This window comes from Melanotaenia boesemani, chromosome 2 (assembly GCF_017639745.1).
Source record: "Melanotaenia boesemani isolate fMelBoe1 chromosome 2, fMelBoe1.pri, whole genome shotgun sequence".
Taxonomy (NCBI): Eukaryota; Metazoa; Chordata; class Actinopteri; order Atheriniformes; family Melanotaeniidae; genus Melanotaenia; species Melanotaenia boesemani.
Window position 1 is genome coordinate 26,617,845 of NC_055683.1, and position 123,502 is coordinate 26,741,346.

The following is a 123,502-nucleotide window of genomic DNA, read 5'->3' on the forward strand; positions in this document are numbered from 1 at the left end:
TGCTGTATTTATTTTCACAATCAAATCTCCATCCCTCCCACTGTAGTAACAATGTGAGGAAAAATAATATTACACACAGAAAGCCCTATAGCTGCTCTATAGCAGTAGCCTCCTGATAGAAGGATATAATACTTTACACAACTATATGATTGTTTCTTATTGGCCATAAGCCAGCTCAGTTGTACTGCTGATGTTCACAAAGGCTCTGATTAGATACTACAAGTGCCTTTAAACACATGTGGCTCAACTGTGAGTGAAGGAAACTGAAATTGAATTTTCAAGGTTTCATCTCAAATGCACCTGTGAGTGTTGTTGTACACACTGAAACACAAACTAACTGCATGCAAAGCACACAGCACAACTACAGGCTCAGCAAAACAGTAACAGATGTGTATGGACTCACTGCAGAGGAGAAAGTAGGATGCTGTTGCAGCTAGCAGCTTGGGACTGCCGGCCAAAGAACTAACGATTCCAAAGATCCAGCCCAACACCAGCAGAACCAGGCTAATGGGAAGCATGATGACCACCACTCTGTGCAAACCTGCAAGCATGCAAATGCACTGATGAAGATACACTGTGTGGTTTTATTAGAGGATCTGAATAACAAGTAAGCTGTATATCACAGTACTGCTGAGTGTGATTATTTGGGAAAGCATCTGAGATTTCCTAATTTATTTCTACATCTGGGGAGCTACTGGGTTTCATTTCTAGAGTATAATCAACTTGCAGATTAAGATAGCTTCTGTCTCAGCAAATAATTTATTTCTATATCTTAAAATCAAAGTTGTGCACAAGAACTGTTCTTGAAACCTCTATGGACACTGATATAATCTAAGACTTAAGTGATGCACCATGTATACGAAATGTACACCAGCCTCTGGATGTATATGTCAACTAAATAACCAAAACCACTCACTAAGTAGATGCCTTTCTCCCACTGACAGACTGGACATATTTGCTGTGAACGAGGGGATGACTGAAATCCGATTTGCTCCTGAAAATGTCAAAGAAAAGGTTACACATGACAGGACTTGTGACCGAGCTGCAAAATTGTTCTTAGATACCAAACATTGAAGGCCTTAGTATTAGAAAAAACAATGCATTTAAACTTATTTATTTTTCACATTTATAAAAGCAAAATCAATGTTTGACATTTCAGCAGGTCTGCATGTTTTCCATCAAGGATTTGTGTTGTACCCATGATCCACTATTGTCAGGGGTGAAAGCTCCATGTAGTGCAATTACTTAGCAATTACTCTGTGAACTGTGGGTGCCATGAGGAACACAACTGAGACCTCAAGCTGTGCAGACCACAAGCAGGATACATTGCAGCTTTATCAAAATATCCTGAAAAACTGCCTCGCAACCACTTGCACATCTCCTGCAGAGACTGATGGAGATGTGAAGGGCATGAAGCTGTCTCTGAAATAAATGAACCTAACTGCACACAGCTATTAGCAGGTACATAACATGTGCGAGATTTCTTTTTTCACAGCCTTTATTGAAAAGTGTGTTAATCAGCATTTGACATTTCTTTCTCAAAAGCAATGTATCTCCTCTGTGCCTTAGTATCAATCTGGAATTCACTGCAAGCAGTTTATGCACCTGGGTTGCCCACAGAGGAGGATCTAATCAGGACCTGCTGTGGACTGCTGATAATTATCACAACAAAGCGGCACCAACAGAGAATAAATCGGTGATCAGATCTGTTAAATGTAGTGGTATTTTCAATCACTTTATGAAACAGACAAAAAAATTTTTTTCAAAGATAATAAACATTTGATGATGAATTATTCATAAATATACCTGCAGTGAAGTGGACCTCAAATTATTTTACAAAATAATAATAAAAATAAAGGGTGCAAATTAACAGCTCACATATAATTTACATGAATTTATACCAACAGCTCATCAATACGGACCATCATGTAGAGAGAGAAAATAAAGTGGCAAACCTTCATAAATTCTCCACAATCCAGAATGTGAACTCAGGTCATCCGAACCGGTGTAGTTTTGTTTATTTACATCGATAATGTACCAGTATTCAGTCCCTATTGCCACAGCCAGGAGGCTGAAGCTGAGCAACCCAGTAAACCCAGCCGTAAGAACCACCGGTCCGTACTTCATTGTAACCCACAGTCCACAGAGCTGGAACCCTCTAAATGTTCTCAAACACTGTAATCTGTAGAGACGCTCCACGATTTGCGATGCGTAAAAGCTCTCCGGGACCATTTCCGATAAAGTGTTGGTTCTCCATCCTTAAATAGAATTGTGAAAGAGAAAAAATAGCAAAAACTAAAAAGTAAACAAAAGCACTCCAATGGCTATTTCCAGATTATACGCAATGGATAAAAATGATAACGATGCAAATAAAAGGAGAGTTGCCACGTCTTGATACCGGCAGTATAGCAACTGCGCGTCTGTTGGGTTTCTGTGGCGCTCCTGGATTTATCCATATCATCAATGTATGGTACAAAAATACTACACTTCCGGCTGTGGATTTCAGCATAAAATCTTTCACGGGAACCTTGGCGGAAATGTGCTAAACAGACGTCTGCCCCGCTGTAACAAAGCAAGCATGTGTGTTATACTATTGAGGAAGGAAGAGGAAACAAACAAGCATACAAACAATATAAACTACAGTAGCAACACCAGGGCTCGAATTACACCAGAGCTTTTGGGGGAGCCTTATTTTGGGGTGTAAACTGCGATTTGGCAGATTTTTGTTCTTTTAACAACCATAAAAAGAAGCATATCATATGTTTGTTGGTTGGATGCTCACAGCACACAACAAACAATGCTGCTGTCCACAGTGTCAAAGGAAACAGATCGGATCACATGCGTTGTTGAGAAGATTTAATTAAGTAATTAATTGATAAACATACAATGCTGATAAATTAATGCTACTGTTTTCAAGAAACATCAGGGACCTTACTGAAAAATTGAATGTTACCTGAAAGTACACTATTTTTAGGGCTCCCCTTAAAGTATCAGCTGAATATCTTTAGGGGAGCTCCTCTGCCTTTCAGGGGAGCCAAGAGTGTCACATATTAACTTAGACCCCTTTGATTTTAAGCAGAAGAAACATTCCCCTCTTCAAGTGTGACTGCTCATTAGTTCGAACAACCTTGAACAGTGGAAACCCGCTTTGACCATTAATGAGATGTGCTGTCAGGCCTTGAGGGACAATATAAAGTTATTGTCATTTTAATGGAGGAATCTCACAACTGAAGTGTCTTCAGCATGATTTTCAAGCAGTACAGTCTTATCAGTCCCCAATCTAAGGGATTAGTTGGCTGATTGAGCTCCAAACTTAATCTCTGTACACCTTAGCACAATAATAGTGTTTTTAGTCTCTGTGTCATATTTACAACTGATCCACTGAGCACTGAAAGCACTGACTACTTACAAAAGTGATATTGCCTATAACAAACAAGGGAAAATACATGTGCAGTTATTTATTTAAAAACTGTCCAAAAAGTAACTACACACTTAGCCTGTAAAGTCAAAATATCCCCCTTTATCAGAAAAATCTTATTTGTGGTTTTGTGTAATTGTCCTCCATTTGAGAAACTGTAGGAATTTTTTTTTTTATCAGAATCCTCAAATTTCTCATTTTTTCTTTAATTTATTTTTGGATTTGCTTGTGTTTCTGGTAAAAGATTTACATTCTAGTTCAACTTCATTTTGTGGACACAGTGCCTCGAGCAGTTTTCAAACACTCTTGATTATGCAGAATTTATGGTTAAATCCATGATTGCAGGTACCTTGGCCCTGAAACCAAATATAACATATCCACCACTGAGCTCCACAGTTGGTATAAGACTCCTCTGCTGGATTGATCTCTGGGGCCTGTTCCAAATATGTGTGCTGTAACTCTAGCGTAATATCAAATTTAATGTTCAGTTTTATAAAACAGAGCACAATTAACAATAATTGTAATTGAGAGCTAGCTGACTTGTAGTTTTGCTCTAATGTTCTTTTTGGAGAGGAAAAGCTTTTTCCTGCCATAAACATAATATTTACTTGAAATTTTGCAATGACACTTTGATATTCTTGCAGACATTTTAACAATCAGCTCCTGGGCTGAACTTGCAGTGGTAGCCAGTGTAGGATGACCTTGCAGTTGCTTGACATCTTTATCACTTATAGATGGTTTTCCTTACAGTGACAGTGTTTACTTCAAATAATTTGACCAGGTTTTAAAACTTTCATACATCCACAATCTTCTGACAGCCTGACAGAGCTCTTTCGATCTTCAGAGGTTTAGTTTGACAGGTTTCACCTGTCTCTTCCTAAGCAATCATGGGAAATTAAATCTAAATCTGATTATTCTAATGCTATAGATTTTAAGAGTGGTAACTGAATACACAATATTAATTTTATTTGTCATTTCAGGGAGTATATCTGTTCAATGAGGACTGAGTATTCGAATATGTCTCAAAGCCATTAGCCCCTGTGTGATGTGTTTTTTGCAAGCATGTAGGACACACACACTGGACCAAGAAACTACATCTTCATGCAATTGTTCAAATTTGTTGGTGAATAGAAGGTGGATGCAATCAAACTCTCTTTCATTCATACTGCTGTATTTATAAATAGCAACACAAGAGTAGAATCATTTGTATGGCATTTTTTGTTCAAGATTGTGTCCATTGTTATAAGACATTAAAAACACAAGTAGGTATGATGGCACAGTGGTACCAAGTTTCCTGCATATTTGTCTCTGTGTGGGTTTTCTCCACAGTTTCCAGTCTCTTCCTACTATCTAAAGACACATGATTTAGTTAACTGGTGATTCTAGACTTAAGTGTGGATGCTTGTCTCCGTGTTAGCCCTGTTGTGGATAGGTAACATGTCCATTGTATTTAACTCTCTTCCATCACCCTGCAAGCCTGAACAGGTCATAGTGGGTATAGAGACTGGTGGCTGGAGGATAGCAAAGAAAATACATCTGGTTTTCAAGTGGAGGTTTTGGAATGAATTTCTTAATAGTGTATGGCTTTTTTGCAGTTGAATTGCCTTTCAAGTCTGCCTCCATAAATGCATTTAGTATAACCCGTAAGGTAATTAGAGGAGGGCTTTCCAATGAATAAACCATGTACTGAAATAGAGTTCATGTCTGTGAGTACAGAACAAATAGACAAATGTCCCAATGAGAGAAAACCAGTTTTAGTCTGTTTTTTTTTTTTTTGTTTTGTTTTTTTTGAGAATTTACAGTTTATTTTTTTAAATATATGAAGACCTTAAAATAGATTCTCTTTAAAAGGCTGTCTGCTCATAGTTTGTATTGACCAGAAAGTCTTGTATGACTGTTATCAGTTTTGTTTTGGGATTGACTTTTTGAAGATTAATACAGCACATCAAATGCATGTAATAGGATAGATCTAAAAGAAGTTAAATCAATCTTATAGAATCATTGGTGCTCAGTATTAGTTAAAGGAGTTTGGTACTTCACAAACTCAGACAATTGTTTTTTGTTTTGCTTTCTGCAACACTGCTTTTTTGTAGTTTTGATGCCTATGTTTGAGAGAAGTTTGGTTCAGCCTCCTTAAAGAGCAGAAAGAATGAATGAGCAAACACATCTGTTTCAACTCAAGCATGTTGCAGACACTGTCTGAGGAAGACTGGGCTGAACACACCATGTCTTGCATTGAAGATAAGGCAGGCACAGTTCAATAAAACAGCTGTATAAATGCACTTATAATAGAATCATTAGAATAAAGCAGAATGTTGCTTTGTATTCTCACAGCACGTATAAAACAGAGGCAATTTGCAGATTTGGGAGAATAATTTCATCATGGTTGGAAAGCAGCAATGACATGCTCTTAGATCATTGTTCAGTATAACGCAGCTGAATTACTGAAGGCTCCTCTCAGCTCACAGACAATCTAATGTTGACACCGTAGTGTTGAAATTGAAATCTGTTTGCTCAGTTCACAGAGACTGTGGATAAGTTGGTGTGTTCCAGTCTGCTTCATATCTGCTGCATCTTTACATCTTACTGTCCAGACTTCTGAGACTGAGGAATAAGAATTTTCTGATAAAGCTCAGTCCTAAAAGAAAGTGCATAATAGGTACTAACCCTAACTAATAATCCTTTCCACATGCCCCTAACCCTTATCCTACCAATCTTTGGACTAATACTCTCATCCACCCTTCCTTAAGCAAGAAAATCAACAGTACGTAATATTTGTACATTGTCATCAGATATGACAGGGGAACATAATCATGCAAATGACTACATAGTGAGATGTTAATGAGGGGTCTGTCATGTCATCAAGTTGAAAAAGCTTCTAGTTAAAGGTCTTCATGTTTGTGAACAGTTTAAATGTCTCCTGATTATGAACTGCCCCATCCATCCATCCATCCATCCATCCATCCATCCATCCATCCATCCATCCATCCATCCGCTTATATTGTCCCTGGTTGTGGCTGCAACAGTCTAAGCAGATCTCCAGGCCTCCCTCTCACCAGCCACAGCTCTTCCAAAAGGACACAGAGATGTTATCAGGCTAATTGTAACAGGTACCTTTCCAGCCAGTCCAAGGTTTTCTCCAAGGCCTCCTCCTTGTTGGACATGTCCAACATACCTCCCCTTGGAACCATCCAGAGGGCATTCTGATCAGATGCCTGAACTACCTCATCAGGTTCATTTTGATGCAGAGGAACTGCCACTTTAATCAGAGTTCTTTCCAGAATACTGAGCTGCCCACCCTATCCCTTAGGGAGAGCCCAGACACCTTTTGGAGGAAGCTAATTTCCGCTGCCTGTGTTTGTGATCTCATTCTAGGTTCTAGAATGCGCCGCTAGGTGGCAGCAGCAATTGTAGTAGCTCTGTTTTTAACTTATGATTTTTTTGCAATATAGCCGTCTTTTTTAAGATATCAGCTGTCAATCTGTGTCTGTTCGGGTAGATTGTTTCGCGCTGGTCAGAGGCTGTGCTATACGGGAGATTTTTCTGAATATTTTTTCTTTTTGCAAGACTTGTTATTGTGAGTCTCCATGGCAACGAGACTTGTTTACCATCGGGATCAACTGATAAAACTCTCCAAACTCAAGATTATCAGTGAAACAACACTTCAAATCCCAACGGAGTTGAAAAGAAAGAGAAGAGGATGCAGGGCAGGAGCGAGGCAGAGAGAAAAACGGTGGCGATTCAAACCGTTTCTTCCAACGGTTGTTATGGGAAACGTGAGATCGCTAGTTAACAAAATTGATGAACTTCAGGTGCTAACCAGGTCTCTTAAAGAATACAGAGAGTGCAGTATTATGTGCTTCACTGAGACATGGCTGCATGAACACATCCCAGACTGTAATGCGTCTGTACACGGCTTCAGGACGGTCCGTGCAGACCGCAATAAACAACTCAGCGGGAAGCTGAAGGGAGGTGGAATTGCGGTGCTGGTAAACCAGCGCTGGTGTCATCCTGAACATGTCACTGTTAAAGAGAAAATCTGCAATAGAGACATTGAACTGCTAGCTGTGAGTCTCCGCCCGTATTATTTACCCAGAGAGTTCACATGGGTTATTCTGGTAGCGGTATATATAGTACCTGGTACCGCTCCAGACGCAGCCTGTGATGTCATTAACTCTGTAGTGGCCAGGCTTCAAACACAACATCCAAACGCATTTGTGGCTATCTCTGGAGATTTTAACAACATCTCCCTCTCTGCAACTCTACCAACTTTCCAACAGTTTGTCAGCTGCTCCACCAGAGAAAACAAAACGTTGGACTTATTTTATGCAAATATTAAAAATGCATACAGCTCCTTTGCCCTGCCACCTTTAGGAAGATCAGACCATAACCTAGTTCTTCTCTCCTCCTCCTACAAGCCCATCGTTCAGCAACAACCAGTCATTAGAAAGGCTATTAGAACCTGGTCTAATGAAGCTGAAGATGCTCTGAGAGGATGCTTCGAGGCTACAGACTGGAACGTCCTATGTGAACCTCATGGAGATGACATCAATGCCTTGACTGAGTGTGTGACAGATTATATTAACTTCTGTGTGGACAGCACCGTTCCAACAAGAACAGTGAGGTGCTTCCCCAATAACAAACCCTGGATCACCAGTGACCTGAAAAAGCTGCTGAACATCAAAAAGAAAGCTTTTAGGGATGGAGACAGGGAGTTATTGAAGTCCACACAAAAACAACTTAAAACACAAATGAAGAAGTGCAAGGAGGACTACAGGAAGAAGTTGGAAAGTAAGCTTCAGAAAAACAATGTGAGGGATGTGTGGTCAGGAATGAAGAAGATCACTGGCTTCGGGATAAAGGAGGATCAGACTGATGGAGGTCTGGACAGAGCGAATGAACTGAACATGTTCTTCAATAGGTTTAGCTCACCTCCTGCTTCAACCCCAACTAGCCACACACCCTCCATGAGCCCACAGCTTTCCTGTCACACCTCCACTCTGTCACCCTGCAGCTCAGTCAAGGACCTGGACACAACCTCATCTCCCTCCACATCAGGACTTCCTGAAACCTCCTCTGCCTCCACCTCCACTCTGTCTGTCTCCTGTAACCAAGTCATGCAACAACTGGTGAAACTGAACCAGAACAAGGCTGCAGGTCCAGATGGTGTCAGTCCCAGAGTTCTCAAGACCTGCTCAAAACAGCTATGTCCGATTCTCCAGCACCTGTTCAACACCAGCCTGAGCCAGAGAAGAATCCCGGTGCTGTGGAAAACATCCTGCCTTGTTCCAGTGCCTAAAAAACCACAACCAGCTGAACCAAAAGACTACAGACCAGTCGCCCTGACATCTCACGTCATGAAAGTCCTGGAGAGACTCTTACTGGCTCACCTCAGCAAGCAGGTGAACACCTTTCAGGACCCATTACAGTTTGCATACCGTAATGGGCTTGGGGTTGAAGATGCAATCATATACCTGCTTCAGAGAGCCCACTCTCATCTGGACCAGTCAGGCAGCACTTTGAGGGTCATGTTCTTTGATTTCTCAAGTGCTTTTAATACGATTCAGCCTGCTCTGCTGTGTGAGAAGCTGCAGAAATTCCAGGTGGATCCCTCCACAACCACCTGGATTTACGACTACCTCACAAACAGACCACAGTTTGTGAGACTGAAAGGTTGTGTGTCTGAAATGGTGGTCAGCTGCACTGGAACACCACAAGGGACTGTACTTTCACCATTTCTATTCACGCTGTACACCTCAGACTTCCAGTACAACTCTGAGTTCTGTCATCTGCAGAAATACTCTGATGACTCAGCAGTTGTTGGGTGTATCAGTGATGGACAAGAAGCAGAGTACAGAGAACTGGTCGGTCAGTTTGTGAAATGGTGCGGTGACAATCATCTCATCTTGAATACCAAGAAAACAAAGGAGATGATTGTTGACTTCAGGAGGAACAAGAACACACATAGAAGTGTTTCCATCATGGGAGAGGAGGTGGAGGTGGTGGAGGAATACAAGTACCTTGGAGTTCAGCTGGACAACAGACTTGAGTGGAAAAGCAACACTGAGTACATTTACAAGAAAGGTCAGAGCAGACTCTACTTCTTAAGGAAGCTGAGATCTTTTAACGTCTGCACCAAAATGTTGCAAATGTTCTACAGGTCTGTTGTTGAAAGTGCAATCAGCTTTGCAGCAATCTGCTGGGGCAGCGGCATCAGAACCAGAGACTTGAAAAGAATTAACAAACTGATCAAGAAAGCCGGTTCTGTGCTTGGAGTAACTCTGGAGCCGCTGGAGTTGATCATCAAAAAAAGAATTCTGTACAAGCTGACGAAGATAATGGAAGATCCTTCACACCCTCTACACAACGCCGTGACGAAACAACAGAGTGTGTTCAGTGGGAGGCTTGTTCAAGTCCGATGCAAGACAGAGAGATACAGAAGATCCTTCCTTCCAGCAGCTATCAGGCTGAAGAACAAAGCCCTTAATTAATTAATGTGATTGTTTTACTTTACTAAAAAAAAAAAAAAAAAAAAAAAAAAAAAATTACTACTACTACAATATTGAATTTCCCTTTGGGATTAATAAAGTATTTTTCATTCATTCATTCATTCATTCTTTCAGTCACAGTTACACAATGGACCACAGTGGAACACAGATAAACTGGTGAAATTTACAGCTTTGCCTTTCAGCCCAGCTCTCGCTTCACCATGACAGAGCGGTTTAATGTCCACACCACTGGAGATGCCAGAGAGGCTGTCACATCTTTTTCAAACCTTTTTCACCTTCCTTTTACAGTCTGTGTCATCATATGCACAAAGTATAGATTTCATACACGTTTGGAAGCACCACTTGTGAAATACACATAACATGCTACTTCCAAAAAAAACCACAAGCACCATCATTCTTCTCCCTCTGCTATTTGGCTAAAAGTGCTGTAGCCTTCAGACTGGCATTGCCAGTATGGGAAACAGCCTCTTCCCTCAGACCACCAGACTCTTAAACCAGAACAGAACTGGACTGTATCTCTCTCTCTTGCACACACATGTACCCACCAACACTGTTCCTCCAATGACCCGTACCTGAACAATCACTCTCCTACTGATTTATGTATTTTGTTACCTAAATATTTATTAACAGTCTGTACTTTTCGAACTGCCACTGCTACCTCCTGCTGCATTTTTACACATTCTGCATTCTTTGCACCACTTCTGCATTTTTGCACAAAATCCCTGCTGCTAGAATACAGTATCTATTGTAATACTGCACTCTCTCACCCTAATATTATCACAATAGTTCCAGTTAGTAGTCAGCTGCATTGCATGTTGCCTTCCTATTGTTTTGTTATTTTGGGCTGGTGTATTGCAAGTCTTGCACTTTCTTCTTGCTCACTCTGTGTAGTCCTGTGTATTCTTGTAGTATTGCATTGGTCATTGTTATTGTGCTGAACCTTGGTCCTGGAGGAATGTTGTTTGATTTCATAGTGTATCATTGTGAAGATAGTAACTTTCTAATTACACAATCTTTTTTCTTTAGGGATTCATGGAAGGAATTTACCAGAAATGGAGCTCAACCATTTTATTTCCAAACTGTAGAAGTGACAGCAGCATGATTCACCAAGAGAGTGACAAAAGGTACATTAGGAATTATAGAGAGAAAAAATGAAGTGTTATGTAGTACTGATAACAAAAGTGTCTTTGTTCTTATGCTGCCCATGCTGTTCTTGTTGCACCGGAAATCAATATGCCTGCCTTTCTCCTCCACTGCTTCTGCCTCACATTGCTTGGCTACAGCTCTCCTTTTTGATAGATGCTGCTGAAATTTTCTGACAACAATTCCCAGCTTGTTGTCACTCAGGTCCTTCTCAGTTTCTAGATGTTCATGGAATTAATAGTTTTCCACTCAGCTATTTGTCCAGGGCTAAATAACAGTGGTTTTAATTTTTAAAATGCATGTCCAGGGAAAGTTCTTCTTGTTCTTGTTCTTGTTCTTCTTGTTCTTCTTCTTCAGCTTCTTTTTCTCCTCCTCCTCCTCCTTACTTGGTCTACTTGGATGGAGTTTATGAAGCCAATGACTGTTGAGCTGAGTTTTATGGGCCTTATAGCTCAGATGACTTGTCTTTATCTTTTCTTTTTTGTAGTTTGTTGTTGGCTGAGGTTAGGCCCATTTGCTTTAAAGTGTTTATAGAATTTTAATGTTCCTTTTTTCAATGTAACCTAATTAAAAGTGGAAATTGATCTATTTCAGTGCAGCATAAAGTGTGCAATAGATAGCATTGTGGTGTAGCCTAATGAAGTCATTATGGTGTGACAAAGAACTGTTATCTTTCTATGAGCAATGCTAAATTGCTGAATTAAATACTGTGAATACACCATTGCTTTTTCTTTCTTTCTTTCTTTCTTTCTTTCTTTCTTTCTTTCTTTCTTTCTTTCTTTCTTTCTTTCTTTCTTTCTTTCTTTCTTTCTTTCTTTCTTTCTTTCTTTCTTATTTTTTTGTGTACATCAGAGTTTTAACAATCGGTGTTGCTGGCTCTCTTATTTGAGCCTTGGTTATTGTTCACTGACTCTAGCTCTCACTCAACCATGATGTCTTACTCAGAGAGGAAAACAAAAAGAAATATCACAAGAATACATGTTTGTTATATCTATAGTTTGGGGAAAAAACTGCCCACACAAAGACCTTCCTACACAAGCATTTTACCAACATATTTTCTCTTCTGGCTGCAGGGAAACCTTATCAAAGTTTCAGCACACAGAGCTTAAAAAACCATGGCAGTGATATGTACTGACCTCTTGCACTCTTTTCTTTTCAGACAGAAAGCTTTATATTTCACAATTCCTGGGGGCCTTTCTTCCCAAAACTAAAATCTTCAACACTTTTATTCCAATGGCAGACCAACAGTGTAGACCTTGTGAAGTCTCTGTTACTGTAAAGGTTTCAGTTAATAGTTTCTGCTCAGTAGGTGGTAGGTAAAGGAATCACGTTATTGAGCAGGAAATTTATGAGTCGTGCTTCTCAAAGAAGACATTTGCAAGTTAAGAAGTGGAAGCAACAAGTCAGCATGTAAGGTGTTGAGTTAAATTCAGGAGGTGTTCAGGTGTGCTTGTATGTTTTCACACAAGCATGAAATCGTCACAGATGACAATCTCACAATCTAATAAAATCTGCTTTTTTATTGGCAATAAATGTTTACATCACTATGTAACCACTGGAAACGGTGGTGTCAAGGTAACCTGGCAGACTGCCCATAAAATCATCCCATTTTTTCAGTGGCATATGAGTCAATTTTATAACTTATGGATGGTAAATATCAAGAAGTCAGTTCTCATGTTCTAGTCTTTTGTGTTTTTCTTGTCTTTATATGCTTGTATACTTCTCAGCACTGCAGCAGGATATGGTGTTTTTTGCAGCTAGTGCTGTAACAAAGATGCCTTACAAAGGTACACATTGCCACCTAGTGTGGTGAGTAAAGAAAACCCTCAGTATCTCACACTAATCCAGAAATCCTCTGATCACCATCTCCAGAGCTGCAATGAGGGTTCATTTGAGTGTGTTGGTAATCATTGTTAGCATTGGGAGTTGTCTTAGCAAAGCTGCCTGTGCCTTAGCTGGTAAAGTAGACATGTCCCAGATAGAAGGTGGTTCAACTCCTGTGTGTCAAAGTGTTCTAGGGCAAGCTACTGAACCCTATACTGCCCTTGATATACTCACCGGTGTGTGAATGTGAAGAAAAAGGGAAAAAAAGAACCTTTGTGAATAGATTGATGAAAAAGCACAGACTATATAACACATTACAGAAGTGTTTTACATGTACATTAAAGAAAAGAACAGATAAACAATTTAAAGACTGTAGAGCTTACACATACCAGTGGTTCTGAGCTGCAAGATCACAGTTACATTTTACAAAGGGCACTAAAAGTCATTTCATTAAGCCCTGGCAACAACACTGTCAACAGCGGTCCAGCACTGGCCCAGCATCACTTTACTTTTATATGACATTTAATTGTTAGCTACAAGCACTGGTTATAGGTTTCTAATACTGAAATGATCTTGCAGAGGATTTTTGTTTTTAAGACAAATATAATTTCAAGCTCTATCTCCTGTGGAGCTTGGAGTTAACCCCACTAAACAAATCTCTACAGTTTAAACTGATGAGGAACATATAGTATAGTTATAAAAGTTTAAGTCATCACTCTAATCCCAGAATCAGCAGGGATATGGTCAAGGTTTATTGTCAACAACATTTTCGAAAATCACATCAGAAAACAAAGATAGTAAAACAACAAGGATTTTATACATTCTAATATATGGCCAGAGGTTTTATGAAGAGCAGATACATGTTGTGAAATTATCTTGCTGCCAAATATGTGTCTATTAATTGCAGTTTGCACACATCACAAAACCACGAACATTAAGTACAGACTACTGCAGATTTTATTACTTCCCCAAAAATAGCTGACTAAGTTTATGCTATACTGTGCACCACCATAACAATTTCTGGGCATCTTGTACCCCTAGTAATATGACGGGTGCTGGAGAAAGATAATCAGTTAAATGATCATATAAGAGAATGTAAAGATTTCCAAATCAAAGGCCTGGACTGGCTCCATTGAAGTGTTGAACTGTGAAAGATAAGTCTGCTTTCGTCTACAAAGATGAGATGAGGACGTTGATATCACTTGGGTTTTTTTAGGCCCAGATAGCCCAGGACCACTTAGCTCAGTCAACATGTCTTCCAACAGCTTTAAAGATGTCTGATGGAGTCGTTTGCTGATGCACTGAAACTGAAATGAACCAAAAACCTCTGGGGAATGTAAGTGCACACTGCACTCACTTTACTGGTAAAATTGATAGGACATTTTCCTTTGACTTGGAGCAAACAGACAAAAAAAAATATTTCTAAAAATTGTGATCTAGTGTGATCATTTAATATTAGTCTCTTTTAAGGCTCAGAAAGTTTTATGATGTTATTCACAACACTTAGCCATTCTGCAATTTTCAGAGGAATATGTAGAAGCAAAATCCATTTTATTTACTTATATTACCCACCTCTTCTCAGGAAAACTGATTATGAAGGGATATAGAGCATAGTGTGGATTAAGGCCTCCAGGCAGAACACCACAGAAACACTTCTAAGTTCACCAGATACTTCACACATGCTTTAAACTTGTGCCTTCTGTAGTTTCTGGTGACATATTTCTTTCTATGTCTGATCTAAGTGTTTGCAGAAAGGCTGACCTACGTAATTTGTACAGTAGATCTACAGTATTGCTGAGACGCATGACATTCATTTTTTTCATGTCCACTTCATTAGCTTCATATTTCTCTTTTATGTATGCTGTAAATGATCCATTAAGATAAATGAAAGCCCCACTAGCAGAGCTATTTCCTGCTTTTCAAGACAATGGTGCATTACCTTTGCTTAGTGCACCCCACTGAACACGTTGCTCTTTATAGGACATGTCCAAGCCATGAAATCATTTGGAAGCTCAAAACGGATGTTGATTGGTTGTATAAGTGAATATAGCTGCCTAGCAGTCTAGCTTCTGCACAAAATGAAGTTAAATCTGTTTCTGTAAATGACCATACTTATATCTTGTTAAAAAAAATAAATAAATAAAAAAAAAATGATGCCACACTTTTTTGTTATTATTCTTTATTTTTCTCATTTTCAGTTTGTCTGTGAATGTTAGTCAGAATTTGTCTTCTTCTCTGCCAAGGATCTGATCTTTTCTTCGTTTATTTCATTTATATTTTGCAGAATATACTACGCATTGTTTTTAGCTAGTGTGCCAGCAAGAAAAGAGACTGAAGTTCTTCCTGTATTTATGAACCTGTTTTCTGTATTAACTAAGAAGAAAATATGTGAAAGTAATAGCAGGGCCAGAGAGTCGTGCTGGGTAGTATCAACTTATTTCTCTATGCTTATTTACTGACAAGTGCATTTGGTTGCTAATTTATGCCTGTTAAACAGTATGTTCCCACTCTTGCTGTCCATTTAAGAGATTACAAATTTACACACAGTGTGTGTCATTTGATGTTGGCATTTGTTATTTGAAAGACAAAACATCTAACCTTTACAAGAAAAGACCCACATAGCTTCTAAAGTGTTTCCAATTAAAAAACATCAAAAAACAGCAAAAACTTGGAATTGGGTACCTAGTATAAAAACAGGCAGATTGTTCTTTCAGTCTGCTTCATTTCACCTTATGAAAGCGGGTCTTGCACCTGGATCTTAGGCCCTCTTTGAGGACGGGGTCTGAAAACATCAGTACTCCCAGAGAGAAGATGAGTCGACAGATGCGCCATCACCCATAAGCGTGCCACCCTGGTCTCCGCGAAGGTATTTCCCATTGGAGCCCTTGATGGCGATGCGTCCGTGCTCCAGGAACTCGAGGAAAAAGTCCTCGGATTTTTCTCCGTCTGAGCAGACCAGGCCACTGCTTGAGACGAACCAGAACTTTCCATTCGCACCTGAGGACAGGTCAACTGATTATACTCCAGTCATTTGATTCAGTGTTATGATAGATGTATCCTCTATTGATATATATTGAAACAGAAAGTATATTGATCATAAAGCTGACATTTAATATGCTGCTCACACATGAAAACACTGACTTTTTATATTGTAGGCGCCATCATTGAAGATCAGTGAGAAAATGTCATAGATGGATCGATTCGCATCCAGAGTGTTGGAGTTTTTGTGGTGACACACAAAGCCATTTTCGCCACGAAGGATCAGAATTGGGCGGTTGATGAGTTTCATCAGAAATAATTCATCATCACCTGCAATGAGAGGTAAATATTGCTCATGTGCCGAAACAGCTGACAAAGTAATATAAGAATTTCAAGCAAAAACAAAGGTTGAATCTCAAGTGAGTTGCCTGAAAGCACTTACCCACTGTATCGCTGACCGCTGAGAGCTGCCCATTCTTCTTTGTGCACACATACTTTCCATTGCTGGCTTTGAGGGCTACCCTCTGTCCTCGCCACTCGATGTCAAACATTGTGTTGACCTCTCTGAAGTGTCGTGGATGGGTTAGATAAATACAATTAGATACATTGTGAAATAAATGTGATGATAGAAGAGCTCAGAATAAAAACTAACAGTAGTATGTAGCATGTGCTGTACATAATGCAAGATAACTGGATAGCAGGTAACCACTAGAGTGACCACAACAAACTGAAAATTTGTTACAAACTTGCAAAACAGCGCTTCTCTTACAGCTTTAAAGGCTACTCACACTTCTGTGGCAGTGGACTGGATCTCTCCATGACTCACTAAAGTCCAATAGGAGCCACCATTGGTTCTGAACATGGACTTTTTGCTCTCCTTATCTATCTCCATCTGGAAGGTCTCCATGTCTGTCTCCACATCCTGATTGGCTGAAATACTCACCCCTGGTAATACAGAAGAAAAACAAATGCATGATAATTGTTGTGTTTGCTAGAATTTCTGGATTACAGTATTTTATCCTCCTGAATGCCATTTTCGTCTCCCCTTTCTTTATTTAAGTGTTACCAAAGAGACAGTTACAGCAATGATTCAGCATAAATTAAGAAGCCTGTGCTGTTGTTGCAGCACATTGTGCAGTGACGCAAATAGGCAGCAGTGCAGGTTAGATCTTATAATTTGTAAAATAAAAAGTTACATTTCATTTTACAATTTATTTCAGCTGTTTGACATTGTACAGTATTTCATGCCCCCATCTGAAATAGCCCTCATCAGCTATGCACTAATTTGTGGCCCCTTGGCACAGTTTTATTTAAAGACTTGTGCCAGATCAATGAGCTTCTAATTTGCACATCTTAATTAACAATTAAAGTGTATATTTCACTTTAGAGTTATTTAGTTCGAAGTATTACTTACATGGATTTATGCCAGTCTCAGCTCTGTACTTTAACTAACAAAACAGTGCTCTGTGAAAAGATGCCTGATTTTAAACAGTTATGAGGTCAAGGCTTAAAAATTCTTTTTGATTGTTTTGTTTAATTAATTAACTTAGTTGAACAGCAAGGAATATTTGGCCCAAATGTGGGTTTTACTTGGGCCATAAGTGCCAAAAGTGACTCCAATTAGTCCTAAATATGGCCTAGATCTGTTCTTTATCTCAGCAGTGGCATCTACTGACTTAACTGGGGAATTGAACAAAAGAAATGGAAATTTTGCAGGTGGACACTGGTTGGGATTCTGTCTGAGACATTATTTTAAATTGCCCTATGAAAACCCAAGCCATCAGTTTATTAATTTTAATATATGTTGCTGTACTCATAGGACACCACAGAAAAGATACTGATGGGGTTAGCTCCTCATCCATACCACATGATCTGCCCAAAGCATTCTCTTTGGGGTTGCCCAGAAGTGTTTTTGTTTTAGGGTAAGGTAGTAAACACTACATAACAATTAACAGATACTGCATTTCCTATGGACCCTGCATTGTTTCTTTTCTTACAGTTCAAGATTCCCAGTCATGGATATATCCTGTAAATTGTGGCAGCCCTGTGTGACGGCAGCCAAGAAATTAGTAGTTCTAATGGCTACCTCTCCAGGACCTCTCAACAAAACACTAGTTATACAATCCTTTATTGTATATTTGGAACTATCTTTATAGTTCCCTATACATACATATTAGGAGTGGGACTTTAACAGGTTAATTCTGATTAAATAATTATAAAAAAAAACTTTTGTGTTAATTAAATCAATGCATTTAATTGCTGTTTGCATAACAAACAATGCAGACTGTTTGTCAGTGCACATTTCCTGGTACACCGATTACAATGATGTACATTTCAAAGTGACTTTGGGCAATATTTAGCAAGTTTTCAGACCCCTCTAGGAAATTTATTTAAAAAAATGACTAGCAACAAATCTAGCAACTGTTTCTGGTGTTTTTGGAGTCTATTGGAGACTAGCATGAAAGCACATATCGTTACTTTTCTCAATGAGCCACGAATGCTGCTGCAGGCCCCTCCTCGATGCAAAAGCACAAGGCTGGGAGAAATCTGCAAATTTTGATATTGATCCAATTCCAAGTAAATCCTGGATATCAATATTAATATTGCGGAACCTGATATTGATATCAATATCAGTATCAATAAAGATACTGATACCAATACAGATACAGATACTTTTTGCTTGAAATTTCACAGTCATTTAATATTTTTGTCTTTATCTGTCATTTTTATCATCATAATCAAACAGTATAAAAAATATTGTCAAATAAAACATTTTTTACTAACAAACTGAATGGCAGAACAAAAAAAAATAAGTTTAAGCTTTCTTTGTAAACAATATAAAATAACATCAACAAAATAACAAAATAAAATAACTGTTATTTCCTTTTATCACACAGCTGCTCGGTTTGTCTAAACAAAATCAAAACCTACTATTTATTGGCTTTCATTCACATTTTTTGGCTTTTTCCCCTCAAAGCACTATATTAGAAAAATATCGATCTCATCAGGTTGGTATCGATCAATACCAATAACAGCCTTGGTATTGATAATATCGATATTTGGATATGCCCTGCCCTAGCACTCACAGCTGTAGTCAGAGTGGGAGATGACGAAGGTCAGAATGAAAATGAAAAGTTGCCACTGGCTGATCCTGTCCTGGTTTTCCGTTAGATATTAATGCCCATTAAGAGTGTGGACAAAAACATTTTAAAAGTTTGAAATTCTGTAACATGTTCTCTCTTAATTAGAGAACAGACAGAGAAGTAGAAAATGGAACTTTAGTGTTCAGTTTTGGCCAGGGATATTTTCTTTTTTTTCTACTGTTTTAAATTGAAATGCAATAAATTAATTAAATTAATTAAATGCATTTTTCCAGACATTACTATAGCCTAAATTTACCTTGTTATTGTCTGTGTCCATTATTTGATCCAGTTGTCCAGTAAAATCAATAATAATAATAAAAAAAGGTTGCTTTTTGCAGCAAATATTATGTGATTGAAATGCAATCAATCAAGATTTATTAATTCCAAATCCACCAATTAATTAGATATTTTTTTTTATCAAGTCCCACCCCCTAATACATTTACAACATATCTTGTTCTTCTACTAGCATAAATTGGATGTTTTTGCTTTTTATTCTCCACCATGAAACCATATAATACATCAGATTTTAAGTCTGTTTCCTCTTTTAAGTGTGCAAAAGTTCACTGAAGAAATAGTTTGGGCAGAAAGTATTTTTGAATAAATTCTTATTTTAGCAAACTTTTCCTGTTCTTTCTCCCTTTTTTCCCAATTGTTTTGGAACGTTTTCTGTTAAAGCGCACCCCCTATTATCAACTCATGTGATCAGTTTAACATACAAAAGCAATTGTGCAAGTAAAACTAAATTAAAAGTGTGCTCATCTTTCCAGTCAGTTGGTCCCCTGCTCTTTAGGTAGAATGCTTCACTTGCAGTCAGTCTAGTGTTACTTATTTAATCCTCGTGTTTAAACTCTGGTTGGTGAGGTGTGTCAGGAGGTGGCGAATACACAGACAAATAGCCTGTAATTCAACGGTGTCTGCTGTAGTTCAAATTAGGTGTCACAGAAATATCCTCCAACCTTTCTCTTAATCCTGTTACAACCCTAATCCCCCTCAGTCACCCCTCCACCCTTCCTGTTCATTTGTATGCTGTAATTCCCTGAGTGGTGAAATGCAAATCTGCACTGCAGGGCCCACTAAGCAGCTTTCAGTACCTTGTTCCTTAAAAAACATGGAGCTGCCACAGGGCTAAATACTTGAGTAGAAAATAAACGATTTTGTACTGTTTAATAAAGACTGAGTGCCAGTTTGCTGAAATGCAGCCCTCATAGTGTTCCAATTATATTCATGCATAAGCTTAATAATACCTGCAATCAAAAGTTAGCCTAAGAATCCCCTTTAGTAAATATGCAATATTGAGCTAGTTTACTATTAAACAGTGAAGATGTTCTGTAATAATATTTAAAGGAATTATTGTTTTAATTAAATCTTAAGTATACTTACTCACTTTTCTGACACTGTAATTGTAGTCAGCTGAGCTGGTCACACCATGCAGGCTAAAAAGAGACCATGTTGCCTGTAGCTGCTGCTACGTTATTGCAACATTAAGAGTGAGAAGCTGCAAGGCTTACAAGCCATTGATAGTAATTGATGCCCCTGTGGCTTAGATCGACCCTGGAGTCATTTGCACACTACTTAATCTTCAATGGACGCACAGTGAAAATGACAAAGCCCATTACCACAGTGACCTCCACAATATGGCTTTCAACCATTCTGAATGAAACAACTAGTCAAAAATAGCAAAGCTTTTTCTTTTTCCTCAATGAGTAAATCTGATTTCTTTGTTAATTACTGTAGCATAACTACGAATAAACCAAGGCTGTCACTGTAAGAAGTATAATATTTTAGTCCACTTGATATCCAACACAGCCAGTTATGGTACTGATTCATTTAAAGCATGATTCATTTGTTTAATGACACTGTTGAGCTGCTTTACGTCTGCATGCCCCAATGTTTGGCTGAAGGCAATACCTGAACCAAATTGGGGACATCTATGTTTTTATCCTGATTATATTTTGAAAATATCTTTGAAATCTGAAGATTAAATATGGAAATGCAAGAAAATACTTAAGTCAATCGATAGTTATACAAGAACTAAGTTGGATACTGCCACTGATCAACCAAGACAGTTATAAAACCCAAACTACACACGTTACTGATACAAATGAAGCCAGGGCAAATTTTCTTTAGCCTCTAAGGATTTGAAAATAGCCTCACCTAGTGTCGTTTGCCCTAAAGTGCACAAGGATTTATGACAGCTGCTGACTGAGTTCAGAACCATACTTTATCATTTTGACATTATTAATCATGAAGTTTTTTTTTTTTCTTTAATTTCTTAGTGTGAACTCTGAAAGGGGTTCTAGCTAGACTTAGCCAACATGGTAAAACTGTCCATGTTTGACTCAACTTAATTTTACATAAATATTTCTGTTAAATATACACATAGAATCACATCTCATTGTTCATCTTTTAAAATACTTGGATTTTACTTAGGTTAGTACTCTTTATGAAACATCATTTAGTCAGTTTTATACTATATTCTCAAGACTGTATTACAAGATGATTACCTTGTTTGACAGAAACAAATCTTTTATTGGCAGCTTGAAAAACTACTTGTGGATGACTCTCTTCAAGATCAAACAGCTCATCTTTTCCAGGTTTGGAGCATCGGCCGGAGCGTAAGGTTCCTGTGGGGCCCACAGGTGTCAGATATTTGCCATCGCAGTCCTTAAAGGCCAGCTTGCCAGATTTCAGCTCCAGTGTGAAGCTGGTTGTGTTGTTGTTCTCCTTCACCAGTTTGCCGTCGTTGCTGAGGAAACGGCTGTCACAGGTCTTCAGGCTGTATTTGCCTTCCATGTATACCAAGGTGACCAGTGAGTCCACGCCCCAGGGAATATTGCTGTCCACTGAGATCTCTCCATCTGAGGCAGACAGATGGGCGTAGCGCTTGCGTGCCACACTGAGCAGGCTGGCCTGTGGGTGTAAAGCCAAATGAACGGCCCATAGCTCTTGTTCCCCAATGGCTTGGGCAAAACAGGACAGATAGTCAGCCGAGCCTCCAAAGTAACGTAGATAAGGCTCTGATTGCAGTGCCCAGCGACCATCAGACTGGGGCACGATAAGGAAGCGGCATTCAGGGTCAGGTTTTTCGGCTCCACATGTGATCTTTCCATCTTTGTCAGAAGCCAGATAGCGTCCCAGGTGGCTGCGGAGGAACACAACTTGACCATCTTGCTCGTCCTGCTCTAAGGTCCAGATTTGTTTCTTCTTCATGCTGATGCCCGAGGCATTCACCTTGAAGCCGAAGGTCTCAGCTGTCAAGTAACGGTTCTCATAGTTGATGAGGCCAAACTGCAGCTTCAGAGCCCTGCTAATTCCGTTTGTGGGCATGCTTGAACAGGCTGCACGTTAAGACAGCAATCAGAGAGGTTTAGGACAAACAAGGAAAAGGGCACCAAGGAAAGGCAGGCATGAGACTGAAAGCTAAATTAAATGCTGGATTTCTCCGTTCTTCTGGGTCTCAAACCATGAACTCCACTTATCTCCCTTGATGGATAGTTAAGTGTTCTTTCCTTCTTCTGTCACTTTCTCTTGCTCCCCAGAGGGCTTGCACAGGCACTTGCTCTCAGTTCCTTAATGAGTTAGGATTAAAATCAGCAGGACACAGCACCTCAATCCAACAAGCCGCTGACGTCACATACCAGTGCACCAACCGCAAACCTCCCCTCCTCCCTCTCCTTCTCCAATGCACGCACAGCTCAGTTTCATTTTCATGTCTTCTTCACATTTTCCACTTTCTGCTATCTCCTCTGTTTTTTCTGTCAGTGCCTGTCATCTCTTCCTGTACAAACACTGACTCACTTATTTGTCAACTAGTCTTCTACTGGTTCTCAAATTAGGTCCACGTACTAGTGGTCCGTTTCCAGCCCAAGGATTATCCTAGCTTTGATCTGCACAGACTAATTGGAGAATGTCCAGAGAGTAAAGGTGCTTTTGTTTGCACCCCGCTGCTTTTCAATGCAAACACAATTTTAACAGAGTTTTTGACCATTTTCATGGTGCACTTTATGTCTGTACAAGTTGGATGACCATTTGTTTCACACAGAAAAAAATCAAACAGTTTGCCTTGTTTTAAGACTTTATGTAGACATCAAAGCTGTATTCAAAAGCCCCTCTTTCACATAAAATTGGACTAAAATTTCTGTACACAACTGACTCACGGCATCTTAGCCATAAAGCAGTACAGTGATTTCTTTATGGAGGTTATTTCACTAGTTAGTCACATGCATCTCCACAGGGCCACTACATTTGCCTGTAGTACTAAGACATCTTTGTTAGCTCTAAACCATGCTAAAAGGAATTTGAATAGCACAGATTTGAATGTAGATTCATTTGCCTTTTCTCAGCTTTCACCTTGCCTGTTTCTCAATCTTATATTCTTGCTAATCACTTCAGACCCTCTTCTGTTATTCTGCTTCTCAGTTAATAGTACAGGATGCAACTTTATGCCCCACCTTGACCTATGTCACACGGCACACCAAGATCAACCTTTGTAAGAGCATTACACCCCCTTTTCACAAGTTCCCAAGAATGTTGAGGGTAAAGCCAAATAGAAAAGTTCATCGTATGTATCAGCCTCACAAATGTGTATGATTCGAACCATTGTATGAATGGTATTAGTTCTCCTTACTATCCTCCATGCTGTTAGGTGGTCTCATTCATTAGTCTTTAATAGTAAAGAGTGATTAGCAAGGTAATCCCAGTCCACACATGGGTTATCATGCTTATATTAATCTTTCAGCAAAGGTTGGAAAACCAAACATAAAATCAATACCACAGGGGTCTAATCTGTAGTTCACTGAGGTCATTAAAACCTGACACATTTAATTGGGGTGCTTCTGGGGGGAACTAACTAGAGAACTCACAACTCATTGGAAAACAAAAGAGTAGAACCGTAACGCAGTCTCAATTTTTTTAATTAGGCTTAAAACATTGAACTGTCTCAAAATACTTCACCCAAAGAATTTTTGAAGTGATACTTCACAAGCATGTGCTTTTATATGCACATACAATCTTTGCTTAGTAGCAGTTAACATTCATGAAAACCAGTAGAAATATAAGAACACACAAAGTTCAAAAGAGAAGTTAGAGTCTTGACTTTTATCTTTCTGATAGTTGGATTTTCAGTTTGAAAGGTGCAAAAACTGCCATATACAGCCCAGTAATTCCACGGTTGAAAAACTGTGGAAGAACATGGTTTCGGATGCTGCTCAAGCATCCCCCAACAACCTAAATTGAAGCTTTCTGACACCTTCTCCAGGGAGACTCAGATCCCCCCAGTAATTGCTAACGGTTTCTACCGTGACATGGATGCTGTTGAGCAGCAAAAATTGGACAGGTGAGAAGAAATTATTGTCAGGAATTCATCCTTTCTTAAAAATAACAAATAAAATTCATTCAGTTCAGAATGATCAGAATCGGAATGCATGTATTACATACAACAAAATTGCAGCGCCTCATCTACACAGAACTGCACACGTACACAAACACACACACACACACGCACACACACACACACACACACACACACACAAACATTAAAAATAAGCAATAAAACCATTACAAAAACAATAAAAGCTATAACATAAACAATAACGGCAATGAATCGATTAAAAAAATGAGGTAAGTGCAAAAATTGAGGTAACAGACATCAAAATGAGATCATAAGTGCAAAATAGTGCAATTTGCGCTGCAGTGCCATTAATCAGTTCTTACTGTTTGCTGTATTGTATAGGGGGGGTGGCGGGTGGTGAAATGGGTGTGGGGGATGTCTTTCCAACAGTTTCCAAACCAAGTAGTGATGGCATAAGTTGGAGCAACAGTAGAAGGACTGTAGCAGGTTCAGAGCCTCTGTTGAGCCTTTTCTACAACAGCAATGTTGTACTCAAACTATTTAAGATCCTCACTGATGTTCACCCCCCAGAAATTTCAAACTGGGCACCCTCTACCACCGCACCCCCAATCTGCAGTGGCCTGAACTCCCCCTTTTTCCACCTGAAATTAATAACAAGTTGTTTTTTTTTTTTGTCTTTTTGATTTAGAAAGAGTTAATTATAAGAACATTCAGACAGTTTATACACCTCATCTCTATAAGCAACCTCATTCCCATAAAGGTTCCCGTGACTGATAAAAGGATCTAATTTTATATCCAACTAAATATCTTCAAATAACATCACAATATTTTGCAAAAGCAGTTTTCTAGTCTTGTTAACTTTTGTGTTTATAATTCAAGATCTCAGCCAAAAGTTAACTTGGCCTATAGTATTAACTCATGCAATACAGGTAAACAGGCAAATTTACTGTTGATAGCATTATCTTATATCCTATTCCTTTTTGTAACAGAAATGAATGATCATGGAAAAATATTCAGCATACTCTGCTGGTGACATTACTTTTACCGGTACTGGTCTAAAACAGCTTCATTCTCCTTATGAGGCTAAACTAATACTTCATTAGTGATATGGATTTTTCAGTTTAAATAGCTAAATAAAACAAAGCAAACATGTATTTCAAACCTTTCTCACAACCAGTATTCACAACAATACAGCACAATATTTATCATGTGTTTTCCTTCGTTGCCCACTAGATGGAAGCATTGTCTCAATCCAGGGCTCAGCTGCAGTTTATTGCTTGTTCAGCAGACTACAAGGATTGAAACTATCTTTGTCCAAAAGATTAATAACCTGAATTACAGGAAATAAAGTAAATTGTTTGGTGAACTTGTTTGGTGACTAAATACATATTGATCTGAGCAATTGAGTTCAATCCTATAATCAGGCAGTGAGAACTGGGGTATTGAAAACTGATAACTGACATGCATATTGTATTACAGTTATTATTATTGAAACAATTTAATTTGTAAATATTACTTGGATGCTTATGGAATCAGAAGAAATGCAACTAGGCTTTCTTAAAAGGACAATGCATCACTTCTTTATTAAAAAAATTAATCGTAGTGCTCAGATAGTGTTAATGCTGCATGCATGACACTGTCCTACTGTATTATCAGAATTAGAAATTTTTAATAAATCTCAGAGGGAAATTGTTGCTTTGCAGTGCTTCTTAAAACAGTTAAATACAGCATCACACTGTAAAGGAAAAAGAAATAGAAAAACAAGAGTGCAAGTGCTGAGTTAAATAACAAGAAAAACAAGATATTAATAATATAACAAAGACATTAACACAAATATTTACATGGTTCGAACCTAATCTACAGTGCAGAAATATGCAGGTCATGACCAAAGAAAGGAATGATTTCCTGTGGAGTTCTGTATTGCAGCAAGGTGGAATGAATCTATTACTGAGCGTGCTCCTGAGGTTGCCCAGCATGTTGTTAAGAGGGTGTAAAGGGTTGACCAATATCATTCCTAACTTGGACAGCATCCTCTTCTCTGAAACCATCCTCAGAGAGTCCAGCTCCACACCCATGATTTTATTAGGTCTGTTGCTGTTTGCCGCAGCAGACAACCACATAAAGAAGGGTACTGGCCACCACAGACAGACAGATAAAATATCCTGAGCATGATCTGACAGCTGTCTTAGAAAATGGACACGGTTTTGGTTCTCCCTTCCTGAAGTCCATTTTGTTGTCAATGACCAGTCCTAGGTATTTGCAGTGATTTGTCAGCATATCTCAACTTTTAGTTAAAATGCAGCTTCATTAATTGTTACAGTCATAAATGTCCAGTAGATGGCAATGTTGTCCACATATTGTTAGTCATTTGTTGTCACTCCATATTTGGATTCTTGTGTTCAGCCTGTTTACGCTAAGAAGTGGGAGCTGATTGGCCCGTTGAACATAAATCAAAAGCTGAGCAGATTCTATGCCTATTGATTTTAATGTGAATGGCGTGTTGTACGTGTTCTAATGCCTCTAATTTGTCTGTTCATCTTTTCTCACGCAAACACAAAAAAGAAAAAAAAAATTGTAAAGAGATGTTGTCAGTGAAATACCACGAGTCTCTGATGATACAAACAATATTTAATCTGTCCTTTAGATGCTCCTATATTCCTATATTCATAAAAATCCAGGTTACTTGGCATTCCAGGAATCTCATGAGCAAATAATATGTGCCATTTAAATGTTGGTGGGCTTCTGATACACACACACACACACACACACACACACACACACATATATATATATATATATATATATATATATATATATATATGTTTACTTCAGACAATACACCAATACATTACTATTATGCCATTATATGTTACTCTTCACTTCTGTCATATCCCTTGGCAGAATTTGTGATTATGTGCTGGTCAGAACAGTGAAACAATTTATTAAAAGATGATTAGTGAAAAAAAGTGGTTACTCACAAACAAATACAAACATGCATGCACACAGATGTGCATACATGCACACACACACAGATCAAATGGTGAGCTCAGGTCTACCCTTATAGGACATGAACATGGATTAATGTGCTCAGCACGATTATTTCATTTATAACTGTCCTGGACCTTTACAGATAAGACCATTTTTCAGGTTGCCATCCATTAGCACCTTTGGACTGCATCTATTAGCCTGCCATGCACTCAGAACACCATTTAAAGGGCCAGCACCTGCTCCGTTTATCTTGCATTATAAAGCACTTGATTGTCTCATGGCAAGTTGAGCCGAGACCATCCCCCAAAGGACTAAAGGTGCAAATGTTTTAGATGATCACAGAAATGATATTTGTGTCACCCCAGAAAAGTCCACCCTTAACAGAAAGACAAAAATCTTTTTAGAGTGAGATTAAAGTAGAAACATGTATTAGAAAAATGTAAGTGAACTTAGTCTCAGGAAAGTCTGTGCTCTTAATCCATTTTTTAGAAATTATTCCATTAACATAAACCAGTGTTCGAACTAGATGATGGTTTCTATAATCATATCTGAATGACAAGTAGCCTTACATTTCATGTCCTACTTAAAGTACACAGACCCACAAATGCCCTTTATGTGCTCTCTTGCTCCCATCGGACCCTCCAGCTGCCCCCTCTAAAACCAGCGGAGGAAAACATGCAGTAAAATGTAAAATGGCTGCCTCGGCTGGGATTCTCCTTTCTCAGCAGCTTGGTGCTCACTGACCCCATTAATCCAGGTGTTCATTCATCTACACGACAATCCTCCCGCAGGCCGCTAACGGCACACCCTACTGTGTTTGCACAGCGGCGGCCCGGCTCAGCTCAGCCGCGGCCTTCACACTCATATTCACTGTAGCAGATCCTGGTCTTATAACAGTGTAATTGCCAATAAGCTCAGTATGAACAGCCATATAAATGAGCCTTGGTAAATGTCAGGCCTTTTAAGACTAAGTTTTAATGCCACATTTGTTTTGCAGGCTGTCATTTGTTTTTTTTAGAGTGACTCAAACTTGTCTCAGAGAAGTGAAGATGGAGAGCTGTTCATGCAACAAGAGAAGGTGGTGTAACTCAACTTGAGGTTATTGCTGTCAGTGCAATACATTATTGACAAAGACACCTCATCTCTCAGGCGAAGCAGCCTGTAAATAGGTAAGCTGTAAAATACTCTAAGTTTCTCATTGATTAAACTGCAGACTGGTGGACAGTACTCAGCTGTGTGCACACTAGGCTCTTGTTTTTTGATGCAGATGGTGTGAGCTTTAAGGGACAGGAGTTCTCACATTAATGTCATCTTTGGCTCACTGGCTCTGACATCAGGTCCAATATGAGGCATCAGCTGCTGCCAGCCTGACAATTCAAAGTGTCTTTCATATAAAGAAAATGAATACATGATTTAGAACGGCAGGTATGTGTGTCTGTCTGTAAAAATGTGCTTATTTGTGTGTGATGCAAGCTAATTTCTCAGTGGGTGTCAACTTGCATGCATAGCTCTCTCTGTGTTTATGCCTGTGCATGCATGCTCATGCAAACATAGTAATTTATGTGCAAACACATGTGGTTCAGCGTCTCCACATGTAGGTCTGTTCAATCAGAGCTTCATACACAAGCTCTGCCTTTCACAAGAGCCAGACATATGCTGCACTCCTTATTTCATCTCTGACTTTTTACTGCATTCCCACATGCAGAGACTGTAAAAGAGAGTGATTTAAACACAAGTGAATAAATACTGCTAGCTGACAATACTAACTCTATGTGCTTTACCCTCCATCTGTTGGTCAAACTTTAGTTAGCCCCAGGTTCCTCGAGTGCATGAGAGGAGCATGTTTGTTTAGGGTTCCAGCAACTGGGATTGTTGTTGTAATGGCCAGTGAGTATAAAAGATGTATCCATAAAAATGCAACTACAGAATCATTTAGGCTCATCACATATTTGTAAGCTTAAGCTAATTATTCATTTGTTTTTCAATGAGACATAGAATAAGTGGATTAAAATATGTGGATATGGCTAATAACACTTGGTAAATGAAAGCTGTTCAGGTCAGAAACAGCAGAAATTGGGACAGTACAGGAGTGACAGCTAAAGACCAGGGAGGGCCATGTTATTTAGTGCAAACTCAGCCAAGCTGTATATCCAACTCCTGTCTTCATAAGCCCTCAGCACTTGCTATGTGTTCATCTGCACAAAGAAATGCCATTTGTCCTAGCATGCATTCGCACACACATGCATTTCCCTCAAACAGACTTCCGTAGCTTGTTTGACAAATTGAGCGCATTTGCTCACTAGAGAAATTTTCATTGAGCAAATGGGTCTTCTCTGTGTCTCCCGTTGTTTCTCATTGAGAGGTTTCCTCCCCTCTTTCTCATTCTGCGGGTAGATTGTTTACAGCAGGAAGTGCCTGGCATGCTCTCACTTGGCATTGGGAGACAGTGACTTGGCTGGTGCTGGTAGCCCAACATCATTCACAGTCCCAGCGCCTGCTTCAGTGTAATTCATGTGCTTTTGGGAGACATCCTTACCGGAATGGAGAGCATTTTTGTTGATTATTCCGTCTGTTTTTTTATTACATCCTGGCTGGCCTGTGAGAGCTTGTGGACAATTTAGCTATCATACCAAGATAGGTTAATAGGGGCCTGGGCTGTAGGTCTGCGCTGTGGTTCAAAACAGTTGGTTGGCACAGATTTTCAGCTGTTACAGTAATGATTACTGCTTAAAAATGCTTGTGTGGTATTTCTCTCACTTGAGTGTGAACATGCAAGTTTGTGTGACAGTATGCATGTGTATATCTTAAGTTATGCTAGTGGCACAGCTTTAGGGTGGGAATGTCAGGCTGTCAGTTTAGCACTTTGATCCAAACCGAACATCAACATCTGATAGATGGATTACCCAGACAGTTTGTATAGACGTTCACAGTCCCAACTTTGTTTAGCCTCAGATTTGACCTACTCCATGTGGTTAACAATTTTTGATTTTAGAAAAATTAAGTACCATGAAATTTGGTACGTTTGCATGAGGATGAATCCTAATGACTGCTTTTTCATCCAATGCTATGAGTGTAGCTTTTACTCATTCTTGAAAAGGCATCTGCTTTATAGATTTTGCACAGACATTAGTGATTTCCTGATGGTGTGTCCTGATGACCCCCTGGCTTTCCTTCAAACACCACCATGTGGTTAATATTTGTGGTTTTGACTGAAAAGTCTCAACAGTTGGACGGCTGGAAATGAACTTAGGTATATAAATCCCAACTACTCCTCCAACTGAAGCCATCATATAGGTTGTTTGTTCAGGGATCAAGGATTCCTTTAATGCCATTCAGACATGTAAAAGAATGCGACAGAACAAAATGCTGAACTCAGCTGAACAACAGCACTCATCTGAACTGAATTTAAAACCACTTGGTTGGTGTTCAAAAAAAAATCATGGATAGGAGTAAAATACATTCTTTTTACAAGGCGGGCAATACCCTCAATTTGCTGGATTCCTTGGTGACATGTATATACAGCATATTATAACAAAACTATGTCACTTCTTGGTTGGGTTTAGCCTGAAACTTCATTTAATTAGGGCTGGAATACATAAATAATTGTTTTACATTAAGAAACAATCATGGTTAGGGCTACAATATAGATATTTTTATTATACCATCATTACTCCATCAGGCCCTCACCCATCTGGGGAAGAGAGATGTTTACTTTTTTCTGGATTTCAGCCCAGTCTTTAATACAGGAGATGCTGGTGAAAAAGCTGGCATTGTTGGGAATTAAACCATCTCTGTGTAACTAGGTGCTGGACTTTCTTAACAAGAAATCGTTAAGATCCATCGTAGTGGTATCAACACAGTCCTTAGCCCCCTGTTATACCAGCTTCACCAACTGAGCTGTTATATTGTTAAATATGCTGACAGTACAACCATGGTGGGACTGATCCCCCACAACAATGAATTAGCATACAGCGAGGAAGTCCAGCATCTGGCAAGCTGGTGAGAAGTGAATAATCTCAGCTTGAACGGGATAAAAACTAACGAGATTATTATGGATTTCCGGAAGAGCAGCAGCCCCCATTCACCTCTATTTATTGCAGGCACAGAAGTCCAGGCAGTGTCCAGTTTTAAATATCTGGGCCTATACATTACGGATATCCTGTCTTGGTCCACCAATGTAGCCAATGTGGAGAAGAAGGCACACCAAAGCCTCCTACTTCTGCTGGTCAGGGTCCCTTAGCCCTTGCCTCCTTTTCCCCCTGTGGCTGTCAGACTTATGATGGTAGGAGAAATACTGATAATCCATTGCGGCCTGCATAAGCAAACACCATCTTCTTTAGTAGGACTGTCTCATAGATCCATGCAACTTGGAATTATTTGTAATTTGTAGAATGTTCTTTTGTAAGTTGAAATTAACATTAAAAATATTTAGCATTTCTTTCCAAAACTCCACCTCCAAGATGATCATTTTAGTGTTTTATACCATTATGATCTGGAACAACATTTTCATCATTTTGCCTATCAAGTGTAGGGCAATGCATGTTGTGTCAGAGCTTTTTAATGTAGTTACTATATCTTTTACTTTAAAAAAAATATTTATAACTGTGACAGGAAAGTCTGTCATTTACAATAGAAGCTAAAAGTTTAACCTTTTTAAATTGTTTTTATTTAATATCTTTAGTTTCTTGGAGGCTAGGAAATAAAGATTTTGGTGGACAGTTTTGAGTTATCAAGAAAACCTTCAAGATTTAAATACTGTTTAAAATGAAGCATTGCATCTGAATAGATTACACTTTTAGATATGTAGCTAATAGAAAAAAATGTAGTGAAGCTAGATCTTACTCTTTTTTTTTAATTAATTTAGATAAATATTAACATTAAGGAGAATATAAATACTGGTTTGGACTAGTTGGCACATTAACTCTGTACGCTAAAAGCTTATCAGCATATTGGTTGCTTACATTTGCATTTACCTCACAGTATCTGCTGGGTTTGTATGTTAAGTCTTAATAATAACAATAATCATGATGTTGTCATGATTTCAGGCTTTTCATTAAACACTTTAGCCTTCCAATGTCTATTTGGCTGACCGAGTTTCTAATGTTTATCCATTAATGATATTAAATGCACCCTAAAAAAGAGGATATTTGTGTCTTCAAGGTGCAAACAGAATTTGTGCCATTTGACCCTTAAGATGGATGCTGTATTGTCTGAATAGTGCTCGCTTCTGCATAAGTACACAAATTGCTCTTTGCTGAAGTGCTAAGCCTGCTGGGGCTGTTTGTGCTGGGTAAGCTTGTATTTCCTTGAGCATGCACCACCTGTCAGCAAGCATTGCAACTGTATGTGGATGTGTTGTTTTCAGTTGCTCCTACACCATGGATCATGCAAGAGTTATAAGTCATGACTGGTGGCACAAGTCAAACCCATGTGTTGTTTAAAGTCTACACCACGGCAGCAAGCGGCTGGCAGTCTCTTACTAAAGACCTTTTAGACGGTATAATTATATTCCAAATGCGTTTGTGCTAGTGTATTCTTATGTTAGAGCATAAGTATACATGCAACTTTCCCAGGGGGAGCCACCTGATCCTATTACATTATTCACTGCACATCAAAGGGTTAATAGCTATCTGGCTCTGTAGTCATTAAGCTCTCTCTTAGCCACAGTAAATCAACGCTGTGCCCGCAACAGCTGCTCTGATCACCTATTAAAACTTCCATAATGTTGTGTGTGTAGAGAGTGGAGCCTGTAACTTGACACTGGCCAATAGCCTCCATATGAAGTCCATACTGAGCTTCTGATCTGTTCCTATAGTTATCATAGCATAAGAGAAAAGCTGAACGGAAGAAAATCCTTGTAATTAAGGACAACTGCCTGAGAGCTTGTAACCATGAAGAGACAAAATGGATATGCCTTATATCATAGATGCATTCCTGTCTTAATGCACTAGACTATGTGAGCCTGCCTAGTTTCAAACACAGCTGGTTGAAGTCTTTAAACTTTAATACATTTAAAGCTGGAGATTTTGAGGGAAACAGCTGGTAGCAGCTGAGAAAATACTTTATTTGATTTGATGAGAGTTATAAAAATGGACCCAGTAAAGGGCACGTCTTCTTCGAATGCATCTTAAAAAAACTAAATTAAATTTTTAATGAGTGTTCACTGATCTAAACTAGAAACATTGTGTGGAAATCAATAGCAGGTCTAGCTAACTGGACTACTGTCAGTCTTTACAGTAGCACACACTCAGGAGGCCTGTCTCCATGGAGACCCAAACAGGGCATGAGACTACCCTCAGGTGAATTCTCTGTGTGGCTTCTCTGGCTGAATTGATCCTTTTAGGTTTCATTTTCTGTCTTGTCTACATCTTTCTTTTCCTCTTGTTCTTTCACTTTCTCTCCTACCGTTCAGCTGCAGACCCACTAGCCTGACTTTTCCACCTCTTTCTTTCATTCACTCACTTTCTGTGTTTCTCCCACTGACAGGCTCCATGGTGAAAATTCAAGAGAAAATATCAGGTGAAATTGGGTCTGTGTAACATCTGTCACAGGGAATTCGGGGGATAGATGGTGATTTGCCCCTGCTAAGGTTGCAGAGATGTTTGTCAGCTGATCTCATAGCATGGCCCATACATGCTGTCCTCCTCCCTCTCCTCTGTCTCCTCTCTTCTCTCTGATAGAATTTCACCTTTTTTTCAACCTTTTCAAAATCCATCCAGACTTATATAAATTCTGATTATTATGATATATTATGACTACTGCTATTATTATACTGTGTGTGTGTGTGTGTGTGTGTCTCTGCATCACAAGGTACATTTAGTGCTTTTTGAGTTTGTCTCAAAATTAGCACACCAGTCCCTTTGGATTTGTTTGAAGAAAATGAGAGATGTCTCCAAAATGTCTGATCAAAGCCTGGCTTAGTTGCCCAGGGGCTTCAACTCATGTTGATGAATGTCCAAGTGCCAGTCATGGATCTTACGACTGCCTAGTAACTAAGCAGATTGTATATTTTTAAAGTGCTAGATATAAACAAGAGGGAAAGAAAAGCAGGGACATCCTGTGAAGGACATGATGTGTTTAAGGGCTCTGGCAAGAAGTTCTGGAAGCCTGGCAGCTAGCAAGAATTCCTTTATAATCTAGCTATGAAAGGCATTTTCATACACATACAGGCATAGGCAGGTTCATGATCTGTCTGTTCTCTCTTTAATACAGTCTTTCTCATCTGGGATCCTTATTCACACTGCTATACCTTTACATTGTGGTGATGTACAGCTGATGCACAGTTACATACCAATTACATACAAAAGACAGATGCAATCACAAGTTTGGAAAAAAAAGAAGTGGAATTTGTGTTTTTGAGGTTCTGTTCTGTTTGAAACATATAGCTATTTTGGATATTGGGCATCAGATGCAGCTAGCATGACTATGTGGCGTGGTCATTTTATAATTTATCTGAGTTCAAACATGATCCCAAGGCAATGTATATAATAGCTTGCCACTCAGACCTGGTGCTACGGGTGGGCTCCAGTGGGCTCCAGTCTTTTTGATTTATTTGTAATTTTTAAATTTAATTTTAATTTATATAAAAGCTATTTAATAGTGGTTCTGAATCATCATATATTAGAATCTGTTCCTGTCTGTGCTCTTTTGGCGCTGAGAAAACGCCTCACATATGTGTATATTGAATCTATGTGTGTATATCAAATCTCTCGATAACTTAAAGGGCACATTATGTTCTGTAAGTTATCATGATATTTGTCACAAAGTCATTGGCTAGCTGGTAGCAGACTGATACCTTTTGACAATGGATGTAAGAAAATGGTTTAACAATAACATGAGGAAAGGAACAAGTGTGAGGTGTCACGTTGCAGGAATGAACCCCTTCCAGCTGCTTGGATGATTCTAGTAATGTGATGAGACCTGGTAAAATAGCAGCCACTGCTATAACCACTGGTGTGTGTCCCTCCTCATCCTCTGCCTCTGGAGACATCATCTGCAGCTGGATTAAACTCAATCCGATTCATCCTTACTAAGTGTAGTAATTGCATTTTACTGAACAGTATTTTAGAACGCTAAGTTTTTGTCTGCTGCAGATGTTTCCTTGAAGTTTTACAGAGCTAAAGTAAGTTGCACAATATAGGATCAGTTTAGTTGAGCTCTGGTAGTCTTTCTCTAAAATGAGTATCTGTACAGGTTAGTTACTGCGTGTTCCTCCATGGTTCCCCTTTGACTGGATGAAGAAGTTTGTTGAGTAGTGAGAACATGATGTAAACATCTGTGCTGAGCATCTGTGTTGTTCTGTGTGAAATGTGATCCATGATGTCTCATAATATTGCTGATCTCAGCTTCAGACAGTCTCATTTAATCACAAAATCTGATTATTGGTTGAGAGTGCTATTACTGAATTTTGCTATTCGTGAATGAAATGTTAAATTTTCTGTTAAATCTGTCGGTCACAGTTGATATTAGCTGGATCAAATTTTAGGCTCCCTATTGCCACATGGGCAAGCGCAAATCTACATCACAATCCAGTGGTCATGTGACCATGAACAGCTTGCTGGTTAAAACAAACCCCCACATCATACCAGCCAGAGCTGGGCAATACTGTAAATGTTGGTATCAAACTGATACCAAGTTAATACAGGGCAAGTATCACCGATATCTATACCAATACTTTTTGCTTGAAATTTCACAATCATTTAATGACTGTCTTTAATTATTGATCCTGATTATCATCATAAAAAACACTGTACAGAGAAGTTTGTTGAATAAAACATATTTTATTAACAGTAGAGCTTATAGGACTTGATGGTACAATCCCTAGAATAATCAGCATCGCTTCTTTATTGGTGTTCATGGGTGGAAAAGAGGTAGGAACTTCATTGGGGTCATAACCCTCCACCCTTAGTGTTTTGCTGATTTAAGCCCACAACACCTCCAGAGGGCTCAAACGTTGCACCTAGCATCCCAGGTGTGCCCCCCTCTATTTCTACCCTCAGTGGTCATCTCGCAGCCCAGTTGGAGTCCTTCCTCTTGAGCCACAGCCAGTTGCTGCTTCCTTCCGCATCTTCTGAGAGTGACTTCAGTGCTTGTTGTAAGGCCTGTCCTTTGACCCCCATTCTCTTCAGGAACCTGGTTGTGGTCTTGGCAACAAACTCTTTGCATCCAACTTCTACAGGGAATATCTTAGAACGCCAGCCGCGTTGTTCTGCCTGAGCTGCTATTTCCACATACTTAAGGCGTTTCCGCTCATGTGCCTCTTGGGTAGCAGCTTTCCAAAGTACAGTTACTTCCAGGATGTACAGGAGCTTCTTAGAAGTTGACCACAGGATGAGGTCTGGTCTGAGAGTAGTTGTTAGTATTTCATGGTGGAAAGACAAGTGTCTGATGCAGGTCAACTTGCATTTCCCAGTCATGGGCACCAGAAGTTTGCCCACTCTCAGAAAAGGAGTGGTGCTTTGGAGTTCATGCATCAGATGAAGGAGGGCTTTGGTAGTGGTTCTCCTTCCTTCTAGAGTGATTGCCAGTTGTCACAAGACCTGGTTGTGCCTCCAGCCTGGTTTGCACCTGGTAAGGATATGCCTCAATGCTGCAGATGTTTGGCAAAGCACACATGTGGGATCTTCTCCTAGACACTGGTGTAGGTTTTTGGGAGTTGGAAGGACATCGTAGGTGGCTCTGATGATGAAGCTGAGCCTGCTTTCTTCCATTACTCAAAAAATCCCCCCATGTGAGCTTGCGATGTTCCAGATTGTCCTAGTTGGTCCACTGTCCCTGTGTGGAGTGAGAATTTTTAATTGAAGCTTTTTTGTTTGTTAACAATACAAAATAACGTAAACAATTAAACAAAAGAATAAAAAAACTGTCATTCCCATTTATCATTACACATTTGTTTGAGAAAAATAAAGTCAAAAGTGTGAATCAAATAAACAAAAGCAAAACCTGCTATTAGTTGGCTCATTCACATTCTTTAGATTTTTGCCTCCCTTTGCAAAAAAAATATTGATCTAATCAAGCTTGTATCGAACAATACTGCTACTTGCTTTGGTATCGATATTATCAATATTTGTATTGATCTGACCAGCCCCAATACCAGCATCAATGTTTTCAGTATTTTAAGTTTTCTCCATCACTTTTTGATAGAAAATGATCCATACTGTCATACAGTTATATTGATACCCTCAGTGTCAAGGCTAGAAATTACATGAGGCAAAGCTAATGGCAGGAGGACTGAATGAATGTCCTTCTGTCACACTGTTAATGAGCCGCTAGCAAAAACTTCACAAAAACCACCAACAGATGCTTGTTATTGTTACTATAACCAGTCATTTCATGATATTTTTTTGCATCTGTACAAAAACAACCATAAGTTTTAAACAGTTATATTATAATAGGTATTTTACTCAACAGACTAAATGATCTGAACAAATTGTGGAATATTTCAAAGGACTCCAAGGTGTGCCATCAGCACAGACACACTTGATCGCCACTAGCCAGTCATCACATAATCCTGGGCTTTTGTGTCTTTTCTGTAGTCTTGGTATCTCTGGAACAACTAGTTATGTTGACCAACCACAATTCAACTTTTCAACATATGTAAAGGAAACTCTGTGAAAATACAAAGAAAATAGAGGATCGATGTTGAAAATCAAATGGTCTTCATTTTAGCAACCCTTTCCTTTTTACCAGCAAAAAACCTGGATGTGACAAAGTTCACATATGTTCCCGGATGTTTGCGCCTCCCTGCACCTGTAAAGAATCCTTTAAAACATTCCTAGATCCAGGCGGTGATCCAGATCGCCTCCAAAATCACCTGTTCCTTATTCCATTTCAGAGATTTCCTGAAAATGTCATCAAAATCTGTCCCTTACTTTTTGAGTTGCTGCTAACAGACTGACAGACAAACATACATACATCACTGAAAACATAACCTCTGCCATAGTAGAGGTAATAACAGTATGTGACATGACTTGGTGTGCAGTAATTACACTTTTTTATAAGAACAAGCTTTTCACTAAGGAAAAGATTAGGTTTTAAAATGGATGCCCCTGCAATATTTTTATGAGAGTGTTACTACTTTGCAGCTCAGTCTCACAGCAAAACGTGTGGCCACTGAATTAAAACTTTGTATTCATGCTGATTAAAATGGAATATTTTTTCATGCCAGCCAGAACAACTTTCTAAGTCAAGTGTTGTAGTAGAATGTCAGGTTAAAGTGTCCAGCCTGTTTTCTGTATTTAGCAGTTATCTGGGCAAAGGCTAATTTGAAACGATGCATTATTGCAGTGTGTTTTAACACAAGCCACATTTGCCAACATTAACATGTCGTTCATCTGACCGGGTGTGGGTTGTTTAACTAACTAGCACCTTTGAGTAGTTTACCTGCCTGGTTGATCACATGTTCCAACATGTAAATGGTCAAACATTCTAAATATGTTTTGTGACCAGACATGGTTAGGCAGGCCACACAATAATCAGGTGAGTTGGTGACACACAGCATCCAAATAGGAGCAGTCTTTCACGAAATTATAAAGCAGAAACTCTTACAACTCCAAACCATTTTTGTACCTCAACCCTTTTAAGCACAGTCAACATAGACATTTTTCAGAAGCCCCCCTGTTGCCAGATTGGGGCTAAAACTGTGTAAAATAAAAGCATCAATATATATATAGCATCATAAAAGAAATCACCAAAACAGAATTTAGTAAAAATAAACAGATCAACAAGGATCAAGCATTCTCTCATCTGCATACCATTTTCTCAAGTGATGTTTTACCTTTCTTTTTTTTATTAAGTACTTTTTTTTACACAGTAAGTTTTTTCATTATTAATGGACTTGTTTTAAGATTTAACCCATGTCTTTTACACTGTTTCCATTTTTAATGACTCACTTACTTTGTTACGCTTAGTTTATATTATTTATTTTATTTTATTTATTTATTTATTTATTTATTTTATTTTATTTCTATTTTATTCTTTTGTCAGCTAAACATTTGTTATTTAAATTCCTAGTGCTTAATTTCCCCAGTGTGATTAGTGACGATTAGGACAGCACTTGTAGAGAACATCATTTTACACACACACACACATATATATATATATGTGTGTGTGTGTGTGTGTGTGTGTGTGTGTGTGTGTGTGTGTGTGTGTGTGGGTGTGGTTATATGTGGGTACATGTCATGTTTGTATGTGTATGTATGATTTGTCCTGTGGTCTGGGGGACTTGATGGGTTAAGATGTTTTTTTTTTTTGTTTTTTCTTTTTTTGTTTCTAATTTAAAACACTTTGTGTTGCAATTTGTTTTGCATGAAAATTGCTTTATGAATAAATTTTAATTGACTGACTGATTGATTGATGTCTTTCAGGGGAAAAAATTACACTGAAACAAATACACAATAGAAACTATTTACATATATACACTTTCCTCCAGGTATTTTTTATTCTTATAGTTATTTATGTGACTGTTTACTATCCTTACAAAACCAATTTTTGGCGCCACAGTGCATAAAAAATGTCTTCTTGGCTTTATTCCAACCATAGAGGACCATTATTTTTGTGTTTTTCAGACAGATATTCTCAGACAGAATTTAAGCTAATCTGATTGGTCAAAAGTTTGACAGGAATCAGCTTCTTCATAATTTAGATAGAGGTCTCTTAGCAACATATTAGTGACAGTGATCTTTTTTTATTATGAAAATGTGATAAATAATCCTGTTATCATGGATCACTCATTGTGAATTTACCATAGAGTCTCTGAATAAACACTACATTTTGCAGTAAACCTCCTGGACACGATATACCTGTACCTACAAAATACAACCCCCACCCCTCTCTGTACAAACATAAAACTCTGACTTGTAGTGTCTGTCTCTTTAACTAAAACACCAATGTAAAAACAAACCTGGAGATAAACATCTGAAGATACACACATACCTCCTGATCCTACATCTAACATCTCTGTCACCCAAATGGACATTTTCACCTTTGTTTCAGGACAATTTGACTAGAAGGAATGAAATTCTGCTCCTCTGTGTAGTTATCTTTAAATTCATTCATGCAGAAAAGAAAAGAAATATTAGAGAAAACACTCTATGCTGTGGTGGGTAATATAATTGTAAACACGCATGTACAATGTCCTCACACATGCACACACACAAGAGACAGAAAGAGATAGATTGATCTTACTTCACATATAAGCAGATATACATGAGCATTACTATATAGACCAAGACAGGCTCATGTTCCACAGGCCCCTAGCAGCAGCTATTGTATTGTGATAAATGGACTGTCTCCTGTCCCTGCAGCCACAGGGCACTGCAGTGCTCCAATGGGAGCTTGCAGATGCTTGGTGGCCTCTATCCTGCATTTCCTGTCTCCTGATTCAGCACCAGCTGTGCACACCAGCAGGAAAAAGAACATACGAAAGGCAAAAATAATTCACTGGAGATTCATGGTATAGCATGACCCCAGATAGACAATAGTTTTCCTTTAACCAGACAGCAAGCCAGGCAAAGGGTTTCAGAGGAAGGATCATTGCTTTGTCATATAACTATAGATGATGTCATACAGGAACAGGAAATATAAGGTACCAAAAAAGACATGTGTGACAGCAATAAAGCATAGTTTGTTTTTCAATTAAATACTTTAAAAAGCATGTGCTATTTTACCCCAGATCATCTGGATATGATTGGTGCACATTTGAACCACCACAAAACTACATCCCATATGGAGATGGTTAATCAAAAGCTGAACTTGGCTAATTTGTCTTGCAGTTTGAAGACAATGTCTGACAGTTGCCCTGGCTAACATTATGTCCAGAAGTCACTCTGGCATTGAAGAAAACTGAGCTTCATGGCAACAATAGCAGGCGTGCCAGCAGAGCCATGGTATCAACGGTGGTGGGGTGTCAGAGAGAGCTATGTGGCAGTGCTGTGTGGTTGAAGCGCCTGCTTTCTTCATAATGGAACAGCTGCTTGGAGTGTGGTGCGCCAGGGCGCTGGAGCACAGAGTAAATAGAGGAGAAGAGCAATGTAAACAGAATGGGATGGTGGGAGCTGCTTCTCTGCTACTGTGAAAGGGGGTAAACACCCCAGAGAACTAAATGGAAGGGTTGTCAACACAGGAATGTACAAACACCACTACACAGGAAGGTTTGGAAAGAAATGGGGGACGTATTGTGGAAGAACTCGTATTGCTCCAGCCACAGTTCCCATACACATAACTGATCTGTATACGTTTATCTTGACAGGATGGATATTTATAAAAGCTCATATCCAGTCAGCCCTTCTATCTTCAATACAATTCCTACTTCCCAAGATTTTAAAATTTGACAATCTGCCTTGATTTTGGGAACAATTTAACTTGCCTCTCATATCCCTCAGAAGAAGTCCAACATTTTTTTTATCATTATTATAATTATTTATGAGATATAGAGTGTTTCCAGCTGTCCTGCTTTTACAAATGGGATGCAACGAGAAGGCGCCTGACCCTTTTTTACCACAGGCTGTAATTTTTCCTTCTATTGTTAGGTCAGAAGAGTACTGCGGACAGTGAGAACACAACTGCAGCTGCTAGAACAGTATAGCTTTATAATGCAATGAAAGAGACACATGAAGATATTCATGAATTTTAGAAAAAAAAAAAACACAGATTTAAATGTGAGGATCAGTTTAGGAGTGACAAGGAGCAACCAGCCCCTTTCACTGCACAAAAAGGATCAACTCAATGTGGAACTGTTCTTATAATTTAAATTTTTTTCCTTAGATTGTTCACGTGCAAGGAGAAAAGAATAAAATGAATCGGGTTTTGAGAATTTTGATCTTTTGTATTTGGAGGGATGTTTAAAAACTGATACCACTCCCTGATCATTCTTTATTCTGTGATTGCTGCCAAGCTGGATAAACATATTGTGATTGAGCAGTTTATGTCAGATTCATGTGTAAAAACATTCTCTATAAATATATCTTTGCCGATACACATTGATTGGAAAACGTCATTGTTATGTCAACCAACAGAAGGAAAGATGGGAGTGATTCTGAGATATAAGGGTGCTTTGTAACCCACAAACAAATGAAGAGAAGACCCTGACAGTGAGTCATCCATTAGCCATTTAGTTGCTGCCATGTAAACAGGTTGGCAACATTACACCAGAGTTTATGTGCCACATATGTAGCGAGGAGCAACTGTAATCCTGTGTAATACTGTGAAAAGCTCTTTTAGCATAGCTGATACAGAATCTTTACAAGCCACTAATAATGAACAACAGAGAAATGGATTAGGGGCGGCATGGCTGGATCTGAGCCACAGAAAGCAACACGGCACAGTTAGTGAGCTGACTGTGTGCTGGCATATGTGTGTATGCAAAAGAGTGTGTGTCAGTGCAGCATATATGAAGGAATTCTAAACCAACAGGTGCTACATAATTTAAATCACCTATGATGTGTTTGCATGCTGTTAACACACACACTCTAATCTTTTAGGGGTCTCTTGTACCTACAGTGGTTAAAAAACTGATCTGTTGGTATTTGCATGTATTCAAATTTAGTTACTAAAGATGCTTCTTATGTCAGGATGAGCTTTTGCTTCTCATCATGTAGGAATTACTTGAAATTTCAGAGTTACTTTAACATTTGTCATTGTTGTGATTATGTGCAGTGGCTGTGACTTGACAAATCTTTACAGAAGAATGATCAGAACTTAAGGCTCCTTTAAAAAGAAACAGTCAGAACCTGAATGATCTGTTTGTCCTACTTTATTATCCCAGCGCCTTTTTAAGACCCAAAACCACACCTCCACCCTTCTGCTTCACACTCACCAAAACACACAGGCACACACCCACACACCAGGCAGTCTGTCCTTTCTTCAACCCCTTGCCAGTCAGAGGCCAGATTGGGTCAAGCAGAGGGTGAGACATTTATGAGGTGTAGATATTTGTGCAGGAAAGCATTCCTCCTGTTGACACTGAGGAACACAGTCTGGATGCTGACCAAGCTGAAACACTGACAGGCACTGAAATGTGAGGCAGGCAGACTTGTCTGTCAAGAGAGACGCAGCACAACCCACATTAGACATTTTTAAATGTGGTCCAATGGGAAAAGTGACAACTTTGTTGCATTTGCAGTAATCAGTGACCTTATCTTCTTCAGAAATGTTTACTTGCTTAATTCAGGGACCATAAACTTGTCTGGAATATTTTTATTTTGGCTCCGAATTACCTTATTAATTCCCTGATTAATCTTATGCTGTGTAAAGGGTGATGAGGCAGAATAATTTCAAAACACATTAATTTTAACACTTACACACTTTTGACCTTGTCCTCTGATAGAGTGAGGAGTCCCTCTTACCCCCATGCTACTGATGCAAAAAGGGCCCTGGCTCGGACATGGGGCAGTAGCCATAGTCAACACAAAAGGTTGTGGTGGTAAACAGAACTGTTTGTGTTCTCTGGGCCGCTGCTGGAGATGACTGATGTGCCCATTAGCCCCTGCCTGGGCAATGGGGGGAGGGATAGCGGCACTGCGGCTGCATGCAGGACAAAAAGACCCCTGAGCCTGAAGAGAAAGGTCAATGACCCATATTGTGTCACCTTCAGGCCTAGCCAGTGGTTATTCCACTGATTCAGGTTGGAGAAATTGGCTTTGTCAAAGCTGATAAGCATATATGCAAACGGACAGATGCTGTAGGTTATGGGTGGTGTGGGTGGATAGAGGAATATACCTGCTGCTCCAGGCACTGACAGGAGAAGGGTACATGTTGCCTCTGGCATTGTGTGCTCTAATAAAAACATCATGCTGCAAGGCTCTGTTTTTGAATGCAAATTTGAGAAAAATGCTGTTTCAGTCTGCATGCTTATTTCATAAGATGTAGCATGCTTTGTGTTCCACTAGAGAGCACACTTCTTTGCTTTTTATTTAAGTGAGCTGAAAGTTGTTTAAGTCTTTTAATTTGGTCAAAAACAAGTTTTTAATTTAAAATGAAACATTCATGTGTTTCATGGATTCTTACATTGTTTATAAAAAAATTTTCCCATATACTTATTCTTAAAAATTGCTACACAAATTGAGAAATTATACATTTACAATGATTGAAAGAGGTTGATGAGCTTATAAAAAAGCTTGGGACAAAATGCTTTCTGGGTGTATCGCATGGTTTTCTTCCACTACCTTAAATACACCATGAAGAAGTTTACCCAGAAATATTTTATCATGAACCACAAAAGTTCACATCCACCTCAGAATCAGTTGACTTCATATTGATGGAACTGGTTGGTAAACCCAGTAGGCTTTATTTGATGCTGTCTCTATTTAAGGAGCATAAACTTACTTCAGTCAGAGACGATTTGAGGATTTAAATCAACAAATAAAAAGAACTGAACAGAAAATGGACTTTGTGGTGCTTTGCAAAAATTAGTTCATGGACCCAAAATCTCAAAAGGGGAGCACATTAAACCATCCATATGCAGAGTGAAGGTCAGGGCCACTACTAGACATGAAACAGGAGTGCAAGATAAAATAAAAGCTTAACCAGATACCGAAGAAGTAAAGTCAAAAGAAGAAATCAGTCAACTTATGAAGGCAAGAATAAACAGCGCAACCAGCAGTAGCAAAAGACATATGATCAAAAGAATGAATGTGGCTTATTATAAAGATTTTAACTGACTTGTTTCCCTTGTTAACGCATTCTCCTGGTGAGTGGTAAAGATTACCTTTTTGCAATCAGCCTAACCTGGTTATTACTTCTTTTGGAGTTTTTATGTTCTACTTTAACACGAAGACATAGAGAACAGGAGGAAATGGTAAATTTGCACTTGAAATGCATGAACTTGTCATTGTAACTTTAACCATTTGTTAAAGGTCTATTTGAGTACTTTTGGAGTCATAGTAAAGGAAACACTTGTGAAATTTGTTAATATATTTAAAACCCAGAATATGTGTTACAGGTGAAGAAGGTGAAGAGGGTTAGGGTTACACATATGTAGCACAAATTAAAAAGTTTTAGGCTCATTAAAAAACAACAACCAAAGAAAAGACACTTTCAGGATGAATATGAATTTTCCTTTGGAACGATGCAGCTGTAGCTCAAATCGTAGTACAATAAGTGGAAATTATCTGCAAAGGGCATCTCTGAGAAAGTCAGCCCGAACAAAATTAGAACGGTTTTAGCAGAGATATGTAAGGCAAAGTCTCTAAATAGGCCATTTGGGTGCAGTTTGGCACAGTTCATCTGTTCTCAAAATCAGCCAGTTGGGGGACCTCAGGTTTATTTTTTTAAGTTTATTTGATTTTTTTTTTTTTGCCAATTTGAACTATACAGAATACCATATTTGATTTATTCAGTTTCAGTTTTTTTCTCAAGCTTTCAATGAAAAAATCTGGTTAACAATTTGGAATGTCTTTTTTTTTGCCAGTCTGTCTACTCCATGTTATCATCATCACAGGAATATATATCCAGACCACAATTGGTGATTGTAATACCATTTTCTTTAATAAATCTCATTATTTCTTAAAAGCAAAATACTTCTCTTTATATTTTTATTAAAGGATTAAAAACAGTAAATGGGCAATAATAATGGCTTTAACATAAATGTGCTGCAGGGGAAAATGGAAGATGAGGTAAGGTGGTGGGCATGGCAAGATGAGGCGGGACACACAATTAACTCACAGAGGTTTGTGGATGAGAAGACTCCAGTGTTGCTTTATTTCTTTTCACTAGATGGCCTCTACAAGACCAGTTTTATTTAAGAAATGCAAATGCGACATCACACCAAGAAAAAAAATGTCACATTCTCATAAAGCGCTCTTGGCATGAAGGAACAGCAACATTGACAATAAATAAAACGTTGGCAAACAAAATAAAACTTTGTGAACAAAAAAACAAAAACAAGAACAGGATTGCATAACAAACAACACAAAATAGAGAAAATTTACTTGGCACAAATTAAATAAACTTAAGTAATTTTCCGATCGAGTCAACCTACTCTGTCCATTGCTTTGTGAATCTGATTGTCCTTCACAGTTAGCATTGAGTATGTTCGTACTGTACAAAACAGTCACAGATGACAAATTAAACTAAAATAATTCATTTCAATAAATTGTCAGTACTCAACATCTCATTTTTGTCAGTACCTTGACTTTCAGTCACATCTCCAGGTGGCATTTTGGTGCATATTTTAGTACTTAACAAATCTGCTGGTACATGTGCAAGAAACCATTGTCACAATGCAGAGTCAATATATATGCACATAGTGGAGGACACATATTTAATAAGTTACCAGTGATTTCTGATCAGAGTTCAGTACAGGTGCTTAAGAAATTTTAAATAAAGGAAATAAAGATATTAAAGACACTTTGGTATTTTGTAGGCCATAATGTGCTAAATTATGCACTGGTGAGAGCAATGCACAACAAACACATTTTCATTAAAAGACTCTTGTTCTAAATTTATTTGTGTGGACATGATTATAGTGATGCCAGGACACCAATCACACACAAATATTGTGTCACAATGGTACTCTCTTTTTTTTTTTTTTTTTTGACCCGTGACTGCAGTGCAGTGGGATCTGCCTTGCGATGATGATGATGATGATGATAATGATGACAAGAGATACATAAATAAAAATAAGCCAACAGAAATGTGAAGTAACAGAACAATTTTACAAAAAGCAACTTGACCTATTTAATTTTTAAACAGGATGACCCCTCTCTCTCAGAAAGTCTGTCCTCTCCTGTTATAGACTAAATCCTTCTTTGTCTGTGCTCTGTTGGTCTCAGCAGGGCATATGCAGTGCAACACTAACCTCTCCATTTTTGACCCCCCCACCCAAAACAAAGCAAAGGAAAACCAAACAAAACAACACAATGCAATGTAGTCTACACCCATATAAAAATAAATCAATTGCAAACATGGAAAGATACATTTCATATATACAATAAACTCCTATATAAAATAGCTTTTATGTACATATAGACAACAAACAACAATACAATAACTGAAACTGTAGAATGTACACCTGAACAGTTAAGACAGGTGAGAGGTACTGAAGTGTATGGCTTGATTAGGAAAAAATTCAAAATATTTACAGACAATTTTAACTTTACACCCCTTACATATTTTCAACTTCCCTGGAATGAAAAGGCGTAGAGAGAGTCCGCTGATTCACTGTTCGTTTTCCATTCGCTCAGATAAGGCTATCTTTTAAAGAATTGGTCCACGGTGAAAATTGAGCCTCATGTTAATTTGCACAGTCCAATGCAATCCCAGCTCTTCTTCTGTGGTGTTTGGAGCTGGAAGAATGAATTTTAAAACCAGTTGTGAAGCTGTCAATCACAGATCTTATAAAAATGGATTAATTAGATATTTGAAACACCACTTGTTTAAATCTGCAATGCCCAGGAAAACCCACACTTTCTGCTCTTATCCATGAAAGGATCAACTAGTTATGGACATCCGCTTTGCGTCCACAAAGATTTTGATGCCAAAATACTCCAGTGTGTAATCTCAGCCCTGCTTTCGTGCCGATATTAATGCTAACTGGTCTCATGGATGAAGTCATGAACTTTCCAAAGAAGTCCTTCAGTAGTGTCCTTATGTAGGTTCAACACATGACGGAGACCCCTTCAACAGTGACCAGCTGACCAGTGGTGGGGTCATACGTCCCAGCCAGGTAGTAGAGGTCAGGAGAGGTACTGTTCGGCTTCTGATTACGAGTCAGACACTCATACTCCTCCCTGCTCACCACCTGGCACTTATGAGAGATTGTCTGGACATCATTCTCATCCTCATGACATGACTGGTAAAGGGCATGCTGAGTAGATAACAGACAAAGATAGCTTCATTATTATATTCATCAAAGACATGAAAAATAATGTTTGAAAAGTTCCATATTTTTACAAAAATGCTCTGTAACACTACAGCTTACCTTGCCATCTCGATGCCTCTTGCCAAGTTTAGTCTCCTCTGGGTGGTAAAACCATTTGACTTTGACTACCATTCTGGAAGTCCAGGATTCCCAGAAATTCTCAATTTGACCTACATATGGGAGGTTAGGGCGCCCAGCTGAGAGAAATACAGCACAATCTCCAACTCTCACTGTGTCTCTGCCTCGCACAATGGACTTGTAGAAAAGCTTCCGTGCCTTACCCTTGAGGCCTCGCCTCTGTGATAATAAAAAAGACACAAAAATGTTATGATTATATTGACTTTTCTAGACCTAGAGTTCTTAAGGTTTAATAAACTCATGTAAAAGAAAAAAAGGTAAATCTTTACAAGTTAAACAGACGTTTAGATAAAAAGGTGGATGAATTATTCTGACCTGTGTAGGGTTCCCTGACCATCTCCACATTGGTCGGCCTGCCAGAAAAGCGGACATCTTGGGCCTTGGAATAAAAGAAGTTTCATCTGAAAGCATTCTAGGTTTCTTCACAAATTCCTTTGTTAGCTTAGAGGTGGAGGTCATGCATTCTTTTCTCTTCAAGGATTTGCTGTTGGAGATCAGGTCAGGAGGGCCTCCTTTGGCATTGGAAACAGCCACAGCTTTGGCAACAAAAGAGTGCTGTCGAGACCTTGAGGAAGTAGAGGGTTCAGACGGTTGCAAAAGCCCCTGGTGGGAGGACAGACAACTCTGCAGCATCAGTGCTGAACTGTCCTCATCTTCTGAGCTGTAAGATGAATCATTGTCAGATGAACACAGACTGGAACTTGAGAGAGAGCCTGAAGAGGAGGAGCTCGAAGAACCAGAAGAGGAGGAGGAGACAGAAAGGCGAGAAAGAAAACGGCCAGCCGTTCTGAGTCCTCCTGTGGCTGCAGCCAATGCAGCCCTCCTCCTCTCTTCCTCTTCTTCTTCATCATCCAGATCAGAATAAGAACTGTGACACTCTCTGTGAGAGCTAAAGCCCAAGTCTCCATATTCCTCCAGTCGTAGGGAAGGGGCAGGCTTTCTTTGTTGTGTGGCTCCCTTCAGGAGAAGCTCCACCCTGGAGGCACCACCTTTTTTATTGTCTTTAACTAGCAGGACTGGATGAGAGTATGCCTCTGTCCTGGGCATACCACTCACACTGGAAGATCCGCCTCGCAAAAGCAGAGCCTTGCTGTTCTTTGTCTTGGGGGAGGTCACTCCTTCATGATCCAATTTGACCAAGAACTCTTGTCCAGACTTCCTACTCCTTGGTGCAACCAACTCATCTTGCCTACGCTTCTCACTGTACAGTCCACTTCTGGCACCCAGCAATAAACCTGAACCTGTTCCTGTGGACTGAGTACAGAAGGAGGAATATCCATTTGCAATGCTTCTAAAAGAGTCCACCTCAAAGGAACTGCTGCTGAAAAGGCCTTTAGTTGGGAGAGAGGTCAGCGGCTGGGTATGAGGCAAGGAGAACAAGGCATCCTCCTTCCCTCTCATAGCCTTCCTGGGTGATCCATTGAACTGAAACAGGTTTTCAGATGTTCTCTTCCGGGTGTTAGCTAGTGTGCTCCAACCAAGGAAAGGTGGAGGATTTTCAACCTGGTGTTGCTTTTGTTTTTTTCCAGAGCCTTTTGGTCTCCCTAGAAAAAAGAAAAAAAACATTACAATACATGCTATTTTTTTCTTTTAACTTTTTTAATTCCCCACTTGCATAATTCAGACACAGGATTAAAAAACAAGGCATGTATATCATTATTATAGCAAGTTTTTTTTTTTATGTTAAAAAGCTGAAGATTTGCTAAAAACAAGCACATAAATAATGCATTAGATTCTTTTAGTCTGCAAAATATTAGGATATTTTCTCTTCCTTTTCCTTTGTCTCTTCTTTTTTACATGACTTTATAGCTGATGGGAAATTTGCATTTGATGATTTTCTTTTCTCTTATTTTTTTCTCTTGGATTAATTCTTACCTGGTCTTCTTTTTGTAACCGTTAGGCTTTGGGTGTTGGATGCAGTATTGGTGGAGCTGAGTCTGTCAGAGGGCCTGTCACTGATGGGGGCCTGCTCCAGGCTGGAAATTCTCTTGGCTGCTGTTCCACTGGGTACCTGCAGGGTGGGAGCTGACTCCCCACCTTAAAGACAAATTAGAGAACATTCTTAGCATTTAGTTAAAGAGAAACTGTATTCTGCCACATGAAAGCTTCAGTTCTCAAACATGTAGAGAGGAGGCACCCACAGCTAATCTGGTATCCTGGAGGCAGGAGCCGGATGTTCTGGAGAGAAATCTTCCCTCTGTCTCCATCATCAAACTCAACCATCACTCCACCCTGTTTCCCCTCATCAGATGAACCACCTGTAAGAGACAAAAATATGCCTTTGGGTGTGCTAAACGATGACTCTGTGTGCATGCAGCTGAATATGTATTTGATGTCCCACCTCTGCGAACATATCCAGGGTATAAGCAGCGTGAACGCTCACTCCAGTAAGCACACACCCTGGTCCCTTCACCGAGCATAGCCTCAGACTCTGGACGTATATCGAGGACCTGCGAGCCAGACCAAAACATAATTAAGATTCATTACAGGCTGCACACAATGCACACATACACAGTCATGCACACACACAGTGTGAGGGCAATGGAGCATTGTGAATGGCCAGCCACTGTGCCACGTTACCAAGCGGCACTTATCTCATGCCAATGTGCCAGTCAGAGCTGAAAAGAACGGAAGCCATGATGCAGTAAATCCTGACTTGCTGAGTAATACTAAAGAGGGCCTGAATAGGGGGCTTGTGATTGCAGGTTGCCAGATCCTCCCTCCAACAATGAAGGCAGCCCCAGCATCCGCCGCTCACTGGGGGCTCTTTCAGGTTGCTTTCATTTACTGTTGCCATGGCAAGGGACCCTTTGATTGATGAGGTGTGGATGTGAGAGTGTGTACAGGAGAGGGGGATCAGTGAAAATCAGGATATTGGTGTCAGAGTCAAATAAATGGCTTTTGGGCAAATTTAAAGACGCTATGGTGGAAATATGGTGTAATTAGAAGCAGCTGCTATGTGATGAGTGTTTATATAAGAGAAATGTTGCCAGAAGTGCTTACAGTGGAAATGCCATGAGAGTTAGAAACATTGATATGAAAGGCTTTATGAAATAAAAATAAAAATAAAAAAATCACATGTGCAAGCTGAGAGTGATGAGCAAAGGAAATTAGTAATCAGTTTATTGCAATTAATGACAACGGCAAGATGCTCAACACAGTTTTAATAGAAAGAAAATAAATAAAATCCTGCAAATACCAAGTAAAAAGATTCAATGTTGAAATTTAGAAATTGGATGTTCTTGATTAAAAAAAAAACTTTAATCAGTGAACATCTCACAGCTTTTTGTTTAATTTGAAGCAAAAAATTTTATTATTTAGAAAATGTGCATCCCTGAGCCTTTCACTGATAAAGATTGGAAGGTGTTCACTGTTCAACAGACTGTGAGCATAATGCTCAACATTCTAATAAGATGTTTTTGAAGGCAATTAGTTATATCTTCATTAAACAAAAAAAAAGAAAAAAAAAGAAAAACAAGAAAAAAAGAGAAAAAAAGGTGCTAATAAATATATGTCTAAAAACTGCTTCCACAAATTTAAATTGAAAAATAGAATGCAAAAAATATATAAGATCCAGAAATATTCATTATAAAGCACATGTAAAACAACCACAGTAGTCCAAAGTCGCTGTACACAAAGGGTAACTTGTACATTTGTGAAAACGTCATTAATACAACATGAACAGCTTTCAGAGCAACATACGCTGTCAGCTTTTGACATCATTATCAGGACAGGGATAAATTTTAGCAAGACAGTGCAAAATAATAGTCTACATGTGTTTCCACAGCATGGCTCCATATAAAAAGTCTTGAGGGCTAAACCAGCCTGCCTGCAGTCCAAACCTGTCACCCATTAAAATGTTTGGAGCATCATGAAACAAAAAAAAGAAATAGGACAAAGGAAGCCCCAAACTAAAAACTGAAGCAATTAAGCTCCTCCCTTTTCCAAAAACTTAATGTTCACTGTAATCATTACTGTAAACATGGCACTTCACTTTCCTGAGAGCATAAAAAATGTTTTAAAAATGTTTTAGCTTAAATTAAATATAAGGTTAAATGTTGACTTTAGATAGGTTCTGCACATATACGTTATACTGTATGTACAATATAATTAATTAATCAATAAAACCTGACTCTGCATAAACATTCCTAAAGAGTAAGTTCTTTATAAGAGGAATTATTGAATCCGTATGAATCTGGGTTTTGTTCATTTCTGTTAACTTTGAACATGTGTTTCTAGTAATATGAACAAAGCAAAATGTTTCAAATTTCCTCAGAAATATTTTATCCTCTGATTTAAACCATTCAAAGCTTGAAATTCCTCATGGCTGCATCTTAGCATTACATCAGAAAATTCGGTCACATTTCATGTGAAATTTGTTTTGGTTCTGAAAGGCTCCCAATCGCTATGAGATTAAACAAGTCCCTACTTTAGCCATTATGATTGCTTATGAAATAATAAACACAGACCCACTCAAAATGAAGCCTGTGCATTTACTGTGACCTCTAAACAACTTCTAATTTCCCATTGCAAACATGCCTGTTAAACTCTGTTTTTGCTCCTTTAGGTGCCTCGTGTTTGGACACTTCGCTGTGTGCATGTCCCGTGTCCTGTTTTGCAATAATGAAAATGCATTACCACAGTTGGAGAAGATGCGGGTATGACACCATAGCTTTGGGTCACAGAGTGGTCAGAGACCAGCATGATTTCATTCAACAATGTCCCTCGCTTGTGGTAAACACTGTTGTTTATTGTTAAGTACATATGTATTATAGTGGCTCAATAACCCAACACTGCTGCATCTGGCCCCCTGGTCATCCAACACTGTATCTGTAATTTGAGCCTTTCAACAGCTTGGTTACTTTGGCTGAAAAAAAAAGGATGTAATGTTTACGTCATCTCTTGTTTCAAATCCAAAACATGAATAGATCCAGGTGTTGGTGGGATTACCCACCCGAAGCTTGTTTAAACGAACATTCAGTTACTCACACACATAAACCTAAAGATCCCATCCATATGTTTATGTGGCCTCAGTGACCCAAAGAGACAGCAAGGGAGAGTGTGATGGGACTAGTAGAGCTACAAAAAGCCTAGAAAGAGGATGTTTAGAATGGCTTAAGAGAATAAAAGTGATGTGATCAAACATGAGAAGACATTTTTCTTGTAAGAAACATTTTCAGTGGAGCGAGGTAAACTTACAGCCTCCTGTAGCAGTTGCTCCAATGAATAGATTCTTGGTCGGTTTCCTCTTTCACCGTCAATAACAATGTTAAAGCTAAGGGAAAAAGCACAGCAGGGAGAGAAAAAATATGAAGTTATTTTCAGAGGTTTGTATTATGCTTGCTCGGCTCCCATGTCATACGTTACTCCCACTCTGCTGTTGTTATAGCATTTCTTCACTGCCTAAGCCAGAGGACAGATATTGATACTCCGAGTTTGGCATAGCATAACGCAGACTTTGTTATGTAAGGAAGAAATATATGAAGGAAGATAAAAGATTACATCTAGTCCTGCCATGGAAAAAAATCTTTTTTTTTCTGACTGACCTTAAGAGAGCTTGTTTGCATTTTTAAAAGCTGCATTGACCTCCAGGATAATTCATCACTTAGATTCTCTGTGTTTCAACTTTTACATAGAAATACCAATTTTGCACAAGGTTTCATGCGTTCAACACATAAAAAAAGAAAGTGAAAAAGTATTTGGCTTGTAGAGATATACAAGATATAAATATTATATATGTAAGAATAGTAACATAAATAAATAAAATCGTTCAAATGAATTACAAGAACACCTTCACTGTTCACTTACATGTCTGGGATCTCCAGAGTGTGGACCCTGGCAGCATATAGAAGCTCATCCTCCTTGGAGATCAGCACCTTCAGTCCATCAGTTAGGAGTTCTTTGGTCAGGACACAGTTAGGAACTGAATGAGAAACAGAAGATGCCAAATTAAGTTTTAATCATCATCAAAAATTCTCAAGTTCATGAAAAAAGGGATGATACCCTGTTTTATTTCTTTTTTTACCTTCAGAGCATTTTTTATTGCGTGAATGGCTGCTGTCCTCCTCCTCTTCTGAAAAGCTGCTACCATCCATCTGAAAGCCCTCATCAGCTGCAAAACTCTCCAGCAGACGACTTACTGCTCGTCCTTTTGACTGGAAAATAAGAAAGAAAAAGAAATGGATATGAGTTTACATCAAGGACAATTGTGTAGATAGGGAGTGTGAGAAATGATGGACTGTTACGCATACAAGTCAAACTTCCATTTAATAGCCTTCACCATCATCTGTTTTGAGCCATTTTTTTTAAAAACACTAACACCCATTCCATTCTGGAGGCTGACTTATGTGTTAGTTAATGCAGATTCTGTTCAGTAGTTTTCATGTGACTGTTACCTGTTGGTCCTTGCTTCTTCGTCCCCTGCTCCCCTCCTCATCCTGTGAAGTTGGGGCTCCGACTGACCAGCAGTGTTTTCTCTATTAAAGCCAACATGAGAAAGGACAAGATCAGTGGTGAATACAACTCAAAGTGTGTTTGTAAATACTCAGGTCATGGTAATGGAAAGTGCAGGCAGAGCAGAGTAGGTTAAAAGTGTGTGTTTTAAAAAAATCATTTGAAAACTAAAATGGTATTTTGTCTGTTATTAAATTGTTCATTTTTAATACAAAAGAAAATGTAAGCAGAAGCAATGTATTCATTTTAATTTGACTGACAGTAATAGTAGACTAAAACTACCTTATTGATTGTTCCTCTTAGCATGGTGTTCTTGCGTGTCGCCCTCTTCAACCTCTCACTGGTGGTGGGGAACGTGACCAGTCCCATGCTCCTCCTGTAGCGACTGCCTCTTGTCCCAAGGCTGCCCCACCTGGGTTCCTTAGGCCTAGGTCCACATGTTCTTCGAACTCCCTCAGGCCGTTGGTCTTGGTGGCTTTTGACTGCAGTGGCCATGCTCAGCCTACAGGTGGGCTTCTTCCTTACTTTGACTTCCCCCTCTGCTCCAGACAGACTCTGAAAGCCTGTGTGGTTCAGTTAAAAAAAAAAAACATTTCAGACCAGACAAGAAAGAAGGAAAATCACAAAACAGATGCTTCCCACGAAGATGTGAGGCTGTTTTGTTGACTTATAAATTGTTTCAAAGGGCAGTCTCACCATAAAGCTCCTGTCTCTGCTTTTTGTTTCTGGCTTTCTGGTTGGCCTCCAGTTTAACGACAGATGAGGGACTGGGGCCTGTCTTGGAGGAGCAAGAAGTGATGTCTCTGGGGAGTCGGGCTCTGTAATCTTGGCCTTCATCAGTCTCATAACTTACTTCCGCTTCTTCATCTTCTAATGATATGCAAACAATACAGCATACATTAGGTATTTTCTTGTAAACGCGTGAGGTTTATTAAACATCTCTAGTCATTGCTAACAAGTAAAGTTCTTTAACTTATTCATTTCCCAGGCACCTCATTATCATTTAAGTAAAGTGTTTAACGGTTCATAGAGATGATGTATGAAGTGCTTTGCCTCAGTGGTATTTCCTGGTGTGAACCCACATGTTACTGTGAGCTAGTGTGCTTGGGAGAGTCAGAGTGAGTTTTTGTGTGTATTTGTCACTGCAGCTCTTTGACCCAGTCTGTGAGTCTCCAGGGCTGTCAAAGCCTCTCACAGCCAAGTGTCCACAGCTGTGGCTGCATGTCTAACCCAGGCCAGCCAACAAGGCCAATCACCGAGGTGTCAGATGTCCATGAACACGCCAGTCTGTTACAAGACATTCATCAACACCTTTTCACTCTCTTCTGGTTGGTTTTACAATGATTTACAAGTTAAGACAATGAGTGCTGAATTTTAAGGTCCTCTGTCGAGGTAAACCTAATTCAGTCCTCTGGTCATTTATGTGTATCAGAATTTGGTTCTTTATTCTTCTTCACCAAAACATGTGAGGTCTCTTTATGTACCACAAGACTAATAGATTTGTTTCTTGTAGCATTTGTTTTGTTCAATCTTTTTAGTCATCAAGGTAGCCTATTGAGTGTGGCTGTTAAATGAGCTGACATATGTTGAGCTAATTAAATAGCTGTAATAAATACTGTATCTCTAGTTTACTTCACTTTGTAAAACGCAGAACCCAGAAGTCAGCAGGAACACAAGGAAACTGATAATCTTTAAGCTCAAAAGTCAAGATCCTGAACAATGACCAGAGGCATTTTCATTTTTTGAACTTCTTTCTCTGTGCATCCTGTTTCCGACTTAGAAATCCTTTCTCCTCTTCCATCACTGAAGACATTAAACTTTGTAAATGTGCTTCATTTTGAAGCTTCAGCCCCTCTGATCTTTGAATTGAGAAGCTGCACTGCAAAGCAGCAATGTGAAAGGGGGACATGAGGAGTCATGACACCATAAATGAGAGGGCATCCTGGTTTTTATATGACACTGGGGCAGCTTCATTTCCTATAACTGTATGTATCATATTCAAATCTGTTGGCACTGCCTCACCTTGGTCAGAGGAGTCACTCTCTGCAGAAGAGCTCTCTTCCTCCTCCATTTTTTCTTGTCTTTGGCAATGGGCAAGTTTTCCTCTTGACTGGCTCAGGTGGGAGGAGCCCTGTGCAAGGGTGGCGGATCCTTTTTTAGATCCATGACGCACTGGGACACCCCAGCTTTCTTGGGGGACACTGTCCACACTAGCTGCTGAGGAGTTGACAAACCAAAGAAAATTTAAGCATATGTTTCATGGAGCTCTCAGGAAAGCGAAGTGCCAATTGTCCTCATGCTATAAGGCATGAGGACAATTGGCACATAAATTGCCAGTATCTACCTGTATCACTTTGTCCTCCAGACTCTCGCCAGGACTCAGCTTTGACTGTACCCTGGCCTCTGTGTCCATGCTTGGAGTTGGAGTTGCAGGGGGATACTTCCTTGTCTCTGGAGCCCGTTCCTGAGATATTCTTTTTAACCTGGGCCTTCTGTTTGAGCTGTGCCACATCAGCCGCCAGCTTGGAGCTGAGCACACTGTGAAGACTGCTTTTTCTGCAGCCCTGTCCTTTTATCTGCTGCAACAGAGAGAGATGAGAGAGCAAGAGAAAGCCAGTTACGCACCCTGTTACAGAAGCCACAAAAGCTTCAGGATGTCAGAGGAAGGGGGCCCTTGCACACACACATTAAAAAAAAAGGAATAGTAGAAGCCCCAGTGAAAAAGATATTAATGTGGAGAGCAGAGGATCTGACTCTTAAGGGTAGAACCTAATTAAAAAATAGTGTGCAAAAGAGGAATATATCAAATGAAAAGAAACAAAGAGCAGCCTCTTTCATTTCAAGTTACAGGACAAAAGGGAGCAGGACAAGGGGACCCTGACCTGTGTGCTGCTGAGTCGCTCAAAGCCTCGACTGGACAGCCTCTTCTTCCTTCTCTGACTGCCTCCGACCCCTCCGAGGTCCTCAGGCGACAAACCAAGCCCCACCCCCATCGACCTGCCAGTCAAAACAAGAAAGAGACATTTATCAGAGAAGAATGTTGGTGGTTTGAAAGAAAAAGTGGGAATAGGACATCATAGGAGAAAAACAGAGTTGAGTCACCTCTCTGTGAGATCTAATAACTTTCCTTTTTCTTTCTGGTGAACAGAGTAACAAAAAAGAACAAGTAGGGTTCAGTGTCTAAGCCACATACTTGGAAAATTGGGATCCAAAAAAAGAAGCCTGGGACTGTCTGAGGGTGTTGTGTTATAAGAGTTATTAATGCCTTATCAAGGGAATGTGTTTACAGCCTGAGAGTTTTCTGCATCTCTTTGAAGGATACTGTGAATGTTTTGAAGGCATTGCATTTGTATTCAGCTGTATTGTTTTCTCCCCAAGTTGCCTTTTCATATCACTGTGGCACACTCTTTCCCCTACACTGAGCAGCATCACAGGCCAACCACTCCAAACGCCCTTGAATTTTGCTCTGGAAGCTTGCCCATAGACCACACCGACATGAGCCAGGCCATGCTCAAACAAAAGATTAACTCCCGCTCTCTTCATCTGCATATAGCCAAGGAAATCACTCGCATATACAGAAGCAGGCAGAGTTTGTTAAGTAGATACATGCAGCATGTTTCAAATTGTGTTTGTTCTTTAGCTGCATATTGTTCCACATATGCCGCTGTAACCAGATATTCTTCGACTCAAATTTGCGTGTGCTTAATTGTTTATGTGTGAATTTTCAGTGCCGGAACAAAGCATGTGAATGTTGATGGCGTATTGTGTGTAGCACTCATAATCTCATGACCAATATATGCCACCATGCACCTGTAAAAATGAAGGCAATCATCTTGCAGTGTGACTGTCTGCCCACTGACAGACTGAGTGACAGAGGTGCTAGTGAAGTGTGAGCTGTCCCTCTGAGGCAGATCCTGCCACGGCTTCCCTTCCGCCGCTGACAAACGCATCGTGACAGAGTCCCTCCCCTCTGTGGGGGGGCTGGTGGGGTTGAGCGCACAGTGACTAATTAAACAGAATTGATTAGTAGAGTTTGCTGGCAAGCAGTATTCCCTCCTTCCCCCCGCAAAAATCAAAGCACCACCACAAAGGACTTCAGTGCTCCTAGGAATAATAGAGGCATGCACAAAAACAAACAGTCTCTGTGTCAATGCGTTCATAGCTGCATCCATATGTAATGGCAGAGAAGCTTGAATGCATCTCTCACTAAGATGCTGCCACAAGCTCCTGGTGGCTCAAGAAAAAGATAGCGATGCTAAATGGTTGGGTTGTCTGTTGCTAATCTCCATCTGCGCTAAAGTGTCAGCGTCACGTATCAGCATGAGTGACAGGTGCAGCATGTGGTTTATAGAACCCTGCCATGCAACACAACAAGGGGCCAATCACTCCCTTGTCTGCTTTCCTATTTCTTATTCTAAGGCATATCTCTTAATAAGGCAAAATAAAGACACACATCACAAAGAAAAGAGTAAACACCCTGCACAACCGCTTTGAAGAAGATTCATGTTAAAAGTTTTGAACACAAGACAGACACACGCTATTTTCAGTGCTTCGGCCTGCACGAGTATCCCATCACCTCCCATCCACTGAACTTCACTGTAGGGACCTGGCCTGTTACCCTTTCATTTTGGTGTCATTGTCACCCAGCATCAGCATCCCCTCTCTGATCAACGCTGGCCTGGCAAGGGATACATGGGTGGAAGGAGAGTGGAGGTGACAACGCAGAGGGGCAACTGGGAACACAACGAACTGTTGCCCAGAAACCTCAGTAAGAAAAGAGGATGGAGAAAAAGAATGCCGGGAGGAGACATGTAGTTTCCTAAGCCCTTCTGAACCCTGACAAGGTTAACTGAAGCCTGACTGCAAACCTTTACCCCCAAGAACCCTCTGGTTTATCAGTCCTCACTAGCAAATGGCAGTGATATTACTTTACAAAAAGCACATTAAAGGAAAGAAAAAGCTGCAGATCCTTAGTTTTAAATGTCTTCCAGTTTCTATTCTGCTGCCCTTTTCCACTAATATTTTTGTTAAATATACATGGAAATTGAATATAGCTGCATCTGTAAGCAAATCTTTGATTGCCTTAGATAGCCTTTGGACGGCTGCTAAACCTGTGGTACCATAATGGCAAAAATGTCCTGCTGCTGGGACAGAGCACAGGAGAATTATTGTACTTTGACAACACTGTGTGCTTGTGATTCAGCCTTCAGCTCCCCTAAAAACCAAGCTCAGTAAACCTCACAATGTACTAAAGTGTTGCCACTGAAATAGTCGTATATAGTCTATAAATCATGCTTAAACACCAGCAGACATAACTGACACAGAATATACTATCAGACAGTTAACACCAGCATTATTAGGTTAGAGAGAGTTCAAGTAATCTTTCTAGAATGGTTCATTGGTTCTCCCATTTCCTGTTTATGCCAATTAGAAGCAGTCCTTGTATGCCAGTGGTACAGAGGGGCTTATCATGCAGGACTGGACAAGGGCCAGCCAGCGGAGATGAGCTGACTGATACTCACTTGACTTTTCTTTGGCCTTCAGCTGAGGACACTGGACCTGTGCTGAGGGTGGGCTTCCGCTTCCTCGGCCGCCCTGGCCCTCGACGTGCTGGGCTGCGGGGAGTTTCTTCCTTCCTGCATGCACAAGAAGATGTAAACATGCAAGCAGACAAAAGAAGTAAATAAAATTACATTTATCTGAGCGTAATAGGGCAGTAGCAGTAACATACTTAAAGAAATATATTACATAGGGTTTTTATTAGTTTGAACATTAAACAATGCAAAACCATGCAGTTTAGCAGGAAAGAGGGATTAGGTCATACTCACTGATGATCATGCTTCCTCTGAAGTTTGACCAGCTCCTTTTGCTTTTCTTTGTAGTGACGCTGTATCTCAGCCAACTTTACACGCATTGCAAGCTCAGGACCATCCATTGTTTCCATGCTAACTTTGGCAGGGCACACCTAAAGTACAAAAAATTAGAACGTTACAAAGCTAATATTATTTTTAAAAAAAAACTGTAAGACTTTTCAAGCAAAATTTTATTTTCACTACGTAACGCATTTATTTATTTTGACAAAAAGTCACAATAGATTCCATAGTTGTATCTTACTGGCTCATTGCGAGGTGCCCAGCTGCACTTTCTACGTAAATTCAGGATCCTGCGAGCTGGGTAGTGTCGCCCAGGGCCCATACTGCTGACTTCTTGGGATCCTAATTCCAAGGCACGGGCTGTAGCCAAAGTAGCAAGACTTTGGAGATCGAACATGAGCAGCTCCTCTTCTGTGTAAAAGAAATACTGATTTAGTTACTAGTATCCCTTCCTTTACATTCTCGATTCAGAGACATTACAACTGAACATTCCTCATCATTTACCAAAAAAAAAAAAAACATGTCAAAGCAAGACAAATGTGGTGGAGTTTGTGTATATAAACATCATGTGGCAAATCTTGAGAAACAGTGGACAAATGCAGGTAAAATTTGTGCACATTAAGCCAATACAAAGGTAATGCAGCATAGTTTTCTGTTTATATCAATATGGACTCAGTTTGTGGTTCCTGTATGGCTATCTGCTATTGGCCCTGGCTGGAAAATCTGCTATTAATGGACTGGGCTACAGAAAGAGCAGCAGAAACTGCTGCCTTGTGAAAAAATATTTTGTTTACAAAGTGGAATTGTCTAACATCTTAACATGAAAAAAATACTTATTCTATTCATTTGTATTCATGCTCTTGTTTTGATAAAGACTATTGTTGTGACTCAAAACTGACATGCAACACTTTCCTGAGCTGTCAACAGAACTGCATCAAGATGACAATATCACTAACTCTGAAATCAGATGATATCCTTTTTATAGAGCCCTCTTTTGGGAACAGTTAAATGCATTAGGATGCTGTGGTAAACACAAAACATCCTTTTGCATGAATAAAAAAACACATGGAGCTTTGAAAAACAAGAAAGCTTTTAAAGGCACTTTAAAACAATGGGGTCTAATTAGCCAGGCAATGCTCCAGGGTGCTGAAAACATCCACTGCACATCCATCCAATGTGATTACACACCAACTTTTGCTAGCATGTTGTATTTAGGAGAAAAAGAAACCGATTTCTGTGTCTCTTTGTAGTTAAAGTGTGTCTGCACATGTGTGGGTCAAACATCTACAGGATGAAAAAACAGCAAGATGACTCCCTAAGCTGGACATGTGAGAGAAGGAGCTAAAAAAGGAAGGTATACACCCTTTAATAGCTCTTCAACCATATCCTCCTGTTTCTTCTTCCTCTCCTGAGGCCTCTGCATCTTTAGAACAGCCTTTAGGAAATAAAAGTGCTTTTAACATGCCATACAAGAGCAACGGCAGGCATACAGACAGCCTCTCTTGGGATATGTTAGAATCCCCCAAAGGCCCTTGAGACCAGCAGGAAGAGAAGAGTATCAGTGAAGGTAAAGAAACAAAGGAGGTGAGGCCTGAGAGGGGTATGGGATGTGGAGCTGTCTCAGAGGAAAGAGATAAAGCAGGGTGAAGTATATGAGAGAAGTTGTGGCTTGTGTATTTGTAGCCCCAGTGACTGCTTGTGTATGTCAGCATATATGAGTCATGGAAGATCCATTGTCCCTCACCCTGACTTTTCCCACATGTCCGCTTTTGCTGCTGCAGCTCCAGATCTGCCAGCTCACTCAGAAGCTCCATACCCTGGTTGGGGGTGCACTGTGATGGTGTAGCTGATGGGGTGCTATAAGGGAACAAAGGAAAGGGGGGTACATCTGTGCAAAAAGCAGCAGCAATCAGCAGCTCCAGGCTCCAGTAACAGGGCACGAGAGGTTTCTGGGGCACAGCAACAGTTTCTTCGCCTGAGCTGCATGCAAAAGCAAAATCCACTGAGGCATCATCAGGGGTCATCTTGTTCTCATGCTGCTGCTCACTGTCCTTTGCTCCCACTAGGGGTGGGCACTGCGGCTCAGCAGGAGCAGGGGAAGTTGGGTCAAGCTCAATGATGGCAGGCATCTCTGGCTCCTGCTCCCCAGGCATGTTGACCTTTTGATCATGCGCCACCTGATTTTCCCCACACACTGCCTTGTCATCTTCTTCCTCCTCCAAAGTAATGACCGCTGGCCTGTCTGGTTCTTCTGTTGAAAGGGGAACTGGACAGGAAGCTGTCTTGCACACTGGACTCTCAGTAGGGGGGCAAACCAGTACATCTTCTTCAGCTGAACCCTGTTCATCTGCCTCCTGTTCACTAGGCACATAATTGGCCGCCGTCACTGCTACAACCTCTGCTTCCTCCCTCTGTTCCAGAACCCTTTCAACCACTCTTTCCTCTTCTTCGGGCACCACTTCCTTGAGTGGGAGTGTCTCTGGGAGGGGCATGACCACCACTTGGCAGTCTAACTCCTCCCCAAGGCTGGCAAGGGAATGAGGAGCATGCCCAGCAGGTTGGACTGCTTCCAGGTCAGCTGGCTCAGCCAGTCGAACATCCTGTGTGGAAGGTCCGCTCCTGTAGCCCATGGCTATAGCAGGGTAGGTGTATCCAGGAGGTAAGTCTGTACACAGAAATACAAATAATAGAATCATCAACTGATCTGCTAAAATCTGCTATGAGAATAGTAAATAATGATACTATATTTAAACTAAAATGCAATAAAAGGGACAATTTTCTTGATAAGACTTTTGCATTTTAAGGTAGTCATGTTAAACTTAACTCCCTTACCAAGATTTTAAGGGCTGGGAAACAGGGAAAGGCATTTAAGTAGTGCTCTGCCTTGATCTCCCAGCAGGAGTGGTAGAGAACCTCAAGGAGCTGCGTGTGGTTTTTGTGTGTGTATTATTTAAAGTGAGCCAGACCTTTGGTTTATCAGCAAGCCTAACAATTCCTCTGGCATGTGGGAGAGATTAGCCAGACATTAATAATGATGAAAAGAGTGCAAGGCCTGCAAGGTGAGGGCCACAACTGAGGTGTTTCTCAGTTATTACCAAGGTAACAGCACAATAAAGCACCCGACACAGCCAGCAGTCATTTTCCTCAGCTTTTAGCTGTTTAGTCAATCATGGACAATCCAGAAGAGCCACCCACACGTTTAACCAAACAGCTGAAAAACTGGATCACTTACAAATGGCAATTCCAATTTCCATTCAGTATAGTGTAAAAGGTGCAATATCATAGAGTTCTTTTACAGCTCTTTTTAAAATCATGTGTTACACTTATTTTCCTTCTCATCTATAACTAACCGGCATCAGCATCTGTTTTTACAAGCTTTAATTCTACACATTTTATCCTAGGCATTTGTGAAATTGTCAAGATATTTTTGCATACCAGGCTCCAGAGACTCTGGGTAATCTTGTGGGGGCTGTCCCTCGCCTCTCTTTTCCTGGGATTCACCCCCCTTGAGCAATTGAGGTGGGGCAGGACTGATGGCAGGAGAATGAGGGGCTGCTGCAACAGGGCTGGGAGCAGGACAAGGTGTTGAGGGAGTGCTTCTAGGGTGCTGGCGCAGTGAGGGGGATTGGTAACAAGGGGACAGGTGAGTGGCGCAGGCCCCAGGGGGTGAGGCGTTCCTCTGTGGAGGGTTGTAAGAATAGGCTTTGGCAGGTTTGGACGTTCTTGGCTCTGAAATTAGCTCCTCTAGTTCATCTGAAGGCTCGTCTGGTCTCTTCTGTGCCTGACAAATTAGAAGTAAATTATTGTTGTATGCATATTTAGTGAATAAATCGATATAATCTTAAATAAGTAATCTTGATATTCACTTAGAAACCAGTTCTTTCCAGTGTACTTTTAGACAAAAGGACAGAGAGACAGATATTAGAACCTGATAACCACCTGTGCATTGTGATTGGCTTGGTGTTGCATGCTGTGTGCAGCTCTGTGCGGCTGCTGCTGCTGCTGCTGAGGTTGAGGCTGTAGCTGTGGTTGTTGCGACTGGTGACTCTGGTGCTGATGCTGGAGCTGTTGATGCTGCTGGAGAGCGTATAGCTCCTGTTGCCGTAGAAACTGAGATCTGGAGTACACAGCAGGATGCTGCATGTGGGAGGGTGGGCCCCGGGCGCCGTACACAGGGGGCCACAGCCCTTGCTGCTCCATCACATCTAATGAGAAGAGGGAGGAGGAATGTGATGGAGGGAGCTACCTTAGAACAAAAGTGCATGCATGTGCATACACACATTAAGTATCACTCTTTTTTAAATTCATACACAACAATGCTATGTTCAAAACACTGGAATACATTAGTGAGCAGGGAACAATTGTTTCTTCCTATCCATCATTATGAGCCTCCCACTCAGCTATTTTAAAACAGCAAAATCATTATGGATCATTTAAAACCAATTGTATTCATTTTTTATGGCAACATCTATCCCTTAAATTTTTTTTTTACTTCACAGAACAGCATTTCCCCAGACAACAGCAATCCCACAGTCTACTGCTCCAGGGGGCAGTTTCTAAAAATCTACTTCAAGAATCTGGAATGCTGGGAAAATGTTATTACAATGGTAAACTGTGACCAGACGATGATGACTGTAAGTTGATTAAAAGGTCAAGATGCTGAACTGGGAATAGATATTTTGGAGCATTCTATTCATACCAGAAGTCCCACCTGCCCCTCCAAACCACAGGAGGGCATCTGCTAAAGGACCTAGCAGAGAGCTTAGATGCCATTTCTGAGGTTTTACTTTTTTACTCTTTCTTCAATTATTTGAACTGAAGAGAGAGCTTGGTTACATGTGAAGCATGTTATGATGGACATTATACTCACACACTCTAGAAAACCACCACACAAGCTTCTTTCTTTTTAAACTCCCTATTAGTGATGTATCATGCATTTCTTATTAACAGTTTCATTCAAATTTACTCGTTCTTTCAACCCCCTTTTGTGAAACAGCAAAAAAATTCAACCCAGAATTGGAAATGGAAATGTTTCCTGTGGGGCAGTTTCCATTGATGCACTCATCTCCTCAGCTGAAACTCCTGTGGAGCTCAGAAGAAAATGTACCGTCAAGGACTGTGAGCTAATTAAATTGTGCTGCTTGTTAACTGAATATGTGTCTACTGTGAGTTCCCTCGCTTTAACACTTTCTCTTCTTCTGCTGGGATAGTTTAGTGTAGTGTGCATACAGCGTCATATGAGCTCTCTGACCCACTGAGAACACCACTGCAATTGGACAAAGAAGCATGTTGGTAACCTTCACAAAATCAATTTGATTACCAACAACTGATTTAACATTATGCTCAGATTATGAACCCTAAAATTGCATTGTGGTAAGGCTGAAGTGAATTTGGACACAAAGTAATGGCATACCCAGGTGATGGGTTGCAGGATGGCTGGGAGGCTCAGAGGGCAGGACCACCAGCTGAGCAGAGGGATCCTGAGGCAGAGGAAGAACTGGCTGCAGGGGGCCTGGCATGGCAGCAGAGAAACCAGGGGGCAGATTCTGGTGCAGTGTTGTATGACCTATACCTGCTTTATAAAAAAGGATTTAATTTGATAATTACAAATGATATTTTAAATAAAAAAAAATCACAAACAGCACAACATCCTTTATATTTTCACAACATAAAATTAAATAATAATAATAAAAAAAAAATCTAATTTATAAGACCAAAATGAGTAGGATCAATTTTAGTATCTTTATTTCTAAAAGTATTCTCTTACCGTAAGAGTGTCCTGTCATCCAGAGGGATGGACTTCCAGTTCTTGGCATCCAATGGTGGTGAGCAGAATGTGCAGCAGGATCTCCTAACTGCCCAGACTGGAGAGAAGCCCCACCAGGGACCATGAGATGAGAGGTGAGGTCTCCGTGACAGCTGTTGGAGGGGTGGATCCTTGCAAACTCCACCCTTTCTTTATTTTCCCTGTAGTCATGAGAAAGTAAAGACAATTATACACAGCTGAAGATCACAATGCAGATGTTTTCCAGGAATTCAGATGATGTGGAGCAACATCTTTACATTAGCTCACCTGATATATGCATCTCTCTCTCTGTCCAGACAAGGGAGGCCTATTTGGTCCTCACTCATTCGCTTCCTCTCCTCCTCAGCGGGATCTGAGGGATACATGGAGCGGGGTGGTCCTGTGAGACAAGTATCAACCTAACCATCAGCTTTCACTTTTGTCTCACAGTGCAGACATACTCATAAGTCTTTTGCCCTTCACTTGCAAATGATTCAGTTAGTGTGAAAACTGCTTTATGTTCAAGAGAAAAAAATTGATAAAACAATAAATTTGTGTGTACAGTGTGTAAAAAAGACAATTTATTGGATCAAACTGTTAAAAACTACAGTAATTTATTTTTTGTAATTTTACAGGTCTTGACATATGGCCATATATAAATTGAATTCAGTCTCACATGCAAAATGTTTGCATGGCCTATTAGGAGATATTGCATAACCTTCCATTGTACTGAAAATGAAAACATAAATAGATGGACATCGAATCCAAATCTAAAGGGGGACAGATGTGTGTCCCTGTTTGCATAGATATTGTAACCCCCACCTCAAATCCCTCCATCCTTACTTTTGGTCATCTCTCTGTAAGAAGCAGCTACCCTCTCCACCACCCTGTCTTGGCATTGATTAAGCCTCTGACAATGACTCTCTGTTCATCCCAGTTACATATTTAGAAGATCGTTCTCTTCTCCGTGAAGATAATCCCTTCATGCCTTACAATGGCTTAGATGAACTCGACACCTTTGTCTCATTTAATATGCACTGTCTATGAATATGCAGATTAGATCCTGCTCTATCTCTTCCACTCGCCAGGCTGCAGCTGTTCACCCTCAACCTTCTCTTAAGTCTTTGGACAAGACACACAAAAAAAGACAAAACAGTTGATATTAGAATAAAAAAAAATCATGAGAGAGTGTCTGTAAAATAATGACAAAGCTAAAAAATTATTTATGTTCTGGTTAGGAGCTGATATTAAGTACATTGTTAGGTAAATTGTTGTTACTATTTGTGTAGCACAATAGTTTACGTTTGTCTGATTTTTTGTTTTTTGGTTCCCTTTAGGGATAAATTAAGTAGTTTTGTCTTATGGGTATCATAACTGATAAATAATATCAAATTATATTAAAATGATGCTCGCACCACTTGCATCATTTGGGATTATTGCAGAGTAAATAATATGAATCCTCTGAGTATTTAAAGGCTGAAGAGCTATACACAATACAATATTTATGAATTTAACTAGTCTCATCACCACAAAATTAAAATTTCTATATTTTTCCAGGTTATGAAAGGTTTGTTTTCCTGTTTTCTTCTTATTATTTCATATTTAAGTTTAATAATATATTTGTGTTAAGACTGACAGGCCACAAACATGATCTTCTTTCTCACCTTTCACAGAGGGATGTACCCTTCCCTGCCGGCTGTGGTGACTGTCTGCTGACCGACATGGAGGGTCCCTTTGTCTGGCCACTGCCACTGCAATTCCCACCGGTGGCTGCCGCACCTCACTTTCCCCGTGACTTGTGTCCCCCAATTCCCGGCCTCGCCCACTGTAATCAGTGCGCTCACTGTCATTGGTTGGGCCCTTTCTGGAAGGTAAAGTCTGTTTGTTGCCCTGCAGGGCACAGCTACCCCCCGACAGACCTGATTTAAGACTTCCCAGACCCCCAAACGGGCTTTTCTGAGAGAGGAGCAGTGGCTGTTGCTGGTTGCTGTACTTTAGTAGGTTTTTCATGGCACTGCTCTCACCCTGAGTTGGACCTTGGGGATCAGGTTGCTGCTGTGGCTGCTGTTGCTGACTGAGGGGTGGTGCAGAGGGAGGCTGGGGGGGAGGCAGGTTCATTCCTGGCTGTTGTTGCTGCTGTGAATGTTGCCCACCAGTGCTCCCTAGCTCCATGTAGGACTTCCTCTGCTCCTCCTCAGGTTGTGACATGTGATGGGGTGGCCTCATAGCCCAGGGTGGCACTGGGGGCTGCTGGTGGTGGTGTTGTCCACTGCTGTTGCCGTAACCATATGGTGACATGTCCATCTTTCTTTTAAGCTCTTGACTAGAACTCTGGTTTAACTCAGCTGGAGAAGGAGCATCTGCGCCAGGTCGGCCATGCTGCTGGTGGCGAATCCTGGCTACCTTTTGGCCATCTCTCTGTAAGGAGCAGCTACCTCCAGGACCATGGGCTGCTGCAGTCCCATTATGTTGGCCCATGTTTTTATTTCCAAGTGGGGAGGAGTTAGGCGGGGGTCCTTGATGGGAACAGTCTCTGTAAGGAGAAGTGTTTACAGAATGAGGGATGGTGTGTCCTGTCTTAGGTCCTTGGGGAAGTGAGGATCTGAACACATCCATGTCCACACCACTGTTTATACACTCAGCACTGCGTGATCGTACAACTTGGTGCTGCTGTTGAGAATGTGGCGTCTGTTGTTGTTGTTGTTGGGAAGGCGGTGGAAGTTGTGAGGGTTGAACGTGTTGGTGGTGGGACTGCATCCAGTCTGGAGCTTTCTCTGTTTTTCTGTATGGGTGCTGCTGCTGCTGCTGTTGTTGTTGCTGCTGCTGCTTTCTCTGCCAACTACTATGGTGCCCACCACCATTCTTTTCTAATGCTTTGTCTTTGGCATTACTACCTCCTCCTCCACTATCCACACCCTGGCAGTCAGGGTTGCCAAGCTGGAATGGCCCACTAGATTTGTCCCCTAGGTCTGCCACAGATGGCACAAATGTCGGCCCTGTGACTTTAGGCTCTCGCCCTACATTGACGGGGCCCCTCTCTTGTGAGGCAGGATTGGCTAGAGGAGCAGGTGGGGGTGGGCAGAAAAAGTCCGGATGGTGGTGTGTATGGTGGGGATGATGTGGGTGGTGTGGATGGCTGGGGTGGAGCTGAAGGCAGTGGAAGCCTCCTGGATGTGGATGCGTATGAGGATGAGCATGAGGATGGGGATGAGGGTGTGCACCTCCGGTAGCAGAGCCCATGTGTAAGGGTGGGGGTACAGAGTAGGGCAGAGAGTGGTGAAGTGGTGCCTGACCCCTTTCCAGACAGTCTGAAGGTTGTTCACTGATCCTCATTTCCCCACTTACCCCTTCTTTGGTGCAGCGACCACTGCCACTAGACGCCATATGTCTGCCCTGGCTGGCCCCCCCACCCCCCATAGCACGGAGGGTTGTACCCTCCCCACCACAGCTGGACATGGAGACCTTTGCCGCTGTTGCAGTTCCTGCATCTCCATTCTGTATCTTGCCATTGTGCAAGCAGGCACTAAGAGGCTTGCTTATACTCTGAGGGTGCTCCTTGTTGTAATCCATTGTGAGTGATACCTTGTGCCTTTCCAGGGCCCGACTATTGACCTCCTCCAGGGGAAGCGGGTGCTGCGAATAGTGAGGGTGCTGCTGATGGGTGTGGGAATGGTGATGGTGTGTGGTCTGGGATGTCTGGTGGTTATGATGCTGCTGCTGTTGCTGTCGTTCTTTTACTTCTTGTTTGCTGCTGGACCTCTCTTTGTCCTTGACAGGTACCACTCCCCTTTCCACAGATCCCTCTTTGAGACCCTTATGGATACCTGACCCCATTCCTGGATCTCTGTCTCGACTGCAGGACCCCTGAGGGTGTCCTGAACCTGCCCTGGACATTGGTGGCAGACTGTGATTGGCTGAAATGAGAGGTGGCTGGGAAGGGAGACCCCGCAGATAGAAGTTCTCTACAAGAGGAAATGAGGTTGGTTAGTTAAAATAAACATATTATTTAAAGCAAATAAAAAGAAAGTGTGCTCATGACAGCATTCCAGAGTCTTTATTTCGGTAGCCCTTGCAACATTACAGCATAAAATATATTTTTGAAATTGCATTTGAATGTCTTATTTTATTGAGATTTTATTTTCTCGCTTCTCACCTTTTTGTGTATCATAGAAACGGTGCTGCCCATAAAGAACTCCACTGTTGGCATGGTGGTCCAAGTGGCTCATTGGAAGGAAAGTATGGGCCAGACTTCCTGAGAATCGAGGATATCCCGGACCTGTTATGAGAGAGGGAAGGAGAGGGTTAACAAGACATGACAGCAGCCACTGTGATGCAGTAATGCACAGTAATCCTTAAAGTCCAATGCAGCTGGGGGTCTTCATACGCAAATAAGTACTGGCTCTGCCTCTAATGTTTGACTTTCCTGGCTGAGTTTAGAATAGAAAACAATAAACAACAAGCTTGGGGATTGTAGAAATATATGACATTTGTCTTTTAAACACATAGTTCTTTATTTATCTCCCTTTTAGAAGTGTCAGTGGAACCTCTATCCATCTGAATGAATTGATTAGGATGGATTGAAAGCTTGTGAGAACAGAGAGCTTGATGGCTAACCCATAGTGACTTCAAAGTTAAAAGGTCATTGGGATGTTGGGCCTATAAGCCATTACACCTGGGCTCATTACTTCAGGCCCATCTGGAAGACATTTATACTAAAACCAAACAAAAAAAACTCATTTTGCAATGGCACATTGAGTAACACAAAGGACTTTGAGGGTGGAGGAAAGAAGAAAAGATGGACTGAGATGAAAGACTATCACAATATTAGGACCAGTATCACTATGACAACGCACAAACCACTGCATCTGGGTAACTATAGGATCTAAAAAGATCTATGCAAATTTAATTACTCTATTGTCACTACTGTATAATTGCTTATTTCAACCAACTGGAAGGAAGTGATTTAAAAATAAAATCAAAGAAAATAGATAATAGGAATAGGAAAACATGCCAGTATGGTCACACTGCTATAAAAATACAGGGAATGCTTTCTGTTGAGCATGTTATGTAATGTAATACTAACAAAAAAAAAAACATATGCAACCAAGCTATACACAGATAAACTAATATTCTCTAATAATAACGAGTGAAAAAATGCAAAAAAGGAAGAAAAGATGAGAAGGTAGGAAAAACAAACAGCAGAAATGTTTTTTTTTTTTCTAATACATATTTACTTCAATTCAAAACATTATTTGTCCCTGAGGGACTATTTGTAAGGTACACATACACAGAGTATATGATCAAGGAAAACAAACTACACATAGGGACAGGACAGGGCAACATAGAATAAGTTTCGATTGTTGAAATGGCTGTAAATTAAAGTAATCTAATGGTGAAAAAGGTGTTAGAGAATATGATAACTAACTGCATTTGATATGATTATTATCTGATAGGCATGTTGCAAAAGAGAGCTTAAAAGTGTGGCTGTGAGAAGGACAAACAGATGATCAACTCCCTTTCACCATGCAAGCCTCTCTGTGACCTCAGAGCCTTCTAGAGAAGCCCAGGTGGTGCGCAACTTCTTTCCCCTGTTTTTGCACCTGTTTTACCCTCTAGCTAACAGAACTAACAGACAGAGTGAAGGAAGAAGGAGAGGGAGAAAGGAGGAAAACATAGCTCTGTACAAGCTAAATGAAAGACAGACATATTTGTTTTGGCAAGCATGTGACCTGATCCAGGAAAGCACAGATGTGGTTCATTGGACCTTGTGTGTAAGTGTGCAGCAGCACGGGTTTTACTGCAGCTCTGAGTGTTGAATGTCTCACTTTTCTGTTGATGGAACAATAGGGCCAATGCTGTGAGCCAGCTCAGGGTAGGGAAGAGTGTTGTGGTGGGCTTAATGACCTCGTCTCATTGCGGCCTGTGCATCCTCCCATCTTAATTAATGAAATGCATAGAGAGGGCAAACAGCCCTGTAATAACGCTAGCTTTCTAAACAGGGCAACACAGGGATAATTGCATACGCTCACTTTTTGTTTCTTTCACCTGTTTTTCTACCTTTCTTACTCTTTTCCCTTCTTTCCCTTTGTCTCTGTTGCTTTCTTTGCTGTCATGATTAATAAGCATGCATATTTATGCCAATTCATCAACAGAGGGAGGAGGGGGATCCTTTGTTTAAGCAAGACATTTTTCTCAGATCCCCCCCCTTTCTGGAGAGGTGGGGGTGTTGCCAGTCTTTATCCAAGCTGGGAGAAGGATTTTTTTTTTTTTTTTTTTTTTTTGCAGCATGTTGTTTGTGAGCGTGACGATTGACGGCGTAATCCCTTTTCACAGTGTGGTCTGGCTGTGCCCGATAATGCCAGCCTGCTCAGTTTCAGCATGTTCTCCAATGGGGCGGCAAGAGGGGGACTGCTGGGCACGGCAGAGCCCATTCAGCCATTAATCTGGCCAGGACAAGGGAAGCTGCTGCTGCTGCTTCTGCTGCTGCTGCAGGCGACGTGAGCAGGGTCTTAGTGCAGTCTGCTGACTGCACAGCACTATCGCTCTCTTTCGCTCCCTCTACGTCCATACACACATACACAGAAACATGTCAGTATCAGCAAGTTAATGACAGAGGAGAGTTCCCAGTGCATGGTTTTCTTTCTATGGGAGGAGTAAGGGTAAGAGGCAGAGCAAACAGCTCTGCATCCCAGGGAAGGGTTTCCAGAAGTTCTTTGGGTATTTCTCACAGCACGATGGGTTGAGAGAAGCAAACTGACAAGGCGGACAAAGAAGGGTCCTAGATATAGAACAGCACCTAGAGGCAGAGGAGAATTAGGCTTGCTGCATTAGTCCTCTCTCAGCTTTGAGGACACTAGCCCAGTCAATTACTTATGAGGGTGTCTATATTTTTGCTTGAAGACAATATATATATATATATTAATAAAAAATAAAAAATAATAAAATTGCAAATGAAATGTATATATTTTCTCCAGGGAAATGGCTTTAACAATTCAGAGAAAGAGAGAGACGGACAGAGAAGGGCATGAGAAGACCAAGAGGAGAGGAGGAGCAGCCTGAGCTGCCTGTCAGGTCTGCTAATTGAGAAAAAGTGACAGAACCATCAAGACACAGAAAGGGAGGAGAAGAGGAGAGGAGACGAGAGATGTTTGGCGGAGGAGGGGCAGTGCTGTGGTGTATCTCTTCAGGTTTGACTAATTGAAAGGAAAGGGTGCAGGCTGGCACAAGAGAATGAAAGAAGCAGGCGTGCAGAAGAAGAGAAGAGTGTGTTTGTGTGTGTATGTGTGTGTGTGTGTGTGTGTGGTGGGGGAGCAGCTTAAATCCTACAAAAGGAAAAGCTAGCAACTGCTCACAGAACGAAAGATGGACAACTGAAGATAGGCTTGGAAAGGCGTATCAAACGCGAATAGATTATAGACAGGTGTGTGCAGGCAATTTTGTGTGTGTGCATGCATATCTGTGTCTTTATGTATGGACAGAGATATAAGACTGATTATTTTGGCATAACATAAGAAATCATTTGGATTACAGCCAGCTGGCCACAGGTCTGTAAGGAGTTTGCTGCTTTTTTTTTCTTTTTTTTTTTTCTTTCTTTTTTTTACTTGGTTGATTGAGCCTAGTTTATTCAAACACACACAAAAAAAAACTCAGTTTATCTCAATCAATTCACCAAGGGTCACAAACAACAATAAATTTAAAATACGGTACTAGTCAAAACTTTCCCATAGACACACCTTCCCATTGAATCTAATGGGAAAATGTTTCCAAATTTTTGACTGGTAGTGTAGTCACTATAATGAATTTGGTGAAACCCCCACTTCTCTCATCTCAGTCAGAAAAAAAGAAACAAACAGTTTATCCAATACATACAAAGGCTGCTCCTGTATTTGTCATCAAATACACAATCCAAGTGATGCAGATTGTTTCAACACCATTATCTGTGCCAATGCAGACAAAGTTGTTTAGGCATTTTTTCCCTTTTCTATTTAGCCAACACCAGAAACTGAGATCTGAGAATTCATTCCCTTTTGAACAGTTCCAATGTGGTGTGGACTGTGTCAAAACGAATGTATGTTTGCTTGTTTTTTTATAAGTCTGAGGGCTCATCATCTATGTTATCAGGCTATATTTCTGGGTTAAATTACCTGCGTTTACTGGCTTATACCAGATGCATCCTCTCTGATGATGGATTTCTTTTTAGTACAGGGATCCTTCCTCTTAATGTTGTCTGGAGTGACACTTCACAGGTGCTTCCTTAGGTTTCTCCAATATAAACATTGCAATAGTTTTAGCTGTTGTGTCTCGCTTTGTTTGTGCTGCTAGTGCTGACCTATCTGAAGGTCTGGTGAACCACTTAGCATGTGTTGCCATAAAATGCATCACTACTAGTGCACAAGTCTGGAAATTATGTTCAAGACTCCAGATATGAAAACATGCTAAACATGCAAAAACATTTACTTTGCACAAATATACTTAATTAGCATTCTGTGAACTTTTTCTTGCAATATACTTAGCTATTTTCTCTCCTCTGCACTCTGGAATGAAAACATGATCTGCAAAGCCCAGCTTCACTGACAGATGTGCAGACCATAGATACAATGTTGCCCCTGTAATAGCAACCAGATGAAGCCCACTTGGAGGACCACATTTCATTCATATACACTACCAGTCAAAAACGTGGACACATTTTTTCATTAGATTCAATGGGAAAGTGTGCCATAACTTTTGACTGGTATTGTATAAACCACCCACATCCACAGAAAGAGGCAGTTCAAGCATCATAAAAAACAAGAACGTGAAGTTTCAATAAGCTGGCAAGCAAAAATAATCCACCTTATGGACATTCTTTAAAGGCATGTTACACAGACCCTATTGTTCTGTGCTGTAGACATAAAGTGTGACACACTTCAGAAACCCACTAGACTGTTAGACTGGGTACCTTTTTAATTCTACTCTTCAACTTGAAGGACTAGCAATTCTAAAAGGTTGGGGTAAGTCAAATCACAATTTCCCTAAACAAAACCTAGTTTTTTTGTAGCCTAAACCAAACAGCATTGGAAGAGGTAGAGAAAAAGTCACAATAGTGAAAAAAGGTGGAGGAAAAAAAAAACAAAACAACAACAACAAAAAAAAAACAGGTTTCACATGAGAACCAAACCCAGGCCTTCAGGATGAAGGCAGCATTTGCTCCTGTTGTCAAATGTTGTCGTGTCACAGCACAGATGCCAAAGGACACCTTGTGTGTATCAGAGATGCTATCAGTTTTGACAAAACAGCAGCATCCAACGCCTTGGTAATGAGAACACATTGATCTAACGAGCACATCTTTTGATTACTGTGTGCTTTGCAGATCTTGTTTCAAATGAAGATTAAACATTTCCATCCTTTTTTTTCTGGTTACTAAAATAAAACATTCCGAGAGCATCATGCAAGCTCTGCATGCAAACCCAAAGTGATTTATTTGCTGCATTGTGTTTGGCTTTCCTTGATCTCATTTCAAATGCATGTGATGATCCTCGTGTAAAAAAAGAATTTGTTTTTAATTGACTTGCCAAGTAAAGGTAAAAGAAAAGAAAAAGGAAAATAATGAAGTAACCCACTCCATGTACTCATTGCCCACTAAGACTTTATCCCTAGAAGTGACTAACTAGCAAGTGAGATAACTGATCTGTAATCTATGGAGAATGTGTCAAGGGAAGAGCAGAAACAAAGACATTCTGCACAATGAAAGTTACGTGCATGAAACATGAGAATCAAATAACAATTTCTGAATTTCAATTTAAACAGCTACCATTGGATTTGCATGCAAGCAGCGACTTTAAAAACACACTCGGATTAAAGAAAAACAGAAAAAAAAAAAACACAGCATATCTTGGAGGTTACAAGTGAGACACTAATGCGCTGACACACACACACGTCAGTGCTTGCTCTGCTGTTGGTGGGGTGCTGCTGACACCCAGAGAGAGGAGGCGAGAGTCTGGGTAATTGTGCCGCTCATTTTGATGACTTGCTTTTTATGCAAAACAGGAAAAAGACAATATGCAATTATGTTGAGGAGGGAACAGCTGAATGTGGCTGATGAACAGTCTGGATTCAATCATGCTCTTAGTGCGTTATATGCAATTAAACTGCAATAGAGATAATGGCTTCCATTGCCAACTGAGTAATAATCCAAGTCATAATCACCTCCATTACTTTTATTAGGCTTGGCATTATCATCATCACTCTTAATATTATTTTACTTTTGCACAAAAAGAAAGTGTTTGACAATGAAACATTGAGAGTATAAGGTAAGACAAACACTGACGTGAACTAAATGAGCCTGGAGGGAAAATGTTTCTGATTGAGCCGATTCCCAAGCTAATATCTTTGTTAGATCTGTTAGGTTGCAACTTCTTCTGTAAATATTGGTTGTTCACCAAACGTTTTTTTTTTTTTTTTGTTTGTTTGTTTGTTTTTTAATTCAAATTTTGTTTCTGTCAATAAAGAAAATATCTGTCCCTTTAATTCAAATAACTGAAGAGCAATAACAGTTGGTATTAATTGGGCTAACTGGTCCCCACTTCCACGCTTCCTTTTCTAATGAAGATGACAAAAGTAATGTTAAAGAAACTTTGAATGGATTACTTTAAATTTTAGTGTAACCAAGCAGCACCATCCCCAACTTTTCTCAAGAAAACAACAAAAGCCTTATAAATGGGCTAATTTCTTACAGCATAAACACAGCTGGACAACCTTTCATCTATCTTTATTTAAGCTAGTGACAGCTGTTGTGGCATGCCCCCTTAATTTACTGCTCATTTGGGCTAAATTTGTTCAGCCAAAGGTCACACTTTTTGGCCAATTACCATAGACATAAATTGAGCTCCTGCTTATGCAAGTGTGTGCAGAGGGAGAAGTGTTATGACTGGACATTAGCATAATAGATTAATTACTTTCTTTTTCAATTTCTTCAATGTCTTTGGAGCAAATGCTTGCAGTAGAGAGAAGCCCATTAACCTGAAGATGTTAAAATAACAAAAAAAAAAAAGGATAAACACCAAAATCATAGCTTCTGTGGTTTTTGGAATAAATTAAATACTAATGACAAATGCAGTCAATTCCCCTTCCAAGTTTTTTATGTTTAGCCTATGGAAGAGGCAACGCTTGGATCTAACAAGTTATTGTGGATTTGAAATTTTAATCCAGATCTGTCAACTTGGGTACTGTTAGGGGGTTTGCTTCAGGTATCCATTCTTTTATCACCATTTAAATATTTAACTTTTGGTTGTGTTAATCTTTTTTTTCTCTTTCAAATTAATTATGATCATTGTGATATATCAAGTTCTTTGTATAATAAAAAGAACAGAAGAATTCTATTATTTTGCTTTGGTTTGTAGCTAGACAATACGGCAATGCTGCCCCATAATGCACTTTCCTATGACAGTGGTTGCCAAGCTCTACAGCATATCAGCGGCAGTGCATCCAATCTATTTTGGCTGAATATCAGTTGGGGCACCGCTTATCAGTGACCACAAATTAAAATAAAGAACTCCCATAGATATTCCCATCAAACACCATCAGCTGGGATAACCTTACAAAAAATAAAGATAATCACAAGAGGGTTGACATGACTAGAATCCATCAACTGCAGCTCACTAGATGACGTTGGGTGGCCATCACACCTTGTAATTTGGACAAAATGGTTGACTTGAAAATTTAAAATTGACTGAGACGACATTACAGGAAAGAAGAACTTACATTAAAATATCAGAAGGTTTTATATTTATTTATCATTCCTGGAATCAAAATTCCTAAATTTTCCAGGCAGATTGAGCTCTCCTTTATCCTTGTCTGACTTCTTAGCTCCATCTATATAGAAGTGGGAGGTGCTGTACCTAGTGTGTGTGTGTGTGTGTGTGTGTGTGTTTATACTGGCCTGACCGTGCACATGTTTGTGTAGTCAGGGTTTCATAATGCTGAGTGTTGGGTGGGAACCCCCTATTAAACTCTGATGGAGACACCAGCTGAAAGCTTTGCGATCGCTGCAACTTTTTACTGGCTCACATTCGCATGTGCTGTCTCAGAGAGTCTGGAGTGTCATTCCTACTGACATGAATCGAATACTGCAAGATTCCTTGGCTGAACTTTTGACCCTGTGTCCACATCCAGAAACCGTGGCACTGTGCTCCATCCCAAACATACCGAGCCTATTTTGGTGCAAAAATAAAAGGGTGGGAGCCCAGATCTCGCTAGACTATTACAAGCTGTACTTTGGTGGAAACCTAACACGCCACCAAAATATACAATATCAGAGCAACAATACACCTTGCAAAGCTCCGTCCCCAATACAGTCTAGACATGAATATTGTCTCTCGAATGATGTGGTCAGGTGATGGGGCGAAGCTGTGGGTTTGTGTTTGTGTACTTGTGTGATGTGAAGTACCTTCATGTGAATGGGGAAACCAGATTTGTGAGGCGCTTGAATGGGGTCCGGCTCGGAAGGAGGGTGAAGAGGGTGAGGAGGGTGGCCGGGATGGGTGAGGCGGGTGGGAAGGAGGGGAACCCAGACTGCTGGCCAGAAAGGTCCCCATGAAGGAGGCGGAAGAATTCCCCATCAATCCACTGCCTGCATTCCCAAAAGGACAAAGGTAAGGAGAGAAAAACTGGGTTAGAATTAGAGGCGTACACTGTCACCATGAGTATGGCCACAAACTTGTATAAGAATTCAGTGTTGATGGCTCTTTAGGTGGAATCATCAAGCTTGGAGGAGGATGAATGAGTGAGAGTGTGTGTGTGAGAATAAGTGTGAGACTCTCCTCCCCCTCACTGTCAGCAGAGTCCTCTCCCCTCGTCTTCTCTCCCCTCACACCACCTCTCCCCATGGGCAGACAGAGGTCTCATCTCACAGCTGAGTACACACTTTCTCAGGCTCTCTCCCTCTCGCTCTCACACACTTTTGCTCCTGCTCCCCAGTGTCCCTTTCTCAATTTCTCTCCCTCCCTCCATTATCTTGTTCTCTCCATCTCTCACTTTCATGCCCTCAATCTTTTTTATTGCTTTGCTCCATTTCACCTCCTCTCTGTCTCCTGTTCTTTCAGTCTTGCATTTCTCTCCATGACTCCAACAATCTTTTATTTTGGTTCCATTTCGGTGTTTTACTCCTTTTCTGTCTTCCCTCTTTTGCTTTGTCACATTAACCATTTCCTCCCTTTTTTGCTTTCCAATTTTGAAAATTAGAAATATGCCATGTGCATGTCTCTGCCAAATCTTCACTACATCTTCTTTTCTTTCCCCTATCCTGGTTCTTTCTGACACATAGCATTGCTTTCCTGTGCTCTTCACTATAGAAATGGCACCAGCAGAGCAATCTGTCCCTGGCTGGCTGAACTGTGTGTTTAACAAGACTATGATGAGTAATTGACCATTTGTAGTACCGCCCATGTGACTGGGGGCTGATTGTCTATTATGCATTGCTGGGCAAGCTGGAGAAAACACACTGATTAACCACTGCCTAAATTGCATTCCCATTACGCGCCCGCCAGTGCACTTGAGTGAGGGGCCTGGGTGCCCAGCTCTTTGCACATTCATTTTCCCCAAGTCACAGCACCATGAAGTCTCATGCATATGTATGACTTCTGGATAAGAGTACACATGCACCTACTTCCAAAGACACACACATTAGTGTATCACGCATGCACCACTGAAGCAAACACAGTGGAGAGCGACACCGAAAAAATAAAATTAATTATCAGCCTCTCACGACAGCTGATCTTACAAGTTATGCCGTGTGATTTGATTTTCTTTAAACATTAATCATTCTGAACATGAATCAATTCTTTACTAGCACTGTGAAAACAACTGTGTGGAAGTTTTTAATCAACCAGGCAGTGAGTGAGTACATCCTCTGGACATGAAGGAGGGATAAACCCATCAGCTTGCCTCTTGCACCTGCACAGAATAGCCCTATGGCTCATAGCAGAGCACAAGAGCAAGAACAGTCGCACATGCATGCACACAAATTGATTCACACACCTCAGTCACACCTTGTACCATAGACCCACAAAGGTGCAAACACCCATGATCCTCAAATGTACAGAACTCTACCTCAAAAAGGTATCATGAACCAAAGCTGTCTGTGTGCTGACATGTTCACTCATGAGATATTCATGGAAGCATCTGAAATTTGGTTACAAGAGAGCTCATTTTATTGTTTGTCACTTGTTATTTTTTTATTAGACAAAGTCATCAAAATTAGTTTGTCACCATTTTTTTTAGCCCAAATATACTTACAAGAAGTGGGAGGACATACACTACCATTTTAATCATTTGCAAAATAAAGCACATAGAAGTGATGAGGAGGACTTAACAGGCATAGCAACATTGTACATGTTGATTGGAGGCATTGTGAAGCAGCCTGGTGACACACTACAAAAGCTGTGCTTTTCTCCTTTTCAGCCCTTACTCCCCTCCTTCCTTCTCTACTGCCACCTCCTATCACCCCATCCCTGAGGAGCACTCCTGGCACAGCTCTATGCACTACAAGGCGAGGGGGTCAGGGGCTGCTGGAGAGGGTTGGGGTGGGGGGTGGATTATGGCCAGCGTGCTCACCAGGCACACATCCAACTTCCATCATTCACCTTGGGCCCCTGTATGCCACCGCCCTCCACACAGCACACGCTCTCCCCTCCCGCTCTTCTTTCTGCCTGTTGCCCCCAGGAACCCCAGCTTTCCTCAGTGCCTCCGGCTCACATAAATCAGCTAATCCTCCTGCATTATTAACAGCCTTGCCTCAGAGAGAGAGAAGGGGTAAGAGAGACATAGAGTGACAGAGAGAGGCTGTGAAGCCCCTCTCAACAAACCAAGGCAGGGGAGCGCTTCTGCCAGAGAGACAAGGGAAGAAGGACAAAACATAAAAAGGGGATGTCTAGATGTCAGGCAAGGAGATCTTTGAAGTTTAAGCTGGTGTTAGGGTGAAAGGAGACTGAATGAAAACCTTAGAAAGGTCTCTGTTCAACTCAAACTTGAAGCCCTTCTTCCCACAGCATGATCAGACCTAATGGTTCAGTTTGGGCCTGGTATCTATTCTGTGAAAAAGACTGACCATTTACAGCCAATCCATGGCCTGTCAGTATTAGCAAATGACCTGATACGTCTGTCGTTTGACTCATGTTGAATTTACTGCATGAAGCTGAAAAAATAAAGTACTCTCTTACCAGTGTTGAATCTAAGAACATGTCCTATAAGGCTGTCCCTGAGCCATTTTATTTTGAATGATTCAGGTGTATTGTTAAGAAAGCACACATTGTTAAAGTGGGCTGGTCCACCTTCAGGGCAGTTTCAGTTTGACTGCCAACCCAAGTGCTACAGAAGAAGTAAAGTAAAGGTTCTGAGGAATGACAGCGCAACCGCTCTAGTGTCTCGTTAACTGGTGACATGATGCAGGGAGCCTACCACCACTTCAGCATCTCCTTGTAAAAGTGATCTTTTCTCTACAATTTGTGTTTTTGTTTGTTTGTTTTTTTTTTAATCTTGCTTATTTATTTTTTCCAAATCTCAAGTGCTGCCAGCAGTGCATTTGTATGGGTTCTTAAGAAAATCGGGTCATGTGCATCCTAATCGGCGCCGATCCCTGACAGCGATGGGGATTAATCCTATTAGGGAATTAAAGCAGAGGGGAATGCTGGGATTGGGGAACCAAACCTCTCTCCCTGACATCTAAACATCTCATCCTGATACCTGCATTCACATAGTTTTCTCCTAATAGGTTAAAATGTACAAACAAAAACACATACCAATGCACCACTGGAGACGGAGGCGTTAACTAGTGCTACTGTTTTGCTCCAGAGTGGGTGGAGGAAACCAGTTTGTGTCCAACAACAAAAACACACATGCATGCACTTGGGGTAATGTGGGCCTAAGCAGAGGCCCCTGAGGATGGCACTGAAAGAGCAGCAGGCTGGGAGGCGGAGCAGGAAAATGAAGGTTGTCATGGGAACGAAAGAGAAACGGTGCTTGAGGCAAGTAGGCATTACAACAACAGTGGGCAGATGCACATGGTCAGCATCCTGCACAGCATCAACAGCCATCCCAGCCTACCTCAAAACCCCTCCTAAGCCACAGTTGTAAGCTCTCTCTCTCACACACACACAGACACACACACCTTCCTGTGAAATTTAATCTGATTTCAATTGTAAGGCTGTAGGGAAGGAGGTGCCATCCACTTTGTCCTGTTTGAGTTAGTAATCTGCTCTTTTAGCCCCCCTACTCATTAATATCTCAAGGGTGAGTAGTTGTTTGGTTGTCTTAACAAGGAATTATACAATAATAGGATGTAAAGCAATTCATCTAAATATGGGCCAAAAAGTGATGTGGGGAAAAAAGCTAAGAAGACATCAAGCACCCACCCACAACACGTTGTTCTTTAGAATCCTGGGAATCAGACCAGAATTTCCTTTCTAAAGAAATACACACCCATTCATGCACACATGCTCACACACACGATCTATGACTGTGGCTCCAATTATTTCAGTGTATTGTATTTCCTTCTATGCGCTTGAAAAATGAGCCAAGGTAGTCTTCAGTTTTGTCTTATTTTCAGACAGCTGCCTGAAGGGACGGATGGACGTGCCGTCTAGACAAGGACACCAGACAGACAGCAAGAGGTGAGAGTGATAGTGACAAGCGATGAAAGACAGAGAGAAAATTGTAGGTGAGGCTGCATCAACCTGCTCTCCACAGCTCAGTGATCAGCCAACGCCAAAGAAAAGAAATACTAGGGAATTGAAACACACATGCACAACTAGTTTATAAGACCTCCTATCTCAAAAAAAGTCAGGAAATACAAGGCAGCTAAGGTTGCACAGTACTCAGTCAGTGCCATGTGGCAGTCCGACTCAACACACCCTGAATAATTATAGCTAACATTTTCTCCCCGCTATGCCCTGTGACAAAACACACATCTTTACATAAATGAAAACATTATCAGATGGTGATCAAAAAGAAAACTAAGCTTGTCTCACATTCTTAGAGCCTCAAGTTGGTGTAGTACCTGTTGCTTTAACAGCAAGACAAGACAACAAAACATGTACTAGTAAACTAAAGGAAGTGATTATTGATATCAGGCAGGTTTTGTTATTGTGAACTGTGAATTTCACAGGTTTTTCTCTTTACTACTTGACTGATGTAATGAATAAACTCATTCTAGAAGCAAGAAGTTGACCATGCAGACAAAACCAGTGTAGAAAAAGACATGAATATTGACTTACCAAGTAAAAACATATTGAGCAGGATGCCTGTTGGTACAAGAGTTTCACTCCCACTTCAATGTCTGTCATCAGACTTTCCGATACATTTCCATGTTCAGCCCGGGAATTCAGACGCCCAGGAAGAAGTCAGCCAGACTTTCCAAACATTCACTCATAAACACATTTAGGTTTTTTATCCTTCAATAACACAAAAACACCAGAATGGAACAGAGCAACTGTACACACCATCAACCCCAGACAGACTGCACATGCTACCCTAAAGGGCCACTGACTAATCCAGCACCTACTTCCTCACAATAAAACACAGTAGGAATTTGAAATGGTTACTAAAGTGGGGGGATTTCCTTCCAACAGTCAAAGTCATCTTGAAAACATTAAAGTAAATGGTAGCCAAATTCCGCCTCACTTCGGACAACTGTTGCAAGTTTTTCTTTTTTTTTTTTTTTTTTTTTTTTTTTTTGGTGGACGGCTGGTTGGTTGGCCTGAGGGAGTGGGCAGCTATACAGTAGGAAGTTGGTCTGATCAAGAAGTATAGTAAAGTGAGAGTCAGGGGGAGCATGCAAGCAGCCCAGTGCTGGAACTGAGCCCAGTGCAGGGGTGTGTGTCTGTGTGTGTGTGTGTGTGGGTGTGTGGGGGGAATGGGGTGCCAGCAGCGCGCCTCCGCCACCCTCCACACTGCGTGCCTGTGGAGTGAGTTTAGTGGATGTGGTCAGTGCGGGGGTGGGAGAAGTGGAACAGGAGAAACAGTTGGAAGGATGGATCGAGGAAAAGAGTGAGAACGACTCTTAAATACAGGGCAAAATCCAGCGGAGGGGTAAGAGGTGAGAGTTTAGAGGAGATAAGAGAGTAAGCAACATTGAGAAAATTTCAAAGTAAAAGAGCAGCAGAGAGCATGTGGGAGCTGCTAAGCATATGTAAGGCCTGTGTGTGATTGTGTGTCCATATGGTGGTGGTCTCGCTAAAGTTGACAGCCTGTGTTTGCGGAGTGGCTTCGTGGTCAGCCATTCGCTCACTACTGAAGCGATGACAGGGTAAAAGAGAGTCTGGAAATGTTTTTTGCAGAAGTGTTATGCTAATAAAATTGGCTTGAAGAGGTCAGCTGACTCACCTCAACAGCTTCAACCAGCTGTTTATGCAATATACAAGTTGACATGCCAGCGATGATCATTAGCAAATTAATCTAACTGGCTTGCTCTAGTTTGGCAGGGAGCCTAAAATTAACAATGGATCTGCACAAGCCTTTATGCTTAAAATGTTATTGAGGAATATTTTCCTCAACTTTTCCTAAGAATATCTGCAGCTCTATCTATTCTATCCTATTTTCTTATACTGTTACCATGTCTACAGAAGTCTGCGAAACATTAGCTTTCCTGTTGTGATAGAACAGTTATCGTGCATACATCTACCTGCCATACCTTCTCAATGTTGTGTTAGCCCATTTATTTATTTGCAGACTCCTTTTTGGAAAGGATTATTATTGTTAAAAAGGTTCACCACCACCAATCTCTTGTGCCAGCAGTGGTGAGGGGGAAGGAGGTGGCTGACAGGAAAAGATAGCAACGTCTGGAAGAGTTCCTGCTGAAGAGACATTTTATAGGCATAGTAAATAAGGGGACATACAGCACCTTCACAGCTATTTGCCAAGAAGCAGCCAGGAAGTATGTCATTTAGGAGACAATAAGACCTCTGATTATCAAGGTAAATGCTTACTAAGAAGTTGAGCAGTGTGGATGAGAGTTATGGGTAAGGGCGAACAGACGAAGGGTAAAGTGCTGGACTGAGGTTGTATAAAAGTGAGACTAAAGAGGAAAATGAGTGTAAAGTAACCACAACAGATGGCACATTAATAGTTAAACACTGGGCTTGGGTAAATGTTTGGGCCTGCTTAGGTGTGCTTGGGGAGTGTTCCATGTGAAAAGGCAGCTGTTTGCTGAGTCACTGGCTTCTTCTGTGGAGAACAAGCACACATTCCAGACTGGGATATGGAAGGTGGGAGGACGGATTTAAAACAGCAGCACCAGGCCAGGACAAATGAGCTCCAGGCCCATTACCCTCCTTTTACACCCACCCATGCAGTCATACAAATTCCCAATTCCCACAACACAGATTTAATAGCACACACAGGAAAAGCAATGTCACAACGCAAAGTTGCTAAACTCTGCTTTCAATTTCTCTTTTTCAAAGAACTGAAATGTTAATGATGTCACAGAAGTGCATATTAACCAATTCCTGTGCAGTTTTCTCATTACAAAGTGTTTTCTCTCAAAGCACCACACTGTTGTTTCCATCAGCAGTTCACTTCATTAAGTTGCCCTCCATGCCACAGACTAAACTAATGATTTTCTTGTCTCTCGGTTAAGTGGATAAAATGCAAGTGTTGCTTACGAACTTGGCACAAAAAAAAGTCATGAAATTTTGCTTAGAGGTTGCACAGTCCGAAGTACTTCATTTTTTGCGACAATATACAGGGCAGTTACGTACTCAAAGCGGGTCATTTGTTACATGTCCAAACATTGGTGGGATCATGCTTGTTAACTGACCCATTGTTATGTGAGAGTATTCCAGGGCCGCTTGTTGCATCCCACCTCTTTATTCTTCAGGCATGAAATTGTGATTACCATAGTGGGGCTCATCCATCTCAGACTCTCGTCCAAGTCTCACTTATTTTGCTTTCTCTCATTCTCTTTTGATTCTCATCTCTGTCTTCCTCTTTTATGAAATACACACTAACACTTACAAACACACACAAACACACCCAAACACAAAAAGAGCCGCCCACAGCTGCGTCAGGCCATCTCTTTAACAATCCAATCTGTTTTCTTTCCCATGATGTTTCCCATTGGCACAGGGAGGAGAAAATCAGATTTACTCCCCCACAGGGCCCATGCAGTTGCACTGATATGGAAAATGATTTCAGTACTGCTTGAGCCCATAAACATTATTTTGGTCTCCCCTGTTAATGACACATTTCTTCCCAGCATTGTAGATCTCACAGAGGAAGAGATGAGTGTAAGGAGGGGTAAAGGAGGGAGGAGGAGGAAGAGAGGAAGGGGAGAGGAATCCTCCAGGGCCTCACATACAACAGGGGAGTCCTTCACCTCTCAAACTGCATCCTGACATCCTAGACTTTTCTCACTCCCACCTCTTTCACACACAAACACACATGCAGAAACACAAACAGCTAATCAACCATTCAGGAACTTAAACTGTAACAATCTTCCTGTAAAGATCCCCCCAAAAAGTGGGAGCATAAAGAAAACAAGCAGAGTCAAGGAGGAAATTCTCACCTCTCTATCTATCTAGCTGTCAGCCTGGTCTTCAAACGCATTTGGCTCCAGGGCTCAAAGCAGCCCCACTACAACTGTGTCATACAGCCCACATTTATTTTATTGGTGGAAGCAACCAATCAAGCAGACCCTGTTCTCCTCTTTAACACAAGTATAAAATTTATACCCTTAGTGGTGAGTCTCAAACCCTTTCTGCCAGGGGCATTTTGTAAGCAAGAGGAGCATGAAGTAGCCTCAAGTCCTAAAAGCAGTCATTTAATATGATGGTGTTAAAAAGAGACTTCAACAGGCCAATAGTCAGGCACTAAACCTCTCATTTGGCATCCATTAAAACCCATCTGCAGGACTACAAAGGGGGCAAAAAGAAAATAGCCTCACTGGATATGTCTAAAAGAAAAAAAAAATGATTATTGAATATTCTGACTGAAAGTGCTGTTCTAAAAATGGTAGTTTCATAGCCCTATGATCAACTGGAATGCTCTGGATCTGGTTTGTTTTACAACCAATGACTGATCTGTCTAAATCTCCTGGTTTTATGTTCTGGTCATGGCATTGGATGGGTGACTAACAGTAGTTTGCATGCCTTGTTTCAGTCAAGGCTCAGTCAGTCAGGTCCCGGACACAGACATGCCTGGTAATGGAAAAAAGAGGCAGATTAAAACAAGTACTCAGCATTATACTCTCTAATTAGTCCCCTGTTAACTTTTGAACTTAATTGGTTAATTGAGATGTGGTTAGACTGGGCAGGTTTCCCCTCCCTGAGGCTGACCATACGGCTCCAGTATTTCAGCCTGGCACTGCCTGGCACAGTAGGTGGCTGCCTTTCTCTCGCTCTCTGTCTTTGTCTTTTCAAGCATCCCACTGCTGCAGTGATGGGGAGGATGCCGCACAAGAGGCAGTAAAACTATGTTTTGCGAGTATGTTTTAGCAGTGATTGTACCCATACACTGCACACATGCTTCTGCCACATGAAAGCAGCGCTTTGACTACCTAGTCCTGGGTGGTCTAAGCCTCTCTTCTCTCAACCAGCGGTGCTAGGTAGATAGGCTTTGGAAAAGTGGAGTGTGGATGTGGGTGGATGTTGTCTCACCACAGGCGAGTGGTGTTCTATCGAACTCAGAAGTCAGTTTGCTTTGGAGGAGACACGAGCAGCATGTGGAGGGAGAATAAAAGTATGCCGCAATACATACACAGATAAACACACACAGCCTCATAGGCGTCACATTGCTTGAGTCTCCCCATCCACTCTGACTGATGTATAATGATACCCACAACACCACATAAATCTGCAAGCAGCTGCATTCAGTGGGGTAGATTTTGCCTGCTGTCTTTCCTTTTTCACTTTTATCCTGTTGTCTCCTTTTACTCCTTCTAGCCCCATAACTCATCCCCCTTCTCAGTTTTCCTTTCTGTCCTTACACCCTCTCCATCACTCTCCCTTTTTTTTCCTGCCGCTCAGCACCATATTTCTGTCCTCCCTCATCACCTCGCTCTCTTTCCTCAGTTGGCATCATTCAGGAGCTTCAAAATGGAAATGTTTTCTCTTCATTTTTAGGGGTTTTGAATCCACATTTTCCCCCTCTTCCATGTCCCATTTGTTTTTCTGCTCTTGTTCATCCATTAGATTTCCTGATGCCTGGGAGCGCAATGAGCATCTTGTTTTATGGGGAGTCACAGGTTCACCCCTCCAGACATCAGAAGCACCCATAAATCAACATCTCAGCATTCAACTGCTAACCATGACTCGCCGGAATGTCCTGTTCTCCCTTGTCCTCCCATCCTCTCTGCCCCCTTCTTCTATCTGTGGCCCGGCGCCTCCTTTAGGTCAAGCAGAGCAGTGCTGGACTAGAGGAGCCTGTCTGAACACACTCCTTCGCTGCTGTCCTCTGAGTTCCCTTGGACCGACTTGTAATATGATAAAGTCTTGGAGTGATGTGTTTGCGAGAAACAGAAGGCAGCTCTCTGGTCTGGCTTCTCTCTGTCTGATGTAGCCTGTCAGAGGCACAGAGGCAGAAAAGTGCAGATAACAGAGCTGGGAGCCGCCGCACCAGCCAGCCAGCCCAAGGTCTTTCTGCAGCCCTGAATGCAATTTGCCATTCGTTCACAAGGGGGAACAAAGAAGAAATGTTTAATTCTTGTAGTGTTGGCCAAGACAAATGCAAGCATTTTCCCTCTGACAGCCAATTGACAAGGGGAAGCAAGGCACCTGGGTAACCAAGGCCAAACATTGAACAGCATTTCCTTGTAAAGAACACACTGTATAATTATGTGCACAGCTCTTAAAATTGTTTTGTTGCCAAGTCTCTTAGCCATAATGACAATACTCTCTTAGGCCTGTACAAATAACTACCTTCCTTTCCTCCGTAGCAGCCTGCATTCTCTAACGAATACAAGTTCAGCCAAATCATGCTGTAAATTCATTTACAAAATGCATCTGACAAACCGAGCTTTAAAGTTATGTTTGCCAATCACTGACACTGGTCATCCATGGAATGTTGCTGCTGGGGCCTGCTCAGCATCTGCTGCAATACACATGAGCAGAGATGAGTAAAATCAGGAGAATTTCCTGCAAGCTGTACACATGAGAAGGTCATTTTCACCAAAACAAAGTGTAATATAGAGCAAGGCTGTGATAAAACACATCTCCTCTCATCTCACTGGTTATCTCGACAGACTTTAACAGCTAGGAGTGAGAAAGGCTAAATTCAAGGTGAAATCCCTCAGAGAAGAAGGGGGGAATATCATCTCAATCAACTACTCATTGCTTTCTGTTTGGTTGGTTGGCCTCACAGCTACCACTGCAGCCTGTCTATCACAATTCACAGTGATCACATTAAGTCTGCTGGATACTACATGGGCGGACTGGACAATTAAGTGTCACCCTCACTCTTTATTTTTCTAGAGACTGAAAGCAGGAATGGCAGGAGAAGGGAGACCTTGTGGGGGTCACATGAGGACTGCAGCATCTGATCAAACTCAACAGATGTGCTGCAGCTGCTCGTTTGGTTAGCCTTTGCATCGTCAAAACACACACACACACACACACACTCGCTGAAAGTTGCAAAAATACCATGCAGACACACTTTAGCTAAATTAAAACCGTATATTTTTCCAACTGGTCATGCTCAGTAGTACTTCTTGGGTTTTCAAATGAACCTCTGCATCCCAGAGTAGCTATCAAACTGACTGAGTTTTACACTTATTCCTATTTTTTTATATATATATATATAAGTTTAACTCTGGCCCAAAGCACTGGTGTAATGCTTTATAGCCAGCAGAAGCTCAAGCTGTATGATATGTTAAATGATTCAGAGAATGTGTGAACGGCAGTCAATAAGTTAAAGTTGTGGAGTTTAATTGGGGAAACACAAAAAGACATAGTGCAGATAAACTTCAGCTGGGAGCCTGCACATCCACAGGAGAGCAACAGCTTTCAGCAGCTTATCACAACCCCAGAAAGCAAGGCTCACTTTAGATCTGGCAGAGGCCACAATGGAGAAAAGCGGAAGGTGGAGGAGTATGGGGAGAGAGAGGGAAGGAGACTAAAGGAGAGTTATTAAGTTGATGTAAGGCATTGAGGGGAAGAAGGTCTACTGAAATGTTTTGACATAAAAAAGCAAATGTGACACAGGTACTTAAACAAAGCTGGCAGATGACATCTTTCTTTCTATGTCCTCTCCTCTGTTTCCTGTCTCTCTTTCTGTTTATTTTGACACACACTAACACAGCTGATAATTGGTGCTTAACTTTAACTGCTCATCCACTCAGACCTGATGGCAAAACTTGTCTTTAAACCGCCAGGCTGGCTGCCATTCTTAGCCAAGTTGAGCAGAGGGAGTGGGGTCCACATCTTTCACCAAGATTACTGAGATACTAAAACACCCCATTATTTTCATGAGCCTACATGAACACCAGGCAGTCTGGTAGCATGAATAAGCTATGCCTGGACAACAACTTGGTTGCACTACTGCTGCACAGTCCCATGTTATCATTTATGCATTATTATTTTTTTACCATGCTGTATATGCAGCAGCTTCCTTTCCTTGTAGCATTGCGCAATGCATTCCCTCACAGTCAGTGTGTGTAACTATGGATTTGTGTGCTGGAGAGTGCAGTTTCCAACCCTTACTGTATTTGTTCTGGCACTGTGTCCTATTGTGGCGCTTGGCTTTGCACTCCTCAGATAAGAGAGCAGTTATGTCAACACTGGGTGCTGTGAAGGAGCCGCCTGGTCGTGTTGACATTCTACAACACTGCTTATTTACTCTGACCACAGAGTTCAGCCATCATTTAGGATCTAATGCACTAATGACCAGATGCCTCCTGGGGTGGAGCCCCCTCCTGGCCTTGCTCGGTACTGGCTCTCTTGTTCTCAGGTAAGAGATCAGATTGGGTGAGTTGGGATCACTAAAGGTTTTGAAAAACTCACTTTAAAGCAGACTGAATAAAAGCTTCTCACAACACTAACCCCTTAAAGAGTGAGGTAGCATGAGTCTGCATACTGAGTTGTGCTAAGCGGCAGCATCAGTAAAGAGCCAGTGGAGCAATCTATTTATAATTAGGGTAGGGGGAGGGGGTTAATTGACTCCTTTGAGAAAGATCCTGATTTCTGTCAGCCAGTCCCATAATCATGGGATCCAGGGCTCTCATTAGGCCCCCACCTCATTGGTCTCCCTTCTATTCTTTGCCTCCCCTCCAACCCTCGAACACGCTTCCTTACTCACCTCTACTCCCCCTGCTTTGAGACTCCAATAGCTTCTTCTTTTTCTTCAGCAAGCCTGGAGAGGGTGAGGCAGATTTATAGCTTGCACCTGAATGAGTAAGGTGTACACATATACAGAAACACACGCCCACTGCAATTCCACACACACACACACACACACACACACACACACACACACACACACACACACACACACACACACACACACACACAGATCCTCACATACTAAAGCTCAAGACTGCAGCTGACCTGACTGCGACCTCAGCACGGTAATGTACTCGCTAGCAGGTATTAGCAGCAAACCTGGTTACACATGTCTCTGTGGCCTGTAATGTGCTACACACACAAACATACCATTCTACCTAAGTTCAGAGCTGTTTTTCTTTAATTTCCAACAATAACATTTGTACCACAATGCCGCAGGAAAATCGTTGCAGCCTGGGTTTTGAATTATTTACAAGCAGTAAGTATACACTACTTGATGACATGCGTTCTTACCACAAATGAAATACATTACACTGGCATGTCAACTTACATGAATATTTGTTAAAACATATCCACAAAGACAAGACTTTTGCTCAACATGGTTATAACTGTTTGCACAGAGAAACCAGCTCCCTGTTGGCTTCTGTCCTTTTCTCATCCTCTCTTATTCGCTCGTCTCTGTTCTTTGGAAGCAGAGTAACATTTGGAGAAAATATGCAAAGAAAAAGATAAAAGAGGGAAAAAAAGAAGGACGGTTAGAAGAAAAGAAAGAAAAACAGACAAATGAGAGATTTCCTTCCACAAGTCCATAAATCAGGTGATGTGTGCAGGAGTAGTATTAAAATCCAAACTTTTTTCCCCCTTTTAAACAACCAGCACTAACCACCCTTCTCCTATTGCATGCACAAAAATACACACCTAGACAAATATGTGTGCATACTGAAATACACGAGTTTGCACACTTTCTTCTTTTCTCTTTACACAATCTCTGAGATGTTGTATACTGGTACGACATCTTCGCTGCTCTCCACCACAGCGGCCTGGATAACTGGCACAGAAGTTTGTCTCATAAAATCACTTGCAGTTAGGAGCGGTGCAAGCTTCAAAGCAAAACGGGTCAATGCAAATGTGCTAAAATAAATCCTGCTCATTCTGTAACATAAAAAATCCACCTTGTGCAAGGGGCAGGTTGGTGCAGCTGCAGCTATAGGTAAGTGGGATTGGCAGATGGAGGAGATGTGCTCCTTAAAGAATTTGCTATATGCACACAGTGGGATATCATGCACTGGGGGTGGATGTGAGAGAGCTGAGTATAGTGGCACCCTGCTGGGTTTTGAGGTATCTGCTGAGTTGAAGACAACAGAGGGAGCAATGAGAGCAACTGTCAGCAGCTCTTTTTTAGCTTTAGTGTTTGTGCAAGCTAATGTGAGTGTTGTTCCAATGCTAAACAGCTCTGGACTCAACAAATGTGAGCTGTGAAATAAAGGCGGCAACGATGGCCAGGTTGGGGAGCTGGGAAGGCTCAGTCGCTGCAGGAGAAACTTGAGCCCTGCAGGACCGTCCTAGAGACTGGCGGACTGATGGAGATCCAAAAGGACTTAGGATCTGCTTTCATTCTGAATGTTCGCCATCTGCTTGGCTGGAAAGAGAGCCCATGGAGCTGGAGAAAACTCTTTAAACTGACAGATGAGACAGTGGGCTTAGTAGTGTGTATGTGTTTTTGTGTGTGGGTGTGTGTGCACTTGTGCAGACAGTGTGTCAGTATTGATCCTCAAAGCAGCTCCACTTTCTGAAAGAGGATCTGTCAAATGGGGATACACACATTTACTCATAAAGACTCACAAACACACAAATATAGAGGTGATACAACGTGGAACTAAAAGTGTAAATAACTATTTTTTTTATAAGCTAAGAGACATCTGCAGCTCCATCACATGTTTTAGTCTCCCCAGCTGTCCTTTCTTTCCCACGTAGCTGCATAGTTCTCCACAGTACATATGGTATCGATCCATTCAGCCTCCATGTGCATGTATGACTGTGGTCTAGCAATGTGCTGTAACCATGGGTGAACGCCTTGTAACACATTAACCAACAAGGTACAGACTTTCTACATTTCCAAAGTAATTCAAAGTCATGGGACATTTTGTTTCCTCACAGCCATAAATGGATCAGCATGTGCACAAGAAACTGCAGCCATATTCCAGTACATATAAGTCTTTTGTCTTCTCCAGTGGTACTCAGGAGCTTTGTTACTATCCAACTGTCAAGCAAATTTTAAGATCAGTTTTTTTTTTTTTTGTTTGTTTTATTTAGCTAAATTGAGTATGTTTTGTTTTGCCATTTCCATCACCTTTTCTAATATGCAATACAATTTTTCAAAAGGCTCATAAAAGAAACACCTTAAAGTAAACACACTAACTGACACACTCCAGTGTATCTGTGAGCCGTGACTAACTTCAGAGAGTAATCAGTAGAGATGCACACAACAAAATTCCTGTGAATTCTTGTCAATGTTTTCTCTGAACTCCTGACCCCTGGTGAAGCCACAATGATGTCTGTATTCCTCCTTTAAAAATGATATAACACAGGCCTGAGGGCCTACTGAAGAAGCTGGAGATACACTCCCATGACTGTCATCCTATATGCTGGGAATGTGATGTGATTTATAACACTTTCCATTTAGGAACTGAACCACTGCTTAATGCAAAAGTGGGCATCTGTACACCTGAGCACAGGCTTGTTCCACAGAAAAAGAAAAAAAGAGAGTAATTAAAAGTTATGAGATGAAAACACAGCTTCCTAAATTTCTTACCTGACTGAGTTTGCATGAAACTTGCAAGATAATGCAGAATAAATCCATCTGTGGTATTATTCTGATTACTGTCATTGGTATACCAGCTAATCAACATTGTAATTGAAGCAGGTGGATTGACATTCCCAACAGCCCCATGCAGAAGTGGAGATGAGAGATGGATGGAATATAAAACGCCCAGGGATGAGGTAGAATTAAGCACCTGCATCAGCCCCCCTGCCCACCCCCACATGCTGCCCTCTCAGCTGCCTGCCACTCTGTTTCCTCTCTCTTTCCTTTTATACAATCTCTCCATCACACAGCTCCTTTGATTGCTGCTTCCTGTGGGCATGCACGCTGACATGCACACGCCAGTAAATATAACACATACATACATACACTAAAACACAAACACAGAAAAACACACTTCTTCTCTGCTGCTCAGAGACAGTTGCACCAGCTGAGTTTTGATTTGGGAAGAAAAGTTGCCTCTACTACAAATAATGACAGGCACTCAAGAAACAAGCAGAGCACCATTATCACACAGAAATACGCACACACACACACACACACACACACACACACACACACACACACACACACACATGTACAAGAAAAATGCAAAACTTACAAAAACATGCAAAAAGCATTCTTAAAAGCAAGTTTAATCAAATACACACACAAGCAACCACCCACACATTGCAAACACACACACATGCCACTGTGTTCACACAATCTCCCATTATGCTGTATAACCAAAAGGCATTCAGCCATTTCAGCAGCATTCTGAGAGCCAGCCAACTAAGAGGTCTGTCAGTGCATTAGCCAGCATGTAATCATAGCCCAACCTCACTGCAATTAGAACTGGTTCTAATTCTTCACTGGAAGTACTGCCTTCTCCCACCGCTAATAGTTTACTTTACTCCAACAGCTGACAGACCCAACCCTGCCACCCCAGCTTTTTAAACTCACACACATGCACTCGCTTACTAACACAGGCCCATCCACAGCTGTGGCTCGTCTGTCAGAATGGGAGATCAAAATGGATCCTGGGAATAGTCCCCAGCCATGTCCCACTTGTGCCACATCAATCCCTTGGGTCTTTCAGCTGTGCTACAGTTCCCCCTGTGCAGCAGAGCTCTGTGAGTAAAGGCCTCCTTGCTGATTTCTAAGAAAAATAAAAACACTCAAAAGGTTGATGGAGAGAAATTATATTGAAATCATAAAATTATTGCAAAATTAAAGCCCAGGAGCTCCTAAAAAGCTCTCTCTAGAAAAGGCAGGGATGTAAGGTGGCAGGTAGCAAGATAGTGCTGAAGAAACGTTAGCTAATGAAGACTGAAGAAGAGGGAATACTCCCTATACTGATAGTGTTGCTATTAGCCTGTGAGCGGGTGCGTTTTGGTGTCACTTCAAAGCATTCCCCACTATTAATCAAAGGCTATCCAACCCTCCAGAAAAGGCCTAGCTGGCTGTGCAGCTAACTACCCTCCTCAACATCAGCACAATGGAGCTATCATCACGGCCGTTACGCTACGCTTCGGCCAGACAGTGCACCTTTATCTCAGTATTTATGTTACATACTCACAGCCAATTAATTTACCTGCCATGTCTCAGAATAAAGCATGTGGAGTAGGTGGTGGCAGAGGGATGTACACAAGCGTACATTTCCATTGTGTGGTGGTTTATGTATTAGGGTGGGGGATGTGCAGCACCTGGCTCAGGTTGCATTCAGCAGGCTGTGTGTTTGGCCTTGGGGGCTCTTTATGAAAGCACCTGCAAGAGGCTGCAACCTGTCTGGTCCAGACCCACAGACCCAACCCTATTCTGATCTGGCTCTCACCTGCCATCTGAAGGTGGCCAGCCCCCCCACCCCTTCCGGCACCCCAGCTAACGACAGCTACTCAGCTAGATATCAACCACCAAGCAGCAGGATTACCTACTGCACTGTCTCTGTCTTTTAAAAGCAAGATAGATTTTATACAATGATAATCCCTGAAAATCAGCGTTTCCTCCTTTTGTTTAGTGATTCTGATGGAAAGCACTTTTTATTGGGTCAAAGCAAAAATCCACAGGGCAGAGGTGAAGGATTTATCCTCTTTTTTATGGCTATAATGGCTAGAAAATGACTTGCAAATGGAGAAAATGCATTGCCTTATTTTGCCACTGCTTGCATCTTGTAAATTTGCACATTCACGTTACATGAAGATGAGACGACACAAGACACTCTCCCCTCCCTTTCTGTGTCCTCTTATACTGTACTGAGAGACTGTAGCAGCGCTGAGGGAATGAGATAACCGCACACCATTGTAAAAAAAAGGCTGTCAAAGCTTCTTTTTTTTCCCTCTCCCTCTCTTTTCTTTTTGTCGTTCTCTGTCAAGGATATAAAAAAGCTGGAGCAGTGGCTGCAGAAATAGTTCTGTTTCTATAATTAGATGTAAACAGATGAACCAGACTCTCAAGCTTGCTCTGTCCCAGTGGCCCTACAGCCTCCTGGGAGGCAAGATGTGTGAGTCAGTGTGACATGCTTCTGTTGTATGTGTGCATCCGTGTGTGTGTGTGTGTGTGTGTGTGTGTGTGTGTGTGTGTGTGTGTGTGTGTGTGTGTGTGTGTGTGATGCATTGTTTGCAATGCACCAGTAGGTGTATGACAGCATGTGACAGTGTGCATCTAGTCTTGCTGTTGCTTTCTACCGAATCTGTCTGTCTGTCTGTCTGCCTTTTTTCGCTCTTTCTTTGGGAAGCACAAATCAGCCCCACCCCCCATATTCACCGGAGGCTAGGTCACTGGCTGTGCATAGCAAGGAGAGGGAGCTAATATGAGCTAATATGCATGCAGCAACGGCAGACAAACACACATCTGTTGCAGCGGCGCCAGTCATTTGCCCCACATCCTCGGGACTCATGCCATATCAACGAGAGGATGCAGTGTAGCCTAGTGGTCATACCAGGCGAAGAAGGAGGGGGAGAATAGGAAAAATGTTGAACAAGGTGTGCACAAAGGGATCTACTGAGTCACATATGGGTCTGCATGTAAAAGAGAATGGGGAACTGTGATAGACATGGTCATCAAACAGTGAACACGCAGGCATGAAAAAATGAGTAAAACGGGTGATTTAATTAAAAGAAAGAAGAAACAGATAGAAATAAGGTTCTTGTTCTGCACATCAGTGTTAGAAGAACCTGAGGAAATCTATGCAAGATAACAGGAGCAACAAGTCCAATTTGGATTAAGGACTAGGCATCTGGTTGGATGGTCCCAAGAGACTTATTAAAATGGAATTCCTGATGCTAATCTTTGTTTTCTCACAAAAAGGCTGACACATCCTTGAGAGGCATACTGCATGTAAATTTAATGGCAAATCTCTGCATATATTTAGCAGTACACCTCATTGTTTGGCACTCTATGTTGCCACAGCCCACTGTTTCTGTGACAGCCACCAAATTGTAGACCATTGTTTAAGCCCCTCCACCACATACTGTCTACCATAAGAAAGCAAGCTGCAGAGTACAGAAAACACAAAGAAAGAAGAATAACAAGAGAAACAGCTCTGTACAGAATTATTTCTCTGTCAAACTGAATGTTATACATTAACATGTTGGTTCTAAAGGAGAAACTTAACCTTGCCAAGGCACCCTGCATAATAAGCTGTTGCCTGACAGCTGAAACATTGAGATTCTGTAAATTCTTCATATGAGCATAAAAAGAGCACATGCAGGTTTTTTCTAAGAGCAGCAAAACTTAGACCACATTTTTTTTTTTTTCATGAAGAAGGCATCTCCTGCTTAGAGGCCTAATATCCGATCCAGCAGGGACGGACTCGGACGTTAGACAGTTAACCGTGCACCTGTCTATGCCTCACAGCCAACCACAGGGTGTCTCAGCTCTATCAGGGGGTGGGTGTCTCGAGAATGCAGTACAGGACACACATATGCACATCCAAAAGCCACCCACCAACCCAAACTTAACCACACACACATTCATACACACTCATGCACATACAGTATTGTCACTAACCGCAAATCGGCTGACAACAATAGAGCAACTGCCCCTTTTTTTTCTTTTCTTTTCACTGAATGATTACATTAATAAAATTGGAATTAAAAAAAAGAAAAACAAGTAATCTGGATTTTCTGCTTGAGCTGTTAATAATGTCTAACAGCTGTCACATGCAATACGGCCATGCGTGGAGGTGGGCCTGGGGCTGCCTGATGAGAAACCGCCTGATACTGAGAGAGTGGGGGGGGGGGGGGTTGGGGCAGAGGAAGACACAGAGAAATCCAAAGAAAGAACACATCCACAAAGAAACAGAAGTTCTTGAGTTTGGGCAAATGGATCAATCTGTTAAATCTCACAAACACTATTTAAACTTTTGGTCTGTGTGTAAGTCATGGGAAATGAACAGAAGCCACATTGGATTTTTTTAATTCAACCTCTCACTTCTTCGTGTTGAGTTTAAAAATAGATGAGAGGTTTTGAAATCCAATGCCCTGAAATCCAATACAGGAAGGTATTACCCTGCCCGTCACTCTCACCCGTGGGTCTCCTTTGTCTATGGCCTGTGTTCACGCCCCATGCTCGAGGCGAGGGCTCTGTGGCACCATGCCACACGGTGTAATGTGGGTGGCAGTCTGTTTGAAGAGCCTGTGTCTGAGGCAACATGGCCACTCGCTAGCCAAAGTCCTCTCAGAAAGTCAGATCCCTGCTTCTTTTTGTTTGTTTGTTTCCAGGCAGCCAGACAGTTTTACTGATGAGCAAAGATATTCACTAAACACCAAATGATTAAATCTTCTATCTGATTTCAAATCTACCTTTTAATTTACCTGAGTGCAACAAATTTCTGATGCTTTCACTTATTTATTTATAACTAATGGCCAAATGCCTGGCATGGAGATCCAGGCTTGACAACAAAACATGAATCAAGAAAAGTCTCTCTTGTCTGACTTTTAATGATAATGGATGCTTGATTATACTCAAAACGTGTTACTCTTGTCAGTAAACCAATTTGCAAATTTGTAAGGGCCTTACCCTTTCAAAGATAGCTGACCGCCCTTGCCATGCATTTTGGTTTCCAGGGGAAGTGTCGGGGGAAGGGGACAGATGGCAGCAGCACCGGGTAAGGTGCTATTTTAGCCAGGTGTAGGATGCCAAGCAACACCTCCACTATTGAGTGGGACCTTAGTGACAGCCATACGGAACTGTGTCATCTCACAACAATCGACAAACGAGCCCAACAACAGGCCGTAGTTCTCGTTCTGTTTGCAAGTGCAAAGAAGGAGAGGGAGCACACAAAGCCAGTGCCAAATGGAACTTGGCCTTCAACCCATGCTCTGTCTCTGCACTTCCAGAAGAGGGGCTCCTGTGTATGAGTGGCCTTTTAATGTTATGTTCAAGATTTATTATCACCCAGACTCACTTCAGAGTTTCTTGTTCCATTTCCTCGCGTTTTTTATAAGAAAAGACAAGCACAGACATTAGTGGGTTTGGGTGCTGTGTAGCTGAACAACTACACTGAGCTTGAAACACACTGTAAACACTGCTCTTGTCTGGGGTCATCAAGAATGTGGGGTGGGTAAAGGCAAGCAAGGGCATGGTACAATCAGCACTCACAACACTAAAGCTAGGAGGCCTTGAAGATGAAGCCTCTCTTCTCATGAACAACCCTCTCTGTGAGGTTTGTTATTTTAAAGACCCTGGTTGTAACCAGCCCTTTGCTAACTCCACCAAACACCTGTGTTTGGCTGTGAAAAGTTTTCCCAACAACCACAGACCCATGGGATATTTCAGACGTTCAATAAAAGTCTCAGTAAAGTTATTTATTCTCCTAAGGGGGGAAAAATGGGAGAAGGCAGACAGTATGACTAACCTTTGAAGGGGGGAGCTGCTCAGATATCCAGCTAGGACATAAAAACCAAGGGAATGACAGGGACATCCTACCAGTAAACAATAAAGGGGGTGGAAGGGACTGTTTTTTATCTTTAACAGCAGCTGTAAAACACACACAAAGCTAGGGTCTGCAACAATGGGCCAAAGGCAGGGGAGGGTGGCTAAAACAGAAGTGGCAGGAAGACCACTGCTTCCCAGACACAAGGGTCTTCCTGCTGGAAAGAAAGGAGACTGAAAAATTGAGGGGAACAGACAGAGAGGACAGCTTACGGAAAAGGAGAAAAGGCAGATGTAAAGGAAGGGCAAGCTGAGTGAGTGAGATGACACAAATATGACCTTTGATTACATGGGGTGTTTAGAGTAGAGCTGAGCCATGGACAGCCTCTGAAACCCCCCGCTGCTTCCACACAGCCACACCTCAGCCAGAGAGTACTGATCAGAACAATATGGCTGAAAGATGAACCAGCAGCCATAAATGCCAGCAGTAAAGACAGCTCCACTGTGTCTGACACCATCCAACATCTGAATCCTGGCCTCACAGCCAAGCAAAGACTGTCTCCAACTCTACGCTGGAGCCAGAAGAAGATAAAATTACTATTTCAAAGTCCTTATAAAGAAACTGGCTGAATTAAACCACATTAGATGTGTTTACAGGTCTGTGTCTCTCTGTGTCAGCGTGTACACGAGAGAAGCTGCTCCAATGTCACATTCCCACATTCCCAGAACACAGTGCAAGTGTAAACTATAAATCGACCACCTGACATGCATTACAAATGACTGGCTTGTAGTAGGTGAAGATGGACAGAGGCAAATGCAAACTGACAGAATCTACCGGCTCTAAGCAACATGGTTCAGCGGGCAAGAATGTAAAAGTGTGTTTGCGCCTGTTAGCGTCCGACTAGAGCCAAATTCACAAGTCTGTGCAAAAAGAAAGAGAGGAAATTTTATCCCAAAATATGTTGAAATTCTGCAACCCTGCTGGGAACAATGCCAAGAGAGAGTGTTGCAAGTGACATCACTCTTTTCAGCAGCAAGAGTGTTGGGAGCGCTTACATTAAATACCACTGCGAAGTCAGAGGAGCCCTTTCAAGGAGCCACATCAGAAACCTGCCTCTCAATGCATTTTTACATCAACGCTGAAATATTCATGTTCTTTGTAAAGTATTCATGTGAACTAGTGTGCAAGTTAGTCCCTGGGGGGAAAGTGCAGAGAAACCGAACACAATCAGCAAACAACACGCTCAGTTGTGCTATAATGTTCCTAGCATACAGGCCACTTGAAGAAACGTTAATGACCTGCCCTGTCAGGAAGAACAGTCCTGGACCAGTTTGGTCAGTCAACTCTTACATACAAACTACAATGTGCTTGTATTCATTTGGGTGGAATTGTTGAAAAATAACATGAGGTTGATGACATGATCACTGAAAATGCAATATAATGCAAGAGAATGTTGTGCTTTTTTATTTAATTTCATTACTGTCATATAAATAAAAATGATTTTGAACATAAAAGGGAAAAGTTTGCTTTCATTTTCATAATTCAATTAGTTTAATTCCTTTATTTGTAGAACACGTGCACATCTTTGCATTCATCTGCCCAGAGAGCCAGCTGCTTCATAATGTTTTCTTTCAAAATGTCCTAATAAAATATATTTTATGACAAAGGGGAGTATTCCACAGTGCTTCTCTTTTAACAGAAAGCATCTACTGTTGTTATGAATTTCCCATCAGAAAAATGAAAACCCTGAATAATTTTGAATTACACATCATGCCTCATCCACTTATTTGCGATATGGCATGCATGACATTTTCAAAAATTATTAAAATAATCAATCAAAAATTGTACATCAGCAGAGTGCAATAATAAAAAATTCTAATGTGACCTAGAGGAGAATCTGAAATGATGTGAACTTATGTCAAATTGTGCTGTATGTTAATTCAATCAAATACTTGATATATAAAGAATTAAATCATTTTCATCTGCAGGATATTAGACTGCCCTGCAGTCCCACATGCCTCACTGACAGAACTGAGAACAATAAACCACCTGTGCTGCTCATTGAACAGTGATGACATTTGGAGGGGTGGTCTTCAGTGTTGCTGTTACACAATTCTACAATAAAAAACAATCCCAATCTGATTGGTGGGAGCACCTGAACCCCTGTAGCCAGCATAAGCCTTAGTGCTCTCAACAAAACATCTGTAAGGAAAAAAAAAAAAAAAAGAAAGAAAGAAAACAGGCATTTCTTTGTATATATGTGTGTTTGCATGTGTGAGTGCTGCCAAAAGCAAGCATGAATGGTGAGAGATGAATGGTTAACAGAACCCGTGAATTCTCCTGAATGACTAATTATGCCTAATGTTTAGCTTGATTTTGCAAATTAATTCAGAATCTTTACAAACACAATAAATTTGAAAAATATCTCTGGTTAGCCTGCCACATCATTACCAACAGTAAAAACACTTTAATAAGATATTAAAAGTGCAAATAAACAAACAACTGCTTGAAATAGTGTAATACAGGATAGTATACATTGCTTAAAATGTGACTGATGCTTTACTCGAACACCTGAGACCACTTATGTCTTATACAGATTTAGCAAATAAAAATGACTAATAACCCAGAATTCTCTGCTGCCTCATAAACATGTATTTTAGAGGCTTCATTTGCATACAATGAAAGTAAATTATATGTGGAGCTGTTTGATCCAATCTATTCCTTTCTTTTGACTAAATCTTCTCTTTTATTCTACATGGGTGGACTATATTAAAGGAATAACATATACCTTGTGATGAAGTCCATTACAACATCTGTGAACCAGTCTGAGAATAAAATCATTGGCTTTTGTAGAGCATATTAAATTAAATTCAATGCAACTGTAATTATTCCAAATATCAGCTGCTAAAGGTTTTTCTGTTCAATGCTCTTCAGGCTGCACATTTTGACTGCTCTGAGTGGACATAAAGGTGTGCTCTAATGTTAGTAAATGTGCACATTTGGACTCACATGATACCAAAGTCATTTGATAAACCTGATGCATGCACTGTGAACCCATTTGCACCCCAACACTTTAAAGTTCAATATAGATGGGGATTTTCTGGTATTGCTTATCATCCTGTGACCTCCACAAGCCTGCACATATACCCTAACCCATGCAAACCTCCTTGTCCAGTCTCTTTCTTTCTTTTGGCTCCGTGTATGGCCTGTGTTTTTTTTTTTTTTTTTTTTTTTTTAAGGTTAAAAGAGATGACATCGGTGTGACACATATCAGTTTAACTTAGTGACAAAATCTCCTTCAGCTTGAGAGACAGGGAACCAGCGTCAGTGTGCTGCAAACGTCAAACCAAAGCAGATCTTAATTGTCATTTATTTTATTTTATTTTTAATTTGTCTTTTAACATCATGCCATGTATGAACTTAATAAAAGACGATTTGCTTTACACATATGTCTTAATTGCATTTGAAATAACCACAAATATATATTAAGATTATTAAAAAAAATCCTCATCGTTGAACTCATGTAAATTACATTTCATGTGATTTATTGGCTATTTGAACAGCGAATTTCTGTCAACAGCCACACCTGAGCAACCCAACACGAGCCTCATCTATTGTTGTCTTTTGAGCAAAAAAAAAATCTGCTTTGTAAAACACAATAGGCCCACACATGCCTACCGTCTGTTATTCACGATGATAAATGTTGATGCTTTATATTGCAACATTATGTGCATTTGAAATAGTTGTGGGATAGCTCATACACACATTTCAGTAGCGAAGGACATAAAAAAAATTAAAAAGAGATAAAAAAATGTAGATGTTTGACTAACCTGAATGAGGAGCCATTGGTATGTGTGAAGGGTAGTATTTCCCCGGCGGGAAGTGACCGGCATGCTGCACAGAGCTGTGGCCCGAGGGAGCGATCCGAGAGGCGGCTCGGTGTACCAGAGCGCCCCGCTCTGAAAGAAGGTGCGCCGGAGCAGCGAAATCCCGTCCTTCCATTCCGAGGAATGTTAAATAATCCGAAATCCGGATAGGGTAGGTCAGGAAAATCAGATGCAACCCATAAAATAATCCTTCCCTTCGAATCTATGTGTTGCATTCAGTCGATCGCAGGCTTCTCCAGCCAAAAGCGCAGCCCTCGATCATCTTTTCTGTCAAAGGAGAAATTCAAAGCAGTTTTCACTTTCAGCAAAAGAGGGAAAGCTCACATAAGAATAGCAAGACACAACATCCTAACGTTAGAGTCTACAATTTAAAAAAGAAAAGAAAACAAGCGGATTTTCTTGACAACAATCCATTAATAGCCTACAGCTTCATTTCATTTTTCTCCTACACATTTGTGCATATTTTTGCATATGGCTGAAAGCCACCTATTTACCCTTAAAGCTGCCTGGTCAAAAGTAAACACAGTATATGTAAACGGCCAGCGAGGCATCCCAGCCTACTGATCCGGGCTCAGCTTCGCCTCTATTGACAACCCCATGGAGTGTAGGCCTGCATGAAGAAGTGCACTTCATATGCCAGACACAGACACATGGAGAACACTGACACATTTTCACTTCCTCTGTATTCACTTCCATCTAATAATAATCACATTATATATAGTCCTGATAATTAATTAAAATACCCCATCAGCTGGTTATCTGTCATTCTCTCCAAAACCACATGAACATGCAGTAGGCTAAATATTTTATAATAAGTTCTGATCCCTGCAACAAATATCAAAAAGCAGAACATTTTTTTTGCTGGAGGAGGAACTGTGTGCTGTTCTGTTTGGACTAAAATGATGGAAGTCTACTCATCCTACATCCCAAGGTGAACAACGCTGCCTTCCTTCTGCTCGTCCTATTGTCTCGCACTGATGCAGGCGTTTTTCTGTCTCTGTCACCTCGATCCAGCTCTCATTACACCTCACATTTTCAAATTTTACCCTGAAATAAACCTCATTGACGTAAATTGCAAAAAAAAAAAAAAAAAAAAAAAAAAATGGTACACTCAAAGTATAAAATAATGGAAATGAAAAGAAAAACACCTATCACGTGAAGAGTCGACGTATTCTCTGAAATTTAGATTCAGGAAACTGCACTGTCCGTTTCTGAAGTTTGGAGACATGTCACATTGTAGGAGATGTGATATTTAAAATTAAAATATCTTCATAACAGAGATGCAGCAGCTCCTGAAAGCCAGGAGCTGTCTTATTCCTCCCTGTGTGTGTGTGTATGTGTGTGCGTGATTTTGTGTGCATACTTGCACGTGTGCACGCCCCCGCGTGACAATGCCTGTGTGTGTGTGTTTGTGTGTGTGTGCATGTGAATAACTGCACTCTCACTGTCTTCATCTGCCTTGACCTATTTCAGGTCAGGTAATCAAATGGAGCAGTAACTACATTATAGGTAATTTCCTTTGCAATGGCACAAACTGTGTTGCTCTGATAAAATACGAAAAGAGGACAATTATAAGACAATTAAAAGAAAAAACATATTTCCCTGAAAATTGTAACTAAATATCTATTTAGGCTACTAAACGTGACAACTGTGAGAAATTAAAAGCCAGCAGAACGCAGTTTAAGTTTTAAATTTCCCAATAATTTGTTTCTAAATAAATTGTTTTTTACATCATAGATTCTCGATCTGGTGTCCCATGTTTCTTCGAAACAGGAGGAAGTCTTCAAACAATCATTATGTCACTATAAACCGAATAACTAAAAAAAATGTAAATAGGCTAAAATTCGTAAGTTTAAGTCTTAAAAAAAATAGGTATGCTTTTATATGTTATGCTACTCATTTTTAGCTCTATCATCTTTCCATGTAGCAAGTTATAGCCATAGCCAACAATTCAGAGCCACAACAATAAAATTGCTGCATACGCAGGTCCCTGGAAAAAAAATCTGGATCAGCAGAGATTTTCCTGAAATAATTGTGCGCTTGCATGAGGGTCTTTGAGGTGCAAACATCTAAAAAGCCTTGCTGTAGCATCCATGACGATTTAGTCTTCTGTGTGTGGACTGTAAGGGGATCTAAGGTGAATGGCCGCCCGTCAGGAGGACTGCCTTTGTCTCCATACTGAGAAAGTGTTTCTCGGTCGGCCATTACCTTCCCTTCGCCATGCTGCTACATCCAGCCTTCCCTCAATGCCCACTAAAGGTCTAAGAATAAAACTGTAGGATATTTAGGAGGTTTGTAAGAGACTGTGGCTTTGTAAATGTTCGAAAAGTGCATTTATGGAAATTTACTTGCTGTGGCGTAAATGTGCACGACGGTTTCTTTCTATTTCACCTTGAATCGGGCGATTTCCTTCATCCAGCACGCTGTTTTTTCTCCCCCTTTTTATTTAAAATTCAAACGATCGACGCTCCTAATGAAATTCAAGTGGTTGTCAATTGCATTTGTAGAAACACGTCGACAACAGAATGGCAGCTGATGAATCAAATTATGCTGCATCGGTCTGATCGTGCAGCGAGGGAAACGACCGGCCCTCCGTGACTCATTTGGCCGGCATGGAGTGCACCTAAGCCGGGGCGCGTAAGAGCATGCTTCCCGCTATGTGGCAGTGCAGATACTCATCTACTTCCATTGTCTTCACACACCACGATTTCGTAAAACATATGGTTTTGCTATTTATAATTGCCATGTATAAAAATAGCGTATTTGAATCATTTATATTTTATCGAATGATTTTAAGTCTTGCTTAATTGGGGAAAAAAGGGGGAAGAAATCGACGTACGTTGGCATCTTTATAAAGTAGCCTAAAGATAAAGATCACTGATGCTGCCATTCAGTAATAAAATTATAACATTACAAAAAATAGTTCACATATAATAATAATAATAATAATAATAATAATAATAATAATAATAATAATAATAAATAGCGTATTTGTGACGTGTCAGTTCATGAATCCATTGATTTATTCAACAGAGGAAACACCTCATACATCCTGTTTTGTTATTTTCAAAAAAATTATTGCAAGGCACTGTGTATAATCCACAGCATGTCACATCCAGCATTTTGGACAAAACACTGCCTCCATTTGTCACAACCGGGAATCAGAGCCTGAAATGTTTTATTAAACACAAAAAATTATAAAGGATATAAAATGACTACTTACTGGTGTGTTAAATCCTTGCATAACAATAAATTATAAAATCACAAAACTCTGAGAGAGAAGGTGCAAGTGCGACGCCCATTTAAAATCAAAATCTGAGATTAACCATGTGGCTAGAATGAAATCCTACAATATTTCCATCTGAGGCTGTGCTGTAGTCTGCTGCCTCAGTCTATGAAAGCAGAGGCCAGTGGGACTGGAGCTTCCGGCCTGGCTGGATTGCGGCTCGGCTCTTCGAGCAGCGGTTTCTCTCCCGATGCAACTGCGTACCTTGCGTCCCGCTGGGGCAGGGTAAACACGCCTTCCTATTGGCCGGATACCTGCATGGTAATGGCCTCGTGCCGCCCGCCCGCAGATACGGCAGACTCTGATTGGCCGACAGCACAAACCAATGGTAAGGTGACTGGCAATTCTAAACAGAGTGAAAAGCGCCAGATTTAAAGCACTAGATTGTCAGATCAGTCACAATACAAGTCGTTGCCTCCGAGCACAGGCTCTATGCGTGTGCACTTACAGGGTATTTATGGCAGATTTAACAGATTTCAGCCTGAGCACATCTTATGAGTGAGCAAGAAATTTATTAGTGTTTTATATTTTAAAATCAACCCCCCCAAAATAATTGAATACATTTTATGATATACAGTCCAAACAAAGCTTTCAAGATTATCAAAAATAGTTTGTCATTACAACAATAATAATAATAAATATTATTGTAATATATATATATATATATATATATATATATATATATATATATATATATATATATACAGATTGATCCCAAACGAAAACGCGGGTAACACAGTGTTTACCTCTTGTGTTGCATGTAGATTTAGTCTGACATAAAGAACACTGTGTTAAAGAGGTAATTAAACAAGACCAAATCCAAAATAGAGCTTTAAATTCAGCAGCATGACTTTTTATGTAAATAGCTGAGCAGTATAAATAAATATTTTTTAGAAAATAACATTTGTTCTGTTGTAGGTGAATACTTTTCAGCCCCTTTTTTTATTATTTGCGAGCAATCACTGATCCTGTGTCAATATTTTTTCCTCTCTTTATAGCCATTAGAGACTACTTGATCAATTGTTTTAAATTTAATTTATTTACACTCTGCTCCGAATCATGCAGACAGACACTCCAATATGTTATTACCATGGACTTTGCTTATTACATTATTCTCAATGTTTACAAATGAATCGCCTTTGTATGTACGGATCTGATTGGCTGGCACAATGCCAGAGCATTGTCAGTCACAGAACGTAAACAACACTCTGATTGGCTGTTGGCCAGTCCGCATTGGGCTGTCCGGGAAAAAAAAAGGCAATAACTGGCCCCACGGTTTCAAGGCATCCCGGGATAGATGATGAAAGGGGATAAGGCGGACGGTTTCAAGGCGCCCCATAGGCGGACCCCCCCATTGGCCCTGAAGCCATATGAGTCAAGCGTGAATCAAAGGGAATACTGCAGAGAGGGGAGAAATTATATGTCTGATATTTGAAATAATCGAGGTTGGTTTTCGAGTAAATGCGGAACAGCAGTGTAATAATCTTTATGAAAAGTTATGAAAACAAGTGAAGCGAGCCTCGAAACAATTCAGGAAGCAGGTTTGCACGTGAGAGTGAAAGAGGAGAGAAAACAGCCTGCGCTTACGGATCGCCCAGCTTTAATGCAGAAAATCTGCATGGAGTCTTTCACCGTTTTAAAGTGTAGCTGCGGGACGTTTGTCATATAGTCGGTGCGGCGAGGTGGGAAATAAAAAAAAAGGGACATTTGTTTGAAAATGTGGACTCAGTGTGAATCGAGGGATAGCGTTGCATGCTGTTTCTAGCTGCGGTCTGGCTCTGGTCGGTAAATTCAGGTTTGGGCATAAAATGCTCGCACGGAGGCAGAAGAGATAGCGGACGGATTTGTGTGAAGACTGAGATGATCACGAACGTAATGCCACGAAAACATCAGATTTTATTTATTTATTTCACTGCCTTGCACGCATCTTCTTTATTGCTATTTTAGTGGCGATTTAATCTTTAAAATGTACTGAAATACTTTTTGACCCATCTTCTTTTTAATCTATAAATTGCATTCTTTATTTGGTAGACCTTTTAATTATATGTTTTTATCGTACGAATAGTGCACAAATTTTATTTTAAGTCAGATTTGTGCTGTATAATTGTAAATTCTTCTGTTTTTTTTCAGGACACTGTTTTAACAGATTGGTAAGTAAAACAATTTAAGAAGAACCCTTATACAAAAGCAGATTCATGTTTATTTATTTATTTATTTTTACTCTATATGTTTGTGTGAAAAGACGTCGTATTAACAACTAGATGTCGAAACAAAAGAAGAATAAATTTCAGACTTATCTTCTCATGAGAGTGCCTCTGGTGCTTTCATTCCAACTGTTACTCCAAAATATTTAAGTCCTACGAGCCTGCTCAAATTAAACATGTATTAATACAAATAAATATTTTTTCTTTTTCTTTTTTAATGTCTTTTGGACTCCGGTGTGTTTATGATGTGGACTTGTGCACTGCCCTGTGTGTGTGTGTGTGTGTGTGTGTGTGTGTGTGTGTGTGTGTTAGAGATTTCACCAACGTCTGCCTGCATGGCTTTAGTATTAACTTATTTAAGCAGAAGGTGCTGGAATTTCATCCCACCATGAGCTCTTCTCAAGTGACTGCGTGCAATGTGGAATAGTCGAAGAGTGGGTTCGCTGCACACAAAAACGCACGCGCTAATACGTGCTTGTGCACGCACACCCTCACACAACAGACAGGGCGATAATTAATGCGGAGTGAGTGATTTCTTAAGAAAAAGACCAGTTTTACGACGAGGATTGTCCTTGATCAATGAAGCGTTGATGATTGACAGTCTGTGATTCCCACCCACATCTACACACGGATAAAGGGCTCTTGAATATTAAGGGAGGACAAATTCATAGTCCTTTATTTTCCACACATATAATAAGCCATACTCCAGCACACTGAAAGTAAAAGATCATCTGGAACTTTTGACCGTGAGCGCACAGTGGATTCATGCTTTGATTTCATGCTTTCTGCCCTCAAAAATTGACTTTGGACACCCCTGCTCTACAAAGATTAAAGTCATAAAGGGTTGTTTTAAAACAGATTTGCCTCATCTTTTCGCTATTTACATGCAAAGATATTTTGATTAATTCAAGTTTAACATTTACAATCTGAAACTGATCCAGCTTCGTCAAGCTAAGTTCTCCAGCCACATGCAGGCTGATATAATACAGAGATGGCTGACAATAGATAACCTTTGACCTGTGTGTGTGTGTGTGTGTAAGTGTATTCGTGGCAGACTATCTTTTCATATGTTCAGATGTAATGAATCATATATATGAAATAACAGAGTGACAACAAATCTTAATTATTAATGTACTAAAACGTCACATATTATTTGTTGTCATGTTTACCATGGATGGATTGGCATAATTTAAATCTGGGAAATGGGAGGAGGTGCATGTGCTTCTGTGGTGGGGGTGCCACACTACTATGCCTGAATTGTTGTGGCATATGGCATAACCAGAAGCCTACTGAAGACTGGCACGGTATTTAAAACTGCACCCTATGGATCTGTAATCAATAGAAGCAAACAACCTTTTTTTTTTTTTTTTTTTTTTATAAAACTGTTCATTTTATTAATAGATAATTCTTTTCTAGATGTTACGTTAACAAAGGAGGCATCTATAACACATTTCATTGTGAGCAATAGGGCAAAGACAATCTGGTAATTCATACTTCTGAAGACAAAAGGGCATTGGAAGCCTGGTGGACACAGCCAATGCACAGAATGAGAAGACGTATCAGAGCTTATGGTACTATAGAACATGCACACTAAAACTCTTACACATACACACACAGTAAATAAACACTGACATTCTTAAAAGTAATTGAATGAAAATTAAAGACATACTTTTTATCAGTTGAAGAATCACGATTACAGAGTGTGCAGGGTATTTGTAAAAATGGAAGATCTAATCATTTGTGGTGCACTCCTGTGATCTTCCCTGGTGCATTTGAACTTCTTTACCTTTTAGTTTTTAACCAAACCTGATGTTGTATTTTAACCCCTTCATTGCCACAGTGGGAATTTTCAGGAGGCCAGCGACATCTCCCTTGCAGCCCTGCAGGCCCTCTATGGAAATGTCAACATGTGTAAATATCATCACCAGTTTCTAGCACAATTCCTTTCTGCCAACAGACAAATAAATTTTAAATGTGAACTGGGTGTTTTTGTGCTCATGGTAAATATAATTATTACAAGCAATGAATTCAGTAATTTACCAACACCCATAAATCATGTCAATAAACTGTGTTAATGTCTTACCACAATGCTCCTCCGGTCTTGTAAGCAAGATGGCCGTTGTTGCCAAAAAAAGGCCTTGTTTAATAGAAGACAAGAGGGTTTCTGTGTGGTGCCCAGCTGCAGGTTGCATAGGCGGCACTTAGCTGAACTAACTAGGAATCTTCTAGATCAGTTTGGGGTTTCAAACACAGGCCTGGTAGACCCAGGTCTGTCCATAGCAAGTCAGACCTGCTCTGTAGGCTTCCCCTTGCGCTTCTGCACTCATTTCACATGACCCACTCTTCATACTCATCCCTTTATGAAAACATGAATGCTTGTTAGGGCTGATTTATTAGGATATTCTGATTTCTAGTGCCAGTTTGTCAGAGGTAAAAGAAGAAGAAAGCTAAAACAAAACCAAAACAATATCATAGGATTTATTTTGGCAGTGAGAGGTGTAAATGAAAAAAAAAGAGAAAACTACGTATTTATCTCAAAACCATTGTCATATAAGAGATTGTGTTATACAGCAGAGCCTGCCTCTAGCTGACTACTAAAATCCCCTGCATGCAGATGAGGTAAGTTACCACAGAGGCTAAATTGTACATTTTATATGAAGAAGAATATGAGAATATATGTGATGAGAAATATATATATGAAGAATATATGTGTGCAACAGATTAGCTTAGTTAAAATGTAGTGAAATGCTTTAGCATTCACTGAAAGTATAACACGTTTAAATCAAATGGAGTCTAAAAACAAACAGATTAATCTGAATAATGCTAAGCATTCACTCACAGTTCTCCAATGTAGTGCATTAATAGAAAAATAAGACTCCATTTACTTGTTTTAGTTGTTAATTATTTTTTTCTTCTAGGCATCTTACCATCTATCTCATTCGCCCTGTCTTTTTTTTTTTTTTTTTTTTTTTTGCAGGCTGCTATAAATCTAGCTCAGTCATCATTACAACAAATCAGTTTATATGACATGTATATTATTTTGTGCATGACGTATCCAATTAAAAATGTCCTCTGCAAGGCCTGAACCAGTTTTCCTGGTTGCTTTTGTGCTTCCCTATAGCAGATGGCCCTTCTGTCATATTAATTTCACATCCCAATGGCCAATTGTGGTTCTAACATAAAAGTGATGAGCCGTATTTCAGGATCCCGGCTGATACAAGTCCCGAAGATGGTGGCCTTTTTATGGATCTTCAGCTGTGCTGTTATCATTCCACCCACCTGACAAGCTTGCAATGTCTGCCAAAGATAAAAGTTTAACAATGCCAGATCATTGCTGCAATGCTGAAGTGTAGAAAAAAATAATAAAAAAAAGCCAATGCAACAGACATGGTTGGTTCATTGAGCAACATGTGCTTTAAAATTCTCAATAACGCTTCAGGTTGAGTAGATGAGGATCCACCAAACTGATTTGTTGCTTCTATGTCCATTATTCATTACAATTTTATCAGAAATGTAGTATCCCTGTGTAATCTAAATTAAAGTTCCCTGTTTGAAGGTTTCTTCATATGTTCATGTGTATCGTTTTACCCCTCTGACACAGATATAGCAAACTATATAAAGTAAGCTAATATTTTGTTTGGCTAAATGTGACTGGGCAGCCATGTTCCCCATCCTCAGGAAGACGTGACACATGGTCTGGACCAGAGGATAGAATAATGTGTGGCAGAGTGAATGGCTGCACATGCTCATTGGAATCATTAATCACCAGGGACAGAAATTCCTAATGATAGAGGGAGGAGGGACTTTACTGAGGGAGGAGAGAAAAGAATGTGACAGAGATGAAGGATTCATCAAGAATATTAACATTTGGAAAATATAAGTAGCTTTCACATTCATTTAAATTTACAGGATCTTTTCTGAGCACTCCTGGGTCTGCCAACATCACAGGGATTGCTGGAAACAAAAGAACAGTGTAATTAATAACAGTCTTAATTGTCACTCAAAATTGTCATATAATTCTAATTTAATGTGACATTCTTACTTGAAGTGTGAGAGGAAACTGGGTTGGGCCTGTTTCCTTGGGGGTAAAAAAAAAAAAAAAAAAAGATCTCTTTGGGGTTTAAATGGGTGTGTGATATTTTCTCACAAATGTTTGATTGTGAGCTGAAAGCTCTTTCTTATGGGGCCACTCCTTAATGCTTAGGCCCTTCATCACCTGCAAATGCAGCTGATGGGAACAACTGAGTCCTGAGCCACATGTGTTTTTTTGGGTGGAGCTGTGCAGCACCGGCCTGTTCACAGCCTGTTAGCTGAGAGCAAAAGGCCCTGAGCTTGGCCGTCCCTCTGCAGCAGCAGAGCCTCTGGAGATATTCACGCATGGCATGGGCAAGCTGTTTGATCAGCACATATTTTTTAATTGGCTCCAAGCACCCTGGAGTTTCAGCACTGCCATGGAGTTGAGTTCTACTGCACCTTTTCTAATTAAAATCATTGCAAATTCCAGGCGCATCATGTGTGTGCGCCTGTGCGAATGTGTGTTTTAACCATTAGTGCGCCTGTGATTGCATGTGTTGTCTCCTTGAAATCCAACATGTATAGCTTAATTGTTTTTCTCCCCAGTAATGCGAAAGAAATGGCTGTAATCCTGGTCCACTAATCAAATTACTTGGAGGGAAACTATCCAAATATTCACACTGAAACACTTTTGTGGAATACTCATCAAAAAACTGTATATGACATCCCCAAATTTCTACATTTTGGAATAATTACCCCCATTTGTGTGTCTCCAAGTGAATATTCACATCTGTCCTGCTGTGCAAAGAACATCTAACATGAGCAGTTTGTCTTATTTGAAATAACTGATGTCAGATAAATTATGCAACTCCATTGAGAATCACTTTGAAAGGCTTGGAAAACAAATGATCTCAAGAAAATTTATCTAAGTTTAGTGGAAATTTTATTTCCCACAAACATTCTTTCCCAACATTAATATATGGATGATGAAGATATTGCATTAAAGCTCAGTTTCTACATTGGGCTTTTGGGGATAGAGAAAGAGTGGACTCAGTCCCCTAGACAAAGGAGGCTTAAATCTCTTAAATATCTACCAGTGCCACTTTGCCCTGGGGGAGCAAATGAAACAAGGGAGTGTTTCTTGGGTCTGATATTGGAAGCTAAAGTTCATGGGAGTAAAATGCAAGCACTGACTATAGAAGGATTTTAAGAGCTGGCTGTGTTCAAAATGTGCCCAAAGCCCTAACACACTGTGAGACAAACATTAAAGTCATATGACAGAGAAAATTACTACAATTTATAAAGCTAATAAGCATGTCTGACTAAAGTTAAGAATGAATATTTCAGTCACAAGCGATTATAAGGAGCTCTTTAGCATGCAGAAACAGGACATATGTGTTGAACAGAAGCCTTACAGCCAACAGTTATTGTGGTTTGGCCTGATAATGCCTTATGGAACACAATGAGACGTTTATTCACACCAACAACAGATAAAACTCCATAATAATATTCGTACTGGATGGTATTATGCAGCAATGAATGAACGTGCTATGGGTAGTGAATAGACACAGCAATTGATGACATTCAAACTGTAAAGGTTCAAATGTTACTTTTCTGGATGGGACAAAACTCAATGTTGTTTCATTGACCATATGAAAACACGTATAAAAAATGTTAAATCTGCCATGTGAGGGATTTTAAGGCATTTAAGGTCCTTTCATGAATACATTATTTTTGGAAACACTGCAAAGTCTCAACTTTTTCTGAGAACATTCTTTTGAGATCAAACTTTGTTGAACATAATTCTGTGGATAATCTTGCTGCAAAGAGAATAGACAACAGTGAGACATGGCAGCGGCAAGAAAGTGAAAAATGGAACGGAAAGACAAGTGGGGCGTCTCTTCAACCATTTTGGCTTCCTGTCCGGAAAAGTCCATTCATCATTTTCACATCTTCGTGTCATGGCTTACTTTGGCGATAGCCCGAAATGTGGCAATGATGACATAGAGGATTGATGAGGTACAGGTGGGGGTGGCTAGCAGGGGTTTGAGGTGGAGATGGTTGAACCAGATGTGGGATGAGGTGGGGCTGGGACGGTCTGAGGGGGATCTGATGAAGGTCATGATGTTACTCACTGCCCCCATTAACCACATCCATTTGCAGACTAACAGAAATGTAGGCCATGTACAATGACCGGATTGTGTAGTCATTCAGACACATAAACACTACTTTCCACATGCTGCTAACCATCACAGGGTAGCTTTACTCACAGCATGGACACTAGCCTGCAAAAATTCATGACACCACAACAGTAATACACAAAAAAAATGCACACTGTTTCCAAATAATATAAAAAGCTAAAGGAACAGCTGGAAAGTTATGTTGCCAGGAAAGAGATGAAACCAATGATAGCATTGAAAAATGTCTATGTGGTCAATGTGAGGCTACTGCTGGAAAATGGCGATAGAGACTGGAAACAACTTGTGTGGCTCTGTCTTAAAGGGAGAAAAAATATCTGCACATTTATTTTAATAAGCTATTTGCATATTAAAAGCTCTATACTACAGTGCAGTAAAATGAAGCATCTGTGCTAACTAAGCTAACCAGCTGCTGCTTAAAAATTCTAATGAGAGGACAGAAATTGGAAACACATGTTTGAAACTTTTACACTGTTTAACTCGTGAAATAGTTGTATCTATCAAATGCACTATTTCAGACATTGCCACTGATTCGTACAATGGCTCAGCACAAGTTTACCAAGCTAGAAAAACTTTAGTTGAAAAATAGATGAAGCAAACATTTTTATCATTGTGCAGATTGACACCTATTATGATTTTAAACACACTCCAACATAATCTACTTCAGGTTGATTTTATTTTTTTATTTATTGCTTGTTCTAAGTTTGTTTCATTTGCTTTCTAATGTACAGCAGGTTCTTGAAAAGTCTGTTTAAAGACAAGCTAGCATGTTTTCTTAACCCCTTAAACCATAGCCATATATATATATATATATATATATATATATATATATATATATATATATATATATATATATACACATTTTTTAAAGCCATGAAGAATTGTTCCACAACATGTTCTTGTACATGTAGGGAGCTAAAGGAACATATTCCCAGTGTAAAAAAATATTGTTATTGTCTGTTACTGCCTCAGTAAAAAAAAAAAAAAAAAAAACCAAAACAAAACAGAAAAAGAACATTTCTATCTTTTCTTTATCCCCCTAATGGACATATATATATATATATATATATATATATATATTCACATTTGGAAAACCACAGACAATTTTAAAAATACCTGTGTAATTCCTCTCATAAACCTAACTTTTGACTAACCTAACAATCATTTGAGGTGTTGCCAAACACAGCACTCACCATGTGATTACCTTAAGTTGTTTTGAATGCAGTTAGAGACCACATGAATTGGCCTTTTCTGAGTCCTGTTAGTTGTTATTTTCTTTGTGTTGCTTTGACAACTCATAAGTGCTGATTGTCAAATCATACTGACAGACAAATGCTTCTAATTAGCCTTCAAACTGGTACTCTGCAGCATTTGAAATGTTGATCCTGTCTTGACTCATAGCCTGGTTTTGATCATATTCAGGACATGGTGTGAACACTGAGCACAAGAAACCAGATCATTCATATCACTGCATGCATGCTCATTTCAGCATGCTGGTTTGTAAGTGATTGTTTACAGATTTCATTCATTCTGAGTCTATGATCTTTGCAAGCACAGAAAGTTCAAGAACCTGCATAAAGTGTTTATGTGCCACAGTTTGGCTTCTTCTATAAGAGTACTCTAGTCAGCAGAAAAGTTTCTCAAAACCAGGATAAGACTTTTAGTACCTGAAAGCAGATAAGATGAAAATATATGAGCAACACATAACAGGATACTTTAAAAATCTAGTTATGACCAGAATTTTAGAGCATGTGTAAATATACTATATACTTAAGCTACTTGAGTATTTTGTCCAGTGAAATAGAAAAGTTTTTGTGTAATTATGTAGGTTGTATTGAAGCTCTGTCTAGCGCTGAATGAGACAGAGCTTGCTACTCTTTGAATATAAATACTCTCAAATACACATCAGCAGCCAGAGTACATAAGCTGGTTTATCCAGACTCCCTCTTGTGGTAAAATGTTGTAACTGTGAAAGACCACGACTAGGAACACAAAACAATGAAAAAGGGGCGTTTGAACTCAAACTGAATTTAATTAGAGCCGATAGTCAAAAGGTGTCCCTTCTTCCTTTCTCTGCCTGTTTTCCCACTCTACACCGTGTAGCGTATCCCTGCTGGCACGAGGCATACTCCAAAGAGTGTGGTTCTCCCAACTCAGTAGCTGATCAGAACCAGGTGGATAGGTCTACATGTGCTTTTTATTTGTGCAGGATGTAAATGGTTTCAATTAGATCCAAATGCACAACCTGTCAGCCAGGGGGAAGTGGCAGACTTTCAAAGGCCATTAGATTATGCACAGGATTTGGAATAAAAACTTCACTGGTTGAGGATCGTGCCATTAAATTGGTTGATGTGAAACTATTGAGGTGATTTTAGCTTGCATGTTGACTATGCCCTATTTATGTGGGTTGAAATTCTCTCAACCCCTCCAAATTATTATTAGCAGCCCCCGCTTCTTTAATTTTTTCCATTGCCCCCTCCCGTTGTCATGCAAATGCAAACACACAAACGGAATCCACATAAAGCGGCAGCATATCCTCAGACGTAACGCCAGTGGACCCACAAACTGGCCTGCATAACAAACAGGGGCTCTTATAGCTTTTAAGTCAAATGGCTCCATCAGTCATGGCTGTTAAAAAGCCCAGCCATAAAAATTAAAGACTTCCAGCAAACTGACCAACTGTAACACATTTCCTTTGTTTTGATAGAGTGGAATAATATAAAGTCTACTGTTAACATTTGCTTTTGCTCATTCATCGCTGTAATCTTGTAAAATATGGTAAACTATGGTGTTACGTAAACCCATGCTGCAGAGGAGTAATTAGATAGTAAAGCATTTTCACACTTTGGTGGGGAAAGCTTTACAGAAATGGATATTAGCAGCCTTAGCACAAGTGGTAATACAAACCAATTTCATTTGCCATGAAGTAAAGCAAGGGAGGGGCAGTTGCTAACAATGCAAAACAAAGCAATAACAGCAAAATACACAGGAGAAAGGGTTCAGCTGACCTCCCATGCCTTCAACGTGAATGGTCTTAACTTTACAAGCTTGATATAGAAGTGAATCAGTGAAAAATTTCCAAGCCATTATTATCAATCACCATTGCTTAAGACACCCTAATGAGCTCATTAGATGAAATGAACAGCAGATTGATTACAAAATGGGGCAAGTAAAAAGTAAAATGTAGGGAAGTAGAAGGTGATGGAGGAGAAAGGAAATAGGTCTCATGGATCTCCCCAAAAAGAACTACAGAGTGAAATTAAATGAGTTAGAGACAGGCCATGTGTCTTGAGTGGTATTTCAGGTTTAAATAATAAAAGAAAAAAAAAGCTGTTATTTGCATATTTTTTCATCTATTTTGTGCAAGATAATTCAGACATAAGTGTTACAGAAGATGAGGAAGTGGGTTTTGATGAAAATTGGAAAGGTACTTGGATTTTGGGCTGCAGTGGTCCTGAAGTGGATTGAAAAATGAAAATATGTAAAAAAGGGTTAGTATTAAAGTAGCAACTACCCACTCTATTTCCACCTAGGATGGAACAGATGTGCTCACATCTCCAGCTGTTGCCAGATGGGGATATAAAACCATCTGCATGAGCTGTTGCTGTGTGTCTATTAATGTGAAGAACAAAAGTAAAAAAATTATAAAAGGAAAAATGGAAGGACATAAAGCTGAGTCTGAGTAATGTCACAAATTTTCTTTATTTGAGCCTAACATTTCTCTTCCAGTTGTTCCGCATCAGAACTGTGGAATAACCTGAAAGCCTAAATGTGCTTGTTGGCTGTTTTATTGGACAGAAAACAGCTAAACTTTTAATTAGTGGAACATAGTTTAAAGTGTATACATAAACTTTCAGGGTCTTGTCACAGTTTAATCCATTAAAAAGCAGAACATAAACTGTAGCTGCACAGTACAACTGCATCTATTCATCAGCAGAGCCGTACCAACACACACTGCATTCATATAAGGTGCATTTCGAATGATAACAGTGTTGCTTTCATTTTTAATGTATACATTAAAATAAAAATAAAAGGATTATAAAATGGTGCTGTAAAGTGTAAACCTTTTAGAATTTTCTTATATTTCTGTTTAAAATTGAGCTGAAATTTCATCTTATTATTCTTCTCAAAGCAGATATAGAGGATCCAGTTGTTAAAACTTGTTTATGGAAATTCATCATACTGTTATTTATTTATTTTTAAGTGAACCAATGTTAGCTTAACTAAACAGATTCCTATTATAGGGTCAAATTTGAAGTAGGTGTTTTGAGTCAGTGGGATGAAGGTCAGGTGTCAATATGATTTTTCTTTAAGTACTCTGGAAATATATTATTGCACAAAAAAAATATATATATTTCCCAACATGCTAGCTGGAAAAGGTTCTCTGAAGAATTTGGACTCTTTAACCAATTCATGGTTAGTAGAAATTCAAGGCCACTGTCACTCTTGGAAACAGTTAACAAAAATCAGTCCAAGACATGCAAATAGTCTGCAAGGTCACAAAATGAGCCAGAGTTACATCTAAGTACCTAAAGGATTCTCTCATTTAATGATCACAATTGAAAAAACACTGAACAGTAATATAGATGACAGTGCTGCACAGAGAAAGCTACCGCTCTACAAAAAGAACTTCAGTTTCCTCAAGACCACGTGGACAAACCATGAAAGTTCTTGGAAAAAGGGTTTGTTGACAGATGAGACCAAAGTAGAAGCTTGTTTTTCTCTTAAATGAAAATTATTATGTTTTAAGAAAGGAAAACAATGTGTCTCAGAAAAGAAATGTTCCCGTTAGTAAAACCTGATGGCACATGTTTTTAAATAATTTGTTTTTTTGCATCTGGACCAGGATAACTAACAATTATTGATATAATAATAAAATATCATAGCATATGTCTGTGAACTGAACCTCAACAGAAAGTCAGTCATGCGTTACATACATTAAAAGAAACCATCTTGACCTTGTGTGAAAATCTGATATTGTTATAGATCAGATCTACGATATGTCAAATATCATCTGAATGGGTTCACAAACTTTTCTAACTGCATTATATGTTCATTCATTCGGTTGAAAATGTCTAACATTTCATTTAGCAAATAAAAGATTGAAAAGTAAAATGAGGTAGGTAATTTTTTTCATATGATTGTCAAATATAAAACCTGATGAGAAATATGAGGCAATAAAGCGTTATGAGACTGCAGGAGATGGCAGATTAAAATATATACGTGTGATTTCCACCAATAAAGGTGGGGACAGCGATTTCTCCACTGCTGCGCTCTGCTCTGCCAGGCAAAGAGAATGGTCTGAATAGACCTTAGCAACTTCCAGAAAGCCAAGACTAAATCCACTTTACAAAGGGGAACAGAAACCAAGACAATCAATTAATGCTCCCCTACAATAACGAGCGCTGATGGTGAGAAGTGCTTTCAGACCTGCTGCATGTCTGAAACTTGCTGGGTTCCTATGTCCTGTGGTATTGAGCAGCAGAGTCAGTGTCTACCCTCTGCATGTTCATAGATGCTTTTCTTTATGTGTGTATATGTGCCTGTGTTCTAATGTACCCATGTGTGTGTGTGTGTCCGTGTTGAAAAGTTCACTATTGAATGAGTGCATTCAACAGAGCACTGTGCTCTTTAAATGCCAATGAAAATAAAGAAAGGGAAAATGTAGGCACTCTGAAGCAACAGGGAAAAAACCAACAGAGCAAGACAGAGAAAGCAAAACCTAGCAGCGCCAAGACAGACTGCGCAAGGTTTAGCAGCCCTCCACTCAAATATGTAGAAGCCATAAATTCTGCACTTAATGTCTTTTTGGCTCCACTTTTATGGTTAGTGACAATGACAGTGAGAGAGATCTCTTTAGAAAATGCTAATCAGCATGGCGAATTTCAACAAACTCTAGGTTTGATTCTTTCAAAGTTAACATTATGCTCTTCTGCAGAACACGACTTTCAAAACGATTTAAAATATTATGTTTCCACTTAAGTTTGAAAGGAATAAATCATGAAAAGACTGCAAGCAGCCCATCACCAGACACTTAAGTGTTTAGAAGACCACACTGGATGAAATACATTTGTGTTAGGTTTCCTTTTGGCATTCTCTGTAGGTTCCAATTTAGAGGTAAAAATTACATTTACTGCGACCATTCATGTACGACCTTACAAAAGAAGTTGAACTAAGTATCGGCAGTAAAATTTATTACTTAGGGATCAGAAGTAACAGTCATCTTTGTGAGGAATGGCCCTTTCAGAGTGGTACATTATTAATGCAGAAAGCTGTTGGGAGTCTTTTAATATACTTCAAGCAAGCTATTTTGTGCTGTGTTGAGCAGCCTAAACCATTATTATCATCACAAGTAAAATATGGTTGTCAGAAATATAGTTTAAGGAAATACTGCTTATAATGAAAGTAAACAAAATGGAACTAAAAATTTTATTTGCAAATCTTTTTTGCAACAGAACATGTGTTTACTTAAAAACAGTAAAAAAAAACGTGAAATAAAATACTGGGAAATTATTATTATTATTATTATAATTATTATTATTATTATTATAAAAACTAAACTAAAAAAGAGTGATGACATGAGCATCTTTACCACTCTGTTGTTATGAGTTCAGCTTTCTTCTTTGATGTATGTTTTTGTTTCATTATTATCTATTTTTGGTTTAAGGTCTAAACTGTGGTCAGGTTAAGTTAGTACCTGGAAAGGACATCTTCGGTAGACATCTCAGCTACTTAGGTTAGGTTTCAGCACTAAAACTATTTGGGTTATGTTTACTTGATACAGAAAAAAATAAAAGTATAACCTTTACATGATATTAAAAAGAAAAAAAGGGAAGAAAATTATTAGTCTGACCAAAAATGGGCTACTGAAATACATAATTGTGTTAATCTAACCAAAATTATATAGAATTGTAGCTCTCAAAACCAGAATAACATGCTGAGTACTACATATATTCAGCCAACTAGATTAAAATGAACCTAGACACAAGCTCCATTATTGTGCATTTTTGCAGATTTTTGTAAAACCAGTAAAGTGTAAGTGTAAATTAATACAGTTCCATTAAAATTGTTTTCTCTCACACATCCTGTTGACATGTCAGACAGGTAAGAGTTTGTGTCTAAAAAGCAGCCCACCAAGACTAAATCTTAACTCACGTTCTGTAAAGCATTTCTGACTTTGGCTTTACTCTAATAAAATCCTGGTTTCACAATAAGGGCGATATCTGATAAAAATTAATATTCAAATAACTTAAAGGTACAGTGTTTAAGAACTACTGGCATATAGTGGTAACGACATCAGTGGCCGAAAGTCTTACAGACATAAACATGCCTTACCTGTGAGTGGATTCGATGGCCCCAGATGCAGCAATGATTGCACGACAAGTAAGTCAGAATTTTTCTGTATACTGTCTTCTTCCATGCACCTTTTATGGCTTTACTTATTATGAAGGGTGCTCATGCACCTATCAAACAAAGCTGGTGTCAGCTCAGAGGGTTCTCACTTTACAAATAGGGTTGTTTGAACATTCAGAGACA

The 123,502-nt window shown here is 40.3% G+C and overlaps 3 protein-coding genes across 11 annotated transcripts in view; all 3 read right to left on the minus strand.

Annotated features, from left to right (window-relative positions):
* Window positions 1–2,539, minus strand: part of LOC121647590 (transmembrane protein 235) — a 6,489-nt gene extending 3,950 nt beyond the window's left edge. Inside the window, exons 1-4 of one of the 3 annotated variants that reach the window (XM_041997152.1) lie at window positions 2,389–2,538; window positions 1,956–2,258; window positions 917–994; window positions 404–541 (exon numbers count right to left, since the gene is read on the minus strand). In XM_041997152.1, the coding sequence (XP_041853086.1) occupies window positions 404–541; window positions 917–994; window positions 1,956–2,258; window positions 2,389–2,509 (640 nt within the window). In that variant the 5' untranslated portion in view covers window positions 2,510–2,538. Of the gene's footprint in view, window positions 1–403; window positions 542–916; window positions 995–1,955; window positions 2,335–2,388 lie in introns of those variants that run through there. The other 2 variants (XM_041997158.1, XM_041997165.1) reach the window with 2 other exon arrangements.
* Window positions 2,540–14,853: 12,314 nt separating this feature from the next.
* fscn2a (fascin actin-bundling protein 2a, retinal) lies at window positions 14,854–22,519 on the minus strand. Its single transcript, XM_041971382.1, has 5 exons — window positions 21,522–22,519; window positions 16,662–16,818; window positions 16,316–16,437; window positions 16,036–16,203; window positions 14,854–15,891 (listed from the first exon to the last, which is right to left on the minus strand). Exons 1-5 carry the CDS (start codon window positions 22,342–22,344, stop codon window positions 15,686–15,688), a joined length of 1,476 nt encoding a protein of 491 aa, XP_041827316.1. The 5' UTR covers window positions 22,345–22,519; the 3' UTR covers window positions 14,854–15,685.
* Window positions 22,520–46,020: 23,501 nt separating this feature from the next.
* Window positions 46,021–107,702, minus strand: LOC121631263 (BAH and coiled-coil domain-containing protein 1). 7 transcript variants are annotated; one of them, XM_041972102.1, is made up of 29 exons: window positions 107,488–107,702; window positions 104,208–104,531; window positions 78,886–79,068; window positions 70,615–70,737; window positions 68,126–70,423; window positions 66,750–66,834; window positions 66,444–66,643; window positions 66,090–66,251; window positions 64,616–64,881; window positions 64,112–64,457; window positions 62,421–63,341; window positions 60,918–61,087; window positions 60,632–60,768; window positions 60,326–60,439; window positions 57,686–57,800; window positions 57,148–57,382; window positions 56,826–57,020; window positions 55,500–55,673; window positions 55,086–55,366; window positions 54,746–54,826; window positions 54,376–54,505; window positions 54,159–54,273; window positions 53,550–53,625; window positions 50,692–50,800; window positions 50,492–50,608; window positions 50,226–50,387; window positions 48,666–49,894; window positions 48,273–48,509; window positions 46,021–48,158 (listed from the first exon to the last, which is right to left on the minus strand). In XM_041972102.1, exons 2-29 carry the CDS (start codon window positions 104,377–104,379, stop codon window positions 47,949–47,951), a joined length of 8,643 nt encoding a protein of 2,880 aa, XP_041828036.1. In that variant the 5' UTR covers window positions 104,380–104,531; window positions 107,488–107,702; the 3' UTR covers window positions 46,021–47,948. The 7 variants fall into 7 exon arrangements, with proteins under 7 accessions (XP_041828036.1, XP_041828002.1, XP_041828018.1 ...); XM_041972068.1 differs by having other exon boundaries at window positions 66,090–66,248; window positions 66,750–66,861; XM_041972084.1 differs by having other exon boundaries at window positions 64,112–64,451; window positions 66,750–66,861.
* Window positions 107,703–123,502: the final 15,800 nt, after the last annotated feature.

Bases quoted from the DNA above. Each gene is read 5' to 3' on its own strand.
- fscn2a (XM_041971382.1), bottom strand. From the start codon at position 22,344: ATGCCCACAAACGGAATTAGCAGGGCTCTGAAGCTGCAGTTTGGCCTC. The intron at 16,438-16,661 runs GTGAGTAGCCTT...ACGACACTTCAG, and splicing joins CAGTCCACTGCCACAGAAGT to AGAGGTCAACACAATGTTTG. The intron at 16,204-16,315 runs GTAAGTGCTTTC...CTCTCATTGCAG, and splicing joins AGCGGTCAGCGATACAGTGG to GTGATGATGAATTATTTCTG.
- LOC121631263 (XM_041972048.1), bottom strand. From the start codon at position 104,379: ATGGAAGGACGGGATTTCGCTGCTCCGGCGCACCTTCTTTCAGAGCGG. The intron at 79,069-104,207 runs GTTAGTCAAACA...TTGGGAATGCAG, and splicing joins ACCAATGGCTCCTCATTCAG to GCAGTGGATTGATGGGGAAT. The intron at 54,506-54,745 runs GTAACAGTCACA...CTTATTTTCCAG, and splicing joins GAAGAAGCAAGGACCAACAG to TCAAAAGGACGAGCAGTAAG.